The sequence below is a fragment of the Triticum urartu genome, chromosome 4A (genome assembly GCF_056163025.1).
Source record: "Triticum urartu cultivar PI428250 chromosome 4A, HENAU_Tu73, whole genome shotgun sequence".
Taxonomy (NCBI): Eukaryota; Viridiplantae; Streptophyta; class Magnoliopsida; order Poales; family Poaceae; genus Triticum; species Triticum urartu.
In genome coordinates this window covers 607,965,449-608,109,326 of record NC_141876.1, presented here as the reverse complement: position 1 = coordinate 608,109,326, position 143,878 = coordinate 607,965,449, and the positions used below count along the sequence as shown (strand labels likewise).

The following is a 143,878-nucleotide window of genomic DNA, read 5'->3' as shown; positions in this document are numbered from 1 at the left end:
TCTTGATTGTATAACTGAAATAGTTCTGAATACTCAACGGACACAGCTTTCTCATGGTAGTAATGATCCTTCTTGACATTCACCATGAGAGACTCTCGATTGAAAATCTTGGTAATGTCCATGTACCATTGATGCAATTCATACATTCTCATTGGGAGCTTCTTGACCTCGTCTGGCTCGACCAAAGGTTGGCCCCAGACATATTTCCGTTTTATTTCCTCCTCTGTAATCAGAGACATGGGCTCGATATCGAGGAGTTGTCCAACAGTGATCATGAGGCTTTTAGACTTCTCAATATGCTCCTCGATTATTACCACATCGCCCAGCCCGGGAACATTAACGGTTTGCCCACAATAATATTGGGCGCGCATACTCTCATGTGTTGTTGGCACAACAAGCGGGGGGATTGATTGCGCTGCCTGTTCTCCCAGCTGGGGAACGGCTTTACCGCTCCTTTTGCGAGCTGATTTGCTCGAGCTCGAGCTCGCCTCTTTCTGTAGACGTGCTCGATTTAACTTTCTGAGGTGGCGCTCATAGTCTGTGTCAACAGGCTTGGGAGCTGGTGCTCTAGCCATACGAATGAAGTGGTCAATCTTTTCCTCAGGCACTTTCTCCCTTGGCGGCGGTGGCGGTTTCGGTGCAAAATGGGCTTCCACCTCGGCCTTCGATATGGCTGCGTTTTCCTCCTCGGACTTGTCGTAAGGCCTCTGCGGAAGAGGCGCGAGGCTGCTTGGACCATATTGAGATCGCTTGCCTCCGCCTGTACCTCCAGTACTACCTCGACTTGTACCACTACGCATCATAGCTGAGGCGGCTCTCTTCCGTGATTGCTGAGGCGGCGAAGACGGCTGACGTGGCTGAGTTGGAGGAGGAAGAGTGGCCTAAAGCTGTGCCGGACTTGGAGGAGGAGTGGCCTGACGCTTTGCCCGACTTGAAGGAGGAGAGTGGCCTGAAGCTGTGCCGGACTTGGAGGATGAGTGGCCTGACGCGTTGGTGGACTTGGAGGAGCGGGAGTCTGCTGACTCGGTGGCGGACTTCAATGAGGAGTCGGATGACGCGGTGTCGGTGGCCTTCAAACATGATGCAATCCTTTCTCCATAGGATGATACGATGTTGGCCTCTCCCAGTGTGTGCTCCTCGTCACCTCCAGGAATGTCAAGTTGTAGCCCTGAATATTGGTCCACCACCTCAACAACCAAGACACGAGCATAGCCCGCTGGAATCGGGTTGCAATGGAAGGTTGCCTCGGGGGGATTTGTAAAAGCAACGGCGTCCGCCACCTTAATGGATATGTTCTTCATTTTGAAGTGTAGCTCGCAGTTAGTGTTCTCCATGATGTCATCCACTGGGTAGCTATCCAGCAATGCGTCGCCCGGGCGGAACCCACGCTGCTTCTCGGCATGGATGGGACGGTGCTATCCAATGCTGGATCATCCGCTAGCTACTGCAGCTGCTGAGACCCCCTTTGCTGGCTAAGTGAGTCGATCTGCTCCTGCTGCCGCTGGAATTTGACTGCCAAGTCCGTGTGTGCTGATTCTAGGCCTTGAAGGCGTTCATAGTCCAGCTTCCTCTGCTCCTCCTCCATCTCTTCCTCTTCTTCTCCTCCGCAATCTTCTTTCTCGCACGGGTTCTGTAGTCAGCGTTCCAGTCCGAAAACCCCTCATACCACGGAATAGCACCCTTGCCTCGTGTTCTTCCCGGGTGTTCAGGATTTCCCAGGGCACGCATAAGCTCTTCGTTCTCTCTGTTGGGCTCGAACACCCCCGATCGAGCCTCTTCTATTGCAACAAGTAGCTTATCTTCGCCTCCGTCCAGACATGCCTTCTTCGAAACTTTGCCTGTCTTCGGGTCCAACTCCCCCCCCCATGCGCATAGAACCAAGTCCTGCACCTGGGGGGCCAGCTCAATGTTTCTGGAGTGACACCTGCATCCTCCATCTCTTTCTCAGACTTATCCCACTTAGGCATTCCCACCGCGTAGCCACCTGGCCCCAGCTTATGAAAGTTATCCTTTTTTGCGGCATTGGCCTTGTTTATTCTCGACCGTTCCTTAGATAATTTCAATTCCTTGAATTTCACGAAATCGGCCCAATGAGCACTTTGCTTCTCTAGTGTTCCCTTGAATACTGGAGTCTTCTTTCCTCCCTTGACGTACTGGTCCCATACACGATTCTTGTGGTTGTTGAATGCAACCGCCATCTTCCTAAGAGCAGCGTCCTTGACTTTCTCCACATCTGCATCTGTGAAATGATCTGGCAGGGTGAAATGTTCCATGAGCGTTTCCCAAAGCAGAAGTTTTGTCTGTCGTCAAAAAAAGTAAGATCTGGACGTGGCTTTGCTGGCTCTCTCCATTCTTGAAGGGAGATCGGGAGTTGGTCCTTCACAAGAACTCCGCACTGACGAATGAATTTGTCCGCAATCTTCTTAGGCGCTAATGGTTCGCCATTAGGTTTTGATGGCCTCGATATTGTACTTTACGCCCTCCTTCAACTTTTTGTTCGGGCCTCGTACTGTCCTGCTGCCTGAAGATTTGCTCGATTCAGATGGCTGAAAGAAGAAAGATCGATTCGTTAATATATATCTTCAAGTCATTTAAAACATGTGATGATCACCAGATGCCTGCCTATATAAATATACCTCGCCGGTCTTTGTTGTTTCAAGATCAACATTTTCTTCGTCATGTTCATAGTTCATGACTTCATCAATTCGGTCGTCGCGGTCGAATATCATATCACCCTCCCCGGTGTTGTTTAGATATTCGGAGCCGTCATAATCTTCTTCATTCTGATCATCATCTGGCCCGCGAGGATTGCGTATGATATTGAGCAGGGCCTCTTCTCCCTCTCTGCCGGTATTGTCCGCCATAGGTTTTATTTAACTAATCCAAAAGAAATATATTCAAATTACAATGCATGGATGCAATCAATTAATAAGGAAAAACTGAATCAATCATAGTACATAATAAGCATCATCAAATATAATCTCGAATACGTCGTCTCGAATAATAGATATAATCTCGAATACATCGTCTCGAATAATATATATATAATCTCGAATATTATATATCGAATACATCACTAGCTAGCTAGCTAGCTAATAAAGATCGAATACTAGAGAGTAAGCTAGGCCACTCGCGGTTCCTGAGGCGCGGGCGGTGGACAACCAAAGTGAAGGAACCATCACTGGATCATAGCTCGGGTGATCTCCCGAAAGAACCTGCCAGGTATTGGAGAACCTGACGTCCATAGCAGCCATGTAGCGATGGACGTGCTCGTCCTCCTCCCTGACACGGCGACGTACCACCTCCGGCGGGGGCGGCTCCCTCCGCACCGAAAGTGGCCCACGCGAACGCCACCAAAGGAGATCAGGGTCGACGACGGGACCCGGGGCCGGGTTCCTCACCAAGTGTCGCGCCCCTGAAGGTAGCACCTCCCAGTGCCAGCCCGGCGGAGCCCAGTCCCAGACATGGGTCCTCTGAAGCAGGACATCATCGCAAACTGGTCGACAGCGAGGATGCCGGCCGGGCATCGTCGACAACAAATACTATATGCCGCAAAAGTAAAGTAACATTTTTTTAAATGATGGATTGTGATTTCATATATGCAAATTCTAAATTTTATAACTAAAACTAACATTTCTAATATTTCTATAACTAAAAAACATTTCTATATAACTAACATTTCTATATAACTAACATTTCTAATATAACTAACATTTCTATATAACTAACATTTCTAATATTTCTATATAACTAACATTTCTATATAACTAACATTTCTAATATTTCTATAACTAAAAAACATTTATATATAACTAACATTTCTAATATTGCTATAACTAAAAAACAGAAAGATTGCTAACATTTCTATAACAATGTGTGTGTGTGTGTGGTACATGGCGGCCGGGGCAGGAGCTCACCGGCGAGGCGCGACGACGGGGGGCGGCGACGGGGACGGAGACGGAGACGGCGACGGGGACGGGGCGGCGACGATGGGGACAGGGACGGGCCGGGTGGGGACGACGGGAGGACGGGGCGCGGCGCGGCGACGGGGACGACGGGGACGGCGACGGCGACGGCGACGGACGGCGACGGGGACGGCGACGAGGGGCGGCGGAGACGGGGCAGAGGAGAAAGAAGCAGAGGGAGAGATGAGAAACTGACAAATTTTTTGAAGTGTTTTCTTATATAGAAAAACCTTTAATAGCGGTTGGAGCCACCAACCGGTACTAAAGGTCTGTTTTGGCCAGGCCAAGTGGCGGGAACGGCACCCCTTTAGTACCGGGTGGTGGCTCCAACCGGTACTAAAGACCCACTCCCCTTTAGTACCGGTTTGAGCCACCATCCGGTACTAAAGGGGGTGCACTGGCGCAGGTGCGGTGCGTCATGTTTAGTCCCACCTCGCTAGCCGAGGGGCGTCCGCACTGGTTTATAAGTCCCAGTGTGGTAGCTCCCTCGAGCTCCTCTCCAAAGCAGGCCTACTGGGCCTAAATGTTCTGTGCTGTCCTGTGGGCCTACTGGGCATTTGCGGGCCTGCATCCTGGCCCAACAACAGGTTGGGTTTCTAGTCGTATGCAGGCCGCTGTGGCGCAGTAGGTGGGTTTTTTTCTTATTTTTTTGCTTTATTTATTTTTGTTTTATTTATTTTTGAGTTGTTTTTTGCTGTATTTAGAGTTTCTTTGTGAATATTTTTGCTTTAGGTACAAAAAATTACAAACTTTCTGTTAGTGCCGGTAGTTTACAAATTTGAATAGTTTAAATTTTGAATTATTTGAAATTTGTGTGAACCACTAGTTTGTGAATAACTTAACTTTGAAAATAGATTTTTCAGTGATTCTTTTTTCTTATGTTTAATATTAGTGTGTTTTATCATTATATTCAATTTGGTAATGCTTGGGTTATTTAAAAAATGAAATGCCTTTGTAACGGATGAGTTTTCGTCCGAAACCCTGATACTTCGAAAGAGATTGTCCATTTTGTACACGAAGTGCATCCAGTTTTTGTGGTAACCCTCTCTACTTTTTTGCAAATGCTATGTGGGTGAAATTATGATACCATGCCAACTTTCAACCTTTTCTGAGTTCATTTGAAATGATTTTCAATTTCAGGGTCATTTAGCTGAAAAAATCAGTAAATGCATGAAAGAATTTTCTTGCACATAAAATTTCTTCGCGTTTCAAATGCCGAAACACATAACTACCCTAACTATTACAGAGATTCCCTCCTGGGTGTGAAACACAAAAGAAAGTGATGATAGTGAAGCCGGTCACATCCCAGATCTTTGGGTGTGAAACTGTTTCTTCGCGTGTGTCCCTTTGCGCCGTAGCCATGGAAAATCTTCATCATTTAACTGGATGTTCGGGTCAATATTCACTGTGAATGGAGCAATTTCATCAAACTTTTCATAATCTTCTGACATGGCTGTCTTGTCATCCACTCCCACGATGTTTCTCTTCCCAGAAAGAACTGTGTGGCGCTTTGGCTCATCGTATGATGCATTCGCTTCCTTATCTTTTCTTTTTCTCGGCTTGGTAGATATATCCTTCACATAGAAAACATGTGCCACATCATTAGCTAGGACGAATGGTTCATTTGCATACGCAAGATTGTTGAGATCCACTGTTGTCATTCCGTACTGCGGGTCTTCCGTTACCCCGCCTCGTGTCATATTGACCCATTTGCACCGAAACAAAGGGACCTTCAAACCACGTCCATAGTCAAGTTCCCATATCTCCTTTATGTAACCATAATATGTTTCCTTTCCCGTCTTGGTTTCTGCATCAAAGCGGACACCACTGTTTTGGTTGGTGCTCTTCTTATCTTGGGCGATCGTGTAAAATGTATTACCATTTATCTCGTACCCTTTGAAAGTCATTATATTCAAAGATGGTAACTGGGACAGCGAGTACATGTCATCTTCAATAGAAGCGTCACGCATGGTACGTGTCTGCAACCAGCCGGCGAAACTCCTAGTTTGTTCACATGTAATCCCGTCATCAGACCGCTCCGGGTGTTTGGAGCGTAGAAAATTCTTGTGTTCGTCCATATACGGAGCCACCAATGCGGAATTATGTAGAACTGTGTTGTGTGCTTCAGTTAGAGAATGTTCGTTCATACATATTATTTGATCCCCTCCTAGCGTGCGTTTTCCATCCAGTCTGCCCTTATGCCGTGATTCAGGAACACCAATCGGCTTAAGGTCAGGAATAAAGTCAATAGAAAACTCAATGACCTCCTCATTTTCATGGCCCTTGGAGATGCTTCCTTCTGGCCTGGCACGGTTATGAACATATTTCTTTAAGACTCCCATGAACCTCTCAAAGGGGAACATATTGTGTAGAAATACAGGACCCAAAACATTAATCTCTTCGCATAGGTGAACTAGGATGTGTGTCATGATGTTGAAGAAAGATGGTGGGAACACCAACTCGAAACTGACAAGACATTGCACCAAATCATTCTCTAACCTTGGTATGATTTCTGGATCGATTACCTTCTAAGAGATTGCATTGAGGAATGCACATAGCTTCACAATGGCTAATCGAAAGTTTTCCGGTAGAAGACCCCTCAATGCAACCAGAAGCAGTTGCGTCATAATCACGTGGCAACCATGAGACTTTAGGTTCTGGAACTTTTTCTCCGCCATGTTTATTATTCCCTTTATATTCGACGAGAAGCCAGACGGTACCTTAATATTGAGCAGGCATTCAAAAAAGATTTCCTTCTCTTTTTGGTAAGAGCGTAGCTGGCATGATCCTGATGTATGCCGTCTTTTCCGTGCATACGTTGCTGGTCCTCCCGTGCCTCAGGTGTATCTTTTGTCTTCACATACACGCCCAAGAAGCCAAGCAGGGTCACACAAAGATTCTTCGTCACGTGCATCACGTCGATTGCGGAGCGGACCTCTAGGTCTTTCCAATAGGGCAGGTCCCAAAATATAGATTTCTTCTTCCACATGGGTGCGCGTCTGTCAGCGTCATTCGGAACAGGTTGTCCGCCAGGACCCTTTCCAAAGACTACCTTCAAATCCTTGACCATATCATGTACATCAGCACCAGTACGGTGGCGAGGCTTCGTCCAGTGATCCGCCTCACCTTTGAAATGCTTGCCTTTCTTTCTTACGGCATGCCTGCTCGGAAGAAATTGACGATGTCCCAGGTACACATTCTTCTTACAATTAGCCAAATATATAATGTCGGTATCGTCCAAGCAATGCGTGCATGTGCGGTATCCCTTGTTTGTCTGTCCTAAAAGGTTACTGAGAGCAGGCCAATCATTGACGGTCACGAACAACAACGCATTTAGGTCAAATTCTTCCCCCATGTGCTCATCCCACGCACGTACACCTGTTCCATTCCATAGCTGTAAGAGTTCTTCAACTAATGGCCTTAGGTACACACAATATCGTTGCCGGGTTGCTTAGGGCCTTGGATGAGCACTGGCATCATAATGAACTTCCGCTTCATGCACAACCAAGGAGGAAGGTTATACAAACATAGAGTCACAGGCCAGGTGCTATGGTTGCTGCTTTGCTCCCCAAAAGGATTAATGCCATCTGCGCTTAGACCAAACCATACATTCCTTGCGTCATCTGCAAACTCCTTCCCGTCCTTTCTCTCGATTTTTCTCCACTGCGACCCTTCAGCGGGTACTCTCAACTTTCAGTCTTTCTTACGGTCTTCTCCGTGCCATTGCATCGCCTTGGCATGCTCTTTGTTTTGGAACAAACGTTTCAACTGTGGTATTATAGGAGCATACCACATCACCTTGGCAGGAATCTTCTTCCTGGGGCGCTCGCCCTCGACATCACCAGGGTCATCGCGGCTGATCTTATAGTGCAATGCACCGCATACCGGGCAAGCATTCAAATCCTCGTACTCACAGCGGTAGAGGATGCAATCATTAGGGCATGCATGTATCTTCTGCACCTCTAACCCTAGAGGGCAGACATCCTTCTTTGCTTCGTACGTACTCTCGGGCAATTCGTTGTCCTTTGCAAGCATATTCTTTATCATTACCAGCAACTTTCCAAATCCCTTGTCAGATACACCATTCTCTGCCTTCCATTGCAGCAATTCCAGTGTGGTGCCCAGATTTTTCTTGTCACCTACGCAATTCGGGTACAATAATTTTTTGTGATTCTCTAACATGCGCTGAAACTTCTTCTTCTCCAAATCATTTGCGTAGTTTCTCTTTGCATCGGCAATGGCCCGACCTAGATCATCAACGGGCTCATCCGATGCCTCTTCTTCAGCTTCTTCCCGCATTATCGGCTCAGCTTCTTCCCTCATTGTTGTATCATTGTATTCAGGGAACCCATGGCCAGGATAGCTGTCGTCGTCCTCTTCTTCTTCATTGTCTTCCATCATAACCCCTCTTTCTCTGTGCTTGGTCCAAACATTATAGTGGGGCATGAAACCGGACTCAAACAGGTGGACGTGAATGGTTTTTGACGTAGAGTAATTGTGACCATTCTTACAGCCAGCACATGGACAAGGCATAAAACCATCCGCCCGCTTGTTTGCCTCAGCCGTAAGCAGAAAAGTATGCACGCCATTAATGAACTCGGGAGAGCATCGATCATCGTACATCCATTGCCGGCTCATCTTCAATACAGAGCACCGAAAACACCAAATTAATACAATACATAAAGTTCATACATAAAGTTCATATAACACTTAAATGCAACAAACAAATAACTCTCTAGCTAAAGAATTTAAATGCAACAACAAATGCGATCAAGATCGCAACTAAGGTAACAATTGATCCAACAGCATAATGATACCAAGCCTCACTATGAATGGCATATTTTCTAATCTTTCTAATCTTCAAGCGCATTTTCTCCATCTTAATCTTGTGATCAATGACGACATCGGCAACATGCAACTCCAATTCCATCTTCTCCCCCTCAATTCTTTTCAATTTTTCCTTCAAATCCTCGTTTTATCTTTCAACTAAATTTAACCTCTCGACAATAGGGTCGGTTGGAATTTCCGGTTCAACTACCTCCTACATACAAATATCTATGTCAACCTGATGGGCATAATTTGTCATAAACATGAAATGCAACATATATTTTTAAAAGAGAATATACCACATCCGAATCATAACCCGGACGAGGGCCGACGGGGACGGATATCAAAACCATGGCACTATGTATAACAAACAACGTATGGGTAAGATAATTATACAAGTAACTATATATCCAAATCACACAAACATCAATTTTTTATATAAAACATTCATGAACAAGAGGCTCACCACAAGGTGGTGCCGGCGACGGGACGTTGCGGGCGATCGACGGTGGTTACGACGGAGATTTAGAAAGCACTAAGTAAACCACACCTACATATGCAAACTAAGTGTTATTTTTGGCCTCAAATTGCATATAAATCAAATACGAGCACATATATATAATTCCTCCCTAATTACTAAACTCAAAAATCAATCACTATATAAAGCATTGCACGAGCTAATCTAGCAATGAGAGATGAAAGGACAAAGTTGCTAACCTTTGTGATCATTTGAATGGATGAGGGCCTTCAAATCTTGACAAATTTTGGGGAAAATGTGTGATGAGCTTGAGAGGAAGAGGGAAAGAACATAGAGGAGAGGGGAAAGGGGAAGAACAGAGCGAGCTCGGGTGGATGAAGGGTGTATGTAGGACAACCTTTAGTACCGGTTCGTGATACGACCCGAGCCCAGGACTGACAACATCCTGCCACCACTCACTTTAGTACCGGTTCGTGGCACGAACCGGTGCTAAAGGTTCTCCACGAACCGGTACTAATGATGTCCGCCCGCCTAGCTGTTGGAACCGGCACTAATGGACACATTAGTGCCAGCTCAAATTCAAACCGGCACTAATGTGCTTCACATTTGACCCTTTTTCTACTAGTGGAAGGAGCACCCGTTGGCCGAGTGGAGACGGTGGTAAGGTGGGACGCAGACAGGGTCATTGTTGTGGACACCACAGAACGTGGGTGACGCAACCGGCGAGAAGAGTCTGCCAACTTGATGCAGCGGTGGACGACACGGCTCACACATCACCCATGACGTGCCAATAACGCTAGGTTAAAGAGCTCTATATCTCGAAAGCCAAGTCCGCCACACACTTTTGGTCTTGTCATTACGCTCCAGGAAACACAACTAGGTTTCCTTTTACCCTCTTTGCTGCCCCACCAGAACTTGTGGGTTAGTGAATTGATGTGCTCACAGAGGCCGCGTGGAAGTTTGAAGCATGACATAGAATTCACTAGCACTGCCTGAGCAATAGAATTTATAAGAACCTCTTTGCCCCCAATTGACGAGATTTTCTCCATCCAACCTTTCACTTTATTCCAAACTCTCTCCTTTAAGAACTTGAACGCAGCGTTCTTGGAATTGCTAACATCAAATGGCATCCCCAAGTACGTTTCAGTATGAGTCTCGTTTGGAACATTTAGTGCAGTTTTAATTTGAAGCTCGAGATTTTGAGGGCAGCCTTTGCTAAAAAAATTGAGGATTTGGACATATTTACCTTTTGACCCAAGGCATTACAATATGAATCCAAGAGAGAAGACAACTCATTATCTCCATCAATACTTGCCTTGACAAACAACGGGCTATCATTTGCGAAAATTAAGTGGTTAACCGGCGGAGCCGACAAAGCCACCTTGATTCCGCTGAGGTGCGATGATTCATTTTTACTTTTTAAGAGGCACGAAAGGCCCTCCGCTACAAGCAAGAACAGATAAGGAGATATTGGGTCCACCTGCCGATTTCCCTTGTTGGCTTAAATTCTTCCAACTTTCGTCCATTCAACAAGACTGAAAATTTCACAGAATTAACCATCTTCATAATCAAAGACACCCATGAAGATGCAATACCCATCTTGGTCAAATAGCTTCCAGGTAAGCCCACTCCACACGATCATACACTTTCATCATGTCCAGTTTCATAGCACAAAATCTGCTTTTTTTGCCTTATTCCTTTTCATAAAGTGTAGGCATTCATAAGAAGTAATGATATTATCTGTAATAAGGCGTCCAGGAATGAAAGCTGGTTGTTCCTCAGAAATAATGTCAGGCGGTATTTGTTTCAACCGGTTAGAGATCACTTTGGAAGCAATTTTGTAAAGAACATTGCAGAGACTTATATAGGCCTAAATTGGGTAAGTTGGGTAGGATCCTTTACCTTAGGAATAAAAACCAAACTGGTCTCCTTAATTGCCTCCGGGCTCTCCTCGCCACGCAAAATTCTCATGACTGTATTGGTGACCTCGGCACCACAGATATCCCAATGACACTGAAAAAAGTGTGCTCCGGACCCGGAGCTTTGGTTGGAAACATTTGAAATAGGGCTCTTTTATTTCCTCATAAGTATAGGCACTAGTAGAAAACAGGGCTTTGGTCCAAGCTGAATGTACACATTAGTCCCAGTTGCATTATGAACCGGGACTAATGTGAGCATTAGTCCCGGTTCGAGCGGCTAGGGTGTCGGGAAGGCATTAGTCCCGGCTCAAATGGGACCTTTAGTCCCGGTTTGAGACATGAACCGGGACTAAAGGGTGCGATGCCCTTTATGTTGGGGAACGTAGTAATTTCAAAAAAATTCCTACGCACAAGCAAGATCATGGTGATGCACAGCAACGAGAGGGGAGAGTGTTGTCTACGTACCCTCGTAGACCGAAGTGGAAGCATTGACGCAACGTAGAGGAAGTAGTCGTACGTCTTCCCGGTTCAACTGATCCAAGCACCGTTACTCCGGCACCTCCGAGTTCTTGGCACACGTTCAGCTCGATGATGCTCCCCGAGCTCCGATCCAGCAAAGCTTCGGGGAAGAGTTCCGTCAGCACGACGGCGTGGTGACGATCTTGATGTTCAACCGTCGCAGGGCTTCGCCTAAGCACCGCTACAATATGACCGAGGTGTAATATCATGGAGGGGGGCACCGCACACGGCTAAGGAATGATCACAAAGATCAACTTGTGTGTCCTAGGGTGCCCCCTGCCCCCGTATATAAAGGAGCCAAGGGGAGGGGGTGGCCGGCCAAGGAGGGCGCGCCAAGGGGGAGTCCTACTCCCACCGGGAGTAGGACTCCCTTCTTTCCTAGTTGGATAAGGAGAAGGGGAAAGAGGAGGAAGAGGGAAAGGAAAGAGGGGGGGCGCCCCCCTTCCCATGTCCTATTCGGACTAGGAAGGGGAGGGGCGCGCGGCCACCTCTTGCCTCCTTTCCTCTTCTCCCTTAAGGCCCATGTAGGCCCAATAACCCCCCGGGGGGTTCCGGTAACCCCCCCCCCCCCCCCCGGTACTCCGGTAAAATCCCGATTTCACCCGGAACGATTCCGATATCCAAATATAGGCTTCCAATATATCGATCTTTATGTCTCGACCATTTCAAGACTCCTCGTCATGTTCACGATCACATCCGGGACTCCGAACAACCTTTGGTACATCAAAATACATAAACTCTTAATGAAACTGTCATCGTAACGTTAAGCGTGCGGACCCTACGGTTCGAGAACAATGTAGACATGACCGAGACACGTCTCCGGTCAATAACCAATAGCGGAACCTGGATGGTCATATTGGTTCCTACATATTCTACGAAGATCTTTATCGGTCAGACCGCATAACAACATACGTTGTTCCCTTTGTCATCGGTATGTTACTTGCCCGAGATTCGATCGTTGGTATCTCAATACCTAGTTCAATCTCGTTACCGGCAAGTCTCTTTACTCGTTCCGTAACACATCATTTCGCAACTAACTCATTAGTTGCAATGCTTGCAAGGCTTATGTGATGTGCATTACCGAGAGGGCCCAGAGATACCTCTCCGACAATCGGAGTGACAAATCCTAATCTCGAAATACGCCAACCCAACATGTACCTTTGGAGACACCTGTAGAGCACCTTTATAATCACCCATTTACGTTGTGACGTTTGGTAGCACACAAAGTGTTCCTCCGGCAAACGGGAGTTGCATAATCTCATAGTCATAGGAACATGTATAAGTCATAAAGAAAGCAATAGCAACATACTAAACGATCGGGTGCTAAGCTAATGGAATGGGTCATGTCAATCAGATCATTCACCTAATGATGTGATCCCGTTAATCAAATAACAACTCTTTGTTCATGGTTAGGAAACATAACCATCTTTGATTAATGAGCTAGTCAAGTAGAGGCATACTAGTGACACTCTGTTTGTCTATGTATTCACACATGTATTATGTTTCCGGTTAATACAATTCTAGCATGAATAATAAACATTTATCATGATATAAGGAAATAAATAATAACTTTATTATTGCCTCTAGGGCATATTTCCTTCAGTCTCCCACTTGCACTAGAGTCAATAATCTAGATTACACACTAATGATTCTAACACCCATGGAGCCTTGGTGCTGATCATGTTTTGCTCGTGGAAGAGGCTTAGTCAACGGGTCTGCAACATTCAGATCCGTATGTATCTTGCAAATCTCTATGTCTCCCACCTGGACTAGATCCCGGATGGAATTGAAGCGTCTCTTGATGTGCTTGGTTCTCTTGTGAAATCGGGATTCCTTTGCCAAGGCAATTGCACCAGTATTGTCACAAAAGATTTTCATTGGACCCGATGCACTAGGTATGACACCTAGATCGGATATGAACTCCTTCATCCAGACTCCTTCATTTGCTGCTTCCGAAGCAGCTATGTACTCCGCTTCACATGTAGATCCCGCTACAATGCTTTGTTTAGAACTGCACCAACTGACAGCTCCACCGTTTAATGTAAACACGTATCCGGTTTGCGATTTAGAATCGTCCAGATCAGTGTCAAAGCTTGCATCAACGTAACCTTTTACGATGAGCTCTTTGTCACCTCCATATATGAGAAACATATCCTTAGTCCTTTTCAGGTATTTCAGGATGTTCTTGACCGCTGTCCAGTGATCCACTCCTGGATCACTTTGGTACCTCCCTGCTAGACTTATAGCAAGGCACACATCAGGTCTGGTACACAGCATTGCATACATGATAGAGCCTATGGCTGAAGCATAGGGAACATCTTTCATTTTCTCTCTATCTTCTGCAGTGGTCGGGCATTGAGTCTTACTCAACTTCACACCTTGTAACACAGCCAAGAACCCTTTCTTTGCTTGATCCATTTTGAACTTCTTCAAAACTTTGTCAAGGTATGTGCTTTGTGAAAGTCCAATTAAGTGTCTTGATCTATCTCTATAGATCTTAATGCCTAATATGTAAGCAGCTTCACCGAGGTCTTTCATTGAAAAACTCTTATTCAAGTATCTCTTTATGCTATCCAGAAATTCTATATCATTTCCAATTAGTAATATGTCATCCACATATAATATCAGAAATGCTATAGAGCTCCCACTCACTTTCTTGTAAATACATGCTTCTCCAAAAGTCTATATAAAACCAAATGCTTTGATCACACTATCAAAGCGTTTATTCCAACTCCGAGAGGCTTGCACCAGTCCATAAATGGATCGCTGGAGCTTGCACACTTTGTTAGCTCCCTTTGGATCGACAAAACCTTCTGGTTGCATCATATACAACTCTTCTTCCAGAAATCCATTCAGGAATGCAGTTTTGACATCCATCTGCCAAATTTCATAATCATAAAATGCAGCAATTGCTAACATGATTCGGACAGACTTAAGCATCGCTATGGGTGAGAAGGTCTCATCGTAGTCAATCCCTTGAACTTACCGAAAACCTTTTGCGACAAGTCGAGCTTTGTAGACAGTAATATTACCGTCAGCGTCAGTCTTCTTCTTGAAGATCCATTTATTCTCAATTGCTTGCCGATCATCGGGCAAGTCAACCAAAGTCCATACTTTGTTCTCATACATGGATCCCATCTCAGATTTCATGGCTTCAAGCCATTTTGCGGAATCTGGGATCACCATCGCTTCTTCATAGTTCGTAGGTTCATCATGATCTAGTAGCATGACTTGCAGAACAGGATTACCGTACCACTCTGGCGCGGATCTCACTCTGGTTGATCTACGAGGTTCAGTAGTATCTTGTTCTGAAGTTTCATGATCATCATCATTAGCTTCCTCACTAACTGGTGTAGGTGTCACAGAAACAGGTTTTTGTGATGTACTACTTTCCAATAAGGGAGTAGGTACAGTTACCTCGTCAAGTTCTACTTTCCTCCCACTCACTTCTTTCGAGAGAAACTCCTTCTCCAGAAAGCTTCCGAATTTAGCAACAAAAGTCTTGCCTTCGGATCTGTGATAGAAGGTGTATCCAATAGTTTCCTTTGCATATCCTATGAAGACACATTTCTCCGATTTGGGTTCGAGCTTATCAGGTTGAAGCTTTTTCACATAAGCATCGCAGCCCCAAACTTTCAGAAACGACAACTTTGGTTTCTTGCCAAACCACAGTTCATAAGGCATCGTCTCAACGGATTTTGATGGTGCCCAATTTAACGTGAATGCGGCCATCTCTAGAGCGTATCCCCAAAATGACAGCGGTAAATCAGTAAGAGACATCATAGATCGCACCATATCTAGTAAAGTACGATTACGACGTTCGGACACACCATTACGCTGTGGTGTTCCGGGTGGCGCGAGTTGCGAAACTATTCCACAATTTTTCAAATGTACACCAAACTCGTAACTCAAATATTCTCCTCCCCGATCAGATCATAGGAATTTTATTTTCTTGTTACGATGATTTTCAACTTCACTCTGAAATTCTTTGAACTTTTCAAATGTTTCAGACTTGTGTTTCATTAAGTAGATATACCCATATCTGCTTAAGTCATCTGTGAAGGTGAGAAAATAACGATATCCGCCACGAGCCTCAACGTTCATCGGACCACATACATCTGTATGTATGATTTCCAACAAATCTGTTGCTCTCTCCATAGTACCGGAGAACGGTGTTTTTGTCATCTTACCCATAAGGCACGGTTTGCAAGTACCAAGTGATTCATAATCAAGTGGTTCCAAAAGCCCATCAGTATGGAGTTTCTTCATGCGCTTTGTACCGATATGACCCAAATGGCAGTGCCACAAATAAGTTGCACTATCATTATCAACTCTGCATCTTTTGGCTTCAACACTATGAATATGTGTGTCACTACTATCGAGGTTCAATAAAAATAGACCACTCTTTAAGGGTGCATGACCATAAAAGATATTACTCATATAAATAGAACAACCATTATTCTCAGATTTAAATGAATAACCGTCTCGCATCAAACAAGATCCAGATATAATGTTCATGCTTAACGCTGGCACCAAATAACAATTATTTAGGTCTAATATTAATCCCGAAGGTAGATGTAGAGGTAGCGTGCCGACTGCGATCACATCGACTTTGGAACCGTTTCCCACACGCATCGTCACCTCGTCCTTAGCCAATCTTCGCTTAATCTGTAGTCCCTATTTTGAGTTGCAAATATTAGCAACAGAACCAGTATCAAATACCCAGGTGCTACTGCGAGCATTAGTAAGGTACACATCAATAACATGTATATCACATATACCTTTGTTCACCTTGCCATCCTTCTTATCCGCCAAATACTTGGGGCAGTTCCGCTTCCAGTGACCAGTCTGCTTGCAATAGAAGCACTTAGTTTCAGGCTTAGGTCCAGGTTTGGGTTTCTTCTCTTGAGTAGCAACTTGCTTGCCGTTCTTTTGAAGTTCCCCTTCTTCTTCCCTTTGCCCTTTTTCTTGAAACTAGTGGTCTTGTTGACCATCAACACTTGATGCTCCTTCTTGATTTCTACCTCCGCAGCTTTCAGCATCGCGAAGAGCTCGGGAATAGTCTTGTTCATCCCTTGCATATTATAGTTCATCACGAAGCTCGTGTAGCTTGGTGGCAGTGATTGAAGAATTCTGTCAATGACGCAATCATCTGGAAGATTAACTCCCAATTGAATCAAGTGATTATTATACCCATACATTTTGAGTATATGCTCACTGACAGAACTGTTCTCCTCCATCTTGCAGCTATAGAACTTATTGGAGACTTCATATCTCTCAATCCGGGCATTTGCTTGAAATATTAACTTCAACTCCTGGAACATCTCATATGCTCCATGACGTTCAAAACGTCGTTGAAGTCCCGATTCTAAGCCGTAAAGCATGGCACACTGAACTATCGAGTAGTCATCAGCTTTGCTCTGCCAGACGTTCATAACATCTGGTGTTGCTCCAGCAGCAGGCCTGGCACCCAGCGGTGCTTCCAGGACGTAATTCTTCTGTGCAGCAATGAGGATAATCCTCAAGTTACGGACCCAGTCCGTGTAATTGCTACCATCATCTTTCAACTTTGCTTTCTCAAGGAATGCATTAAAATTCAACGGAACAACAGCACGAGCCATCTATCTACAATCAAACATAAACAAGCAAGATGCTAATCAGGTACTAAGTTTCATGATAAATTTAGGTTCAATTAATTTACTTAAAGAACTCCCACTTAGATAGACATCCCTCTAATCCTCTAAGTGATTACGTGATCCAAATCAACTAAACCATGTCCGATCATCACGTGAGATGGAGTAGTTTCATTGGTGAACATCACTATGTTGATCATATCTACTATATGATTCACGCTCGACCTTTCGGTCTCCGTGTTACGAGGCCATATCTGTATATGCTTGGCTCGTCAAGTATAACCTGAGTATTCCGCGTGTGCAACTGTTTTGCACCCGTTGTATTTGAACGTAGAGCCTATCACACCCGATCATCACGTGGTGTCTCAGCACGAAGAACTTTCGCAACGGTGCATACTCAGGGAGAACACTTCTTGATAATTAGTGAGAGATCATCTTATAATGCTACCGTCAGTCAAAGCAAGATAAGATGCATAAAAGATAAACATCACATGCAATCAATATAAGTGATATGATATGGCCATCATCATCTTGTGCTTGTGATCTCCATCTCCGAAGCACCATCGTGATCACCATCGTCACCGGCATGACACCTTGATCTCCATCGTAGCATCGTTGTCGTCTCGCCAAGCTCATGCTTCCACGACTATCCCTACCGCTTAGTGATAAAGTAAAGCATTACAGCGCAATTGCATTGCATACAATAAAGCGACAACCATATGGCTCCTGCCAGTTGCCGATAACTCGGTTATAAAACATGATCATCTCATACAATAAAATTTAGCATCATGTCTTGACCATATCACATCACAACATGCCCCTGCAAAAACAAGTTAGACGTCCTCTACTTTGTTGTTGCAAGTTTTACGTGGCTGCTACGGGCTTAAGCAAGAACCAATCTTACCTACGCATCAAAACCACAACGATAGTTTGTCAAGTTGGTGCTGTTTTAACCTTCGCAAGGACCGGGCGTAGCCACACTCGGTTCAACTAAAGTTGGAGAAACTGTCACCCGCAAGCCACCTATGTGCAAAGCACGTCGGGAGAATCGGTCTCGCGTAAGCGTACGCGTAATGTCGGTCCGGGCCACTTCGTCCAACAATACCGCCGAACCAAAGTATGACATGCTGGTAAGCAGTATGACATATATCGCCCACAACTCACTTGTGTTCTACTCGTGCATATAACATCAACATATAAAACCTAGGCTCGGATGCCACTGTTGGGGAACGTAGTAATTTCAAAAAAATTCCTACGCACAAGCAAGATCATGGTGATGCACAGCAACGAGAGGGGAGAGTGTTGTCTACGTACCCTCGTAGACCGAAGTGGAAGCGTTGACGCAACGTAGAGGAAGTAGTCGTACGTCTTCCCGGTTCAACTGATCCAAGCACTGTTACTCCGGCACCTCCGAGTTCTTGGCACACGTTCAGCTCGATGACGCTCCCCGAGCTCCGATCCAGCAAAGCTTCGGGGAAGAGTTCCGTCAGCACGACGGCGTGGTGACGATCTTGATGTTCAACCATCGCAGGGCTTCGCCTAAGCACCGCTACAATATGACCGAGGTGTAATATCATGGAGGGGGGCACCGCACACGGCTAAGGAACGATCACAAAGATCAACTTGTGTGCCCTAGGGTGCCCCCTGCCCCCGTATATAAAGGAGCCAAGGGGAGGGGGCGGCCGGCCAAGGAGGGCGCGCCAAGGGGGAGTCCTACTCCCACCGGGAGTAGGACTCCCTTCTTTCCTAGTTGGATAAGGAGAAGGGGAAAGAGGAGGAAGAGGGAAAGGAAAGGGGGGGGCGCCCCCCTTCCCATGTCCTATTCGGACTAGGAAGGGGAGGGGCGCGCGGCCACCTCTTGCCTCCTTTCCTCTTCTCCCTTAAGGCCCATGTAGGCCCAATAACCCCCCGGGGGGTTCCGGTAACCCCCCCCCCCCCCCCCGGTACTCCGGTAAAATCCCGATTTCACCCGGAACGATTCCGATATCCAAATATAGGCTTCCAATATATCGATCTCTATGTCTCGACCATTTCGAGACTCCTCGTCATGTCCACGATCACATCCGGGACTCCGAACAACCTTCGGTACATCAAAATACATAAACTCTTAATGAAATTGTCATCGTAACGTTAAGCGTGCGGACCCTACGGTTCGAGAACAATGTAGACATGACCGAGACACGTCTCCGGTCAATAACCAATAGCGGAACCTGGATGGTCATATTGGTTCCTACATATTCTACGAAGATCTTTATCGGTCAGACCGCATAACAACATACGTTGTTCCCTTTGTCATCGGTATGTTACTTGCCCGAGATTCGATCGTCGATATCTCAATACCTAGTTCAATCTCGTTACCGGCAAGTCTCTTTACTCGTTCCGTAATACATCATTTCGCAACTAACTCATTAGTTGCAATGCTTGCAAGGCTTATGTGATGTGCATTACCGAGAGGGCCCAGAGATACCTCTCCGACAATCGGAGTGACAAATCCTAATCTCGAAATACGCCAACCCAACATGTACCTTTGGAGACACCTGTAGAGCACCTTTATAATCACCCATTTACGTTGTGATGTTTGGTACCACACAAAGTGTTCCTCCGGCAAACGGGAGTTGCATAATCTCATAGTCATAGGAACATGTATAAGTCATGAAGAAAGCAATAGCAACATACTAAACGATCTGGTGCTAAGCTAATGGAATGGGTCATGTCAATCAGATCATTCACCTAATGATGTGATCCCGTTAATCAAATAACAACTCTTTGTTCATGGTTAGGAAACATAACCATCTTTGATTAACGAGCTAGTCAAGTAGAGGCATACTAGTGACACTCTGTTTGTCTATGTATTCACACATGTATTATGTTTCCGGTTAATACAATTCTAGCATGAATAATAAACATTTATCATGATATAAGGAAATAAATAATAACTTTATTATTGCCTCTAGGGCATATTTCCTTCACTTTAGTCCCGGTTCATGTCTCAAACCGGGACTAAAGATTAGACCTTTAGTCCCGGTTGGAGGTACCAACCGGGACTGAAAAATTGATTTTTTTTCAATATTTTTTTTCAAATTTCAATTTTTTTTTCTCCTAGCCTGTTAGTCCCGGTTGGTTTCTTTAACCGGGACTAAAGGTCTATCTTTAGTCCCTGTTGGAGACACCAACCGAGACTAAAGCCTTTTACCACATTAAACTTGGAAAAATCATAACTAAATCATCCTAATTCAGAAAAATACAAATAGTATATCAAAATTTGCAGAACAAAAAGATATATCTGATGAAACAACAAGTTTTCCGTTTTGACAATTTCTTAAAATCCCAAACTTCCAAAGGGAAATAGAGTTTTTGGACGTTTTAGGGTTTAGATTTCCAAGTTTAGGGTTAGGTTTTGGGTTTGAACCTTTAGTGTTTACTATTTATAATAGAGTTTCGGACGTTTTAAATCCCGGGTTTAGGGTTTTCAGAGTTCATTTGTAGTGCTTTTCAATTTCAGGCTAATTTAGCTCAAAGAATCATTAAATGAATAAAAAATAGCAAATGGAGTCAAAAAGGGTTGAAATTTAAGGATGTGGCTTTGAATGGTTCATATTGAACACACAAAAATTATGGAGTTAAAATAAGATTAAAATGAAATGTCTTTGTAATAGCTGAGTTTTTGTCTGAAACCCTATTCATATTGAACCCGACCTCCATCTCTTGCATGCTCGGCGGGCCTTCATCGCTGGCTGAGCTCGACGCCCTCACGGTAATTACGCATCATACCCTTTTCATCAGCATGTCTATAGTCTTCCGTTTCAGTTGCCTTTCAGATATTTGAAGTCGCAGACATGTCTTCTTCGTAGGCCAACGATACCCCATGCACCCTACTGTACGACATCAAGGGCCAGAAGGTGGCCGTGGGAAAGGCAATGATCGTGAAGCCGAAGGACCACATGTTCCATAATCGAGAGATGCCCAATGGCATCTTCAAGGTTAACGTCTCCAGTGTCTTAGCAAGCTTCGAGGATTTGCCTCCTCCGGTACCAGTCGATGACAACGAGACCCCCCCCCCCCCTGAGGATTGGCGCATGCAAGGGCTGGTTCTTGCCTTGGCCGAAGTCTCTTCTTTGTCTCGAGGTGCCCAGTATCACACCAACACCACCTTCTCAAGAAGGTAAGAACACCACCCCACCTACCAAATTACCTGCACCTATCGTGGCGGGTGATAGCGGACGACGCGAGGGAGAGCCTCCGTTAGTGCCATATCATGTCGCCCCCACTGTCGAAGAAGCAAATGTTGATGATGACATGGAGGAGGATGATGATGACCCAGAAAAGTATTTCAGTACCGCCTATGATGATGGAAGATTTATAGCTCAGGACGACGAAGACTCAGGCTATGAGCGTGGAGATGATGACTTGATGCTGCCTGATTTGCCAGAGCCGGAACGTCCTAAGGAGGAATGCAAAAAGTCTCTCTTCAAGCGATCCTCGCAGGAGACGCCTCCAGATGCTGCCTCTACCCAGCAACCCCCCGAGGCCCGTCCACTGATTAGCCCGACGACACTGGGGGTGGTGGTTAGGGAAGGTATGGTGGGCTCACTACCGCCACCCGCCAAGAAGCAAAGGAGGAGACCGGACAGTAAAGGCCCTAAAGGCACCAAAGCTACTTCAAGCAGCTAGCCGCCTCTGAAGCCCCGGGTAGTAGACAGAATACCTTTCTAAGGTGCGAAGCGTTTCCATGTCACCGGCGACCCGATCCTACCTGCCAAAGCGCTAGAGCACATACTAAACAATGATCTAAAGAGACTCCATGAGGATGTGTTGGCCAGAGAGAAAAGCCTTTTGATCATGGAAAACCCAGGATACCCTCTTTACGCGGCTCAGGTGCCGGGTGGGAAGTTGTACGTCGAGACCTAGCCCGCGAATTAGTTCATCCTGCGATTTGACTACATCTATGACATGTTCCACATGACCAAGCTGGATTTCCAGTTCATCCGCATGTATGCTCTATATCTCAACTACTTCATCAGGATCGAGAACATAAAATATATCTGCGTCGCAGACCCGTACTATACGCACGAGAGCTTCTTGGCAGTTTGCAAAGTGCACCGTGACTATGCGAGCAAGTACCTCGGCGAATTCATGATCGCTAATAAGGACAAGGAAGTGATTCTCCTGCCTTATCATCCCACGTAAGTCATCCGCGCATATCCTTTCGTAAGTGTTAATCATTCCTTTGCAAGCATGAAGGCTAATTTGAGGTGTACTTAATTTGCGAAGCGGGGGCGGCGTCGTGCTCATGGTTCTGTCCCAGGAATACTCCAATGCTATGTACTTGGACTCATCGAAGAACCTAAAGAAAAAGGATTGCACGCACGTAAAGAGTGTTCTTGATACTGCCATGTTTACCTTCAGCCTATCTGGTGGATATATCAATGTGAAAAGGCACAGGAAGGACGGGCTAGTTTTCCGCCATAAGACCGACTTCTCCTGCATCCAGCAATCGCACACCAGTAAGGCTGATGGATTCTACCTCATGCATCACCTGCTCGAGTACAGAAGGGATAATCAACGCCTTCGCATGTCACCTACTACCGAAGATGCCTAGATTGTCAGCTGGGCCACAAGCATAGGAAAGACACAGGATCATCGAATTCGAGCTGAGTTTTGTCATGTACAGTGTGAACTTACCCAAGTGACCATGAAGCAGGTCCTCAAACCAATAGGTATGTTCTACCATGGGCCAATCACGTGGGCTGATGTCCGAGCACTGCTACTCGCTCAGCGTCTGGACCTAAAGCCTTTCAAGAAGCTCGGGTGCTTCCTCCCTGACTATGAAGATTGGACCGCCGACATGGAGGACTGGTTGTCGATGACAATGTGTCACTACTGTCTTTATATCGCAAAACTTTGAATTTATGCATGGCGAAATTATGTGATGTAACTAAACCGTGGTCATGAACTAGCATAGATCGCTCTAGTTAATTAGTTTGAGTATAAGGAACTTCGTCATTTATGTTTACTATTGGTTGCTTTTATTTTGCTAATTATGCCTCTTTGTTTTCTTAAGTACATTATGTTGCATATTATCGTTCAATTCATCAAATGATGATGCATGTACATAGATTAAAGATGGCGAAGGAATGCTACACCGTGTTCATTGGGAGGGTTCCAGGAGTCTACGACCACTGGCCAGACGCTCAGGCCTAGGTGGACAAGTACCCGGGTGCTAGCCATAGAGGGTTCGACAGTAGAGCTGAAGCGGAAAGTAGTTACTTGAGGTGGACGCTCCTGCATCATCGGGGGCGCTGGTGCCTGAAGTACTACATAGTCGCGCTCTTGCTCATGTTGATCGCTCTTCTCTTCTACATCATGGCTTAGATAGAGATGATGAAACTTGTGTGTGTGCCATGACCATGCAGTTGCACTTATTCGAGACATGAAATGACTTGTGTATCGCTATTTTCGAGATGTGATGATATTTGTGTTGAATGATGATGATGATGATGGTATGACGAGACTACTGTATGTCTATGATATGATGAGAATAGTGCATGTTTAGTATGACCTGATGAAACTACTGTATATAGCATGTATAAATACATCACAAATACATAGAGGGGTGTAAATCTGTGAAAGAAGGAATACTAGCAGTAGCGCTGGAAAGCATCTACTAGCAGCGTTGGATTAGCAGCAGTGCTTTGTTTGTTCAAGCGCTATAGAGAGTTAGCAGTAGCGCTGGACAGGACAGCGCTACTGCTAACCATACTTACCAGTAGCGCTGCCCTTACCAGCTCTACTTCTACAACTTAGCTGTAGCGCGGTGGCAGTAGCGCTGGACCCAGCTCTACTGCTATTTATATTTCAAACGCTACTACTAGGGTTTTCCCTAGTAGTGCCTATCAGCCGGCTTGGTTGCAGGAGGTGGCTAACTCATACGAGACGGACACCGATGCCCAGGAGCACCTCCAGCACCTGGCCGTGTCCAGCCCGGACGCAGATGGGTACGAGCTCCACCGGGGCATCCTCCGTCTTCAAGGGCGGCTCTGGATTGGGACGAACACAGCCCTGCGTACCAAGCTGGTCGCCGCGCTCCACAACAGCGCCGTGGGCGGCCACTCCGGCGTCACTGCGACCTATCACCGCGTCAAGAAGCACTTCGAGTGGCGTGGCCTAAAGAAGGACGTGGAGGAGTTTGTGCATTAGTGCGCCATTTGTCAACAGACCAAGCACGAACACACCAAGCCGGCCGACCTCCTCGCGCCTCTGCCCAATCCTTCTGCGCCATGGGACGATTTGACAATGGATTTTGTCAAGGGACTTGCCGACGTCTGAAGGCTATGACTCCATCATGGTGGTCGTCGACCGCTTCACCAAGTTCGTGCGCTTCGCCACCCCTTCACCGCCACGCATGTCGCCGGCACATTCTAGGACAACATTATGAAGCTGCACGGCATTCCTTCCTCCATCATCTCCGACCGCGACAAAGTCTTCACCGGCAATCTTTGGAAGGAGTTGCTCGAAGGTGCGGGTACCAAGTTGCTATACTCAACTGCGTATCACCCGCAGACCGATGGCCAGAGCGAGTGCGTGAACCAGTGCATGGAGATGTACCTGCGCTGCGCCGTCCATGACTCCCCCAAGAAATGGCGTCGCTGGTTACCGGTGGCCAAGTTCTGGTACAACGCAACCTTCCATTCCTCACTCAATTGCACCCCCTTCAAGGCCCTGTATGGCAAAGAGGCCAACCTGGGCGCCATGGCAACCTGGGCGGATGAAGCACCAGCCGGCGACGACCTGGACTGGGCCGAGCATACGGAGGCCATCCGTGCCCAACTGGCGCACGCCCAGCACCGCTTCAACAAGCAGGCAGACAAGCATCGTGCCAAGCGCTCCTTTCAAGTGGGCGAAACAAGTGCTGCTGAAACTGTAGCGGTACGTGCAACGCTCCGTGGTCTCTTGCCCGTACGCCAAGCTCGCCTTCAAGTTCTTTGGGCCTTATACTGTGCTAGAGAAGATTGGACCACTAATGTACAAGCTGGATTTGCCGCCGGACAGCCGCGTGCATCCTGTCTTCCATGTCTCCCAGCTCAAGCCGTTCACGCCGGACTACTCGCCGGTGTTCGCCGATCTTCCCCGTGTCCAAGACCTTTCTGCCATGGCGACCAAGCCCTTCAAGATTCTGGAGAGGCGCATTATGAAGCATGGAGACGCGCCCGTGGTGCAACTCAAGGTCCAGTGGTCGCCCACCACAGTGAACTCTGCTACCTAGGAGGATCACGACGTTCTTCGCCGGCGATTTCCGACGGCAACCATTTGGGAGGAGGAGGCCTCGTCTTAAGGAGGGGAGAATGTCACGCCTGTCCATCCCCTTGATGGTGTGACCTGGCAGGCCTGGCAAGTGGGGCCCCTAGCTTGTGTGTCAGTGCGTGGGTGTTTAAAATGACCAGCCTGTTGGTCGAGTGAGGCATGCGTAATGAACCACTTTCTGTATCCCTAAACTTTCCTCTGAAGTCCAAACCCCTTCTTCAAGCTCATCCCCTTCCTCACCTGCTCCCTCTCACCTACTCCAGATCGCCGGTCCCCTCTAGATCAGGGGCGTTACAATGCCTTCGTCAATGTTTTACCGGGCTGTGTATAATGTGGACACCTTATTGGGTTGTTGCAGCTCACGCCACGCACACGCACAGGCCGCATAGCCCGCAGGTCACGCGCGCACACGCAACCTCGGTCAATGTCTCTTCACTCGTTCGTCCAAGTCGCTTTCCACTCGTTCGTTCAAGACGGCCGAGCAGAGACAGGACACAGGAGCAGGAGGATGAGTCTCTGGTACAGCCATGCATAGTGATGACACCCAAGAGACTATGAACTTGAGGATGCGGGTGAGGATCCCTTTTCGTGGAAATACTCCCGTTGAGAAGCTCTCTCCTCCCTTTTTCTGATTCTGAGCGAGAGGCAAAAGAGAAGTCCAAATTTGCACGAGTTCCTATATATAGAGAGTCAGTCGCATGTGTTCTTTCAGTCAGTTTAAGCTTTGAACACGTGCGTCGGGGTTTATGTGAACTTCACGCAGAAAGACAGGTGTTGGCGATTAGGAGGTCGCACTTGGCTTGCATAATCTGTTTGGCTGCAGGTGAAGGTGATTTACTCTAATATTACTATTTTTTCCTATGACGTGGATTCATGAGAGAATAGATGATACATCACTATGAACAAATCTACTCATAACTTGTCAGCTTAGAGAGGGATCTTAGGACAGCCATCAAAGAACTATCACAAAATTGGAAAATGGATTTTCTTCTTGTAAAGCTATCATCACTGAATGCTATGGCAGAATTACACTCAGCAAAGCCTTTATTGAGTATAAGATCAATGAACACGTAAAGTGATGTTTGCTGAGTCACTTTACATCGGACACTCGGCAAAATAAAATAGACCAAATTGAAAGGTGATGGAGACGTCCATGTGGCTTCGCGAAGCAACCACGGGCCACCACGCCTCCCAGCTGTAGTCAGGTGCAGATGCTAAGGCAATCGGCAAAGATAATTTGACAAAAGGGCTTATTGTGGGCCGTCGAGGGTCTACCAGAGCGCGCCACATGTCCTAGATATCTGCCAACACTTGCAAATGAGGCAGCACAGTTTTCCCCCCTCCCGCCCTTTGACTATAGCGAGCAGCAATACATTACAGGCCATTACCAGGAGTTGATGTTTTCTGAGTATTTTCTGCTTAGCACTCAGCAAAGGGCGAGCATTGCCGAGTGATTTTTCTACTCGGTTTATGGGGGCCTTTGAGAGTAAATTGCTCAAAGCCACAATATTTGTGGCTAGGGTACTCCAAAACTATCGTTTTTGCCAAGAACTACAAAAAAAACCACCAATTTCTGCGCCAGGTGAGTAACAAATGCCACTAATTGCATATTAGCCGCATCTAACAGCAAAGCTGACAGGTTTGGCCCACACGTCAGGGTAACATGGAAGACCTATGTGGATAGGATGCCGAGGTGGCCATGGGTCCCACATGTCATAACCTTGTCTTCTTCCCTTCTCCTCCTGCCTCATCTCACTCCTCCGCCTCCCCTGGTCGCATCGCGCTGCCGCTGCTGCACCCTCCTCTCTTCGCCAACTGCCTCTTGGTCACGTCGCGCCGCCGTCCCTCTTGGTCCGCTGCTAGAGCGCCATGGCCGGCGAGTCAGAGGATCCGGCCATCCTTTGCCCGATCTAGTCGATGAACCTACCGCTGCAGCAGCTCCTAGCACGCCCGTCCCTCCTGGTCTGACCGTCCCGGCCTCGCCGCCACCTGCCGCGACTGGCGAGCACTGGCGGCCTCGCCGTGCCCGTGGGCGACGCTGGACCTCCGTCGCGGCCTCCCTGGCGCCCTGACGTGCGGCCCACCTACACAGCCTCCACCTCGTCGGTTGCACCGCCATCGAGACCGCCCCTTCCTCTGCGCGCTCCGCCTCTCCGGCTGCCGCGACCTCACCGCCGCCGCGCTCGTCGGCCTCACAGCGCGCCACGAGGGCCTCGGCGAGATCCACATCGGCCCCGTCAAGCTCGACCGCATCTCCAACGACCGGACCTCCGCCTCCCCCCTCCCGCCCTTCGACTATGGCAAGCAGCAACACATTACAGGCCATTACCAAGAGTTGACGTTTTCTGAGTATTTTCTGCCTGGCACTCAGCAAAGGGCGAGCATTGTCGAGTGCTTTTTTTCACTTAGTTTATGGGGGCCTTTGAGAGTAAATTGCTCAAAGCCACCACATTTGTGGCTAGGGTACTCCAAAACTACCGCTTTTGCCGAAAACTACAAAAAAAACACCAATTCTGCGCCAAGTGAGTAACAAATGCCACTAATTTCATATTAGCCGCGTCTAACAGCAAAGCTGGTAGTTTCGGCCCATACGTCAGGCTGACATGGAAGACCTATGTGGATCAGATGCCGAGGTGGCCATGGGTCCCACATGTCATCACCATTGTCTTCTTCCCTTCTCTTCCTGCCTCATCTCTCTCATCTGCCCCCTGGTCGCATCGCGTCGCCGCTGCTGCACCCTCCTCTGTTCGCCGCCTGCCTCTTGGTTGCGTCGCGCCGCCATCCCTCTTGTTCCGCCGCTTGAGCGCCATGGCTGCGAGCCAGAGGATCCGGCCATCCTCTGCTCGATCTGGTCGCTGAACCGACCGCTGCTGCAGCTCCTAGCACGCCCGTCCCTCCTGGTCCGACCATGCTGACCTCGCCACCACCTGCCGCGCCTGGCGAGCACTGGTGGCCTCGCCGTGCCCGTGGGCTGTGCTGGACCTCCACCGCGGCATCCCTGGCACCCTGATGTGCGGCCCACCTGCACAGCATCCACCTCGCCGGTCGTGCCGTCATCGAGGCCGCCCCTTCCTCTGCGCGCTCCGCCTCTCGGCTGCTGCGACCTTGTCGACGCCGCGCTCGTTGTCCTCGCAGCGCACCACGGGGGCCTCAGCGAGATCCACATCGGCCCCGACTCGCTTGACCGCATCTCCAACGACCGCACCTCCGCCTCTCCAGCCTCCTTGAGCGTGCCACTGCCGGCTCCTCCGGTGCCTCACCCTAATGCCATGAGAGAGACAGAGAGGGGAAGAGAGATAAGACGAGGAAGAAGAAGGAGAAGAGAGATGTGAGGCTGGTAGGTGGGACCCCATCCACCTCGACAGGTCAACACACTGACTAGGACTAGTTGTCGCCACATCAGCCCGACCAACAGGTCCCACCCGCCAGTTCCACTGTTAAAAGATGTTCATTTCTGAATTAGTATGATTTGTTACTCACTTGCCGTAGAGTTGGTGGTTTTTTATGATTTTTGGCAAAAGCGGTGGTTCTGGAGTACTCTAACCACAAATATGGTGGCTTTGAGCAATTTACTCGGCCTTTGACGACTAACGTGATGCACTCCACAATCACCGTGATTCCAGCAGTGTTATGTGTTATATTATTCCTAGGTCTCCGTGCACATACATACTATTGCAGCGCAACTTTTATGCACATTATTCAGAAATGTGAAAATCATAAATTTAAGTGCCATGGGACATAGTCCCGCAAAAAGAAAGTGCCTTGGCACATAGCGTTTTCTGTAGGAACTGAAAACATGGGAATACAAGAAAAAATGGATTTAAGTGTAGGAAAATGGATTTCTGAGCGACTTAGGTGCATGCATTAGGGCATGTACAACGCATAGCCCCAGGGTGATGCCTCGCATGCCATGTAGGATCAGATATCAGGTAAAGTAGGTTCGGATAGGAAAGCGGGATCCTCTGCAGGAGGCGGGTGCTTGGAGAGAAAAAGTGTGGTCCGGTGTCAAAAGTTGAAAAGGTTGGATTGAAAAGTAAATATGCATGTGTATTAGAGTCTTTATTTTCTGTTTGTTAATGAGGCCCACTAGTTGTAGCTTGCATTGGGAAGAAAAAGTAAATATAGGTGCCTCAAACTACTTTTTATCATGGGGCATATGTATCGATATGCCACCATTGTACATGCCCTTAGGGGTCATGAAAATGATGAAAAAAATAATAGATTGAAGTAAATAAATAATTTGTTCAGAATTGACTGGAAAGTGAACCATATAGGAATTTCTATGACTGGAGACTCATAAAAATGACTGCAAGGATACTCATCTGCCAAAATCATAATAGATTATGTTTAACCTAAGAGAGCTTTAAAGTAGCAAACAAATGGATAACAAAGGCAAACTATGCAATGGTAGATTTTCAAAAGTATATTCCAAAATTTCTCAAGAAAATATCCCAAGCTTTCCTCTTCCTTCGGCCCAATCTCCGATGGCCTTTGGGTCATGGAGGTATAGAGGACCTCGGCTCCCTCCAACGGGAGTGTTGGGGATATACCCCGCGGTATGACCCGGCTGGATGTATGACCCGGGCCGACTTGGCGACTCACTAAGCGACCCGCCCGGATCTCTCCACTCACTAATGACCCGGCCGAGCCAGGTGACTCATTGATGACCCGGCCAGCGGGTTAGAGGAGCGACAAGACCCGGAGGCCAAGTAGGCAGTTCAAGGAAGGCCGGCTTTATGTTATGGTAGGCGGCTTAAGAGGAAAGCATAAGGAATATTCCCTTACAAAGGAAGCAAGACTAGGACTCCATTTGTAATAGAGTAATCCTAATCCTAATAGGACTAGTCATGTAAGCCGCCCCTTCAACATATATAAGGAGGGGCAGGACTCCCCAAGGAGGACAAATTCCACAAGTTTTTACAAGTTAGGTTTAGACAGACAACTCGATAGCTCTCGAGATAGAGCTCCCTTGTAATCGTGATCATCATCATCATCAATATCAATGAAGCAGGACATAGACTTTTACCTCCACCATGAGGGGCCGAACCTGGATAAAACCTCGCGTCTCTCGTTCCACTCAACCCCTCTCAAGCTACCACATAGATGCGTTGGTCTCGCGACTAAGTCCTGACACTAAGGACATCTGCCGTCACAATTCCACGACAGTTGGCGCCCACCGTGGGGCCTGCGCACTGTGGTGTTGAGTTCTTGGAGGGATCTCTCTAAGGGATCGAGAAGCTAGCTATTAACCGGATGAATAAAGTTCCGGTGCGGAAGGATCATTGTTATCTCTATGGCGAGAGGTGGAGGCAGTATATATGATTTTGGGATTAAAAAGAAAGAGTTAGGGTTCCATCTATGCGCGTCGCCATCGCGTCGTCTCAATCCGTCGAGTTCGAGACGAGATCTTCCGCACAAAGTGATTAGTCTACCACATTACTACTCCGAGGCTGACTGGAGTTCAAGTGTGAGCCGGTCCGGATTGAAGTCCGCAGATGATCAGATTGAATAGTACGGAAGTACAAGTTGTGGCACTTTTTTCACGAGAAGCATCGCCATGGTTTGAGTTCGCTTGCCCCGAAAAATTATAGCAAAAAAAGGTGGGAAGAAGGATCGACGAAGCTAACCAGACGGAAAACAATTGGGGGCGAAAAAGTCTGTTGCCTGGCATCAGGCTGGTTGTAATATAGAGAGTATCATATACTAGTACGCATATGATATTAGTGTATGATACTACATCCGTAATGCATGGTATAATATGTTAGTATCATATACTACATTTATTGCCATGCATGACATAAAGTAGCACATCATTTAATATAATACGGTATCATGATATGATACTCAAGCCTCTCTTTCTTTATTTAATTCTACAAAACACTAACGCCCACACGTGTGGGCGTTACCCAACTCGACCACACGCCTGGATCGTCGTTCATTGTCTTTTGCACGAATCTTGACACGAAAAGGTGGATTTGGTGTGCCACGTAGGATGGGGCTGGTGTGTGGGCGTTAGAGAGTTTGCCCAAACGCCCGCATCACGCCTGTTTGCCAGCTGCATTCTGTGGGCGAACTGTTTTTCGCCCACACAGCCACCAACTAGGTCATGCGCGTGTGGACGAACTGCTTTTCGCCCACACGACACTACTACCTTGTGGATGGCAACTGCAGTTACGCGAACGTGGCAACTCGGTACACACACATGGCAACTGTGATTCTTTGCTGCATGGCAACTGCAGTTACGCGAACGTGGCAACTCGGTACACACACATGGCAACTGTGATTCTTTTGCTACACGGCAATTGTAGTTGCGCGTGCGTGACAACCAGATAAACACACATGGCAACTGTGATTAACAATACATGGCAACTATGGTTGGGCCACACGTGGCAACTAGGTAAACACACATGGCAACTACTGTTTTAACCATATGTGGCAAGTAGTTAATCACATACGGCAACTACGGTTTGATTACACACGGCAACTACCATAAATTAGACATGGCAACTATAGTTAACCAAAACAGATAGAGTTGCCATGTTTTTACAACTACACTTGCCATCCCGAATAACTACATCTGCCAACTAGGATGGCAATTAAGTCGTCATCCCGCGGGGTACCTAACGTAGCTGCGTCAGGACGTGTGGGCATTTTTGCTTCGTGCCACACGCACGGGGTGAAGATGAGTAGTACTTGTTGGGCGTGTGGCACGAAGTAGCCGCGCCCACACGTGTGGGCAATTCTAATGTCCGCCCACACACAGCCCGTGTGGGCTGCCTCCTGCTCACACCACACACGGTGTGTGGGCGCATGTCGTATATGCCACACGTGTGGCAGTTATCGGCGTCCTAAGTCTATGCCACATAATCAAAATTGCTTAGTTGGCGTACATAATACTACCTATGATACTCTCATTACGACTAGCCTCGCGGAAAAAGTTAAATTTACACACGTACCGAGGCTATCCGAACACATCAATCAACGAAAGATGCTACTCCTAGTACTACAAGGAATCAGAGGCAGTTTAAGAGGTACACAAATATAGCTACTTACTAATTGCATAGACCAGCGTCCAGATCAGCCCAACAAATGTGTCTACGCCGGTGTACTAATTTCATTGTACTACCTTTTTCATAATAAAGGACAGACGACCAAGATTGTCCGGCTCCGACTGCACGATTTCCTGTTGTGGCCACCGGCATCATCTGCAATTGATAACACGGATCAGATCACTTTCCCGCCAGATCAGCGATGCCTGCGAGCCGCCCTCGACTGCGGCCTCAAAACCGCGCGACCCGGCCGCGACCGCCGTCAGCAAGCCGCAGCTCCGGCATGTTTCGGCGACCATGTTTTTCGTGAGCCGTTATGTTTAATGTTCGTCTCGCCGTGTCACTTCCAAAACGCTGCATGTGGACCCGCTGCACCTACTGCGGCCAAGTCGCCGCCCCGCCGTCACCTCCAGCTCTGAGCTATTGTTGCGCCGCCGCGCCCCGCGGAGTCGCCGCCTCCTGCGCACTCGCTGTCTCTGGTGCACCGGCTGGCTCATGCGTTCTCCGTCGCTGCGCCCTGAACCGCTGTGCCAAACCGCCCCTGATGGCCTCACTCTCCCTTCAAGCCGCCTTCATCGACACAGTCGCGCGGGGCCGGCCTCCGCTTCGAGCCGCCCGGCCTCTTGTGCTGCGCTTTGCCTCCGCTGCCTTGAGCCGCCGCTGCAGGCTCGCCGGTGTACTGGGCTACTGCCGCGGCCATGCCTGCTTCAACCTCTGCTCCGAGCCATCTTGAGCCGCTGCTCGAGCACATGTTCCAGGGCTGCAGCAAAGTTACACCAGATCAAATACGAGCGCAAGCTCCTTCCATCCATGCGGTCACGCCGGATTCTCGAAGCTACAAGTCCAAAATAAAGCCACTATAAAGTATAATTTCTTAGCACAAGGTTCAAGGTTGGATGGACTCTGGAGCCAACAACGTGTAAAGAGCAGCAAAGATTCTGACACCTCCACGGTCTCTGCCTTTGCGGTAGCTGCGGCGGCACCCGACCGATTCGTCTTGGTTTCGACCTGCCGGTGTGCGCTGGCTGCTGTACTGCAACGCCGGCTCGCCCGCGGCTCATCTCTGCCTCCGAGCTGTTACTACGACCCGCGACCGCTTCTGCTGTACCTCGGCTGAGTCGCCGCGGCCTCGCGCCTAGTCGGCCCTGAGCAGCTATCACGGCCTTGTGCCTGTTCCAGGCCGCCCTCGCCGGTGTGCCAAGCCGCCACTGTGGTCTGTCTGCTTCAAAGTCGCAGCTACGGCCTTGAGCCGCCCGCCTCAGCCGCAAAACGCCACTGGGTTAATCAGATTTTCCACGTACAAGCTTCAGGAATTGGTTAGTTCTATGCATTGGTGGCATGTCCAGTCACGACAAGACCATGGGGCAAGGATACTAGTCCAGCGTTTCGTCATGATGCGCTCATTGTACTACCTCATCAGGCTGCCCTGACACATCCAGAATTTTAGAAGGGCCATGGCGCACGAACTTGGAGACTTATGGATGTGACTCTGGCAGAAATTATCGCAGATATTGTACTTGACCCGCGAGGGCCCCCTGCGCCTTGCCGGCTGATGCTGCTCAGCTGTTGTGGCTATTTGCTTATCTGGATAAAAAAAGAAAAGTCAAAGTGGTCAGACGTTTGAAAAAAAAAACCATGACCCGGACGGTCCGTTTTGAGCTGCCGCCATGGTGATGCCTCCGTTTCGCTGCTATGTGAGCCGTTGGGGTTGCCGGAGCCGCCTATGCCGTGTTAAGTTACCAGGAGTATATTGAGTCGTCGGTCTGCCTGAGCCGCCTCTGTCGTGTTGAACGGTCATCCATCATTCAAACAAATCAGGTGATATCTATCCGTTTAAGATTATTTTATTTAACATATATTACTTTTTGTCAAAGAACAATTACTCCGGCTTGCGATGTTTTTAATGCAGGATAATTGTTCATTACATCAACACGACGTGGTTGACTCACCCGTCTGCGCGGCTTACCGCGCCTGCGATTGACTCGCCCGTCCGCACCGGTTTACAACGTCACAGACGACTTACCCGTCCGCCCTCGCGGCCGGTTCATGCGTCCGCGCCGGCTTACAACGCGGAGGACAACTTGCTCGTCCGCACTGGCTTATAACGCCGGACCGACTCATTTGTCTACTCCCGTGGTCGACTCGGCCGTGATTGTTTTCAGCTTCACCGTGGTGATCATCAACTCCGCGGTGGATAATTACTGGCCTGACATATCAGGTGAAATCCATCCAGTATATTTTTATATTATATATTGCTTTCTTTAAAAGAGCAGTTACTCTGGCTTGCAAGATCTCCAATGCAGAACAAGTTATATCACTGAGCTGTTGAAGGACTCATACCGGTTTATATCATGGTCAAATATGAAGAATCTCAATACAACTCCTCGGGTCGTCTCAATACTCAGGGGCTACAATGACATGACTCGGCAGAATTGGCCGGTTTCAGTGAATTCAAGAACTTGGGGTCATTGGAGGGAAAAATAACCTAGCCCCGGAGGCTATTACCTTATTAGCAAATGTTTAAAGGCCGTCAGAAAATTTCCGACTTAAAAAGAAGGATTCCGGTTCAAAATCAGGCTCAAGGGAAATCTGTCTCACACAAAGCGCTGAAGTTCTCAATATCCGGTTTAAAATCCGGCTCAAGGTAAATTTGGTCTCTCACAAAGCTTTGAGACTTTCAATATCCGGTTTGAAATTATGGTTCAGAAAGAATTTATTTCTCACAAGTTCGAGTTCTCACAAAAATTAAAGGTTGGCAAAGAGAACTTGCTGCCATGATGCACGGTTCAAACATGGTATCCTGCCGTATGGGCTTATCTTATTATGGTCACTTGGGGGCTTCTTGCTCATCGAGCATAGCTGTCGGTACCCTCTTGATCGATGCAATGCCAAAACTTATAAGGTCATTTGGGGGCTTCCTATTCAAACATAGGTCGTATTCGAACCAAATAGAAACATAGTTGTCGGTACCCTCTTGATCCGCACAATGCCAAACTCACTAGGAGGATTCTTGATCGTATTCGAATCATAGCTTAACCACTTTTGGGTCCGACTTGGATCGTATTTGAATCAGGGTCGTTAAAAACCTCTCAAGGTCATTTGGGGGCTTCCTGTTCAAACATAGGTCGTATTCGAACCAAAGAGAACATAGTTGTCGGTACCCTCTTGATCGGCGCAACGCCAAAGCCACTGGGGGCTACATGATCGTATTCGAATCCTAGATTAACCCATTTGGTCAGGTTTACTGATCGTATTCGAATCAGAAGCCTCAAATTTCTTCTTTCTATTTTGCTTAAGTTTTTTGAAAACAATTTTTTGGGTTTTGAGACTTTTTGTTCATATCTGAAGCATATATGTGGTTTCGATTAACCCGGCTTTACTTTGGATGATAAGTCGCCATATATGACAATCATAAACATTTGGAAGTTTTTGGCTTCTAAAAGATTGGGTTATCACCCTTACTGCACAGGTATCCTAAACTGGCAGTACGATTCAATATCACAGGAACCGGTTTTTCAAACCGGGTTATATTATTCAAATCTTTAATAGCCAACATGGCTGCATTTTTATTATGGTTATCAATAACCAATATTGCGATTGATGTTTTCAAAAGTCGCTTCAGCGCAATGGATATTATTTTATCAATGGATATAATTTATTCTACAATGGAAGGAATAGTCCCGAGTCGCTACAGGCTTACGACCCAGCACTTGGGGGCTACATTATTCAAGTTGAGATCACATCAAATATGCAAGTCCCATGTCACTGCCAGCATGCACCATGGCACTTGGGGGCTAATGCAAAGACATTTTTACTGGCCTTATTGAAGACCCGACTCATCACATCATAATGAGCCAGCCCTTGGGGGCTACGAATTGCTCCTGTCAACAATTCAAGGTTCACAAGTTTTATTCCATTATATTGAAGGGTTCACTGCTCAGTTGGTAAAGTACAAAGCTCCTAACCTTGTGGACGTGGGTTCAAGCCCCATGATGGAGGTTACATCATATGATGTTCTTTTCAAAAGAAGTATATATAAAGTTCCAGCTCAATATTATCTTATTGAGCCGGCCCTTGGGGGCTACACGTTGTTGTTTAAGTCTATATGATCATATTTATAAAGTCCCTACTCATTATTGCATAATGACCCGGCTCTTGGGGACTACACTGGTTCAAGTTTTTGTGAGTATAAAGCAATTACAAGTCCCAGGTTGCTGCAAGCATGACAACCCGACACTTGGGGGCTACATATATGGAGTATTCAGTCTTTACTAGTGACTAAGATTAACAACATGGATTTCTTCAAAGTGGCAGTATTTATATTGAAGTAAGTCTTAAGTCATCACTTTGTTTCTGCTCAAGACTTGGGGGCTACAGGTAATATGGATATAAGGGAGAAAAATCTTCAAATTCTCAGTTTTGAGTAAACCAGATTGACCCAGCGTCACCAATAACTATGACCCGGTGTCGGCAACAATTATGACCTGGTGCTATCAATATTTACAAACCGGATATTTTGGCAATGATAAACTGGCAAGTTCTACAAGCCGGCTGAAAGTCAGATGAGTATTTCAAGACCAATATTTTTAAATCGACGCTTTGGAAGCTAATTCAAGTAAATTGACTCTACAAGAGACCAATGTCACCAAATTGACTCTGAAGCTGGCCTATTGACCCGGATTTCTCAAAAGAAGTATCTGCATTTTTTACATTGACAAAGTCGAAACATATCTGTTAAGGGAAATTTGCTATGAGATCATGGACATGTAGATATCAATAAGGAAATGACAAGGACTTAACAATGATTAGGTGCCGGCTAACAAGAATTTTTTAACCCGGAGCACAACCTGTCAAATTTGTTCTTGTGTTTATTTTGCAGGATCAGTTTAACATGGATAAATCCAAATTAAACTGGGGGCTAATGTCGGGGATATACCCCGCGGTATGACCCGGCTGGATGTATGAGCCGGCCGGACTTGGCGACTCACTGGTGTCCTGCCCTGACTTGGCGACTCATTAAGCGACCCGCCCGGATCTCTCCACTCACTAATGACCCAGCCGAGCCAGGTGACTCATCGATGACCCAGCCAGCGGGTTAGAGGAGCGACAAGACCCGGAGGCCCAGTAGGAAGTTCAAGGAAGGCCGGCTTACGTTATGGTAGGCCGGCTTAAGAGGAAAGCATAAGGAATATTCCCTTACAAAGGAAGCAAGACTAGGACTCCACTTGTAATAGAGTAATCATAATCCTAATATGACTAGTCATGTAAGCCGCCCTTCAACATATATAAGGAGGGGCAGGGCTCCCCAAGGAGGACAAGTTCCACAAATTTTTACAAGTTAGGTTTAGATAGACAACTCAATAGCTCTCGAGATAGAGCTCCCTTGTAATCGTGATCATCATCATCATCAATATCAATGAAGCAGGACGTAGGCTTTTACCTCCACCGTGAGGGGCCGAACCTGGGTAAAACCTCGCGTCTCTCGTTTCACTTAACCCCTCTCAAGCTACCATATAGATGTGTTGGCCTCGCGACTAAGTCCTGACACTAAGGACATCTACCGTAACAATTCCATGACAGGGAGGGACCATGTTATCGTTCTTATTAGATTCAGTGTCTTGGTTGGGTCTGTGTGGCGGCGGTGATGTCCCTCGGTAAGAATAATGTCTCCCACATTCTATCACCGTCCCAATGGTCCATCTAGCGACGTCCAATGGCGTGTGAAGGCGTCCCTCCGTTGGATCTCGTGGGATTCGGTCGGTGCTGGCCTACGATGGATCTGTGTGGAAGTCTTCATTTGGTTGTTTACATGTTTGATGGTTTCGATCTACGACTTTCTTCATCGGGTATGGTTGTTGTTCTGATGTGTTGGTCCTATGGGGTCTTATCACGACGATTTTCGACTGTTTACTACAACAAGGATTGGTCGGCTCCGGCCAGGAAGAAGCGATGATAGCGCACGCTCCAGTGCTTGGAGTCATCATTAGGTGGTCCACGGATCTGGTTGTAATTTTTATGATCTCTGATGTTCTTTGATGAATAAATTGAAAGTTTCTTATGCAAATAAAAATATTTCGTGCATGATGATGATTGGTGCCAGTTTCACAATAATTTGTTTTAAATAGCTAGCCCGTTCAGCTGCACGAGTTCATGGCTATTGATAATATTCATAGGGTGGCACATCAATATAAAATATGAAGTGGCTATAGCTCAGTCTAGTCGGCACGAGAGCTGTCTAAGTCAGACGGTTCTCACCGTTACTTGATACGAATTGTTTTCCAGAACAAAACCCAGAAAATTTTCAGGTGGCGGCTATGTAGGCACGTCCACGTACGATCAGAACTATTACTGATCCTGAGGGCGCAGCAATCCCGTACCTGAGACGTGAATGTTACCATAGATATTAGTACTGATCAGCGCTTGACTAGTACGCTCCCATCGGGCATCTCCTGGACGTGCGGTGCATGTTCGAGCAGTGTCGCTCGGGGCCAACACAGTTGCAAAGCTGGTGTAGAGATTTTCGTCCGCTACGATGGTAAATTCCTGGGCGTGGTGCATGTTCCAGTCGTTTCGCCCGGGCCAAGGTTGGATAGCTCCGCGCTGTGTGCTGATGCTCGCCGCGCCGTGCGCCCGCCGGCAAAAGCGATGCATGACCGAGACTGAGAGCATCTCCAGCCGCGTCCCCAACAGACCCTCTCAAGACCGTTTTTTAGCATCGGCGTCGAAAAATCGGTCCAGTCGCGTCTCCACAAACCTGTTTTTTGTCAGATTGAGCTGAAATTGGCGCCGGCGCACCCAACCCGAACCCGGCACGCTGGGGAGCGTCCGGGGGCGCCGGCGCGAACGTTTTGGCGCGAAAGAGTGGCGGGGCCGGCGCGTCAGCGAGACGAAGTGTGGTCGTTCTCATCGTCTCGGTTTTCCCGCAGGGAATCAATGCCAAAGCTGCCGCCGGTTAGCCTGCTATTGATTCACGGGCGGCGAAGTGCGGCGACGCCGCCCCGCCTTCCGCCACGCGTTCGCATGCGACCGTCCCCGAGCCGCTATAAAAGCCGCCCCTGGCCGCGCCGGTGAGGCACCCATCCATCGGCATCGGCAGTCCTCCTCGCCGCCGCACTTCCTCCCCTCTCTCCGCCGTTCAAGCCCCTCCCCCCCCCCCCCGGCAACCATGAGCGCGAGGTACCCCGGCGACGCGGCGGCGGGCAACGGTTTCGGCCGCCGCTCGCTGCATGAGTGGGAGGCCTACCTCCTCCACGAGGCCAACTACTCCGCGCCGACCAACGTACGCGCTCCGTCGCGGTGGAGGCTCAACGTGGGCGGGGTCTCTGTCCACACTCTGCCTGTCCCCGAGATGCCCGCCTATTTCCACGCCGAGATCGAGCGTGCGCGGGCGTCCCTGACGGTCGCGGAGCGGGCGCTCCCGGAGTACGCCATCGGCAACCACGCGGCGTGGGCGGTGTACTTCAGACGCCGGCAGGAGGAGCGGCTTGCCTCCACCAACAACGCGCCGACGCCGCGCAGCCGCAACAACAGCGAGGGCCGCCGCCTATGGTGGGGCGTCCCGGGCCGCACGCTCAGCGGCGTCCTCACGCACCTCGAGGGCGGCAACGATCCGCCGTTCGAGTACCCGACCGCTCGGAGCGGCGGCGCGTGGCTGCCGAGGAGGATGATGGGATGGTCATCCTCCTCTTCTTTCTCCTCCTCCCGATCCCCCTCTCACTCCTCCGGCACGCCGGCGTTGGTCAGCGTCAAGCCAGAGCCGTCCGAGACGCCGCTCGGTAGGCGCACCCGCGGCGCCGGCCTCGTCATCAACGACGGCGGCCGTGACTCCTCCTCCTCGGCCCTTCCTCGCCTGGTCAAGCCGAAGAGGGAGCCAGGGCTGGCGACGGTGAAGCCGGAGCCGGGGCTCGCCGCCGTGAAGCCGGAGCCTGCTCTCGCCGAGGAGGCCGACGAAGAAGAGGCCGCCTTGAAGTGAGCGCGCGAGGACTACGCGCGCATGGAGCTGGACCGCCAGCGCCGCGCCCTGGAGGAGATCGCCGAACGCCGCCATCGTGAAGCAGCGCGTCGGGGCGAGGGGTTGAGCAGTGGCGCCGGCCGTTTCAAGGAGGAGAAGCAGGAGGACGACGCCGGCGAGGACTACGCCCTGCTCAGCGCCTACTTCGGCCCGTAGTTTAGGGTTTTTTTCCGTTCATTTTATTCATATAAAAATATGAAATTTAGCCGTGTTTGCTGAAATTGAACCGAACTATGATGACGTCTGGGGCCCGATCTGGGGCGACGGCTGAGGACGTGCTCGCCCCCATGTTGAAAAAAACACCGGCTCGCTCCCAAGCAGCAATTTTCGGCACGTCTTGGGGGCGCAACGGCTGAAGATGCTCTGAATGATCGATGCGCTTGTGACCCAAGAAAGGATGAGCTTCTGCGGACATCGCATGTAAATTCACGGCTACTCCTGAGATGTTCACTGCACGCGCGCGCACACACGAACGGGTAAACAATGACCGAAACGGCTCGCACTAGATGCTACACTTACGTAAGGATTTCTACGTACCTTACGGTGCGATCCGACGTGGTGGAATTATATTGGGCCTTACCTCGTCACACGAACCCATCCTGAAAATTTACGTAACCTTTGAATCATCATGTAGGTGTAGCATTATTGAGGGTTTTCTAAGCCTCTCGCCGGCCGCCGCTGGTCCGCCTCATCTCCTATGGTCCTTGTCCTCCGCACAAGACGCGATGGATCCCGGCCCTTGCCGGCAAGAAGGCTCCGTCTTTAGATGTTTTTTTCAGTCTCGTTAGAGTTTTTGCCATGTTCAGGATGACGAGACGACGATGGCTTTCTGAAGATGGAATATGGTTCTTTTCGTCTATCCTCGTCCTGATGGTGCTTCTAGCGTCGTTGGAGGGCATGTGAAGGTGTGTCCACCGGATCTCGTGGTATCTGGTTGGTGTTTGTTGAAGGTAGATCCGCTTGCATCCGGTCTTCATTCGTCTGCATCCGTGTGTTTGCAAGTTGGATCCTTCCGATTTACGCTTCTCTTTGTTGGCGGCGGTTTCTGTTTTGAAGCCCTGACCCTATATGGTGCTTTAGCACGAAGACTTTTCGACTGTCTACTATAACAAGATTTTTCGGTTTTAATAAGGGAGGGGCGATGATGGCGACATGCTTTTGACTTTCTCCAGTGCTTGTACTTGTCGCTACGTGATCTACGAACTTGAATGTAATTTTTACTTATGATGTTCTTTGTACAAATTACCATGACCGTTAATGAAAAGATCGGAAGTTTTCTTGCAAAAACAAAAAAACAAGCTCAGCCACCAAGCTCAATGGCCGCTCTAGTCCATTCGTTCCCTTGGTCCATGTTCACACTCATACTACTCTCAACCGTCTCGCATGATGATAAATTTTAAGGAGTTAAGCTTTAAGAATTCACACTACAGGAAAAACACACGCTGTCAAGTTTCAACATGTACACCGAGTGTTAAAACATGGGTATTCGGCTTACAAAGGTATACGACGAGTAAGCTTGTTAAACTTACGGCAAAAAAAGTTTACTCGGCGTACATCCACATAAGTTGACAGGCCAACTTCAAAGTTCCGGGTGTACATTGAATACACGGCTCACGCTGGATTATTCCTGGATTCTTTCAAATATGAAGTGGATGAATTTCTCGAAAAAGAAGAAGTGTAACTCATCTCCGAGAGCTGTGTGGTAATCAGCACTCCAACGCAGACTAGTTCCATTCAATAGCAGAGCACCACTAGTTGTTCACTTCACCCGGCCGGCTCGACCAATGGCCGGTCGTCCACCCCTGGCCTACTGAGCATCACTCGTCCCACGCAGGAGACAAAGCTTGTATGTGTGGAGGTTACTGCTTATCTAGTTGTCTGAGTCTTGATTTGCTTACCGTGCCATGCGGACTATGCAAGGTGACGGCACTATAAATCCGCCACCATCCTCACTGCGTATCACTCACACACAAGTAAACAGCCTAGCTAGCTCGATCGAAATGGCCCCTCTTTCTTCCTTTGCCCGTATTCCCATCTTCCTACTAGTAGTACTACTCTTGGCCTTCTCGGCTTCTTCTTCCCATCCGACCAATGACACCGATATCGCTGCGCTCCTCAGTTTCAAATCCCAGCTCGCCGACCCTCACCGCATCCTCGCCACCAACTGGACCACAGGCACGTCTTTTTGCCACTGGGTCGGCGTCTCGTGCAGCCGCCGCAGGCAACGCATCACTGCTCTCTCGTTGTCAAACATGCCTCTCGTTGGGGCTGTGGCACCTCACATCGGTAACCTTTCTTTTCTCTCCTTCCTCAACCTCACCAACACCAATCTCACAGGCTCCATTCCAGCCGAAATTGGCAGGCTACATCGTCTAAGGTATCTCTGTCTTAAAGGAAATAGTCTATCAAATGCCATACCTGCTTCCCTGGGGAACATCACAAGGCTCGAGTACCTTAATCTAGCTTTGAACCAACTCTCGGGCCAGATCCCTCAAGAGATGCTCCTGCATACTCACAACCTTAAGTCAATTATTCTATTTGAAAATGGCTTGAATGGACAAATACCGCTGTATTTGTTCAACAGCACACCTTCATTGATGGTCATTGAATTTGGAAATAACAGCCTATCAGGTCCTATACCACGCATAGTTGCATCCCTATCCATGCTTGACTCCCTGAGCCTACGACATAATCAGCTCTCCGGTCTAGTGCCACAAGGCCTGTACAATATGTCCAGGTTGACAAGCTTAGCATTAACAGGTAACAGTAAACTAACCGGGTTGTTTCCAAGCAATGAAAGTTTCAGTCTCCCAATGTTGCAGTATCTTGGGATAGCTGAATGCAATTTTTCCGGTAGGTTCCCATCAGGGCTTGCTTCGTCCCTGAACCTACAGGTAATATATTTGACTAGTAATTATTTTGTGGATGTTGTGCCAACATGGTTAGCCAAATTATCCCAGCTCGAAGTAATCTTACTGGAACGTAATTTCCTTATTGGCTCGATCCCAGTTTCTCTGAGCAATCTAACCAATCTTGATACACTAGGCCTCTCACATGGCAACCTCAGTGGAGATATTCCACCAGAATTAGGTCTTATGCAGGAACTCACATATTTGTCTCTGGGAGTCAATCAGTTGATAGGTAATATTCCATCTTCCCTTGGAAACTTATCCAAATTGTCTTTCTTAACACTGCCAGCTAATCATTTGTCTGGACAGGTTCCAACAACACTAGGGAAAATTTCAGCTTTGAACGTGCTTGAATTGTCGAGTAACAATTTAGAGGCGGGTCTAGACTTTTTTTTCAGCTCTTTCCCAGTGCAGACAACTCCAATTCCTTGGTCTAGAATTTAATTCTTTCACAGGAGTCCTGCCTGGCTCTGTGGGAAACCTCACTTCACAATTGATCGTTTTTCGAGCTGGTGTAAACAAGTTAACAGGTAGACTTCCAGTAGCAATTTCAAACATAAGCGGCCTTGAGCGGTTAGATCTTGGTGACAACCTATTCACTGGGCCAATCCCAGATTCCATTGCTATGTTGCAGCATCTTGCATTCCTTGATCTCTCGTACAGTGACATGTTAGGCCCTATCCCAACACAAATGAGTATGCTGGGGAGTCTACAGCAATTATTTCTCGAAACAAATAAATTATCAGGCTCTATACCGAGTAGCTTTGGTAATCTTACTTTGTTAGAAATCGTTGACTTGTCCAATAACCTGTTAGATTCAGCAATACCTGCGAGTTTTTTCCACCTAAGTAAACTTATCAATATAGATATATCTCATAATTCCTTTGCTGGTGCATTACCAGCTGATGTTTCTGGTCTGAGACAAATATATCAAATGAATCTATCTTCCAACTTCTTGATAGAAAGCATCCCAGAGTCATTTGGACAACTTAATATGCTATCCTACCTAAATCTTTCGCATAACTCCTTTAAAGGCTCGATTCCGGGCTCACTCAAGAATCTAAGAAGCTTAGCATCATTAGATCTCTCATCCAATAATCTCTCTGGTACCATTCCCGTGTTCCTAGCCAACTTTACCTATTTGACTATGTTGAACCTCTCATTCAACAAGCTAGAAGGCCAAATACCCGAGGGGGGTGTTTTTTCAAACGTCACCTTGCAATCCTTGACTGGGAATGCTGGACTATGTGGTGCTCCGCGCTTACTATTTCCGCCATGCCTTCACATATCTCGGTCAAGTAATGGGCATTTGCTACAGTTTCTACTACCAACACTCGCATTAGCCTTTGGCGCCATTGTCATTTGCTTATACCTGTTGTTCAGAAAGGAACTTAAGAAGGGAGAGAACAACACTTTTGTTGATCCAAACAATGTTGTGGGTCATCAAATAGTATCCTATCATGAACTCATTCGTGCCACAAATAATTTCAGTGAAGATAACATCTTAGGATCTGGAAGCTTTGGGAAGGTATTCAAGGGACAACTGAGTAATGGTCTAGAGGTCGCCATAAAAGTTCTTGACATGCAGTTGGAGCAGGCCATCCGAAGTTTTGATGCTGAGTGTCGAGTTCTTCGCATGGCTCGACACCGCAATTTGATAAAGATACTCAATACCTGCTCTAACCTTGACTTTAGAGCACTGGTGCTCCAGTACATGCCAAATGGTAGTTTAGAGAGGCTGCTACACAAATCTCAAAGTACACTTGGGTTTCTTGAGAGACTAGGCATCATGCTTGATGTGTCGATGGCAATTGAGTATCTACACCATGACCACTATGAGCTAATCTTGCATTGTGACCTGAAGCCCAACAACGTGTTGTTTGACGAGGATATGACAGCACATGTGGCAGATTTTGGCATTGCAAGATTGCTTCTAGGTGATGAGAATTCCATGATGTGTGAGAGACATGCCTGGAACAGTTGGGTACATGGCACCAGGTAATTAATTAGCTAGCTCCTGTTGCCAACTAGTTATTAATACATTGATAAATTATGGCTCCACAAAATCAAATATGATTGAGCAAACTAAGCTTTAATTTTCATTTATGGTTTTCTCTGCAGAGTACGGGTCACATGGTAAAGCATCGCGGAAGAGTGATGTGTTCAGCTTCGGGGTTATGCTTCTAGAAGTCTTCACTGGAAGGAGACCAACAGATTCTATGTTTGGCGCACAACTCGACCTTAGGCAATGGGTTCATCAAGCATTTCCCTCGGAGCTTGTCCAAATCATCGATGACCAGCTTCTACAAGGCACCTCACTTTCTAGCAGCTACTTGGACGACGACCTTCTTGTGTCTGTATTCGAATTGGGTTTGATTTGTTCCAGCGACTCACCTGACCAAAGGATGACGATGCGTGATGTGGTCGTGTCGCTGAAGAAGATCAAATCCAAGTACACCAAACGAACAACAACACCATAGCATAATGCAACACAGTGATCAAGTTCCCATGTTACCAGCTCATGTCTCATTGGTAACTAGGCATGTGTTCGATTCTTCTTATTGTGCACTTGGAACAACAATATGCCTCCTCGAATGTGCATGGGTGAATTGCATTCGTTTGTGTGTATCTATTTGCTCATCCAGTAACTATGGTATAGCCATTAGATGAAGATTTTCTATTTTTCTTTCATCCCAACAATAGCATATGTCGTTTGATGTCGCGGCAGCAACTTGATTTCATATTTTATGGGCTTATTGTTAAGCTGGTGGACCGACAATTAACGTGTATTTTGTTTTGTTGCTTTACTTCTGAACGTTTGTACAATATGAATGTTAGTTTGGTTGATTTATCTATAAAGAGGGGTGTGATGCCGTCAAAGGAACTGCTATATGTTAGATCTTACTTGCAAATAAAGCACATGACACAACATTTGTAATCATTTTTTTGAAAGGTGGGAGATTTATATATCAGAAGTTCAGAACATAGTGCATTACAATGGTTCATAACTAGATCTTACTCCGGCCTCAAATATTCGGACAGATGGTCGAGGTTCTTTTAGGCCTTCATAATGGGCCCCTACTTTAGGTCGTACATGTCCGGACGTCCAGAATTCAGAAGACTGGATCCAAATTGAAGGGTGAAGTAGGGAGTCTGCGCGTCCACATTTTTAGACACCGACAGGCTAGACTCGCCCAAAGAACCCCAGACGACCCCTTTTTCACATGCAACTCTCCTCCTTGGCACTATCTGTCCCTCTCTGCACACCTAGAGCACGGAATTATAGACCCCGCCCCCACCCCGCAAGAAACCACCTGGGCCTTATCGGACCTCCACCACTCCACCTACACTCGTACACAAGGGTGCTACCAAGCCCCCCCCCCCACCCCCCACCCCCCCAATCACACACGATAGGCAAAAAATGTGTCTGAGGTATACATCACACACCACTCAAAAAAAGATTGTGCGATTGACGAATGATCGCACACAATTCAAAAAGCTAACCGTATGCGATGTCTTACAGACAATTTCAAAAAAAACGTGTGATGTAGCTTTCCGTCACACACAGTTAGAAAAGTGTAATTGTGTATGATGTCTTCCACACGATTTTTTAAGTCAATAGTGTCCGATGTAGCCTTTCATCTCATACAGCTAGAAAATCAGAACGGTATGTGATATCTTACACACAACTTTTACAAAAATAGTGTTAACGATGTAATATATCATCACACGAACATACAACCGTGTACAATGGTTTCCCATACTTTTTTTATGATAACGCGCTTATTTTCATGATCGCATTTTCTAATTCATTCCACGCGTGTTTGAGTGCGAAAGGGATTTGAGAAAGGGCACAGTTATTATTCTCTTTCATTTTTTAAGATTTGGATAAGCCCCTCTCGCGTCGCCCCCCTCATGGGCGACACGAGAGGCGACAGCCCTAACCTCCAGTGCCCCGACGTCTTCACTCCTCCCCTTCATCATCGTCTAGGGTTGGCGCTAGGCTAAGCCCATGTGTTGGCCGGTGGGTGGCGGAGGGGTGTTTCTCCTTCTCCCCTATCCACCATGCCCAAGCCCAAGGACGTCGACATCATACCACAGCCAGAGAAAACCGCCGTGCACCCGCTTGCTGCTGCTGAGACAAGACGCACCACCTCTGCTTCGCCGTGAACGCTCGACCGCTCTTCCACGCCATCCATCTCCATTGTCGTCACGTTGCCAGCCTGGGGCTAGAAGAGCGGCAGCAAGGCCGGAGCTGCACCGGCGGAGGGCGAGGCAAAGTCGCTGCTGCTGCGGCGCCGGAACGCCGAGCTGGAGTGGGATGTAGCGCTGCTGCAGCGCGCAGGTCGCGCGGTCACGCGCCGAGGCGGTGGAGGAGGCCAAGGAGAGGTTGTGCGTGCAGCTTGGCGAGGCCGAGTGCGATGTCCTTGAGCTCGCGTGCGCGTACCAGGGCCACGTCCAGGAACTAGTGCGGGAGCTCACCGCCGCATGCAGCAGATAGCAGAGCACCTAGACCCGCCGGAGACGGAGAGGCCAATCTCGTAGGTGATTCTGTGACGATTGACCAAGAGGCGTGTCGCACTCTCGATACGCGCAGTGCAGCGTGATGAGTGACATTTTTACACTCAGTTACCCATTATTTAAACCAAGATATATCAGTTAACCGAGATATTTGCTCTGATATCACCACTAATGACTAATGAATGCATAATCCACTAAAGAATGCATATTCCGCAAAACCTCTTGAAACGCTAACAAAACTTCACCTGATTTCCCTACTCGTGCGATTTCAGTTCAAATTCTTCCATGTGATCTATCTACAGTATGTTTCTCCTCCGGTCCCCAATTTATTTTTCGCAAATCCATGTTCTACATGCCTAGCATTGCCATGTCTAGGAAACGCATATTTTGTATCTAAATTTGATTTTGGCTTGGATTCGTTGATATTTTTAGAGGAGTATCATGTTTTGACTACCATAGGATCAATATTGTTTCATTGTACTAGACTGAAGCATTGTTTTGTAGATGCTTACGAGGAGGTCCACTCGCATTCATGGTGCTTCGAGTTCATCGACGAACACCGCACAACAACAACAACAACAACAACAACAAGTTTTAACTTAGGGGATCGTCTTCACCGATCATGAAGCAAGAAGGAAATACCAGAAGCTTAATGCAAGGAAGATCAAAGCAACCAAATGAGCTTGTGAGCCGACACTCTCCAAGCTAGGTATTACTAATGATTTCAATTTGCTTTGTGATAATGATGGGTTGCATCATTTTGTTTATCAGGGATGTGAGACATATGAACACATGACGCTTGAGTTTCTTAGTACTCTCTCGCATAATGTTGGTTTGGTGCTAAATGGATGTGAGGAGGAGGGGATCACTTTTCGTCTTTTGGACCAAGATTTCAACGTCACTCTTGATGAGTAGTGTAGTCACTTTGGCTTCACCAACAACAATGATGATCTTCGATATGATTATGATTTCACTCACCCACACCCGAGGCAATCCTTCTATCAGATGAGTTGACATTGCTCTAAGCAAAGAGCCAGTTGCATTGGAAGTCCTGCCATACGCTATTTCTATTATGTTATCACTAGCTCGTTGCAGGCACAAGGAGAAGTTTCTAAGGTGAATGATCAGAACATACTAATTCTAGGAAAAGCAACAAACCTTGATGTTGGATATTTGCCCAAACTAGGGGCAATATTTTTGCTACACCTCACACATCAAGAAAATCATGCACAAGGAGATATTGTGTGTGGAGGAGTGATCCCCATGTTGGCCAACTCCCTTGGCCTCAACTATAATCACCTTCGCCCCATTGTCAGTAACAACCTTATTAATTTTTGTGTTCTTACTAGCGTTGGAATGGTAGTAGTCAACCATGGTCGTCATTGCATCAAAATTCCTGGAGTTGCATACTTCTTGCCCACGCTTATGCCTAACTGTTTCTCGTAGAACATGAACAAATGCATTATGTTCCACGGGTAGGAGATGCAGCTTTTGACCAAGAAGGCCCTGAACAAGTAGATGAAGTAAAACTCACCACCGACGAAGAGGAGAAGCAGCCTCAATAAGAGCCACAACAAGAAGCCTACACCACCTACTCTAACCTCTACAATCTCATGGGCTCTATCAATCATACGAGCAGCCTTGCCGAGTCCCTTCAAGACAAGTCTGCCTACATGAGTTAAAGCTTCTCCAACTAGAGCCAAGGATGGGCTCCTGACCAACCGCCACAATGATCTCGCCGGTTTGGGCTTGCAAAAGCTTAAGCTTGGGGGAGGCTACTACCTCTTCTACATCAAGACGTGACGGTATTATTTGATAAATTGTAATGAGGTTGTAGAAGTGAATCCTAGCGCAATGCGCCGGTTTAGGCATTTCATTATGCGCTGATTTTTTTTAGCCAGTGTACTTTACTCCTTGAATATTTTTTGAATTTAGAGAACAATATTTGAACATGGGGACAAACAATTTAAAAGGCCTAAAAATTTTAAATTTAGAAATTTTCTTTACAATGAGACCAAAATTTTAACATGGGAACAAAAAATTGAAAATCCCAAATCTTTTTTGAATTTAGAGAACAAAATTTGAAGTAAAAGAACAATTTGAAAATCCCAAACAATTTTTGGAAACGTGAACAAATATTTTAATACATAAAAATGGAAATCTTTTAGAAATGTGAAAATTCCTTATGTTTTATGAATGTTCGATGATTTTTTGGAAAGAAGCAAACAAAAATTCCAAATTTCTGTTTTATGAGTGTTCGATGATTTGAACATTTTTCGAACTTCTGAACATTTTTCCAAATTTCTGAACAAATTTTGAAAAACAGGAACATTTTTTAAAATTTCAAATAATATTTCTAAAAATGCGAACTTTTTGTAACTTTCTAAACATTTTCTAGAAAACAACAATAAATTTTAAAAAGCAGATTGAATAATAAAGTAAATAAAACAGGAAAGAAAAGAAAAAACAGTTAATAAACTAAACAGAAAATCGAAAAAAGGAGAGAAAAGTAAAAAAAGGCAAAACAAAGGCAAAACAAAAAATAAATACAAAAGAAAAAAAGCTGGTTCGGGAACCTTCTAGGAGTTTCCCAAAACCGTAGAAAACCGGCGGATACCTCTAGAAGGATCCCAGGACCGAGAACGCTGAAACGCCTAAACGGGCCGGCCCAATCCTAACGACCGATCGATCTCCTATGCGAAACAGCGACATTTTGACGCAAAGCGCGTCAAATAGGGATTTCCGCGCAAACGTGCACCCTAGCGAGATGTGCTGCTAAATGGGCCGTTAATTCCGTTTTCCCTTTTCATCGGTTTTTCTTTTTCATATTTATCTTTATTTTTATTTTATTTTACCTTTTTAAAAGTTTGGAAAATAATTCAAATTCATGTTTTTTAAATCTTGGAATAATTTTCAAGTTTGTGCAATTTATTAAATCCAAAATATTTTTTGAAATATATGAATATTTTCAAATTTATGTACATCTTTTAAAATCTAAGAACATTTTTCAAATTGATGAACATATTTTAAAATCACAGACATTATTCTAGTTTTGAAAAAAATCACAGTTAAAAAAGCAAAAAAAGTTGAAACCAAGAATACGAAAGATAAATAATGGAAAAATAATAGGATACCCCACCCCCTCACATCGGCCAGCCCAAAAGTGCCGCCGTACACACGACTTAGGAGGACTCATGTTAACCTTTTTTTAGGGTTTTATTGATCAAAAGCCACATTATGTGGGATACAATTTGGACCATGAGGATGAACAAGCTCCACCTTAAAAAGCTAAATTATGTGCTTCACCATACGCAGCACGCCTAACCCTTCTAGTGTGATATGCCATTGCGCTGGAATGTTTGCCTCTGTGTGTGTGGTGAACAGCTAGCTAGAGTGGAGATGAATTTATTTAGAATTTATGCAGAACCTCATCCTTTCCAGAGCCTCAAAGCATCGATCACGGCGTCCACAAATGCATGGATCAATGACCTTGACGGCAGCCACATGGCGGGCCAAGCATAGCATTACAGTAGGGAGTATCGAGCCTCGTCCCGAGCGAAACGGTCTACTCCCTCCATCCTTTAAAGAATGTACTTTCAACTTTGTTGGAAAGTCAATATTTTTTATGTTTGACCGTATTTATATAATAATGCACCAACATTTACGCCATCAAATTATTATCACTAGATTCATGATAAAACATATTTTCATCATATACCTATTTGATTTCATAAACATTGATATATTTTTCCACAAACTCAGTCAAACTTTGAGATAGTCTGACCCTCCGACAAAGTTGGAAGTACACTCTTTAAAGGACGGAGGGAGTATATATAGACTACAATCTTAACTTAGACGCTCAAATTTAGCATGTACCGCACGTCAGGGAGATACCCGGACGAAAACCTCTACATCCATTGATAGGAACTACTAGGTCTCTCGATTAACAGCAGTATTGGGTAGCGATTAACGAGGTGGATTACAAGAATGGCGATCTAGGGTTCGTGAGGCGAGGAAGGGGAAAAGGAGAGAGCCGTGCCGCCGTTGCCTTGATCCACTGGATGGCGATACCTGATGCCACCGTCTCCTTTAGTACTTGGTGTGCTGGGCTTCACTTGCTCCATTCCGGGCCGCTGGTCCTGCAGCTGGGCTTCCTAGCGCGGGCCGCGCGTGGCTGGTCGGAGTCGCTGCCTGGTGGGGCACCCTCGTCAGGGGCGTTGACATCCCCCCGATCTTGAGTCGAGGCTTGCCCCCAAGCCTCAGCAAAGGGAAATCTTGCCCGGAGACTCTCCTTGTCTTCCCATGTCGTTCCCAGCGTGTCCGAATTGGATCAGCGCACTTGAACTTGCTCACACATCTTGCTGTTCCTCTGTTTCCATCTGGACTGCAACACTGCTGTAGGAACCGCAAGTTCGTCAGGACAGTGAGGTAGTTGAGATTCTGCTGTCATACCAGGGTGCAGAGCGTGGCGGAGTAGCGAGACATGGAAGACCGGATGGATGGTAGCATTGGCTGGGAGCTGCAGCTTGTAGGCCACATCATTGATCTTGCTGATGATCGTAAATGGCCCATAGAACTTGTAAGCGAGCTTGTGGTTAGCTCGAGGTGCCACTGATGTTTGTATGTATGGCTGGAGCTTCAAGTACACCTCGTCTCCGATGTCGAAGACCCTGAACGACCGCTTCTTGTCTGCCTGTGCTTTCATAACTTGGCGAGCCTTGTTCAGATGTTGTTGCAGCAGTTCCTGAACCGTGTCTCTTTCTTCTATCCACGAGTTTAGAGCGGGTACCGAGGTCACATTTTCTGTCATGATACCCCAATGTTTGGGTTCATACCCAAACATGGCCTTGAAGGGGGTCATGCCAATCGCTGAGTGGTGAGCATTGTTGTACCAGAACTGGGCCAGTGGAATCCAAAAACTCCATCGTCGTGGGCATGCCTATGTAAAGCAGCGGAGGAAGGTTTCCACGCACTGGTTGACCCGCTCCGTTTGGCCGTCAGTCTGCGGGTGATTGGCCGTGCTGAGCCGTAGTTGAGTACCTGCTGACTTGAACAGCTCCTGCCAGAAATGGCTGGTAAAGACTGGGTCGCGGTCCGAAACGATTGCCCCTGAAAGGCCGTGTATCTTGTACACCTGCTGCATGTACAGTTGTGCTACGGAAGCTGCGGTGTACGGATGAGCCAGAGGTAGGAACTAGCTGAATTTGGTGCGCTTGTCCACAATGACCAGAAGGCAATTGAATCGGCTGGATTGCGGCAGTCCGTCCACAAAATCCATTGTTATCATGTCCCATGGTTGAGAGGGAATTGGTAGAGGAGTCAGCAGTCCTGGGGCTGCTGCGCGATCTGGCTTCGCTTGCTGACAAACCGTGCAGCACTCACGTACTGTCTGACCTATGCTTTCATCTTGGGCCATGCGAATAGGCGCCGGATGCGTTTGTACGTCACTGGAAAGCCAGAGTGGCCGCCGACTGGACTGTCGTGGAAGGCTTGCATGATTCTTTGTTGTATCTGCGTCCCTCCCCCTAGCTAGATTCTTCCACGGAAGCGCAAAATGCCTGGCTGAAGCTAGAATCTGCCTTTTGGATCTTCTCGCACTGCCAGTTGTTCTAGCAACTTCTGGGCATGGGGGTTATTGTTGTAGCTGTTGGCCACGTCCTCGAGCCATGCTGGTTGGCATGACGATATGGCTGACAGCATCATTGATGGGTTTGCGCGGGACAGGGCGTCTGCTCCATTATTTTCTGCTCCTTTCTTGTACCTGATACGATACCTCAGACTGAGCAGCTTCGCAAATGCCTTTTGCTGCCAAGGTGTGGTGAGTCACTGCTCCTCCAGGTGTGTTAAACTCTTCTGATCAGTGTAAATATCGAATTCTGCGTGTTGCAGATAAGGGCACCACTGGTCCACCGCTACTATGATGGCGAGATATTCCTTTTCATACGTTGACAAGCCTTGGTAACGAGGGCTGAGGGCTTTGCTCATGAATGCTATGGGGTTCCCTTTCTGTTGCAAGATGGCTCCAATTCCTCGATCGCTGGCATCAGTTTCCACCATGAATGGGAGTTCAAAGTTGGGCAGTGCCAGGACCAGTGCCGTTGTCAGATGTTGTTTCAGAACTTGAAAGGCTGTCTCAGTCGTGGACGTCCACAGGAAAGGAACTCCCTTTTTAAGAAGATGAAACAGTGGTTTGGCGATCACGCCAAAATTTCGGACAAAGCGGCGATAACACCCTGCCAGACCCAGGAAACTACGCACATCTTTCACATCCTGCGGCGTCGACCATCTGGCGACCGCAGCGATCTTGGTTGGGTCCGTTGCCACGCCTTGCGCACTGATGACATGACCGAGATATGATATCTTGTTTTGACCAAACGCGCACTTGTTGAGCTTAACTTTCCACTTGTCCTTGCGGAGGAGTTCCAGCACTTGCCTGACGTGTTGTTTGTGTTCTTCTAGAGTGGCACTGAAGATCAATATGTCGTCAAAGAAGCAGATCACACAGACGCGTACCACTGGTTTGAGGGTGCCGTGGATCGCGCCCAGGAATGTGGGTGGCGCGCCCGTTAACCTGAACGAGACCACCAAGAACTCGAAATGCCCCTGATGCGTGGAGAATGCTGTTTTGTGCTCTTCGCCTGGTGCGAGCCGTATTTGGTGATACCCCACACGCAGATCTAGTTTTGAGAACCAGGTTGCTCCATGTAACTCGTCCAGCAGCTCCTCAATGACCGGGACAGGGTATTTGCTGGGCACCGTGATCGCGTTCAAGTGTCTGTAGTCGATGCATAGTCTCCATGTGCCGTCTTTCTTCTTGACCAAAATGACCGGCGAGGAGAATGGACTGGTGCTGCGTTGAATGACTCCTGACTTGAGCAGCGCTTCGACCTGAGCTTCAATCTCTGTCTTTTGTGCGGGCTTGTATCTGTACTGTCGAACATTGACTGGCTGAGCTCCTGGGATCAGAGGAATGCGATGATTGCATGCTCTCCTGGGAGGTAGACCCACTGGTTCCTCAAACACGTCAGGGAATTGGTCGACCACACTCTGAATGCATTCTGGAGTTGGTTCCAGCTCTTCTGTTTGTGGTGCAACTACACAGAGATGTATAACATGAGTAATCGCCCCTTTGTTGCATAGACTCTGAAGTTGAATGCTGTTGACTGTCTGACAGCTCGTCGAGGCCGCATCATGTCCCAAAAGGAGGAGTGGCCCCGCTGGAGTTGGTATCTCGATGAAACGCTCGCGCCAGTCAACTGTCATTGGACTGTGCTCTTCGAGCCAGTCCATTCCCAAGATAACATCATACGTACCCAGTGCAAGAACCTTCAGATCTGTATAGAACTCGTGGCCCTGTGCATACCACGCACAACCTGAAGCAACTTGAGTGCAGAGCAGTTCGCCACCATCTGCTACACGCACACGGCCTGGCTTGGAAGGCGGTTGAATGCCTGTCAGTCTAGCTGCGAGCTGCTCGTTAACAAAGGAGTTCGAGCTGCCAGAGTCCACTAGCATAAGCACCTCTTGTCCTTGGATCCAAGCTCTAAGCTGAAATGCCTTGGCCAATGTTCCTCCTGTCACCGCTGATAGAGAAATTGCCATGACCGTCTCGTCTGTGCTTGCTTCTGCAAGTTGGGTGTGTATGTTGTTGTCGAGGCCGAAGAGGTCGAGGAGTTCCTCGACCACGTGCAGCTGCACCGTGGTGGGGCACACGTGGTCATGCCCCCACCGCTCGCCGCACTTGAAACAAAGCCCGCGGGCGCGTCTGTAGTCGCGGAGCGTCTTGAGCTTGGACTGGTCGGCTCTGGCTGCCTCCGTGCCGCGCCGATCCGCTGCGGGCGCCGCTGGTACTGATCTCGCCGGGGGCAGAGGCAGAGGCAGAGGAGTGCCCTGCCGTGGCCCTTGCTCTGGTGGCCTGGCCAGTGAGCCGAACGATCCCTCCATCACTTCTTCTTGGACCAACGCCAAAGCGCAGGCCGTATCCAAGTCCGGTGGTCTCTGAACGAGCACCACCGCTCGTATATCCTTCCGCAGGCCCTCGACAAAACGAGTCAGAAAGTAAAACGGATGGATAGTGTCAGAATAAGATGCAAGATGATTAATAATCAGTTCAAACTGCTCAATGTATTGTGCTACTGATGCCGTTTGGCGGACAGAATAAAACTGCCTGATCAGGGTTTGGTGCCAATCGCGACCAAAACGAGTACAGAATAATGTAGTGAATTGCTCCCAATCAAAATCTGCTAGGCATTTCTGAATGGACTGTAGCCACACAGTCGCGGATCCCGAAAAATTTAGGGCCGCCATGGGAACCCAGAATGATGGTAAGATACCAAACATCTGAAAGTATTGTTCGCACATAGTCTTCCACAAGTTTGGATTATCGCCCGTGAATTGTGGAAATGCAATGGATGGGTGTGACTGGCCTAACCCTGCGAGCATCTGACTTGCGTGTGCAAACGGTGACAATGCAGATGGGGATGCTGCCATGGAGGAGGACGGACCTGTTGCCGGGGGTGGCGACGGCGTCAGGAAGGACGCCGCCACGTTCCCCCGTGGTAAGTTAAAGACGTCGTGGCCATTTGGCCCTTGCAGATCGCTGCCCGTGCCGCCACCGGGCCCCTCGAGGACGTCGGTCGTCGCGGAAGGGCTTGGTTTCGGATTCTTCCCTTGACGGACGGCGGTTGCGCGCCATCTGGAGCGCCGCCACCGCATCCCCCAGATCGGAGACGCGCTTCTCCAGATCGGGACGCCAGTTGACCAGCTCGTCGATCTTGGCCGTGGATGCCTGGATCTCCGCGATTACCTTGTTTTGGGCCTTGAGGGTGTTGTCGAGCCGGTCGAGGAATGCCTCGATCGCCGGATCCATGGCGACCAGGTGAGTACGCGCTTGCCGCAAGCCTCTGGTCTCGATTATCTGCGCCAGAGTGGAGCGAGGTGGAGGAATCGCTGGTCTCTGATACCAGATGATAGGAACTACTAGGTCTCTCGATTAACAGCAGTATTGGGTAGCGATTACAGAGGTGGATTACAAGAATGGCGATCTAGGGTTCGTGAGGCAAGGAAGGGGAAAAGGAGAGAGCCGTGCCGCCGCTGCCTTGATCCACTGGATGGCGATACCTAATGCCACCGTCTCCTTTAGTACTTGGTGTGCTGGGCTTCACTTGCTCCATTCCGGGCCGCTGGTCCTGCAGCTGGGCTTCCTGACGCGGCCGGCGCGGGCCGCGTGTGGCTGGTCGGAGTCGCTGCCTGGTGGGGCACCCTCGTCAGGGGCGTTGACATCCATGGATGCACCATGCACCTTGCCGGCGGGCACACGGCGTGGCAAGCATAGCAACACAGTATGGAGCTATCGAATTAGCCTGGCACCATCGACGACTCGACTCGAAAATGCACCACACGTCCCATGGAAGCCAACACAAACGTCTCTACGCTGAAGAATTGGCTGCTTCCCGGACTAAGAATTCCAATTTGAAGTAGACATGCAGTCCAATAGTACTACTTCAGACATGGAGTACAATCCACCAACGTCAATATCTGCAGCTGTCTGCCTGCTCAGTGCTCACTAGTCAAGTGCACAAATTTCTTCAGTCCCGTAAAAAATAGAATGCCTAGCTAGGATAAACACCGACTGCTGCATGTCATTCCTTGTACATGCTCAATTTCTCATACGTATTCCACACCGTGTGAGAGCATATTACTGATGTGCCACTGTATTCTCTGCAGAGAGCGTGCATGAAGATTGAGGAGACAATGGTCACCGCAAGAGTTGCGAGCAAAGGCGGCGAAGAACAAGATCTACTAGGAATTACTAGAACTGAAGATTATCGGGAGTGCTAGTTCTGGCACATGGTATGAGAGTCCTACATGCTGCGTTCAAATTTTTGGTTTAGTTTCGGGACATGTGTGCAATGTAGTTTGTTTACCGCTTTCGATATGAGAAAGTAGTGGATGCACCCACCTTTGATGCACCCACGGAGTGAACAGTAAATTCATAGAAAAAAATTATAAAATTCTAAAACTTCGTGGATGTGATTATGAGCAAATGTTTTAGAAGCTTGCAAAGTTTGGTCACCAAAAAACGTAAAATGATCTCAATACAAAAGGAAATAAAAGTGATGCTCTGCACCCACGTTACTGTTCACATGTTCTCAACACAAACTTTGTTCTTTTTGTACAGACCTCATCAGATGTCATTTAGCCACCAAATTTTGCAAGCACCTAAAACATTTGGTGAAAATCACATCCACAAAATTTCAGATTTTTTTGATAAGTTTTGCTAAGTTTGTGGAAAAGTCTGTGGATTTGAAAAATATGTTCAGGAAATTTGAAAGAATTTTGAAAAATCATGAATTTGACACAATGTTCATGGATCTGACAATAGTTCATGTATTTAAGAAAAGATCAAAAAATAAAAACATCCATTAATTTGACAAAAATGTATTCTAAAGATTTTCATTTAAAAAACCACCCAAAAAAGGGGGGCGAGTAGGAAACAAAGAAAATGGAAAAAAGATGGTTGGAAGCTCCTAGAAGCTTGCCAAGACTGATTGACGAATGCTTTTTTGGGAAAGTGGATGGAGATGCATGCACGCGTTGATCAAGGGTTTTTCTCTACCGGAGGGGGGCTTGATCATGCAGGGGCTCTACATCAACCTTGCTGCTCTTCGGATGATGTGTGAGTAGTTTACGACAGACCTACGGGTCCATAGCTAGTAGCTAGATGGTTTTTTATCTCTCTTTGATCTTCAATATAATGTTCTTCTTCGTGTTCTTGGAGATCTATTCGATGTAATCACTTTTTGTAGTGTGTTTGTTAGGATCCGATGAATTGTGAGTTTATGATCAGATTATCTATGAATATTATTTGAGTCTTCTCTGAACTTTTTTAAGCATGTTATATAGCTATGTATTTCTCTCTGATCTATTGATTTGGTTTGACCAACTAGATTGATTTTTCTTGCAATGAGAGAGGTGCTTTGTGATGGGTTCGATCTTGCGATGCTCAATCCCAGTGACAGAAAGGGACATGACACTTAAGGATAAAAAGCTGAGGTTTATTCATATTAATTGAGTTTACTTTGTCTACATCATGTCATCTTGCTTAAGGCGTTACTCCGTTCTTTACGAACTTAATACTCTAGATGCATGCTGGATAGCGATTGATGCATGGAGTAATAGTAGTAGATGCATGTAGGAGTCGATCTACTTGTCTCGAACATCAACCCTATAGACGTGATCATTGCCTTAGATATTGTCATGATTATTTGTTTTTCTATCAATTGGCCAATAGTAATTTATTTACGCACTGCATGTTATCTTCAAGAGAGAAGCCTCTAGTGAAAACTATGGCCCCCGGGTCTTCTAAATAATAAATTAAAATCCAAAAACACCTTGCTACAATTTTATTTATTTATTATATTTTGTGTTTTTATTTATCTATTTATCACTACGAGATTTAATCCTTGCAATTAACTGCCAAAGAATTGACAACCCCTTGTTTGCGTTGGGTGCAAGTATTTGTTATTTTATGTGTAGGTACTACTAACGAGTTGTTGCATGATTCTCCTATTGGATGGATAATCTTGATTTCTAACCGATGGAAATAGTTATCTCTACTGTATTACATCATCCTCTCCTGTTCGGGAAAATCTCAACGCATCTCACAAGTAGCATTGAGCTACTCTGCATTTTAGATACAATTTTTTTAGGACAATTCATGGACAAATTTAATATAGTCACATGTCTCAAGGATGTCTTTTGATAGATTCCTTCATAGTTATAGTATATTCTGACACTAAACATAGCTTTGCATTTTCAAGGATGTTTTACGATAAATTCCTTCATAGGCGATCCGATAAATACTTGCAAAATCGCTGCGATGTGGATTCCAAGCGTTTATTGTAACATTTCGAATATAATTGATTATTATGGCTATGACATTTGTACCTAAGGCCCTGAGTTTTAGTTTTGCCCCGGGCCCCCAAAAACTCGGGACCGGCCCTAGATGCATGTAACACGTCATCATGATCAAAGGAATGGTGGTTAGCACGATGGAAAGGAAGGTTGTCGGCAGGGTAGCGTGTCGAGGGAGCTGAAGCGTGGTGGCCGAGCAAGGTCGAGACCTCGCGTCTTGCTACATTATCCTGGATAAACTGATAACATATGAAGTGTCATGGCTTTAGTTCAGCTTTAGTTCAAATTTGAACTAAAGCCACGATATTTTTTGAATCAGAGGGAGTAACAATTAGCAAATGTTTGAATGTTTAAAAAAAATGTTCATGTCATTTATGGAAAAAAAATCAATGTGTATAAAAACATGTTCACCATGTATTTAAAAAGTGTATGTGTGTATTTGAAAAAAAGCATATAAAAAGGTGAGAAAAAAATGTAAAAATATATGAAACTGATACAGAAAAAAGAGAGGAAAAAGCCACATGGAAGCTTATAAAACCGGTCCGAACCAGTTCCCGAAACTGCTCCCATAAGCTATGGGAACACATGTTATGGGCCAGCCCGTGCTCGCGCTAGAGGCGAGACAAGCTACCGTCTACCTCCCGTGAACAGAGGAAAACAGGGTCGACAAATTGGGCCAAGGAGATAGCCGATGATCTTACACAAACATTTCCTTCACATGCTCTACAGATAGTTCACAAAAAAGTAAACATGCTCTAGAGATAAACACCCAACAAGCTATTTAATAGATGTTTTTGTGGGGAATTATTTAATAGATGGTAACACAGGCTTGAGATAAGTAGGTCTAGTACCTATATTACTGGGATTATCCATGTGCATTTCGTTAGAAATAAAATTCATGATGGGCTGGCAAGTTCAGGTTATTAGACCACATAATTTTTAACCACTTAATTTTGGTTTGCAAAATATGTAAGTTGTAATTCTCCTGAAATATGGCCTTGTGCTACGGTTATCAATGCACTTCATCTCATCACTGAGCATGGTTGTATATTTACCTTTAGCCATTTAGGGCAGAGCTATTCAGGCCTGGAAGACATAATGATCCTTGCGGTGACGATCGCGATGTTTATAGCAGTTACCAAGTTTCTCATGCGGTCAAAAAAAGTTTCTCATACAGTTTGTAATCACTTTAGTTAACTGCACTAACACTTTATTGATTCTTCAAAAATATTTACACATGATCTTTCTAACCACATTACTTAACTGCAATAACATTTCCCATGTCCTGAGTGGTTGTGGGTTTCCCGGACGGCCTGTAATCTCCTTCACTTGTTCTGTAGATAAACATATGTTGCTTAATAGATTAATGACACTTGATCTTATGACCTGCATAAAACATCTCCTTCACACTTGCTTAATATTGATGCATGATCTTTCTAACCGCATTACTGAACTGCCATAACATTCCCCCTGTCCGGTGAATTGTCTTATAAATTATTTATCTGTACAAGTAGTAGACGCCTGCGCGTGCGGGGAGTGGGGGGTTGGGGGGGGGGGGGGGGGGGGGGGCCTCAAAGGCACTCACAAAAAAATGCATTTGAAAGGGCAATATCAACAATAGGCAAAATGGCCCTATAAAGAGAGATTGTCCGGCAGTAGAGTATATAGTGGTCTATGTGTAGTTTTATGTGCACATCTCAGCCTCACAAGAAACAGAGCATCCACTATAACTAAGAAGTGAAGCAAATAATTGCCATGTACTCCCTCCGTAAAGAAATATAAGAGCATTTAGATCACTAAAATAGTGATCTAAACACTCGTATATTTGTTTACAGAGGGAGTACTGTTGCTTACCAGACGAACCCTATCAATTATGACAGGAAGGGCTATGAAAGCGTGAGATGGTGAAGCAATTAACCAACAAGGAACATGAGCAATTCAGCAACAAAAAGCAACATCAATCAGTCAACCGCCTGTGCTGGTTGTGATTGTCAACTCAGATATGTGCCAGTGAAACCAGCAATGACCAAGTTATTCCCCTGTGGAATAACACTACATAAAAAAAAATGACAACTTGGTTTCTACCTACCTGTCATCTAACCAGCAGTGGTATCAGGTTAACGGTGTGCTGTTTCAATATCTTCACTGAATCGTGGACTGGTGGTGGATGGCGTTCCAAAGTTCACATCTAGCAGATCATGTCGTCAAAAGGGATCATACATATGCAAGCAACAGGATCATATTTCATATGTATGCAAGCGACAGGAGCGAATTCAGCATATTGCAGATCATATACAAGTAGGCGTGCATCTGAGAAATATTATGTGCTCTCTTGAGAAAAGATGTTTGGCCTTGACATGAAACTGCATAGTTACTTGAGCAAAACTTATATGCAGCATACATCTTACATCACTTGCAAATTGCATATACAGATTATCGGTATGGATAGCCTCTAGACACATCAGGAACCTCTCCGACATTAAACCCTCGGCACCTAAGACCTAACACAAAAGGGAAAAAAGAACAGAAAAATAATCTGAACATGGCAAGGGGGAAAAACCAATACCAAGCAAATATGAACAGCAGCAAGATGACCAAACAAGTATGTCTTCTGCCAAACTCGAGCATGCCTGAACAAATAGGACACCATAGCAGATATGCCCGGTGGGGGACACCGGTAGCAGATGGCCGTGCACCAGACAAGATCATAGTGCATATAGATATAATAAGAGAAGTAATGCAAGGAGATGTTACGGTGTCCCAATTGAGGTTCAGTATTGACAGCAATGTTCTCATGGATTTCACTCCAGGTTTCAGCAGACCAATAATTCCAGTAAGAGTTGCTAAGTACAGTTCATCTAGCGGAAGAGATGTGTGGAGGAAAGTAACTTTGCAATTTGAGGAGTGCAGGAGCAAACAATATGCAGGTTCAGATCTATTGTGCTAACAAGTGGCACTCTTGATGCAGATCGTTATATTAGATGCAAGTGCAACCAAGATGCTCAGGTGAGAGCACAAATTCTACAGGCAGCATACAATACATGCATAATAGCTTGCTAGTCACACATCAAGCATTTCAGTTGTAAAACTGTGATCTCCTGCACATGCTCTGGAGATAAACATGTTGCTTAATAGATTTATGGTACTTGAATTTATGATTATGCATGATTTTTCTAACCATATTACTGAACTGTAATAACAATCCCCCAGTCATGTAAAACTGTAATTACACGTATTCCGAGCCGGTACCTACAGGTTGTAATTTCATACTGAATGGCAATATGATAGCTATCATGTCGGTCTTATAAAGTCTTCATCTCTGCTAGTAGACAACAGAGCATTTCAAAGGCATGTAAAGAACATTTCAAATGCCCTCGCAAAAGAAAAAACAGCATTTGGAAGGAGAATATCAACAACAGCCGAAATGGCCGTATAAAGAGTGATTGTCCAGCAATAGAGTATAGGGTGGTCTATGTGCAGTTTCATGTGCACATCTCAGCCTCACAGGAAACAGAGCATTCACTATAACTAAGAGGTGAAGCACCTAATTGCCATGTATTGCGTAGCACACAAGCCCTATCAATTATGACAGGAAGGGCTATCCTAGTGTGAGACGGTGAAAGAAAGGATTCTAACACACATAAGCAGACCAGGAAACATGAGCAATTCAATAACAAAAGGCATCATCAATCAATCAATCGGCTGTGCTGGTTGCGACAGCGGTAGGTCAGCTCAGATATGTGCCAGTGAAACCAGCAATAATCAATTCATTTGCATGTAAAATAACACATAAAAAACTGACAACTTGGGGCTTTATTTTCTATACTTTGCATATCTCACATACTAGTTGTCATCTACTCCCTCTTGCTCACTTTTATAAGATGCTGTAGCCATTTCAGACAGCAGTCAAAACAGTACAATGTCTGCTGTCTGAAACGTCTTATAAAAATGAACAGAGGGAGTAACCAGCAATGGTATCAAGCCAATGGTGTACTGTTTCAAAATCTGCAATGTGTGGTGGTCAAAGTTGCAGATCATGTTGTCAAAAGAGATCATATATATCCAGGCAACAGGATCATATTTCATTTGTATGCAAGCAACAGGATCATATTTCGTTTCTATGCAAGTAACAGGATCATATTTCGTTTGTATGCAAGCAACAGGAGAAAATTCGGCATATAGCACATCATATACAAGCGTGCATGCATCATAGAAATATATGCTCTTCTGAGAAAACAAATCTTGGCATTGCCCTGAAATTGCAGTTACTTGTGAAAATTTTATATGCAGCATACATTATACATCACTTGCAAATTACATATACAGATTATCAATATGGATAGCCTCTAGACATATCAGGAATCTCTACAACACTAAACCCTCGGCACCCTCAGATCTAACATGAAAATTAATCTGAGCACGATAAACAGCAAAGTAAAGCAGGTAAAAACCGATGCCAAAAGAACTACAAAGACCAGTAAGATCACCAAACAAGAAGACACTTCATGCAATTTCTCACACACCATCTCAACAGACAAATAAGGAAAGACCAGATCAACTAAGACGAACCAAAAGTAAGAAAAACATAAGCATGCCTAAATAGGACAGCACGCCGGTATCAGACGGCCACACACCAGACGAAATCAATACTACATATTTGATACTAGGAAAACTAATGCAAGAAGTGGTTAGACGAACCAAAAGTAAGAAAAACATAAGCATGCCTAAATAGGACAGCACGCCGGTATCAGACGGCCACACACCAGACGAAATCAATACTACATATTTGATACTAGGAAAACTAATGCAAGAAGTGGTTACTGTGTCCCAATCGAGGTTCAATGACAGCAAATATTATCATGGATCTCATTTCAGGTTTCAGCAGAGAATCGTTCCAGTAAAAGCTACTGTACTACATACACATCTCCAGTGGAAGAGATGAAAAAAGATTTCCATGGAGGTTAATGCCGTCGTAGTGTGAGGAGTGCAAGAGCAAACAATATGCAAGTTAAGATCTATAAGCTGAAAGGCAACAGGTAGCATTCGTCATTGAACGCAACTTAGCCAGGTCTCAAGTCAAGTGCGACATTTTTGTTTGTATGGCAGGATGCAAGAAGCTGGCCCTGTCACCTCAACTACCTTGGAAATTACTGCAGACAGGGTGTGGGGAGCATTTTGGAAGATGCATCCCTTCTCATCCAATTTTGGAAGTTCTGAATTTTTTTTGATAGATGTCGTTTTCATTGACTCTATGAATGTGAATTGGCAATTATTTTCCAGAATACAACATGAACAGACCTACGCTGCATCCCTACTGCACAGCTCCTCCGCGAAGGTCAGCCTCCCCGCAGCAACGTTGAAGATGAACCGTGCATTCACCTGCTGCGCAGCGCCGATCACCGTCCGATGGGACCCATGGCCCTCGACCAAGAACCGTGATGTCGTGCCAATCACCTGAAACAGCTTCCCCGCCGTGAACCACATGTCACCGCCATCCGCGAAGTGGAACACCATGCTGGGGAGCCGCGTCCGCACCGTCCTGGAAATCTTGTTGAAGACGAGCGGGCCGCCGGGTGGCCCCTTCACCTGCTTTGATCCTAGCTCATTCATCTGTGCCACCAGCTCTCTCGCCACGACAAGGTACGCTGGCTCCACTATCTTGGTGATGGTCTCAGCGGGGTTGATGCTGCAGCCGTGCCTGGTGAAGACATGTCTGTCGATGTCAAGGCGCTTGTTCCCTAGGCTGATGCCGATGAGGCTGAGGTGGTAGCCCGAGGCACTCGCGGTGAGGGTGGTCGTGTGGGCGTCCCGCGGCAGGCTTGGGACTTCTATGCCAAACTGGATGAAGCCACCGGGGTTGCGCGAGGTGGTGGGATCGGGTAGGCAATAGGAGAACCTCCCGCCGGCGTGCGAACCAAACTGCGTCAGGAACGAGAGTGGCGAGGGGCTGAGGGAGAGCACCCCGCCGAGGATGTCCTCGTTGTAGAACCCAGTGGTGGCGTGCGCGCAACCAAACGCCACACCAGAAATTGACTTCACAGCACTTCGCCCGCTATGACGCAGGTGGAAGGTGTCGCGTGCGAGGTACCCGGTGGCGGAAGGGAAGGCGAAGGAGCACCCGTTGGCCGAGTGGAGGCGGTGGTAAGGTGGGACGCAGACAGGGTCATTGCTGTGGACACCACGGAACGTGGGTGACGCAGCCGGCGAGAAGAGTCTGCCGACTTGATGCAACGGTGGACGACACGGCTCACACATCACCCATGACGTGCTGGTGGAGGTGTCAAGCGCAAGGACCTTCCGCCTGCCGCCTTGTCCGGTGCCGATCGACACGAACACGCCATGCACATAGTCGGACGGCGCCAAGGCCAACGGGCGCAGGTCCTTGACGGTGTAGGAAGAGCCATTGCCAGCGTCCCCATCAGGTACCCGACTAAGGGCAACAAGCTGGAAGCTCGTGCCAGTCACATTGGCTGGCTGCGCCCATGCCATTGCAAAACTCAAGAAGAGTACCGGGAGAACTGCAAGTAACTTGAACATGGTGGCTCAGGAATTCAAGCATATACTAGCGGCTCTATGCTTCTTATTCTTGTATATATATACCAGGTATTCTTGAAGATGGCTGCCATTGATTGACATGAAACTGATCTAATCTAAAGGATTTGGGTATCCTTCCAATGGGTTCCTTTCATTTATAAGCTAGACTAGAATCCTTTCTGTTGGCCCAAACATTTAATAGTTCTTTGGAATAGCAGGAAGGCAGGAATTAGTGACTTCAATTTAAACAACACATTTATCATCCAAACAATAAATGCCGGTACACTTGAGTATCACTGCCTCTTCAACACTTGAATACTGTTCTAAAGGAATTGGGTATCCTGACAATGGATTCCATTCATTTATAAAGCTAGAATGCCTTCTGCTGGTCCAAACATTTAATATGTTTTTGGCATAGCAACATATCTATCATTGAAACAATAAATTTAGACATTTATCTAAGATTTTTCAAGTTCTCTGTATGTGGTTGTAACAGACTTACATTGTACAACATCATTCTTATTTTTGACAGAAATACAGATTGGTGATACTTCATGAGATTCGTATACAAGGCGACAGCAAAATCCTCAGGATTGCATATGAATTTCGATATTGTCGATCAATCTAACCTTTCCAAACCATGCGGCGACACAAATGACAACAGGGCGGTCGATCATCTCCACAGGTACCAAACTTTCCTGCTCCACAATCTGCGTTGGCATCACAGATTTATTCAATATAAATCAAAAGTTTATTATGATCAGTATAAACATGTTGCTTGAGAAGCTGAGATGCCCCGCGTGGTTTTATTCTTTTTATCAAAATCAGCAGTATGCTGTTCTAATAAGAAATAAAATAGCTAATTATGCTGAATTGGGCTGTCTGGTCCTACAAATTATACAAGTATACCATATTGATTTCAAAGGTTCTCCAGGAAACAACCAGCACCAGTGTTACAACAAAAAGGGACCATACAAAGTTAGGAGTACTTGAGATGCTCAGTATGGCATTATTTGTTTTCAAAATAACCAAAACTGTACATTGTTCCAGAAGAAATGTATAAATTATTATGCTGATATTAGGATCTCTGATGCTGCAAAATGCAAACTAAAGCTAACATCATGGAGATTTCAAAGGTTCTCTAGGACACAACCAGCATCAGTATTACAACAGGAAAGTAAGTGAATCACAGTAGGCTACTCCCTCTGTCTCAAAATGTAAGGCGTTTTTTGACACTATGATAATGTCTATTTCAGAACTCAATCACTAGATAAATTGCTTTACAGAAAACACTAAGGACACTTGAATATAAAAAAGGTTTCAATATTACCTCAACATAATCAACCCGACCGCCAGCTTCAGTCAGCGTCTGCACTATCTGATCCTTTATATGTTCGCTAGCACTGTTGCTATTATTCAACGCAGCAGTTCTAGCATTTACCAGTGATCTACTAATGGATAATGCCTACAAAAAAAACAATTATCAAAGACAGATTATATTTCATCATATGTAGGAGTATCATAATTGTTTGTTCCATGACATGTATCAGCTTCTTAATCTTGTCTTTGTGGACTACCCAAAACAATAATAATACAAAGACAATCATAAATGATAAGGCATTGTGAGAAATTTAAAATGAGCACTGCTATACACACGACGTATGGACGCACGATCCACAAACGACAAGTCAGGTACATCGTAGGATCAGCTGGGGGTTTTAATCTGTGTGGCTCCTGCTCCCGTCAGGCACAAATCGTCCAGCAGTCAATCGTGTGCAGAGCACTTTCGATTTAAAATTTTGCTGTCTTTTGTAAACGCACCCTTCAAAAGTCAGAATACAAGTGTGCAAAAACAGTGTCAGTTTGTGCAGAAGACGAACCTTCTCCCTTTCCTCAGGCGATAGGCGGACGTTGCGAGAGCTCATGGCAAGACCATCTGCTTCTCGCACTATTTCTGATCCTAATATCTCTACGGCAAAATCAAGGTCGCGAACCTGAAAACAGCATGAGCATATCTCTGTAACTGAAGCAACTGAAAATACTCTGAGCTAACAGAATTAATGTAACCGAGGGCCCGAAGCATCAAAACAGAAGCAGACATGGTATCCGTCAGAGCATCAATTCTAAGGGTTCCTTTGATTCAAAGGATTTGCATAGGAATTTTGGAGGATTAGAATCCTTAGGAATTTTTCCTATATTGATTGTTTGATTCATAGGATTGAATCCTATAGGATTTTTTCCTAAGGAATTTTTTGTACTACTTTCCATAGGACTTCTAGCATCCAGTCAAACCTCTTTGAAAGAATCCTTCGTTTTTCCTATGATGCAATCAAACAACCTAAACTTCTATAGGATTGAGATGAGCATGACATTTCAATCCTATGTTTTTCCTATTCCCATGTTTTTACAATCCAGCGAATCAAAGAGGCCCTAAGTGGTTACTGAAATGGAGGCAAAACTGCTCCCGAAAAAAACATTTGTATGCACTGCCCAGAAGAATGTACTTATCAGGTTATCAAAACTGTCCATCTAGGGGATCTGTAACTCCCCAAGTAATTGTCAAATTCTGTTACTCACCATTCGGCAGATGAGACGCCATTGCTGATAATCCTTCTTCCCGAACATGGCGACGTCAGGCTCGACGACGTTGAACAGCTTGGCGACGACGGTGGCCACCCCACGGAAGAACACTGGCCGGCTGGCCCCACACAGCCCCTTCTCCAGCCGCTCCACCCGGATCCACGTCTCGTGCCCGTCCCCGCCCGCCTCCAGGCAGGAAGAGGCCGCAGCGCCGCCCGGAGCCTCGGCGGGGCGGCCAGATACAGCGGCGCCGCGGTAGTACAGGTCTGGGGGGTTGAAGACGGCGTGGACGGCGCCGGTGGAGGCGAGCTTGCGGAGGTCGCCGGCGAGGTCGGAGGGGTAGGTGGCGAGGTCCTCGCTGGGGGCGAACTGGCTGGGGTTGACGTAGATGGAGACGACGACGGCGACGGGGCCGGGCACGGCCGCCGCGGCGGAGACGAGCGAGAGGTGGCCCTCGTGCAGGAAGCCCATGGTGGGCACGAGCACCACCGTCTTGCCCTCGGCGCGTTGGCGCCGCGACCACGCCCGCATCGCCGCCTTGTCCCGGATCACCTCCGGCTCGCCCGCCACCGCCGCCATGGGATTAGGAGCAGGGCAGTCGTCAGATGAGTCCAAGCGGGGAGCGGAGAAAGAAGTCAAAGTTTCGGAGGCGACGGGGAAGATGACAAGATTGCGGCGGCCTTTGTGGGGGAATCGAATCGGGAGGCGAGAGCGAAAGAAGCGTTTTTTATTCAAAAACAAGACAGCGACGGGTCTGGTTTTGGCGAACCGTCACGTTGCTTCCGTTCCGCCGGTCGATGCCAATGCTGCACCTGATCGCCGGGTCTTCCTCGCCTCCGGTTAGGGCTCGAGCGACCGCGGGCGATGGTGGGCCGTCGCCGCCGCAACAGCAGGAGGGAGCAGGCGAGCGCGCCGGAGGCCGGTCTGCTCGAGAGGGAGGCGTCGGAGGGGGGAGAGATCCTGAGGAGGAAAAAGGAGATGATGGAGGCGATGGCGGCCACGGATCTTTCACCGGGCACGAAGCCCGCGACGGAGCCGGCCAGAGCCGGGAAGAAGAAAAGGAAGAAGGTGGTCAAGACGAGGCTACCGCAGGCGCTCATCAAGCAAATGATGGCGAGCCCCTACAGGCCCATGCCCATCCCCGACGACGAGCTGGCCAAGCGTCCCAGGTACTACCGCGAGTTCTACGCCACAGCCATGGATCGAGCCGACAAGGTCGCGGCCTACCAGCGGGCCCTCGTCAACCAGTACGTGGCCAGGGGCTACGCCGAGGACGAAGAGGAGGTCACCGACGACGAGTCGGAGGAGAACTAGCCAGGGCAGCAGCAAGCAAAGGGGGGCATTCAAGATGTTCATCGGCTCGTGCTGAATAATTCCTAGTACTACAGTACATGTTATTTACCAATTACCACCCTGATGTTATTATCACACCTTAATTGCTAGTACTAGTTATCCCATTGCTATTTTGGCTGCAAGAAATTGGCATAACCTTGCCTCATTTCGGGGCACCAAATAGCACGAATTCGACAGGAAATTGCAGCAAAAGCATCACTAGAACACACATGATGACTACTACTGTAGTTGTCTATGACAGCAAACAGCACATAATCATCATCATATAGTTCAACAATCCAGATCCACATTTAACTAAAGCATAAAGTGAGTGACTAGTTACATAATAAACTCACCTGGTTCTGTGCTTCGCAGATTATGTAACAACACTTCAGCCCAACGGCAACATCTTCTTTGGGGCCATCTTTTTCACCACTTTCTTTACATTTCTTTGTAGAGAAACAGCTGCCTGGCTCTGAGATGCTGCAGCTAGTTGCCTGCATATATAAACACTTGTATTTCTTAGGAAGATTAAAAGTAAGATTTAGTAGAGCAGAAAGGTAAAAATTACCTTCTAGTCACAGGCCCTGGGCTGGCTTTCAATGTTGCCGCACGTGCGGTAATGAACAGCAGCAGCAGCTTCTACACATGCAGGTTCGTCTAGCCAATCGACCATCTTTCAGAGATGTCTTCTTGCTCTTCCTTTCTTCCTGTGAACAACAGATCACAAATGTTAGTAAATTTACATACAGGTATAGAACAGTATCTGAAAAAACAGGTTTGAATGCCATTTTTTGAGACCTTCTCATGCCTTATCTCTGAATCAACTGATTGCCAACAAATCCCAGTGAGATCTTCAGCACCTCCACCAAGAGCATTGACAGCACCAAACATGCCTCCCAAATGGACAAGAAGAGGACACTGATGGGTGTATATATCAGCACCAATACATTCTGAAACACAGCTCCAGATTTCCTGGGGTTCAGGAGTTCAGGAGTTTGGTGCACACAGGGCTCTAGGTTGGCATTCCTCTTTTCTGTCAGGAAATTAGAATGTGGTATTTTATCACATTAACCTTCACCGGAGGGACAAGCGTGTCGTCCAGCATCTCATATATCTGTATTGTGTGTCAAAGCATTGTTCGTGGAATAAAATAAGCTTGTTCATCAAAGAGATCGATCACCCTGGAAAAAATTCAAAGAGATTGATCAGCTGGTGCAAGCTTGCAACTGCATCGACAGCTCACACTGTTTCAGTCGGTCGATCCTTCTTCATCATCTGGGGGACAAGCGCGTCGTCCAGCATCTCATATATCTCTGCACACTGTGGATGCCCCTGATCCCTGGAGAAGAACATGTGGGTCCTCGCATCCACCACGATCTGGCTAACCCCGGACGTCCTCCTCACGTTGCTCCCCTTCATAGACTTCCACACACCTGCCATCTCCTCCCACCTCCCACCTGACCCAAACACATTGGCCAGAACCTTGTAGTAGCCATCTGAATCTGAACCAGGGGGGCCGTCAGACTTGGCAAGAGCCTCCCCCACTTCCCTTGCTGCATCCACCTCATTATGCATCATGCAGGCCCCCAGCAGCGTCCTCAGGACAGCGTCGTCGCGCATATCCAATGGCATGGCGGCGACGATCTTCATTGCTTCCCTCACATGCCCTGCACGGCCGAGGATGTCAACAAGGCAGGTGTGGTGCTCGATTGTTGGCTCGAGCCCGTAGCGGCGAACTGATGCGAAGATTGCCCGGCCTTTGTCGACAAGACCAGCATGGCTGCAGGCTGACAGCACTGCGGTGAAGGTGGTTGAGCTGGTTTTGTATCCATGTCGCAGCATCTGAGCGAAGGCCTGCAGCGCGTAGGAGGCACGGCCATGGTTGGCGAAGGCTTGCATCATCGATGTCCATGTGATGGCATCCTTCTCTTGTAACATCTTGAAAGCTTGCCAGGCAGAGCGCAGGTCCCCACTCCTTGAGTACATGGTGATCAGAGCGTTTCCTAAGGAGGTATCTGACAGGAGACCTCGTGTGGTAGCGAAACCATGGATTTGCTCAACTTCAACTGTGCTGTTGGATGTAACCAAGACACTGATCAATGTGGTGATGTCAGGAGATACTGCTGACCGGAGCATGAGAAGAAATAAACCAATCACTTCGTCCTTACGCTCGTCCTTGGCATAGCCATGGATCAGGGCATTCCAGCTCACCAGGTTCTTTGCGGGCATCGAATCAAACAATCTCCGAGCCTCGTTCATCTGGCCGTCGTTGGCATAAGCAGTGACCATCGCATTCCATGCCGCAATGTCCTTGTTTCTCGGCATTCTGTCGAAGAACTCTCTCGCCATCGAAACGCGACCGTTCTGCGCTAAGCCAGTGACCATCGTGGTCCAAGAAACCACATTCCTACCCGGCATCCTCTCGAACAGCCGGACCGCCTCGTCCACTTTCCCAGCACGGAGGAAACCGGAGATCATGGCGCTCCAAGAATACGGGTTCCTCTGGGGCATCCTGTCGAACAGCTCCATGGCCTCCTGGAAGTGGCCGTGGTCGGCGTAGGCCTTCACCATGACCGTCCAGGTGACCACGTTCCTCTCCGGCATCTGGTCGAACAGCTCCCTCGCCTCCCTCAGCATCCCGCTGCGCGCGTACCCCTGCGCCATCGCCGTCCAGGAGACGACGTTGCGGGCCGGCATCGCGTCGAACAGCTTGCGCGCCTCGTCGACACGCCCGGCGCGGCGGTACCCGGATACCATGGAGGTCCACGCCGCCACGCTCTTGACCGCCATTCCGTCGAACAGCCTGCGGGCGCGGTCGACGCGGCCGGCCTTGAGGTGCCCGTCGAGCGTGACGGTGTCCGGATGGGGGCCGCGGGCGGACGCGGGCGCCTGCGCGCGCGGGAGGTCGCGGGACCTCAGGTGGAGGCCGATCGTGGCGGCGTAGGCCACGGCGTCCCGGCGCGGCCTTTCGTCGAGCACCGCGCGGACCTGGTCATCGGCGGTGTGGAGGTCGCGGCGGGCGGGGGCTCGTGGATACTGATCGGCGCGGTTTGCGAAGGCGCCATGGAGGCGGGAAAAGACGGCGTGGAGCGAGGGACGGAGGAGCAGCCGCCGGCGCCTCCGGCGAGGAAAGGCGCGGGACATGCTCGGCTCCGCCGTCTGACGGGAGAAAAGTTTTTTTTGTTTGTTTTTTGAATGTTGCGACGGGAGAAAAGTAGGTAGAGTGGCAACGGCTCGATTTCTGCAGTATCTGGCGTCTGAAGTTGTTTCTGAATCTCTGCACGTTTGCCCTCTACACAGAAAAATTCACATGTGTTTTTTTCTTTCTAGGGAAATGCCATCGTGGCGGTTTGTTATATTCATGTGTAAACAGGGTTACATCGTTTGATAAAACATCGGACTGGCAGAGAACCCTTGTGAGTCCTCCGGCTTACTAGCCAACAAATCTGCCGCCATATTGGCTTCCTAGGACATCCAAGATTCACATGTTTGTGCAACAGAGGGAAAGAAGCTCCGTGCTACACAATATTTGCCTCCTACAGGATACCTGGTATTTCTTCCGTTCGAAAAAGTTTGTCTCAAACTTGTCTTTCAAGTAGATATATCTTGGTACTAGATACATCCATTTGAGTGACGAGCTTTTCCAGACGGAGGAAGTACTCAATTAAGCAGGCGCTTATGTGGACATAAGGAAGCATTGATTTAGTTTCTGGTGGTGTGATACAACACATTCCAAGCCGAGCTTTACGTAGCTGCTCCTTCACAAGTTTTCCCTGAATGAAACCAAATATTAGGAGAGAAAAAATCCAACAAATAAATTAAAAAAAAATAATGCATATAATGCGGCTCTAGAACCTAGCGAGGGTGGCCGTGTGAACTCACGAAGAGCAATGTCTCGCTGTAACATTTTTCAGAATTGCATGTTCAGTACTACTCCCTCCGTTCCTAAATATTTGTCTTTCTAGTTCCTAAATATTTGTCTTTCTAGAGATTTCAACAACTGACTACATACGGAGCAAAATGAGTGAATCTATACTCTAAAATATGTCTATATACCATTTGAAATCCCTAAAAAACAAATATTTAGGAACGGAGGGAGTAGAACAAAGCTTTGCCTAGATTCTGTACAACAGAGGCAGCTTTCAAGGATACAAGATGATTCACATTGAGTGCCTGTGACTTCTTCAGAGGAAAAGAAAAGAGCTCACTAGTCCAGCTCCGCAAACATAATGTTGGGCAGAGCTTCCAAATACCTACTGTACTATTCTGTCCAATCAAGGATGTAAAAAAAAAAATCAGCCCAGCAAAAGTATGCAAGCAAACATGCCCCGTAACACATCACTTTCAGTAGAGGAAAATAGCTCGGCTCGTCGGATTTATGCAAGTGAATCACATCGCCGAGTCAAGATGAAGAGAATACAAAAATCCATGCACTGATTTGCTTGATAACATTTCAAATGTTTCTCAGGATCATAGATCCAAAGATTACAGGCTGCCTGCATGAGAAACGAAATGAGACTACAAAATCAAGCTTCGGTTGCCTGCCTCAAGCTTCAACAGCAGAAAAAAGTTGGACATTCAGACGGAGCTTCAAAATTCAGACTACAGGTGCGATGAGCAGCACCCCGACCGCGAATCACCGTCGCATGACAGCAGCACGACGGCCGCTGAACCTCCGTCGCGGCCACCAAGTCACCGTCACGTCGGGAGCAGCTGCTGCGGGCGCCGAGTCGCCCATGCTAAGATAAGGGGGTATGTGAACAGAATTTTAAGTGGCTTGCTGGTAATTCCACTTTTGATCTCTGCCGTCCAGTATATCCATCTAATGGGCCACGGTGGAAGCTTTCTGATTTGCCCTGAATTTCAGTTTTCACCGGATACTTTGCCCTTCTTGAATTGCCAAAGCCATTTGCCTGCAAATATAAACACTTGGATTACTTAGGAAGATTAAAAATAAGATTCAATGGAGTAAAATGGTGGCGATTTATATTTTTTTACCTTCTAGTCACAGGCACTGGGATGGCTTGCAGTGTTGCCACAGTGAGCAGCAGCAACTTCTTCTTACTCTTCCTTTTGCTGTGAACACCACATCACAAATACTAGTGAAATTACATACAACAGTAACTGATAGAGAGGTTTGAGTGCCTTCTTTTTAACTCCATTGATTGGACAGGGCCAATTACACATTTTGAATCTTATTCTCGTTGCCCATGCGAGTCTTCTTCACTGGTGGTTTCCACTCTTGGACCTACATGTCAGTGGCTCTATCTCTCCTTGATAAGCAGCCCTAAACCTCTCCGATGAGAAAAGGTAAATAGTTAGGGTGTGTGTGGATAATGAGATAGACTTTCTCATGCTTTGTCTGTGAATTCATTGATTGCCAACAAAGCACAGTGAGGTCTCCAGCACCTCCATTCACCAAAAGTGTTTCCAGCACCAAGCATGCCTCCCCAAATGGATAATTGGAGGATACGGATGGTGTATATATTTTTAAGAGTGTCGAGAAACTTCTTACCATCAGCAAGTTTCATGGCATTGCACCCCCACCATTCAATATGCAAGACAGTAAAGATCCAGAGCCACTAGAGATAGCCATCAACAAATTCTGGAAGACAGTTCCAAATTTCTTGAGGTTCAGGAGTTCAGTAGCTAAAGAAACTCATGAACACAGGTTGGCGTTCCTTTTTTCTACTCCCTCCGTTCCTAAATATAAGTCTTTTTAGAGATTCCAACATGGACTACATACGGAGCAAAATGAGTGAATCTACACTCTAAAATACGTCTATATACATCCGTATGTAATCCATATAGAAATATCTAAAAGGATTTGTATTTAGGAACGGGGGGAGTATAAGGAAAGTAGAATATGGTATTTTGTTAAATTCACCTTCACCGGAGGGACAAGCGTGTCGTCCAGCATCTCATATATCTGTACTGCGTGTCAAAGCATTGTGTGTAGGACGAAATAAGCTTGACATCAAAGAGATCCGATTACCCTAAAAAATCAAATAGATCAATCAGCTGATGCAAGTTTGCAACTGCATCAACCAGCTCACACTGTTACAATCCTACTTCATCATCTGGGGGACAAGCGTGTCGTCCAGCATCTCGTACATCGCTTCCCACCGCGGATGCATCTGATCCTTGAGAAGAACATGCGGGTCCTTTGCATCCACCATTATCTGGCTAACCCCGGGTGTCCTCCATACCTGGCTCCCCTTCATGGCCTTATACGCCCCTGCCATCTCCTCCCACATCCCACCTGACGCAAACACACTCACCAGAACCGTGTAGTAGCCTCCCAAACCCGAACCAGAGGGACCGTCAGACTTTGGAAGAGCTTCCCCCACCATTGTTCATAAAGCGTCCCACCTTGGACGCTTACGCGGCAATGCGCCCTGGAGGCACGGCCTTTGTCGACGACACTGGCGTGGCTGCAGGCTGATAACGCGGCGATGAAGGTGGTCGAGCTGGGCTTGTATCCATGTTGCAACATCTGAGCACAGGCCTGCAGCGCGTAGGAGGCACGGCCATGGTTGGCGAAGGCCCGCATCATCGATGTCCATGTGACGGGATCCTTCTCTTGTAACATGTTGAAAACTTGCCAGGCAGAGTGCAGGTCACCGCTCCTTGAATACATGGTGAGCAGAGCGTTTCCTAAGGAGGTGTCTGACAGGAGACCTCGTGTGGTAGCCAAGCCATGGATTTGCCCAACTTCAACTGTGCTCTCGGATGTAAGCAAGACACTGATCAATGTAAATCTGTCAGGGGATACTGCTGACCCGAGCATGAGAAGAAATAAACGCATGACCTCGCTCTTGTGCTTGTTATTGGCATAGCCATGGATTATGGCATTCCAGCTCACCAGGTCCTTTGCGGGCATAGAATGGAACAATCTCTGAGCCTTGTACATCTGGCCAGCGTTGGCATAAGCAGTGATCATCGCATTCCATGCCGTGGCGTCCCTGTTTTCCGGCATTCTGTCAAAGAACTCTCGTGCCATCGAAACACGGCCGTTCTGCGCTAAGCCTGTGACCATCGTTGTCCAAGAAACAGCATTCCTATCTGGCATCCTCTCGAACAGCCGAACCGCCTCGTCCACGTTCCCAGCACGGAAGAAACCAGAGATCATTATGTTCCAGGAATACACGTTCCTCTGAGGCATCCTGTCGAACAGCTCCATGGCTTCCTGAAAGTGGCCATGGTCGGCATAGGCCCTAACCATGACCGTCCATGTGACCACGTTCCTCTCCGGCATCTGGTCGAACAGCTCCCTCGCCTCCCTCAGCATCCCGCTGCGCACGTACCCCTGTAACATCGCCGTCCATGAGACGAAGTCGCGGGCCGGCATCGCGTCGAACAGCCTGCGCGCCTCCCTCATCATCCCGCTGCGCACGTACCCCTGCAACATCGCCGTCCACGAGACGACGTCGCGGGCCGGCATCACCTCAAACAGACGGCGCGCCTCGTCGACGCGCCCGGCGCGGCAGTACCCTGAGACCATGCGGGTCCACGCGCCGACGCTCTTGACCGCCATTCCGTCGAACAGCCTGCGGGCGTGGTCGACGCGGCCGGCCTTGTAGTACCCGTCAAGCATCACGGTGTCGAGACGGAGGCCGCGGGCGGCCGTGGGCGCCGCGTGGAAGAGCGCCTCCGCGCGCGGGAGGTCTCCGCAGCTCAGGTGGAGTTCGATCAGGTTGGCGTAGGCGACGGCGTCCTCGTGCGGCGTTTCGTCGAACACCGCGCGGGCAGAGCGGCGGCCGCGGTGGGCGGGAAGGGCTGTGTACGGGCTGGGGTGGTTTGCCAGGGCGCCGTGGAGGCGGAGGAATGTGGTCTGGAGGAGCGACGGCCGGCGCCGCCGGCGAAGCGGCTGGAAGACGCGACCGAGGATCATGCTGTAAGGCGAACCTCTAATGGCGACGGTTTGTTTTGCAGATGACACCGGAATTTTATGCACGTTTAGAAAAATGGCCAACGCTCAGCGCCGGTCGACCGGCAGGACCGTCGGATCGGTTCCCTCTTGGGCCGTTAGATGGTCTCGCACCCAGCTGTTGGATCAGCATCACTCCCTCATCCACTCTTCTCCTCCTCTCGCGTGCCTCGCACCGCGAAGCCCTTCCCATGCTGTGCTTGTGCGCCCTCGTCCGGCTGTGTTGGTGCAGCATGTTCCTTGGCTCGCCACACTCGCAGTAGCCATAGCCAGCTTGAAGCACGTCGCTTGGCTGTTGCATCTTGTCGTCTCACCGGTTGTAGCATCACGTGTCGGAATGGTCCGATTGCAGCATTGATGGATCTTGGTTTTAGCACCTCGCGTCGCTGATTGAAGCATCGTACGTTGTCAGTTGTAGCATCGGTGTCCGCATGGCCAACACACATATTGAACTAGCCGACGCCTTTTGAACCAGGAAATTCTTCTTTTTGGAGCAGTCAAAAATCTTGAGGGTGATGTCTTTGGGTCGCAAACCATGGAGCCAAGAGAACTCTTATAAAAAGGCGGCCGCGCCATTACCAATGGATACGGGCGTGGCACCAACAAAAAGATCCTTGTCCCGCTCGTTGCAGGGTGATCCAAGCCCAATCCATGGTTTTGTTGGCTCAGTCGAAGCAAACCAAAGCCATTGCAGCATAAGGGCGAAAGCAAACTTCTCAAGATTGAGGATGCCGAGGCCACCGAGAAGTTTAGGATTACACACTCGTTCCCAATTCATGTTACATTTGCCTCTTGACACCTTGTCACAACCAACCCAAAGGTAGGCACAACGGAGCTTGTCAATATATTCCCAGATCTCGGCAGGAAACTCAAGCAGTGTCATGTGATTGATGGGGATTGTAGTGAGGACCGATTCGACCAAAATAGCACGACCAGCGGAAGCGGCACGCTTCCCGGGCCATAAAGTGAGCTTACTGGCAGCTTTGTCTTTCAGGTGTTGGAAATGGACAACTTTAAGATGAGTCACCGAAAGAGTTAGCCCAAGATATTTCACAGGGAAGACTGCTCTATTGGTTGGGAAGGACTGAAGGATGTCATCAAGGTCTACACCCCCACAATTGATTGGCAAGACACTACTTTTTTGATAGTACGTAATCAAACCAGTGTCCTCGCCGAAAGAGAGCAGGGTGAAAGCGAGAATCTGAATTTCATCCTTGACCGGGGCAATCGCCACTTCATCAACAGGGTTAGTAGGGGGGTTCTTCCTCCAATAAGGTGCAGCTTCCCTTGTGTCGTTGCCTTGCCGAGGATGTGGTGGAGCGGGTCGATGGCAAGGACAAAAAGCTGGGGGAGAGGGGTTCTTCCTCCAATCGGCTCCCCAGTAAACCCATTTAGCAACACCCTAAGAGGACGAGGAGAGGAGTGTCGAAACCCAATCTCGAAAGCGACTAGGGAAGGGAAGCCATTGTGACGCAACATGTCAATGAGGAAATCCCATCTCACCGAGTCAACCTTTTTCTTGATGTCAAGCTTGAAGGGCAAGGTTGGTGATTTGTTGCAATGCAGCCGCCTGTCGAGGTTCCCAACGTACACAAATTTATCATGTATACTTCTCTTTCTTGATGAATGCACTAAGCACTAAGAGCTGAGTAGATGAAGTTATTCATGTGTGTGTGTGGGGGGGGGGGGGGGGGGGGAGAGGTGAGAGACCAACATCTTGGCAATGATTTTAGTAATGTCATGAATGATGCTTTTTGGTCTGTACCGAGATTGTTAGAGTTGTGTCGAATAGTGTGTACAAGTTAGGTTACAGTTGGACTCTGAGTTGTATTGTGTTTAGATAGGATATGGAGTCGTGTCCTAATAGGACACTTGTATCCTAGGCCTCTCATATATAGCGGGGGTAGACACACGATGTGACCTATGCCAAAATAATAGCACCGGAACGCAGGGAAAGCCGGCGGTATGTGCCGGTGTCCAGGGCGACCGGATACGGTATTGTAGCGGTGTCATGCATGGAAGGAGCGCCCATAGTCAGGCCCCGGGGATGTAGCCATATCAGTGAACCTCGTTAACAAATCTCGGTGTCGTGCTCGTGTGATTGCTTGATCCTTGGATGATCAACGATATGCCTCGGATTTATTCTAACAGAGATATCTTCAACACCGTCTTTTTTGGGGATGTGAGCAGATTGACAGAATTGAGCCAATGAAAACTGATCACATGCAAGTTTGAGAAGCGGTTGACAACCATGAGGATTTTCGGTTTGACAATAAGACCTTAAACAACGCACCAATGAACCCATCGGAGCCCGATGCCTTGTCTCCTGAAAGGTAAAAAAACAACAGACTTAACTACCTCCTCCGAGGCTCGGGAATACAACCCCAATTAAATCGTTTTGCCTAGGCACCCCTTTTTTCATGACGGTTGAGACATGCCTCTAGACAATAACCTTCTTGTGCTCATGGATAGTAACCCACCTAGGGCCATGCTTGAACGGTGTATACTTTTTCTTCTACTTCTATGATTGATTCAGAGGTCGAAATGTTTAGTGTTTGCGTCGCCCTTCTTCAGATTAATAATTCTGAAGCATTGCCCATTGCAAGCACTCTTAAAAATGGCTAAACCAAGCACTCTTCTTTCGAGTCTTTTCTTGAGATCCCGCTCATCCATATAAAAGCACTCTTTTTTTTTCTGTTGGGCCATATCGAGGTGAAGGATGACCTCAAGAGCCATGCGCAGCTGCACTAGTGTTGGAGAAGATGGTTTTGCTCCAAGCGCGAAGCCGCTGGCTAGTCTTCTTGAGCTTGTGAAAAAGAAGCTGGCAAGGACCAGGTTGGGTGGAAGCTTCATTCCAAGCTTTTTGCACCACAAGCTTGAATCCAGGCATCTTGGTCCCAAAATTCTCAAATTAAGCAGACAGCTACAAGTGCAAGCTACATCTCATAACCGGGTTGTGCATCCTATATAAGGACATGCACTCGACTATTACCATAGTTCAGATGTGGTTATTGAACTTTAAAAGACGTCGTGTACAATCGTACAGATTTTTTATGAAATAGATTTTTGTCTCGCTTTATATTATTAAGCAACGCAGTCAAAAGATACAAAGATCGCGGTAATCGTATCGCCACATAAACCATCTGGATGATATATTAGATGACACGTCAGATAGTGGTTTCACAGGCACCAAGATTGCTAAATAAATTAAAAATGTAACGAAAACAAAAGGTAAAAATGCAAGCACAGAAACTATGTAGCCCAAGATAAACTATGAAACATGAATTTTATTTCTTTATTCACGAAGCAAAACTTTGAAACGACCAGCAAAATGCAAAATCGATAATAAATAATCCAGAAACCAGATAAATTCTACCCACACTCAATAGATACAGATGGATGAAATATGAATTACAGCCGAAGAGAGACCCTTTTTTTCTTCCATGGAAAATATTGTAATAAGCATAATCTGAAATAATAATAAAATTAAGCAAACTGAAGGCAAGATCGACTGATGATGGCATGGCGTATGCAGAGAGGCGACGGCGTCTAGACGTAGGCGTGCTTCTCCAGCAGCTTGAGCACCTCCTCCTGGCTGTTGAGCCTCGCCACGTCGATGGCCGTCTTCCCGTCCAGGTTCTGCAGCGTCCTGCATTTCCACCATGATCGAGCTCCATCGTCAGTACTTAGATTACTATGTCAGCGAGCAAGCAGAAGCAGGTGATGTGATCATGCATGGCGGCGGCGCGGGAGATGAGATCGACGGCTACTCACACGGAGGCGCCGTGGTCGACGAGCAGCGCCACGCACTCCTTGCGGCCGTAGCCGGCGGCGTAGTGGAGCGCGGTGTTCTTGTTCTTGTCCACGGCGTCCGCGGCGGCGCCGGCCTCCAGCAGCGCCTGCGCGCACCCGAGCTCGCCGTAGCCGCACGCGAAGTGCAGCCCCCGCCGCCCCTCCGAGTCCTCCTCGTCCTTGTCCACGCCGTCGGCCAGCGCCTTCTTCAGCCCCTCCACGTCGCCCACGCTCGCCGTCTGGTGGATGATAGATTCCTCCTCGTACTCCCCTTCCTCGCCGGCAGCAACCTCTTCCTCCTCTGCCTCGGCTTCAGCTCCGGTGGCGGCGCCAGACGGGCCCACCCCCATTGCCCGGCCGAACTTCTGCAGCGCCTCCGGGTCGTTCCAGTACCTGACAGAATACCAGACGATATCAAGATTGGTCGACCGCCATTGACGATGCCGCGGAAGGAATGTTGAGGCGGCCGGGGAGCGGCGAGAAGGAGACGGTTACTTCATCATGGCGGCGGGGCCGCCGGACTCGATCTCGTCGAGGATGGGCTTGAGGGAGGGGTCGTCCTTCATGCGGGCGACGCGGGCCTCGAGCTGCTCCTTCTGGGCGGGGTTGGTGAGGCCGCCCAGGACGGAGGACATGGCCGGGTCCTGCATCAGCGCGCTGCCCAGCCGCTCCGCCATGGCCACGAACTGCGGGTTCTGCATCAGCTGCTGCATCGTCGACACGTACTTCTGCGGGTCCAGCGCCGCCGCCACCTCCTGCGGCGACCGCGCGGACGCCGACGCCGCCGGCGCCGGCGCCACCGTCTTCTGCAGCTGCTCCGCCATCTCGCTGAATGACGGGTCCTTGGCGATCTGCTCCGCCATCTCCTTGATGCTCGGGTCCTGCAGTGCACGCCATGCCACAAAATTCAGGATTCAAATTTGCTCCGTGAAATCGAAGCAAATTAGCAACCGATTCAAATTTGTATCTCATGCTTGAAATGAGCAGAGCAAAACAGAGTATTGCAAATTCTGCAGAAACTGTAAAATGCTTCAGTGTAGCTTTGATTACGTTGAGCAAGTTCATCATGGTGGAGAAGTCGAAGGGGCTGGCCGGAGCACCCGCCCGGCGCGCCGCCGTAGCCGCAGGCGGCCGCCGCTGCCCCTCCGCCGCCGCAGCCGCCGGGGAAGGCTCCTCCTCGGCCTTAACGCTTGTTTTCTCCTCTGCCGGCGCCGCAGCCGCCGGGGAAGGCTCCTCCACGGCCTTAACGCTTGTCTTCTCCTCCGCCGGCGCCGCCGCCGCCACGGGGGAAGGCTGCTCCACGGCCTCGACGACGCTCGTCTTCTGCTCCTCTGCCCAAACAATCCACAAGCAAAGCTTAATTTCTCCATCATCTCCCCAATTCTTCCCGCCACAAGAAACCGACCGAGTAATCACGCAAGAAGGAAGCTGGAAAACATGTGGCTCCTGACCTTGAGTGGTGGCCATGTCGAGCGACGGCGGCAGTGGAGACGACGCCGGCGTTGGCACTGTGCTCACGCAGACGGTGGTGGAGAGGATGACGATGATGGGGAAGATGATAAGGTGGTGGTGATGGATGGAGAGGAGAGAGTGCGACCAACCAACCAAAGCCAACCAGCCGGTCTCCTTTTCCCGGTGTATTTTTCGCCCGGCGGTTTATATAGGAACGCTTGGCCGACTAATGTTTGGACACATCACTTTGATTTACAACAACAGTAGATCTTTCTAGAAGTGCCAGGTGTGAGACCTCAAAGGCAAGAATGTTTACTTACCACAAGAAAAGAACTTATTTCTATGCATTCCATGAGATTATAAAGAAAATCATGCTTTCATATTGCCGCATAAACCAAACCGGGCTTTCATATTGCCGAGTCGAAAACGAATTGCTTTCTTATTTCTCAAGCGACTCGGAAAAACCTCATGACCTAAAAATGTCTTATAGAAGTTTATAAAGAAGGTATTTAAAAATTATGGCAAACAAGACAACACGAAATGGGATTTTCCTTTCCCTCGAGCTAAGGGGGCTACGGCAAAGTTCTCCCCTCATAGCTCCATTGGCCACCTCCTGGATTCTCCTCCCCTCTGCCTGCCAATCCGGCGGCTGGGTTAGGGTGTCTCGCCATATGTGCGCGGCAGCGAGAGCTGGTTTAGGCACTATAGAATGATTCAATGGCGGCGACTACCTCTCTAGAGCGTTGGCCCTTAGGGCCACGTGCATGAAGACTTCTCCGCAGTGGCGAATCTTGAAGGAAAATCAAGGACAAGCTCAAAGTTAACGGTGTGAAAACAAAACCGCCAACCCTCCATTCTTTTGTTGAAAGAAGGTTAGAATTGCCATAATACTACTGGGAACGTATACTATTAACTACTAATTTCTTTTTTGCATTGCTGGAGGGCAGGCTCAAGCCTATTAAAGCCCACCCAGTTGATTCGCCACTGCTTCCCGGTTGTCATCAACAAGTTCAGCTGGCTCCGGTATAGTCTGCGGCTCGTTTTATTGACGGTAGTGGTCACTCGGTAGTCCAGAGACCTCGGTGCAATTTTTATTATATTTGAGGTACTTTGTACTTTCCTTGAACTTTGATAATAGATCTGGGTATTCATGAAAAATAAAGACCATATAAAATGGATAAAAAGGATAAGGAGTTTCCGGTATGATGAATATGAAATTTTCAAGTCGATTAAGCCCTAGTCACTCCTGGAAAATATACATGGGCTCGATCTTATAAGCCGATCGAGGAGGTTGATTTAAGTTAAGCTACACCAATAAGATTGAGCTGCTTTCGGAAGAAACACATCCCATTTTACACGGAATATAGTCATCTTTTGTACTAATCTTAGTTTAAATTAAGTGTTGAATTTAGATGCCATGTTGTAGAAACCTCTAGAATTTTGGTTGCTTGCTGTGTGGTGCATCCGTGCATGGTACCTTTAGCAACAACTTTGTTTATGGTGGTGGGGGCGACCAGGAGGAGCCATGCTTGCACCCCATGCGAATCCAACCAACCAGCTACAGAGAAGGATCGACAGACAGGGGATGGATGCCGATAACAAATGTGCGGATGCAATAGCCTCTCTTAGAAACCATTGCTATCGCTACAAGATACTCCCTCTGTCCCAAAAATTAGTACAAAATTGAGTCATCTATTTTGAAACGGAACGAGTACATTCATACACGGTTTTCACACCGCGTCGACAATGATATTATTCATCTTCAGAGGAACATTCTAGTCTTCGAGACATTCCCGCAATTTCTGCGGAATCACAAATTAACGGATCCGAGTAGTTTGTCTGGAAATTAAATCATTTAGCAATTTGCTTAAGAGATTGTTATTTAGCAATCTCAACACTGCGAGGCCAACAATAAAATAAACTCACAAAATCAAAATGGAAAGCAGAAGAGACCGCCGACGTGACACATCAGACAGAATCACAGCGTGTGACGTGTCCTTTTATCGGCGGACAGGTTGGCACATCTGGGGAGCTGGAGTAACCAACTGAATTATGCAATATGCCACCTGTCAAGTTCCAGTGGACAACTAATAAGTACTCCCTCCGTTCCAAAATATAATGCTTCCTCTATTCCCGTGCATCAACTTTGATCATAAATTTAACCAACGAGACCAACTGCAGCGGGAGCAAAAGTTATACCAGTAAATTCGTATTCAAAAGAAATTTCCAGTTATATAATTTTTTCTCCCGCCACAGTTGGTCTCGTTGGTTAAATTTATTGTCAAAGTTGGACCTCAGGAAGCGCGGGCACACTATATTTTGGAATGGAGGGAGTAACTGAGAGTTTGAGATTCAGACCACACAACACAAGCTTTTTGGGCTTGAGAGCAGGTGGAGGTTTCTTTCATCTGAGACTCTCACTTGGACATTATATCTCCAGATGCTTTGTACTTTCAAATGTACCAACAGAACCAAGACACTTGCATTGCCAACAAACAAAAAATGCTAAGGAGAGGAAAGGAAACCATTCGGTAACAGTTTTCGACGTACGTGAGATTTCTCGTGTACTTCTCCACAGAGCAAGGGCAAAACATTCAAACTAGGGAGACCTGTAGATGCATCAAAAAGTGCAGATGTTGCTGAGGCCTCCTCTGGAACTCTCCGTTGATGCATCCCATGTGTGTGAACAAAGAAACTTCATAGAACCTGATGCGCCCGTGTTTCGCGAGCTCGCAACAAAAATGGCGATTGATCCGCTGCGCCAAGAATCCACGTGTTGGCTGTTTCCATCAGTATTTGTGTATCGCGACGTTGAGGTCCGATGAGATGGAGGTCAAAACTGGGAAGGTCTGGTGCCAAACGGCCTTGAAGACCCGCTTCTGATGAGCCTGCACCGACTGGCAGGGCTTCTGGCCTTGGTACCTTATGTCGAAGATATGGATCACAGGGTCTGCTGACCCAGATGATAAGTACCAGCCGTCCGGAGACCACGACTGGTTTATCAGGGCTGACTGGGACTCGCTGCTCGTTTGCTTCCAACCGATCGCGTGAACCTCGGTCTGCCTCAGCCTGATGTCAAACAAGCGGAGCTGCCTGCCTGGCGACCTGTTAGAAACAAGAGAGATTTAGTTTGCAGCACCAACATCCAAAAGGCACAGAGGGAACAGATTGCACCCAGGACTGCAAATGAGAAACATACAATTGCACCCAGGACTGCAAATGAGAAACATACAAAGGATCTTATGCAGTGAGGTTTTAGGTGCGAAATGGAACCCAATAATCAGAAGCAACATTAGAAGCCCACTTACCCTGTTTGTACCATGTATAGGTTGAAATCAGTTGGATTTAGTAACACGCTCAAGCATTTGCTATCAATCAGGTTCTTGTACTCTGCCCTTTCAGCTGAGACATCATATGATATTATCCTCTTGTCCATTCCGACTGATATTATTGTTTTTCTCTGTTGCAATCCGGCAACACCCATGACAGCAGAAGAATGCAGATCCCTGTGCACTTTCTTGTGGTTCCATGAATCGTCTTTCTCTTGCCAGAGCATGACAGCATGGTCACTTCCACCAGTCATAAAGCATGTATCAGACCAGGGCATGAAATTTATGTTGTTTATGATTCCCTTGGTATGAGGCTTCGCTTGCAGGAAAGTAACTTTCTTCTGTTTCATGGGAAAGATCATGAAAGAACATTTTAGTAATGTTGAAAGTAACTCATCTGTTATCCAAAAGAAACAACATGAAAGCATAATTGCGTGGTACAAATGACTGCATGGGTTCTTGAAAGCTTTTACTCCCTCCGTTCCTAAATACAAGTCTTTTTAGAGATTCCAATATGAACTACATACGGAGCAAAATGAGTGAATCTATACTCTAAAATACATCTATATACATCCGTATGTAGTCCGCATTGAAATCTCTAAAAAGACTTATATTTAGGAACGGAGGGTGTACATGACATAACAACAGATCACATTGGGTCACTGAAGCATCCACATATAAATGGCAGAGTAAAATAAACATAGCCGCATAATCACACTAACGGAACTATTTATTATTGCAATGGTTATAAATTCGATGTATCCAATGTATTGCCGTACCTAATTTGAGAGCAATGGTTATAAATTCGATGTACTGCTGTGTCAGCAGCAATTATTATTGCACAAAGGAGAGGTAGAAATTCAGGGTATTTGGTGGATATGAAAACAGGAGTAACTTAAAAGGGCACCTACCAATTCCTATCTAACCTGATTTAATTTAAAATAACAAAATATTCTGATTCAAAATGCACAGATATAAATTCTGGTATTAAAACACTCCTTCACATGTGAGTGTTTCTAGCTAAAATGATATTTGATGGATCTGAACTGCCCATGAAACCAATCCAGTTCACTGTAACAGTGTTATTTTATAACCACAAAACCTTGTAATGGATGATAATAGATGGAATGCGTTGTGCTACTTCAAGGTTTAAACAGAGTTCTTACTTGTCCTGATGTGTTAAGATTCATCATTGAAACCTGGGTGTCACCACCATCAGCAGTATATACGGCAAAAATTGTGTCACCATCTGGATGCCAAGCTACATCCTCAGGCCACCTTTGCTTTGAAGAAAAGCAATTTGTAGTGCTAAGCAAAGAGATGGATGGCCTGCAAGTACAAATATTCTAATTCAAAGCATGCTTAAATAAAACAAAAAAACATGCAGCTCCAGAGCCATATGAATTAATTCTCCAGACTATAAGAGGTTGCATGCACCAGCTTCCCATGCAATGTTTCAAGTGATGAACATCATAGTGTGTCATCTTCCGCGAAAATACTGCTACTGCAGAAGGCAATGCATAAGTAGGCAATGCATACAATAAAAATCAGAAGCTTGCTAATTTCATATTGCTACAACAAAACATTATCAATTGATAGTTATCTTTTCCCCATTGACACATAAAATTAATACGATATGAGGTACATGGACTCAAAATATTATTATTTCATGATACCAATAGTATATGAATCTGTCATGTGAATAAATTACATACCATGTTGGAGTTAAATCTAATATATAGGAGACCGCATCAGGGCACGTTGAAGGAGTGATGGGGAAATTTGGCTGTAATGCCATGTAGGTGTTTCTTATGTCACTTGGTAAAAATGTTAACACAGCCCACTGGCTGCATCTTAGGATACAAACCTAAGATACTGGGTTTAATATCCCGGTGTTGTGAAAGTGTATGAAGTGAGGCAGGGCACGAACAATGCAGGAGAGCACCAGCCAATTTACCTGGCTTTTGTACCGAGGAATAAAACACGCAAACAGATGCTAAATGGCTAAATTTTGCAATAAAAGCATGTTTACTTCATAAAAACTTAGCATGTGAGCTTCGTAAATAAAATACAGAATCTGCATAAACAATACAATCACTAGCATGTATTGGCTTAGCATTAATATGACAATTGGCTTAGCATTAATATGACAATGTGGGGAGTGCAAACCATTGCCTACAGCTCAAGTTGGCAGCAAATGTAGTATTATATGGCGAATCTTTCACTAACTACTGCCTAGTCTGCATGAAGGCATTTAGAAATTATGGCTTTTAATTTTAGCAAATGCATCTTCTATCTCCAGGCAAACATAGTACTTTTATTGACTTCATTATGACTATAATAATGCCGTCATGCCTCATGTCTACGGAACCCTTGTAGTTAGCCATGTATGCAGTTCATAGCCTTATCCATGTGTCAGTTTTCTATGTACGCGCTCTGTTGCTGGAACAAGTGACATGGTACCAGGGGTCTCATTAGTTCAGGACCACCCTTTTGTTACAGTTTCAGCAGTTGACAAAGTTTTCCACTTATCGTTGTGGGCTGGCAAGTGGGACAACCTATGACATTAGCTACGGTTGTGTGTCACGTGAACATCCATGCCACGTTGGAGTTAAATCCAATATATATGACGCCATTTCATTGGCCTGTTAAAGGAGTGACGGGGAAATTTGGCCATAATGTCATGTAGGTATTTCTTATGTCACTTGGTAAAAATGTTGACACATTCTTGGCAGCCAGCCAACCAGCAACAAACCTAAGATGTTGGGTTTAATATTTCGGTGTAGTGGAAGTGTATGAGGTGAGGCAGGACACAGACAATGCAACAGAGCATCAGCCAGCGTACCTGGCTTTTGTACCGATGAACAAAACACGCAAACAGATGCTAAATTGCTAAATTTTGCAATAAAAGCATCTGAGCTTCATGAAAACTTAGCATGCGAACTCCATAACTAAGATACAGAATCCGCATACACAATACAGTCACTGGCATGTATTTATGCTAGCTTAGCATCAATATGACCATGTGGGGAGTACAAACCATTGCCTATGGCTCTTGTTGGCAGCAAATGCAATATTATGTGGCAAAATTTCACTAACTACTGCCTAGTCTGCATGAAGACATATAGAAATTATGGATTTTAATTTTAGCAAATGCATCTTCTACCTCCAAGCAGACATAGTACTTTTCTTGACTTCATTATGACTATAATGGTGTCACATACTTATTCTAACTTTATTTTCCACTAGAAGTTGAAACAAGTAACCCTATCTCCAATATGTTTTGGGAGTCAAGTAACAATTCGCAGAAATAAAGGTGACATATATCATTAAGAGAAACGAGGTAATATGAGGCTTACCCACTTGACTGTACTTGCCACAGAGTCACCATTCCATCCAATGCACTGCATCACAAGGAAAAATGAGACCAAAGTTTCTACTTCGAGCAGAAGTTAAGGAAATTTAACAGATGTTACAGTTCTTATATGTCGTTACATAGTTTACTCTGCAACATATAAGTGGAGATGAATTATTGACCAAAAATCAACCATTTCCCTAAGAAAATAAGTGTAGCCATGCCAACAGCGGTTTCACCCTTGTACACTTTTCCCCAGTTTATGACTATATGTTGCCTAACATTAGACACCAAGACATTTAAAAAGATCAGGACTTATTGGTGTTATGTGGTTACTAGCCTGCACCACTCCCATTCATCAGTTTTCAAGTCAGGCAACTTTTTGACAAAGATTGTTCAGCAAATGAGGCAGAACTCGACAAATTTAGTTTTGTCCGCCAGTGCATTAATGTTAGGTAATCGGTATTGTATTTATTATAGCCAGTCAGGCATACTAGTACCTTGTAACGACAAGCTGGTCATCAGCAGGGCACAGCTCAAGACACCTAAGCTTCCTCTTGTGCTGGCTGGAAACCAGAGTTCCACCGTAGAACTTAAGCGTCGTCGGCGCAGATGACTTCTTGACGCTCTGAACCAAGTTCTGATGTTCTCTCTGCACTGCAAACCAGGAAAACAGAACCAGGCTTGCATCATCATGCATATCGACGGAGATCGAATTCTATTAGGTAAACTGCTGCCCTAGAACGGACGAGCGGCGGGAAGTACCGATCTCTCGCTTGGGCTTCTTCTCGGCCTTCCTCTGCGGCGCCTGCACCAAAGACGGCGACGATGACGATGGGGACTTCTTCGGTACGGGCAAAGTGGGCCGCGGGGCTGGACGGCTGTGGCCTGCCCCCGGGATGACGAGCTGCGGCCTCGCCTGCGGTGCGGGGGGCTTCTGGCTCTGCACCGACGGCTTGGGGGGCTCCCTCTGGCTCGGAGGCGGCGTCCTGCGATCCGGCACGGCGGCCTTCTGGACGGGCGGCGGCGGCGGAGGCGGGTGGTTCCGATCGGGGGCGCGGCCTCGGTGCCGGGCGAGCCTCGACCGCGTCTCGGCCAGCTTCTTCTCAGCGGCTTCCAGCTGCGGACGCGAGGATCGATCTTTCATCACCAAGAACCAAAGGGGGGAGGGGACTGGACGAAGGAGCGGGGAGGGGACGGGCGTACCTTGAGCTTGTAGCGCTCGACCTCGCGCTCGTGGTGGGCGATGAGCGCGAGCACGGCCTCCTCCGGGAGCTCGCCGTCGTCGTCCTCCCCGTCCGGCGGCGGCGCCCGGCTGGCGCTGGCGGGGGGTCTGGGCGCGGAGCCGTTGGCGGGGGAGGGGTGGCGGGACCAGCCGTCGTCCTTCTCCAGTTTGGGCCTCTTCATCGGCGGCGCGTCGCCTCCCATCGCGCCGGCGCCGGCGGAGGGGACGAGGGGATGGGGGAGGGTGCACGCGCGCCGCCTACCTCCGTCTCTCCCTCTCTCTGTCTCCTCCGTGTGTTCGTGGGCCGCAGCCGCTACCGCGAGAGTGGTGGAGTAGTACTATCCTGACCTCCTGGCGGGCTGGGCACCAACCGCAAACAACACTTTATTTCGGTACATGGGCCGAGCAATGCACGGCTCGCACAGTCACCATTTCTTCTTCTTTTTATATAACTGTATATAAAACTGATCTTCACTAAAAATATATATTAGTATGAGAATTCATATTTACTGCATGCTAAATTAGTACTGCATAGATTTTTTTAACATAGAAAAAAGGCATGCCCTGAAAATGTAAGTATTCATGTGTACCAAAACAAGCGCCCATGCATCGGGAAGGAAATGTTTGTGTATTGGAACAAAGATGTTCAGATATTTCTAACACAAAAAAAAGGGATGTTCATGTATGTGAGAAGAGATGTCCATATAGTATTTAGAAAATAAACTTGTTTATGGCATGGAAATAAAAATATATAGATTTGTTTCCAAGTAAATTGTTTGTGTATCGTGGAAACATATTCATGTATTTTTCAAAAAGGAAACCAAACTAATAACTGGAAACTAAAATATAAGTAGGTTTTGTAAAAATAATGTTCATGTGTCAAAATGTGATCTGAGTGGATGCGAAAAAGGACTTCCATATGTAGCAAACTAGACGTTCATGTATTTAACAAAACATGCATTGGTATAAAGAATAAAAGAAGGAAATAAAACAGACTGTAAATAAATAGAAATAATAAATGTTTAGATACTAACAAAAAAATATTTACATTATTAAATGATTTTTTAATGTTTTCTTTTTTACTTCTTTCTGGTTGCTTTATTGATGTGAATACATGGACTTTTTTTAGATACACATATGTTTATTTTGGAGCCCATAAAAATATTTTTGAGTGCATGACCATTTTCTCTAAAAGTACACAAATGTTCTGTTGGAAATATAAGGATTTTTAATGATAGCGAGGAATGATTGTTTTGAAATTTTCAATATACATTAGTATGGAACAAAAATTACATACAACACAAACTGTTTTTTTACATGAAGAGTGGCGTAAACATTTTTTTAATAAACATGAACAAATCTCTCAAGTCATATGAAATACAATTTAATTTTGAGATGAATTTGTTGACATTTGAAAGTCATTTGAATATATTTTTATGTAATTTAATATCATTTAAATGTTGTGTCGTGTTTCACTTGCAAATGTCCACCACACCCGACTCCTCCTGCATGACGGTGACCGTCTCCAGCTCCAACGCAATGGTGGACTGTGAAATGGGCAGGAATTAGGGGGTGGGATCGCGGCGAGCAGGGCAGGGAGAGAGTGCGAACGGGCGGGCTTTCGCCTGAAGAAGTGGTGTGAATGCCCAAATGTGTGGGCTTTGCCTTGGGTTTGGCTGGGTCTAGAGTATCAGACACCTCCATGGCAGAGATCTAGACGCCCGCATTAGTGGAAAAAGTGCTAGTCATAACTTTCGTTAGTGGCGCGCCATTTTCAACCAACGCCAAGACTATTTTTTTTTTCAAATAGTGGTGGTGTTGGCTTATTTGGTACGATATTACTAGGGCATAGTGGTGGCGTTGGAATATAGTTGAACGTCACAGGTATATAGGTCCCATAGATAGTAGAAGGCGTAATATAGTGTTGCTGTGCTATAACATGGAACGCCGGCACAGTTATGTTTAGTTGTGGTGTGCCATGGGTTGCCATGTCTGCACTATCTGAGGTGGGGTGTAATGTTTGGAATTATTTTTATTTATAATTATTTATTGCTAATTGATTAGCATGGAACAACAACATTATTATTTTGTCAATGTAAACATTCTTATATCATATTTTGAGACTTCAATTTTTTTTCCTTTCTATTTTTTAGGTGGTGATCATTTTTATATTATATTGTAGTTTACTTTTATTTTTGAAATTACTTTTATTTGCAACTATTTATTCTTAATTGATTGAAATGTGTTTAATAATATTATTTTGCCAATGTGAACATTATTATACTATATTTTGAGACATCATTTTTTCCTTTTTATTTGTTGGTAGGTGGTGATCATTTTATTAAATTTATATTATTTTAATTGGAAATTATAACATTTAATAAAATATTTGGTATTTTAATTGTTTTATTAAATTAAGAATATTGTTCTGAATTTTATTAAAGTACTATTATTATTTTTAGTCTTTTATTTTTTAAGTAAAATAGAAACTATATTGTTTTTATTAAAGTAAGTAATATTTATGCTTGGCTAAATTTGCCTTTTTTGCATATTGAGCCCAGCCGACAATTATTAGGAGACAGTGGGGGTCAAAATCAAGGGGGCAACGGCCACCTCACTCCCCCCTCTCTCTCTCTGCCCCGCGCATGTTCTCTTTCTCGTTCCCCTTTCTTCTGTCGACGTCAACACTCCGATTCCGGTGGTGAGGTAACAACTAATCTTTCTCTCCCTCTCCCTCTCTCTCTCTCTCTCTCTCTCTCTCTCTCTCTCTTCCTCCCTCCCTCCCTCCCTCCCTCTCTCTCTCGTCGGTCGTTGCCATTTGATTTGATTTGATTTTGATTTGCATCGCTAGGGTTTCAGCGACGGCGTCAGCAGAAACGACCGATTGCTAGGGTTCACCCCCCTCCACCTTCATCCACTCCACAACATTGACTACAAATCATCGGTGAGTTCATCCCCTCCACCTTCTTTTGCTTTCTACAAAATTATCGGTGAGTTCATCCCCTCCCGGTTTGATTTGCATCGCTAGGGTTTTAGTTTCGTAGTGATTTGACTAGGCCAAATTGAATTAGATGTTGGGGATCGTAGCAGAAATTTAAAATTTTCTACGCATCACCAAGATCAATCTATGGAACAATCTAGCAACGAAGGGAAGGGGAGTGCATCTACATACCCTTGTAGATCGCTAAGCGGAAGCGTTGCAAGAACGCGGATGAGGTAGTCGTACTCGTGGCAATTCAGATCGCGGTCGATTCCGATCTAAGCGCCGAACAACAGCGCCTCCGCGTTCAACACACGTGCAGCCCAGTGACGTCTCCCATGCCTTAATCCAGCAAGGAGAGAGGGAGAGGTTGGGGAAGACTCCGTCCAGCAGCAGCACGACGGCGTGGTGGTGGTGGAGGAGCGCGGTACTCCAGCAGGGCTTCGCCAAGCACTACGAGAGACGAGGAGGGAGAGAGGTAGGGCTGCGCCTTGGGAGAGAGAGACTCGTGTGTTAGGCAGCCCCAAAACCTCCATTATATATAGGGGGAGGGGAGGGGCTGCGCCCCCACCTAGGTTTCCCTCCCTAGGGGTGGCGGCAGCCCCCAGATCCCATCTGGGTGGCGGCCAAGGGGGAGAGAGGGAGGCGCACCTAGGGTGGGCCTTAGGGCCCATCTGCCCCTAGGGTTTGCCCCCTCTCCTCTTGAGGGCGCCTTGGGCCTTGGTGGGAGGCGCCCTAGCCCACCTAGGGGCTGGTCCCTTCCCACTCTTGGCCCACGAAAGCCTCCGGGGCTGGTGGCACCTCCCGATGGACCCCCGTAACCCTTCCGGTGGTCCCGATACATTACCGGTGATGCCCGGGACACTTCCGGTGGCCAAATCCACACTTCCTATATGTCAATCTTTACCTCCGGACCATTCCGAAACTCCTCGTGACGCCCGGGATCTCATCCAGGAGTCTGAACAACATTCAGTAACCGCATACATACTTTCCCTATAACCCTAGCGTCATCGAACCTTAAGTGTGTAGACCCTACGGGTTCGGGAATCATGCAGACATGACCGAGACATCTCTCTGGTCAATAACCAACAGCGGGATCTGGATACCCATGTTGGCTCCCACATGTTCCACGATGATCTCATCGGATGAACCACGATGTCAATGATTCAATCAATCCCGTATACAATTCCCTTTGTCTACTGGTATGATACTTGCCCAAGATTCAATCGTCGGTATCCCCATACCTTGTTCAATCTCGTTACCGGCAAGTCTCTTTACTCGTTCCGTAACACATCATCCCGTGATCAACTCCTTGGTCACATTGTGCACATTATGATGATGTCCTACCGAGTGGGCCTAGAGATACCTCTCTGTTACACGGAGTGACAAATCCCAGCCTCGATTCGTGCCAACCCAACAGACACTTTCGGAGATACCCGTAGTGCACCTTTATAGCCACCCAGTTACGTTGTGACATTTGGTACACCCAAAGCATTCCTACGGTATCCGAGAGTTGCACAATCTCATGGTCCAAGGAAATGATACTTGACATTAGAAAAAGCTTTAGCATACGAACTACACGATCTTGTGCTAGGCTTAGGATTGGGTCTTGTCCATCACATCATTCTCCTAATGATGTGATCCCGTTATCAACGACATCCAGTGTCCATGGTCAGGAAACCGTAACCATCTATTGATCAACGAGCTAGTCAACTAGAGGCTTACTAGGGACATGGTGTTGTCTATGTATCCACACATGTATCTGAGTTTCCTATCAATACAATTCTAGCATGGATAATAAACGATTATCGTGAACAAGGAAATATAATAATAACTAATTTATTATTGCCTCTAGGGCATATTTCCAACAGTCTGCCACTTGCACTAGAGTCAATACTCCAGTTCACATCGCTACGTGATTAACACTCAAGGTCACATCGCCATGTGACTAACACCCAAAGAGTTTACTAGAGTCAACTATCTAGTTCACATTACCATGTGATCAACACTCAATGAGTTCTGGGTTTGATCATGTTATGCTTGTGAGAGATGTTATAGTCAACGGGTCTGCAACAATCAGATCCGCATGTATTTCGCAAAACTTTATGTCATATCGTAGATGCTGCTACCACGTTCCACTTGGAGCTATTCCAAATGGTTGCTCCATTATACATATCCGGTTTTTCTACTCATAGTCATTCGGATAGGTGTTAAAGCTTGCATCGACGTAACTCTTAACGTCGAACTCTTTATCACCTCCATAACCGAGAAATATTTCCTTATTCCTCTAAGGATAATTTTGACGACTGTCCAGTGATCCACTCCTGGATCACCTATGTACCCTCTTGCCAGACATGTGGCAAGGCACAAATCAGGTGCGCTACTCAACATGGCATACCGTATAGAGCCTATGACAAAAGCATAGGGGGCGACCTTCGTCCTTCCTCTTTCTTCTGCCGTGGTCAAGCTTTGAGTCTTATTCAACTTCACACCTTACAACTTAGGTAAGAATCCCTTCTTTGACTAATCTATTTTGAACTCCTTCAAAATCATGTCAAGGTGTGCGTTCTTTGAAAGTATCATCAGGCGTTTTGATCTATCTCTATAGATCTTGATGCCCAATATGTAAGCAGCTTTATCCAGGTCTTTCTTTGAAAATCACTCTTCAAACAACCGTTTATGCTTTCCAGAAATTCTACATTATTTCAAATCAACAATATGTCATCCACATATACTTATCAGAAATGTTGTAGTGCTCCCACTCACTTTCTTGTAAATACAAGTTTCTAGCAAACATTGTATAAACCTAAAAGCTTTGATCACTCCATCAAAGCATACATTCCGACTCCGAGATGCTTGCTCTAGTCCATAGAAGGATCGCTGGAGCCAGCATACCTTTTAGCATCCTTAGGATCGACAAAACCTTTTATTGTATCACATACAACTTTTTCTTACGAAAACTGGTAAGAAAACTTGTTTTGACATCCATCTATTAGATTTCATAATCGAAAAATACAGCTAATGCTAACATGATTCCGACGGACTTAAACGTCGCTACGGGTGAGAAAATCTCATCGTAGTCAACTCCTTGAACTTGTGAAAAACTTTTTGCCACAAGTCGAGCTTCATAGACGGTAACATTACCGTCCATGTCCGTCTTCTTCTTAAAGACCCATTTATCTCAATGGCTTGCCGATCAACGGGCAAGTCCACCAAAGCCCATGCTTTGTTCTGATACATGGATCCTATCTCGGATTTCATGGCTTCTAACCATTTGTCGGAATATGGGCCCACCATCGCTTCTCCATAGCTCGTAGGTTCATTGTTGTCCGACATGATATCTAAGACAGGATCACCGTACCACTCAGGAGTAGTACATATCCTTGTCGACCTACGAGGTTCGATAGCAACTTGATCCGAAGCTTCATGATCACTATCATTAACTTCCTCTTCAACCGACGTAGGTGCCACAGAAACATCTTTCTGTGTTGCACCACTTTCCGGTTGAAGTAGAGGTTTAACAACCTCATCAAGTTCTATCTTCCTCCCACTCAATTCTTTCGAGAGAAACTCCTTCTCGAGAAAGGACCCGTTCTTAGCGACAAACACTTTGCCCTCGGATCTGAGATAGAAGGTATACCCAACTATTACCTTTGGGTATCCTATGAAGATGTATTTGTCCGCTTTGGGTTCGAGCTTTTTCGGCTGAAGCCTTAAGCATCGCAGCACCAAATATTAAGAAACGACAACTTTGGTTTCTTGACAAACCAATGTTCATACGACGTCGTCTCAACGGACTTAGATGGTGCCCTATCTAAAGTGAATGCAGTTGTCTCTAACGCATAACCTCAAAATGATAGCGGTAGATCGGTAAGAGACATCATAGATCGCATCATATCTCATAAGGTTCGATTACGACGTCCGGACACACCATTACGCTGTGGTATTCCAGGTGGTGTCAACTGTGAAACAATTTCACAATGTGTTAAGTGATTGCCAAACTCATAACTCAGAAATTCTCCATCGATCAGATCGTAGGAATTTGATCTTCTTGTTATGATGGTTCTTAACTTCACTCTGAAATTGCTTGAAATTTTCAAACGTTTCAGACTTGTGCTTCATTAAGTAAATACACCCATACCTACTCAAATCGTCAGCGAAGATGAGAAAATAGCGATGTCCACCACACACCTCAATTCTTATTGGATCGCACACATCAGCATGTACGATTTCCAACAAGTCACTTGCCCGTTTCATTGTTCCTGAAAATGGGGTCTTAGTCATCCTGCCCATGAGGCATGGCTCGCATGTGTCAAGCGATTCAAAATCAAGTGACTCCAAACATCCATCGACATGGAGTTTCTTCATGCATCTTACGCCAATATGACCTAAGCGGCAGTGCCACAAGAAAGTGGTACTATCATTATTAACTCTACATCTTTTGGCGTGAACATGTGTATTACCACGACCGAGATTCAATGAACCATTCACATAGGGTGCATGACCTTGAAAGGTATTATTCATGTAAACAGAATAACCATTATTCTCTAACTTAAATGAATAACCATATTGCAATGAACATGATCTAATCATGTTCATGCTCAACGTAGACACCTGATAACATTTATCTAGGTTCAATACTAATCCCGAAGGCAGATGGAGCGTGCGATGGTGATCTCATCAACTTTGGAAACACTTCCAACATACATCGTCACCTCGCCCTTAGCCAGTCTCCGTTTAGTCCGTAGCTTTTGCTTCAAGTCACCAATAATAGCAACTGAACCGGTATCCAATACCCAGGTGCTACCAGGAGTACTAGTAAGGTACACATTAATAACACATATATACTTTGTTGAAGTTGCCAGCCTTCTTATCTACCATGCATTTGGGGTAATACCGCTACCAGTGACCGTTCCCCTTACAATAGAAGCACTTAGTCTCGGGTTTGGGTTCAACCTTGGGTTCCTTTACTGGAGCGGCAACTGGTTTGCCATTCATGAAGTTTCCCTTCTAGCCCTTGCCCTTCTTGAAACCAGTGGTCTTGTTAAACCATCAACACTTGATGCTCCTTCTTGATTTCTACCTTTTGCGGTCTTAAGCACCGCGAACAGCTCCGGGATCATCTCCATCCCTTGCATGTCATAGTTCATCACGAAGATCTAGTAGCTCAGTGATAGTGACTAGAGAACTCTATCAATCACTATCTTATTGTTGGGGAACATAGTAATTTCAAAAAATTTCCTACGCACACGCAAGATCATGGTGATGCATAGCAACGAGAGGGGAGAGTATGATCTACGTACCCTTGTAGATCGCAACGGAAGCGTTGACACAACGTAGAGGAAGTAGTCCTACGTCTTCCTGATCCGACCGATCCAAGCACCGTTACTTCGGCACCTCCGAGTTCTTAGCACACGGACAGCTCGATGACACTCCCCGGGCTCCGATCCAGCAAAGCTTCGGGGATGAGTTCCGTCAGCACAACGGCGTGGTGACGATGATGATGTTCTACCGACGCAGGGCTTCGCCTAAGCACTACAACGATATGACCGAGGTGGAATATGGTGGAGGGGGGCACCGCACACGACTAAGGAACGATCACGAAGATCAACTTGTGTGTCCTAGGGTGGCCCCCTGCCCCCGTATATAAAGGAGCAAGGGGGGAGGCCGGCCAAGGCACTTGGTGCGGCCAGGATGTGGAGTCCTACTAGGACTCCAAGTCCTAGTAGGAGTCCACCAAGAGGGGAGGAAGGGAGAAGGAAGTGGAGGAGAAGGAGAGGTGGCCGGCCCCCTTTTCCCTAGTCCAATTCGGACCAAAGGGGAGGGGGGGGCGCAGCAGCCCCTTGGCCCTTTCTCCTCTTCCCACTAAAGCCCATCAAGGCCCATTGCTTCTCCCGTAACTACCCGGTACTCCGAAAGATACTCGAATCACTCGGAACCTTTCCGATATCCGAATATAGTCGTCCAATATATCGATTTTTACATCTCGACCATTTCGAGACTCCTCGTCATGTCCCCGATCTCATACGGGACTCCGAACTCCTTCGGTACATCAAAACTCATAAACTCATAATATAACTGTCATCGAAACCTTAAGCGTGCGGACCCTACGGTTCGAGAACAATGTAGACATGACCGAGACACGTCTCCGGTCAATAACCAATAGCGGGACCTGGATGCCCATATTGGCTCCTACATATTCTACGAAGATCTTTATCGGTCAGACCGCATAACAGTATATGTTGTTCCCTTTGTCATCGGTATGCTACTTGCCCGAGATTCGATCGTCGGTATCCAATACCTAGTTCAATCTCGTTACCGGCAAGTCTCTTTACTCGTTCCGTAATACATCATCTCACAACTAACATATTAGTTGTAATGCTTGCAAGGCTTATGTGATGTGCATTACCGAGAGGGCCCAGAGATACCTCTCCGACAATCGGAGTGACAAATCCTAATCTCGAAATACGCCAACCCAACATGTACCTTTGGAGACACCTGTAGTGCTCCTTTATAATCACCCAGTTACGTTGTGACGTTTGGTAGCACCCAAAGTGTTCCTCCGGCAAACGGGAGTTGCATAATCTCATAGTCATAGGAACATGTATAAGTCATGAAGAAAGCAATAGCAACATACTAAACGATCGGGTGCTAAGCTAATGGAATGGGTCATGTCAATCAGATCATTCAACTAATGATGTGATCTCGTTAATCAAATAACAACTCTTTTGTCCATGGTTAGGAAACATAACCATCTTTGATTAACGAGCTAGTCAAGTAGAGGCATACTAGTGACACTCTGTTTGTCTATGTATTCACACATGTATTATGTTTCCGGTTAATACAATTCTAGCATGAATAATAAACATTTATCATGATATAAGGAAATAAATAATAATTTTATTATTGCCTCTAGGGCATATTTCCTTCAGTCTCCCACTTGCACTAGAGTCAATAATCTAGATCACATCACCATGTGATTAACATCGATAGTTCACATCATCATGTGATTAACACCCATAGTTCACATCGTCATGTGACCAACACCCAAAGGGTTTACTAGATTCGGTAATCTAGTTCACATCGCTATGTGATTAACACCCAAAGAGTACTAAGGTGTGATCATGTTTTGCTTGTGAGAGAATCTTAGTCAACGGTCTTTCACATTCAGATCCGTTATGTATTTTGCATTTTTTTTATATCTACAATGCTCTGCATGGAGCTACTCTAGCTAATTGCTCCCACTTTCAATATGTATCTAGATCGAGACTTAGAGTCATCCAGATCCGTTTCAAAACTTGCATCGACGTAACTTTTTACGACGAACCTTTTGTCACCTCCATAATCGAGAAATATTTCCTTATTCTACTAAGGATAATTTTGACCGCTGTCCAGTGATCTACTCCTAGATCACTATTGTACTCCCTTGCAAAATTAGTGCAGGGTATACAATAGATCTGGTACACAGCATGGCATACTTTATAGAACCTATGACTGAGGCATAGGGAATGACTTTCATTCTCTTTCTATCTTCTGCCGTGGTCGGGCTTTGAGTCTTACTCAACTTCACACCTTGTAATACAGGCAAGAACTCTTTCTTTGACTGCTCCATTTTTGAACTACTTCAAAATCTTGTCAAGGTATGTACTCATTGAAAAAACTTATCAAGCGTCTTGATCTATCTCTATAGATCTTGAAGCTCAATATGTAAGCAGCTTCACCAAAGTCTTTCTTTGAAAAATCTCCTTTCAAACACTCCTTTATGCTTTACAGAATAATTCTACATTATTTCCGATCAACAATATGTCATTCACATATACTTATCAGAAATGCTGTAGTGCTCCCACTCACTTTCTCGTAAATATAGGCTTCACCGCAAGTCTGTATAAAACTATATGCTTTGATCAACTCATCAAAGCGTATATTCCAACTTCGAGATGCTTGCAACAGTCCACAGATGGATCGCTGGAGTTTGCACATTTTGTTAGCACCTTTCGGATTGACAAAACCTTCTGGTTGCATCATATACAACTCTTCTTTAATAAATCCATTAAGGAATGCAGTTTTGTTTATCCATTTGCCAGATTTCATAAAATGCGGCAATTACTAACATGATTCGGACAGACTCAAGCATAGATACGAGTGAGAAACTCTCATCGTAGTCAACACCTTGAACTTGTCAAAAACCTTTTTGCGACAATTCTAGCTTTCTAGATAGTAACACTACTATCAACGTCCGTCTTCCTCTTGAAGATCCATTTATTTTCTATGGCTTGCTGATCATCGGGCAAATCCATCAAACTCCATACCTTGTTCTCATACATGGATCATATCTCAGATTTTATGGCCTCAAACCATTTCGCGGAATCTGGGCTCATCATCGCTTCCTCATAGTTCGCAAGTTCATCATGGTCTAGTAACATGACTTCCAGAACAGGATTACCGTACCACTCTGGTGCGGATCTTACTCTGGTTTACCTACGAGATTCAGTAGTAACTTGATCTGAAGTTACATGATCATCATCATTAGCTTTCTCACTAATTGGTGTAGTAGTCACAAGAACAGATTTCTGTGATGAATTACTTTCCAATAAGGGAGAAGGTACAATTACCTTATCAAGTTTTCTACTTTCCTCCCGCTCACTTCTTTCGAGAGAAACTCCTTCTCTAGAAAGGATCCATTCTTAGCAACGAATGTCTTGCCTTCGGATCTGTGATAGAAGGTGTACCCAACAGTCTCCTTTGGGTATCCTATGAAGACATATTTCTCCGATTTGGGTTTGAGCTTATCAAGATGAAGCTTTTTATTACATAAGCATCACAACCCAAAACTTTAAGAAACGACAACTTTGGTTTCTTGCCAAACCACAGTTCACAAGGCGTCGTCTCAACGGATTTAGATGGTGCCCTTTTAACGTGAATGCAGCTGTCTCTAATGCATAACCCCAAAACGATAGTGGTAGATCGGTAAGATACATCATAGATTGCACTATATCCAATAAAGTACGGTTATGACGTTCGGACACACCATTATGCTGTGGTGTTCCATGTGGCATGAGTTTGTGAAACTATTCCACATTGTTTTAACTGAAGACCAAACTCGCAACTCAAATATTTTACTTCTGCGATCATATCGTAGAAACTTTCATTTTTGTTACGATGATTCTCCACTTCACTCTGAAATTCTTTGAACTTTTCAAATGTTTCAGACTTATGTTTTCACCAAGTAGATATACTCATATCTGCTCAAATCATCAGTGAAGATCAGAAAATAATGATACCTGTCGCGAGCCTCAATATTCATCGGACCACATACATCAGTATGTATGATTTCCAACAAATCTGTTGCTCGCTCCATTGTTCCGAAGAACAGAGTTTTAGTCATCTTGCCCATGAGGCATGGTTCGCAAGCATCAACTGATTCATAATCAAGTGATTGCAAAAGCCCATCAGCATGGAGTTTCTTCATGCGCTTTACACCAATATGACCTAAACGGCAGTGCTACAAATAAATTGCACTATCATTATTAACTTTGCATCCTTTGGTTTCAATATTATGATTATGTGTATCACTATGATCGAGATCCTAACGAACTATTTTCATTGGGTGTGTAACCATATAAGGTTTTATTCATGTAAACAGAACAACAATTTATTCTCTTACTTAAATGAATAACCGTATTACAATAAACATGATCAAATCATATTCATGCTCAACGCAAACACTAAATAACACTTATTTAGGTTCAACACTAATCCCGAAATTATAGGGAGTGTGCGATGATGATCATATCAATCTTGGAACCATTTCCAACATACATCGTCACTTCACCCTTAACTAGTTTCTATTTATTCTGCAACTCCCGTTTCGAGTTACTAATCTTAGCAACTGAACTAGTATCAAATACTGAGGGTTTGCTATAAACACTAGTAAAGTACACACCAATAACATGTATATCAAATATACTTATGTTCACTTTGCCATCCTTCTTATCCGCCAATCACTTGGGGTAGTTCCGCTTCCAGTGACCAGTCCCTTTGCAGTAGAAGCACTTAGTCTCAGGCTTAGGACCAGACTTGGGCTTCTTCACTTGAGCAGCAACTTGCTTGCTGTTCTTCTTGAAGTTCCCCTTCTTCCCTCTGCCCTTTTCTTGAAACTAGTGGTCTTGTCAACCATCAACACTTGATGTTTTTCTTGATTTCTACCTTCGTTGATTTCAGCATCACGAAGAGCTTGGGAGTTGTTTCTGTTATCCCTTACATATTATAATTCATCACGAAGTTCTACTAACTTGGTGATGGTGTCTAGAGAATTCTGTCAATCACTATCTTATCTGGAAGATTAACTCCCACTTGATTCAAGCGATTGTAGTACCCAGACAATCTGAACACATGCTCACTAGTTGAGCGATTCTCCTCCATCTTTTAGCTATAGAACTTGTTGGAGACTTCATATCTCTCAACTCGGGTATTTGCTTGAAATATTAACTTCAACTCCTGGAACATCTCATATGGTCCATGACGTTCAAAAATGTCTTTGAAGTCCCGATTCTAAGCCATTAAGCATGGTGCACTAAATTATCAAGTAGTCATCATATTGAGCTAGCCAAACGTTCATAACGTCTGCATCTGCTCCTGCAATAGGTCTGTCACCTAGCGGTGCATCAAGGACATAATTTTTCTGTGCAGCAATGAGGATAAACCTCAGATCACGGATCCAATCTGCATCATTGCTACTAACATCTTTCAACACAATTTTCTCTAGGAACATATCAAAATAAACACAGGGAAGCAACAACGCGAGCTATTGATCTACAACATAATTTGCAAAATACTACCAGGACTAAGTTCATGATAAATTTAAGTTCAGTTTAATCATATTACTTAGGAACTCCCACTTAGATAGACATCCCTCTAATCCTCTAAGTGATCACGTGATCCAAATCAACTAAACCATGTCCGATCATCACGTGAGATGGAGTAGTTTCATTGGTGAACATCACTATGTTGATCATATCGACTATATGATTCACGCTCGACCTTTCGGTCTCCGTGTTCCGAGGCCATATCTGTATATGCTTGGCTCGTCAAGTATAACCTGAGTATTCCGCGTGTGCAACTGTTTTGCACCCGTTGTATTTGAACGTAGAACCTATCACACCCGATCATCACGTGGTGTCTCAGCACGAAGAACTTTCGCAACGGTGCATACTCAGGGAGAACACTTCTTGATAATTAGTGAGAGATCATCTTATAATGCTACCGTCAATCAAAGCAAGATAAGATGCATAAAAGATAAACATCACATGCAATCAATATAAGTGATATGATATGGCCATCATCATCTTGTGCTTTGTGATATCCATCTGTGAAGCACCGTCGTGATCACCATCGTCACCGGCGCGACACCTTGATCTCCATCGTAGCATCGTTGTCGTCTCGCCAATCTTATGCTTCCACGACTATCGCTACCGCTTAGTGATAAAGTAAAGCATTACATCGCGATTGCATTGCATACAATAAAGCGACAACCATATGGAAACAGACCTAGTCCGCATCATTGCTTACAATATCTTTCAACTTAATCTTTCTCTAGGAACGTATTGAAACAGGGAGCTACAACGCGAGCTATTGATCTACAACCCTTTTTGCAAAGACAACTTAGACTATTGTTCATGATAAATAAGTTCATCTAATCAAATTATATAATGAACTCCCACTCAGATAGACATCCCTCTAGTCATCTAAGTGATACATGATCCGAGTCAACTAGGCCGTGTCCGATAATCACGTGAGACGGACTAGTCATCATCGATGAACATCTTCATGTTGATCGTATCTTCTATACGACTCATGTTCGACCTTTCGGTCTTCCGTGTTCCGAGGCCATGTCTATACATGCTAGGCTCGTCAAGTCAACCTAAGTGTATTGCGCGTGTAAATCTGGCTTACACCCGTTGTATTCGAACGTTAGAATCTATCACACCCGATCTTCATGTGATGCTTCAAAACAACGAACCTTCACAACGGTGCATAGTTAGGGGGAACACTTTCTTGAAATTATTGCGATGGATCATCTTATTTAAGCTACCGTCGTTCTAAGCAAATAAGATGTAAAACATGATAAACATCACATGTAATCAAATAGTGACATGATATGGCCAATATCATTTTGCTCCTTTTGATCTCCATCTTTGGGGCGCCATGATCATCATCGTCACCGGCATGACACCATGATCTCCATCATCATGATCTCCATCATCGTGTCTTCGTGAAGTTGTCTTGCCAACTATTACTTCTACTACTACAGCTAACGGTTAGCAATAAAGTAAAGTAATTACATGACGTTTATGTTGACACGCAGGTCATAAATAAATTAAGACAACTCCTATGGCTCCTGCCGGTTGTCATACTCATCGACATGCAAGTCGTGATTCCTATTACAAGAACATGATCAATCTCATACATCACATATATCATTCATCACATCCTTTTGGCCATATCACATCACACGACATATGCTGCAAAAACAAGTTAGACATCCTCTAATTGTTGTTGCAAATTTTACGTGGCTGTTATAGGTTTCTTAGCAAGAACGTTTCTTACCTATGCCAAAACCACAACGTGATATGCCAATTTCTATTTACCCTTCATAAGGACCCTTTTCATCGAATCTGATCCGACTAAAGTGGGAGAGACAGACACCTGCTAGCCACCTTATGCAACTGGTGCATGTCAGTCGGTGGAACCTATCTCACGTAAGAGTACGAGTAAGGTCGGTCCGGGCCACTTCATCCCACGATACCGTCGAATCAAGATAAGACTAGTAACGGCAAGTAAATTGACAAAATCGATGCCCACAACAACTTGTGTTCTACTCGTGCATAGAAACTACGCATGGACCTAGCTTTGATACCACTGTTGGGGATTGTAGCAGAAATTTAAAATTTTCTACGCATCATCAAGATCAATCTATGGAGTAATCTAGCAACGAAGGGAAGGGGAGTGCATCTACATACCCTTGTAGATCGCTAAGCGGAAGCGTTGCAAGAACGCGGATGAGGTAGTCGTACTCGTGGCGATTCAGAACGCGGTCGATTCCGATCTAAGCGCCGAACAACGGCGCCTCCACGTTCAACACACGTGCAGCCCGGTGACGTCTCCCATGCCTTGATCCAGCAAGGAGAGAGGGAGAGGTTGGGGAAGACTCCGTCCAGCAGCAACACGACGACGTGGTGGTGGTGGAGGAGCGCGGTACTCCAGCAGGGCTTCACCAAGCACTACGAGAGACGAGGAGGGAGAGAGGTAGGGCTGCGCCTTGGGAGAGAGAGACTCGTGTGTTGGGCAGCCCCAAAACCTCCATTATATATAGGGGAGGGGAGGGGCTGCGCCCCCACCTAGGGTTCCCTCCCTAGGGGTGGCGGCAGCCCCCAGATCCCATCTGGGTGGCGGCCAAGGGGGAGAGAGAGGGGGGCGCACCTAGGGTGGGCCTTAGGGCCCATCTGCCCCTAGGGTTTGCCCCCTCTCCTCTTGAGGGCGCCTTGGGCCTTGGTGGGAGGCGCCCCAGCCCACCTAGGGGCTGGTCCCTTCCCACTCTTGGCCCACGAAAGCCTCCGGGGCTGGTGGCACCTCCCGGTGGACCCTCGGAACCCTTTCGGTGGTCCCGGTACATTACCGGTGATGCCCGGAACACTTCCGGTGGCCAAATCCACACTTCCTATATGTCAATCTTTACCTCCAGACCATTCCGGAACTCCTCGTGACGTCCGGGATCTCATCCGGGACTCTGAACAACATTCAGTAACCGCATACATACTTTCCCTATAACCCTAGCGTCATCGAACCTTAAGTGTGTAGACCCTACGGGTTCGGGAATCATGAAGACATGACCGAGACATCTCTCTGGTCAATAACCAATAGCGGGATCTGGATACCCATGTTGGCTCCCACATGTTCCACGATAATCTCATCGGATGAACCACGATGTCAAGGATTCAATCAATCCCGTATACAATTCCCTTTGTCTACTGGTATGATACTTGCCCGAGATTCGATCGTCGGTATCCCGATACCTTGTTCAATCTCGTTACCGGCATGTCTCTTTACTCGTTCCGTAACACATCATCCCGTGATCAACTCCTTGGTCACATTGTGCACATTATGATGATGTCCTACCGAGTGGGCCTAGAGATACCTCTCCGTTACACGGAGTGACAAATCCCAGTCTCGATTCGTGCCAACCCAACAAACACTCACTAGTAGAAAAAGGGTCAAATGTGAAGCACATTAGTGCCGGTTTGAATTTGAGCCGGCACTAATGTGACCATTAGTGCCGGTTCCAACGACTAGGCGGGTGGGCATCATTCGTACCGGTTCATGGGCAACCTTTAGTACCGGTTCATGCCACGAACCGGTACTAATGAGGCTGTGTCAGGCTATGGTCAGGCTGGGTGCCCACGAAGACCTTTAGTACCGGTTCATGCCATGAACTGGTACTAGAGTTTCTTTGTAAGCTGATTTTTAGTCCCACCTCGCCAAGAGAGAGGCAATATGAGCGGTTTATAAGCCGTGAGTGCACAGACAATGACGAAGAGTTGCAATGCTCACCTGCATGTTGATTAGCTTCAAGCCTTGCGGAATAGCATAGATTGCACTGAGCTATGTGCAGTGCAGTCTACACTATTCCGAATGGCTTGAAGCAAATTAACCAGCATTGCACCTCTTTTTTATTTTTAATAACTTATTTGAACTCCGGACTTCTTTTGTGTTCAGTATGCAGCATTCAAAGCGACGCCATCAATTTCCAACATGTTCTGACATCATTTGTTGTTTTTCGGTCATTTACCTAATTGTTTAGAGAGCTAAATGACCGTGAAATTGACAATCACTACAAAATGAATCCTGAAAATGTTGAAAACTTGGCATGGTATCATCATATCACCCGCATAGCATGCGCGAAAGAGTAGAGAGGGTCACGGCAAAAACTAGACGCACTTCGTGTACAAACTGGACAAACTCTTTCGGAGTATCAGGGTTTTGGACGAGAACTCATCTGTTACACGGCCACTTCAATGTTTTTTAAAACTTATTTGAACTCCGGACTTCTTTTGTGTTCAGTATGCAGCATTCAAAGCGACGTCATCAATTTCCAACATGTTTTGACATCATTTGTTGTTTTTCGGTCATTTACCTAATTGTTTAGAGAGCTAAATGACTGTGAAATTGAAAATCACTACAAAATGAATCCTGAAAATGTTGAAACTTAGCATGGTATCATCATATCACCCGCATAGCATGCGAGAAAGAGTAGAGAGGGTCACGGCAAAAACTGGACACACTTCGTGTACAAACTGGACAAACTCTTTCGGAGTATCAGGGTTTCAGACGAGAACTCATCTGTTACACGACCACTTCAATATTTTTTAAACTTATTTGAACTCCGGACTTCTTTTGTGTTCAGTATGCAGCATTCAAAGCGATGCCATCAATTTCCAACATGTTCTGACATCATTTGTTGTTTTTCGGTCATTTACCTAATTGTTTAGAGAGCTAAATGACCGTGAAATCGAAAACCACTACAAAATGAATCCTGAAAATGTTGAAAACTTGGCATGGTATCATCATATCACCCGCATAGCATGCGCGAAAGAGTAGAGAGGGTCACGGCAAAAACTGGACGCACTTCGTGTACAAACTGGACAAACTCTTTCGGAGTATCAGGATTTCGGACGAGAACTCATCTGTTACATGGCCACTTCAATGTTTTTTAAAATTATTTGGACTCCGGACTTCTTTTGTGTTCAGTATGCAGCATTCAAAGCCACGTCATCAATTTCCAACATGTTTTGACATCATTTGTTGTTTTTCGGTCATTTACCTAATTGTTTAGAGAGCTAAATGACCGTAAAATTGAAAATCACTACAAAATGAATCCTGAAAATGTTGAAACTTGGCATGGTATCATCATATCACCCGCATAGCATGCGTGAAAGAGTAGAGAGGGTCACGACAAAAACTGGACGCACTTCGTGTACAAACTGGACAAACTCTTTCGGAGTATCAGGGTTTCGGACGAGAACTCATCTGTTACATGGCCACTTCAATGTTTTTTAAACTTATTTAAACTCCGGACTTTTTTTGTGTTCAGTATGCAGCATTCAATTTCCAGAAGACAATAAATAGAAAAAAAGAAATCATGCAGAAAATAAAAAAACTATACAAAAAAATTACTCAAAAATAAATAGAAGAAAATAAATAATGCAGAAAATAAAAAAACTATACAAAAAAATTACTCAAAAATAAATAAAAGAAAATAAATAATGCACAAAAGAAAAAACTATACAAAAAATTACTCAAAAATAAATAAAAGAAAATAAATAATGCAGAAAAGAAAAAAACTATATAAAAAACTACTCAAAAATAAATAGAAGAAAATAAATAATGCAGAAAAGAAAAAAACTATATAAAATTTTTTTTGACGCGCTGCTCAGTGGGCCTGCCAGACCTAGGGTGTGCAAATGCAGGCCTAGAAGGGCCAGCAGGCTCACAGGGCAGCGCGCCCTAGTTAATTAGGCCCAGAAGCCTGCTATATAGAGAAGCTCGAAGAAGCAGCCGCAGCTGGGTTTATAAACCAGTGCGGCTGCCCTTCGCTTGGCGAGGTGGGACTAAACATTGTGCACCGCCGGTGGCAACGCACAACCTTTAGTACCAGTTGGTGGCTCCAACCGGTACTAAAGGGGGGGGGGTCTTTAATACCGGCTCGTGGCACGAACCGGTACTAAAGGGGTCGTTTCCCGCCCCTTGGCCTGGCGAAAATTGGCCTTTAGTACCGGTTGGTGGCTCCAACCGGCACTAAAGACCCCTCCTATATATATGGAACCTACGAAAAAATCAGTTTCGCCCACCAGTAGTTCTTCTCGATCCAAACTTCTTCGCCACGCCCGTCGCCCCATCGCGCGCCGCCCTCGCCGCCCCCGCCGCCCGTCGTCGCCGTCACCGCCGTCGCCCCCGCCACCCGTCGTCGCCGTCACCGCCCGGCCCGTCACCCCCGCCGCGCCTGTACGTCGCCGCCGCCTCTCGCCCGCCGCGCCCGTCCCCCCGTCGTCGCCCGCCGCCGCCCGTACGCCGCCGCCCCCGGTCGTACACACACACACACATAGAGACACACACACACACACACACACACACACCACACACACACCACACACACACCACACACACACACACCACACACACACACATTGTTTTTACTTATTCTATTTTCTGTTGTTTAGATTAATGTTAGATAAATTACGTAGATAATAATGTTAGAATGTTAATGTTAGATGAATTATATGGAAAAGATGTTAAATATTAATGTCAAATATATTTTACATGAATTAGAACAAGTTGAACTAGTTGAATTAGTATAGCTAGATATTAATTAGGTATATATATGAGATTTGAACTAGTTGAATTAATATAGCTAGTTTATTTTTAGTATGAAAATTAATAGAACAAGTTTATTTTTAGTAAGAAAATTTAGGTATATGAGATTTGATGATCTAATCAAAATATTACTATATAGAACTACCTACTTTATTTTAGTAAGAAATTAATAGAACTAGTTTATTTTTAGTAAATGCTTAGTTGAATTAATAGAACTAGTTTATTTAGTTGAATTAATGGAACTAGTAAGTGTTTAATGTTTCACCTATATATGAACATATATGTTAGATATTAGATATAAATTATATGTTAGATATATATTTAATTTAGTTATATGAGATTTCATTATCTAATTAACAGAACTAGTTTAGTTGAATTAATTAGTTGAACTAGTTAGTTGAATTAGTTCAATTAATTAGGTATATTCTTCGTAAGTGCTTAGTTGAACTAGTTGAATTAACAGAATTAGTTGAATTAATAGAACTAATAAGTGTTTAATGTTTCACCTATGAACATAGGAATGTCGTCTGACGACGAACACGATTTCATTATATGCGAATACTGCGAAGACCAGCGCGGCCTGTGCGGCAGAAATTTTCTAGTTGATGATAGACGCTTCAGCATCAAGCTGGATGAGAACTTCGAAGTGGATACAGTAAGTCACAACGACAAGTCTTTTTTCGTAATTAAGCATGACTTATGCTTCATTTGCTTCACCTTTTAATTTTAATTTTTCACTATTCTACTAGCGTATCCCCTGCCATGCAAGAATTTTTGTCTTGGATAAGATAGGTTTCAGTCCTAACGAAACTATGGAGGTAAAAATAGTTTACTTGAAGACCGAGCATGGTTATACCTTCAACGTCAAATTATACAATGCAGACACATACACCTATTTTGAATGCAAAACTTGGCAAGCACTATGCAAGGCTTATGCATTTGAGCCTGATATGGTTATCACCTTTGATATTCGTCCGGAAGATGATATTGAAGGTAATAGAGACATCTGGGTCGATGTGCAGACGCCTCCAGTTCTACCATTATGTGAGTTTCTCAACCATATTTATGTCTTCGATATGAGATTATTTGAACCAGTTGAATAATTAATAGATCTCAATTTATATTGACAGCTTACTTCCAATTAAGCAAACATGTCTGGCGCTTGGTAGACAGGACCGTCCACTGTCCCGGGGCTGAACTAAACTGCGAGGAGACAAGTCATTATGTTTCATGGCTTGAGGATCTTGACGCTGTCAAGACAAATTTCTTTCCTGCACTTAGAAATGTTAGTACTCAAAACGTGCGACCAATAGTGTTCGTACTGAACTACGGTCATATATATTTAGGAAAGATGGTAAGATTCCTACTATTTCTCCTCAGTGCATCTTTTGCATACATTATTTTTTTAAGCTAAACTTCATTGCTAAGTATGTTACTATATACAATGTTCTTCAACAGGGACTCCCGATGAATGTTGTGCCTGATTGGATCGAGACTAAATGTACCATGAATATTGTTAGCTTACGGCCAAGATATCCTACAATGCACTTTAGTGCATTCAGGATTTCTAATAGCGAGGAATTCTTAATAGTAAAAGACTGGAGCAAAATTGTGAACGATCACAGAGAAGTACTAGGGGGCAGCAATCAGAAGCGCAACCCACGATTAGAAGACATGTTCATCTGCATGCTCCAATATGATGAATCAGCAAAGCTATACATGTTCTATGCTATTTTACCCAAGAGAGAGAGTAGCAGGAGTGATTAATTAGCTAGTTCATGCTCTTAGTACTTGTCCTCTCATGTCCGTGTTCTTCGTCCTGAACTTAATCTCAACGAGTGATTTGCTTTTGTGGTGTTATGAACGCTTATAATATCATTACCATGTTGAACTCGATGATATCTTTGCTATGAAAACCGTTGGTGATGATATATATGATGCAAGAGTTTTTATATTAATTAATATGATGATGATGATGATGAATTATATCATTTATGAAAGAAATTGCATATTAGTTTCAACTGGATGGATTCTAGCTAAGTGATCAAGTATATGCCATATCCATATTACCTCGATCACTTAAGTAGGTGATCAAGTATATATAATATGGATATGACATATACTTGACGACTTAGCTAGGATCCACACGCATCCAGTCAAACTAATCACCTAATGATTTAACAACTCATTATAATGTAAAACAATCACTAAATTAAATTGAAAACACAAAATTAAAGTAAAAATAAAAAATAAAACCAAAACACACCAAAACATTTAGTACCGGTTGGTGTATAATGTCCTACGCGCCTACGGAGCTGGCTCGTGCCACGTGTCTGCCCTTTAGCACCGATTCGTGCTGAACCGATACTAAAGGGGGGGGGGGCTTTAGTGCCTACAATTTAGTGCCGGTTACCGAACCGGCACTAAAGCCCCTTATGAACCGGTGCTATTGCCCGGTTCTGCACTAGTGACTTTCGAAGATACCCGTAGTGCACCTTTATAGCCACCCAGTTACGTTGTGAAGTTTGGTACACCCAAAGCATTCCTACGGTATCCGGGAGTTGCACAATCTCATGGTCCAAGGAAATGATACTTGACATTAGAAAAGCTTTAGCATACGAACTACACGATCTTGTGCTAGGCTTAGGATTGGGTCTTGTCCATCACATCATCTTCTATATCTAAATAGCTAGCCCCCACTAACTATTTCTCTCAACATGCAAGCATGCCACATCATTGCACAACATGCATGAGAAAAGGCCCACCCCCATTATCATATGTCTCTCAACATGCAAGCATGCCACTTCATCATGACATGCATGAAAAAAGACTCATCTCAACATGTAACATACATGAGGGTTTTCATTCTATTATGCTATATACATTTAATAAACATTTTACAACTATATAGTAATCAAGCACAATAAATTATATGTATTTTTATTGTTAGCTTTTTATATTATTACTTCAAATATTCATGTTTCATACAACGAGTCACATTGAAATATGTTGCAAAATATTCCCGCAACAACGTGCGGGGTATCATCTAGTTCTCCTAATGATGTGATCCCGTTATCAACGACATCCAATGTCCATGGTCAGGAAACCATAACCATCTATTGATCAACGAGCTAGTCAACTAGAGGCTTACTAGGGACATGGTGTTGTCTATGTATCCCCACATGTATCTGAGTTTCCTATCAATACAATTCTAGCATGGATAATAAACGATTATCATGAACAAGGAAATATAATAATAACTAATTTATTATTGCCTCTAGGGCATATTTCCAACATTAGAATGGGTAGGCAAAATTGAATTAGAGTGAGTAGGACAAATTGAATTAGAGTGACTATGCCAAATTGAATTAGAAACTACAATGTGTTTGTTTGGCAATGCAATATTGTTATTGTGATCATCTATGTTGTCGATGAAATGTGTTTGCTCTGGGCATTTTTAGAAATGTGTTTGTTGTAGTGCATTGCCAAATCAGTGCCAAGTCAGTGCTAAACCAGTGCCACATTGTTAGCATTTTTAGTTGACACACATGTGGATAATTGCAGCCAATGAACTTAGGTGCAGCCAATTAACTTAGTGTAGTTGACAAAAACAATTATGCTATGCCAAGTTAGTGTACTTGACATTTTTAGTGTAGTTGACAAAACAATTATGCTATGCCGATAAAGGTTATTCAATGATTTCTTATAGAAATTTGTTATATAAGAGAAATAATGCTATGCCAATATAGGTCATTGACAAAACAATTATGTTATGCATGTGTAGATACTACACTTCATCCAATGTCCAATGTGACTTGTGTAGGTACTACACTTCATCCATATGATTGTGTGAAGATATCCATAGTACTATTTTGTTGTTGTTCAAAACTAGTTATGCATATGTTATCATTCTTAAACAAATTTGCTTATGTACAAACTGCCATGTGTTAGATAATCTGATTCCGACTTATTATTATTTTGTAGCTGCAGCTATGAGTACCTAGAACAACTTCGCGGCGTATAGCGAAGCCGACTAAGGCAAAGCGAGCACCAACAAGGTAAGATTACAAAAACATTCATGAGCATTCACGGCGATACCACTGACGAGTACAATGATCGTGATCTCTCCTCTATTCACCACCCTGCGCGTGCTGAAGTGCAGTATTTATAATGATACGGTACCAATGACAAATATGTTTTCAGTACTTTAATAAATATGGGACTCATGAGGTCACTCCAAAAATAAGTTGGGGCCAATGCGGACCCAAAAAATAGTTATTTATGCTAACTTTTGTATTCCCTTTGTTTATCGCTCACTTTTGTCAATCACAATAGTAAACAAACAAACAAACAAATATATATATATATATATATATATATATATATTAGATTTGAAATGTATTTAGTAATAAAATTTATATCTTTATTTTAATTTAAGTACATTGCACGTTAACATGGACACATAAACCAAATTCTCTCAAAAAAATGTGAAAAGTAAGACAAGTGTCATGTTCTCTCAGATTAATTCGTAACACTTGCATGACTACAATGCATATGTGTGTGTGTGTCCTTAAAAATTCTGGTAGATATATCTAAAGTTTGTGGTATAAGAAATATCTTTGCAGCTTTCTCTAATTTACTATTAGATATCACACATAAGAAATATCTAAAGTGTAGTATATGATACTCCCCACTATGACCAGCCTTATGTTGTTATGAATGGTTGTCAGAAATGTATAATACTGAATGTAGGTGCGACTGCACCATGGTGCTGACCAACATTTTCGTATTACACATGCATAACTTATCAGGCTCACGGTGGATGCTTGGGAATCTAGGGTTGTTGCTCCCATTTGAGCTAGCGGCCCGGCCACGTTGACTACCATGCAAGCTGGATGTTCAGGTCAAGCGGGTTCAGGTCATGACATGAGCATCGTGACACCTCTGGTCCTGGAATCGGACGTGGGTTTTGGTCTGGCCGCGGGCTAGAATATGGGCGGGTACAACCTCCTTTTGCCCAAATCCATATCCATAGAAATTTTCTATATCCACCCATTTCAATATGAGTAATGCTACAGTCACAGGGGGATTAATTACGGGATCAACGGACTAACATACGTGGATGATTGGGATTGGAGAAGGGAGTAGGATGGGCCCCACCCCAGCTGAAAATCACAGGGGGGAGGGGGGAGATTAGTTTAGAGGAAAAATCCGTAAAAGCCTGTAGTAGGTCCGTGTGTCTAGGATTATCGTATCCCATACCCATCGGGTATCCTATACCCAATGGGTATCTACTAGATACCAATATAGCATTTAAATTTTAAAAAAAGAGAAATGTGTCTAAAATTCAAATGATATGGGCAGGCATGATAGCATCAACATAGCCTCCTCTAATGGGTGGCTTCTTGAAGGCATCAAGGGAGTATGAGTATCGGTTGGTGGAAGCCCGGCATAGTGGGAATGACTAGTTGGAATTGAGGGTCACTGGATCTAGAGTTTAGAGGACTTCGATGGCGACGAGTCAAGATTTCATAGTTTCAAGAAGTTACATAGGACGTGAGAGGAGTGTCGAGCAGGCGATTGTGAGCTTATGACCTATGGCTGGTTTAGCGAATACAAGATTTAGGGTTGGGGCATAGGAGTTAGATGCTTACCTCACATGTCATAGGAATAATTTTGATTTATTAAAAAAATTGGGTATCCATTGGGTTATCCATGGGCTCTATTCAATACCCATGCCCTATTCATAAATTTTGTGGGTATGGATACCCTTATCCATGGGTACAAAAAAATTCAAGTCGTGCCCATGCCCATTGTTTTCGGGCAGGGTACCCGCGGGTACCCATATCCATGGGCAAAATTACCATCCCTAGTTTAGCTGGGTTCGTGTGCGGGTATGCCCATCAGTGTTCACGTCCTAAACTTTACGCTCTCATTTTTCTGGATTGTTTTAGCCTTTTCGGCGATGTTCGTTCAGTGGGAGGAGACATTCTCATCGATTGCGGGACGTATATGATGACTTTATCAATCTCAAGATATTGTGATAGCTCAATATTTGAGAGGTGCTCAGTGTATGTGCATATATGTGAGAATTTGCGATTGGATTGTGTTGAAAAAGGAGTCTAAAAGCCAACCTTCCTGCATTGGAATAAAATACAACAGTTGAGCGAGTTAAGTCGATCAAATCACTTGGAAGCATCATTATCCTTTTTGAGGGGCCAACAGATCTATTGGGAGGCCCACTAGTCACAGACTGGGTATACACAACGTTAGGTACAGATAAGTGCTAGATCCAGAATCTTTTGTCACGTGCGTAGGAGAATCAAACGGTGCACGCTGCCATGGAAATGATACAACGCACCGCTTTTCACTCAGTATACGAAACGCATATCCCTATGGAGGATGGATGGACGGACGGGATTCGAGTCGATCGCTTATAACACAAGACTAGATTAGTCGTCGAGTACCGAGAGCGAGCTGAGCAGAGCAGATCCGATCTGACAACGCCATTCCCTTCCTGTTCACCTGTCGGACAACGCCATTCTGCTGCTCAGCGAGCCATAGCACAGCCAACGGAGGCAATGGCGGCGGCTGCTCCGTTGCTGGCGAAGGGGAGGAGGGTGTGCAAGGAGGGGTGCCCCGGGTGCAGCTGGACCAGATCAACAAGGCCAACACCGGCGTCCCCTACCTCAACTTCTTCTACGTCTGGGTCGTCTGCCTCTGCGCCGGTGAGTGATGTAGTCTCTGCCCAGGAGAAACACGCACAGACAGGAGGTAGAAGAGACACTTACGAATTTGGCACCACGCACACTTGTGCCTTTTTCTGTATTTCTTCTCACTCTGAATGAACTGAATTACAAGGGATAAAATAGAGCAGCCAACACGCGCACTAGCTAGCATGCAAACACACCGGTCAAGCCACTAACGGCTTGACCCACTAATCTCTCCACTAATTGCTCACACGTACAGACTTTGAGTCACTTCCAAGTTTCTGTAGATGGATAAGCCTTCACTTGGTGCATGCCGCAACTGCCTGCGCCCGCTTCTTTCTCCATCTCTGGTCTGCTACACAACTCGGCCGGCCGGACTCTTCACAGACTGACACATGCAGCTAACTAATCACAACCCATTTAGCTTTGCATTGTGCACGTGAACACAACTCTACGTGCACACACTGCCGCAGCTTCAATTACATGGATGGACTGGAAATAAACATGACACACACACACACACACACCAATGGTTAACACCAACAAGTGAGTCGTCACCTCTGTCTCTTGGTTTCGTTTTCCTTTTTCTTTTCTTTGAAAGGATCATATGCTACTCCATTAAGATGACCTGCTGGTGAAGTCACCTGCTGTAGAGTTCATTGCCTCTTCTTCTTCCTTGATGGGGCACAAACCAAAAACTACTACGCCTCGCACTTTAAACCTGCATGTCGAGTAGTTCTTACCGTTAGTTCACTGCCTCTTCTTCCACGGTAGAAACCTCTTCAGTTCTTGTGTGTGTATAAGCGTCTGCGTTTTTACCATGTTTTCAAAATAAATAAATTAATCTATAGGCTGGGTCATGAAAATCCTTTTTGACAGGTTCTAAAAGTTTCTTTCTTGAGGTAATATCACCAGTGGGTGCTTAAACTTGCCACCAATGTTCACTTTAGCGCATGCATGAACCTGAAAAATACACCGAACTGGTTCTAGAACTTGGCACAAGCATGCAAATAAGGTGCTAATACAACCCGCAGACATATAATGTGCTGATGTGGCGCCGTATTTTGACTAGCATGCACATGTGGCATGAGACTCACTTTCAACAGATGCCTTGCTAGCAAATGTCTGCCTGAGCCACTCTGCTATACGCTTTTGCATGACCAGTAACGATAAACTTCATTAATGTCTTGTGTAGGAACATGTTCGTTGCTTTTAAATGGGATGCAGTCAGTGCACCCCGGCCCATTTCACACATGTTATGTATTTTTTTAGAAATTTGTAAAAGGTTTGTAAACTAATATCACATTAAATAATTTTTTAGTATTTATGTGTTATAAATATTATACGTACAAATAAAATGACTTATTTAAAAATATTTCATGTAATTTAAAAAATATTTACTTATTAACATGCGGATTATACTGAAACATTTAGTAAATAAAAAACTATTACCTACTTAGTAAATGTACAAAAATTATACCTCGTAGCTTATATTTAAATTGTACAAAATGATGGATACAAACATTTTTATTAATATTCACTTGTGAAAACTTTCATGCGTGGCATATATTCTTAATTCCTATATAACTTAAGTATAGCCACAAGTCTATATTTATAGAAAGTTTAAATACTAAATAATAATGGATATTTTTAAATCACACAAAATACTTAAACAACAAATTCATGAATTCTAACAATGTGCATATAATTATACAAATATTCAATAATAATAATAATAATAATAATTAGTTATAATTTGGAAATATTCGTAGTACTATAAATTATACAAACATTTTTTATAATCAGAAATACTATTATATATATATATTCAAAAATAAGACGTCAATACTTTTAAAATTACTCGAACATTTTGCTAAATAAGTTATCTTTTGTATGTATAATATTTATAACACACGAATGTTTGAATGTTATTTTTATTACTATCATTATAATTTACGCACTTAGTACAGATACTAAAAAAAGCTATCAAGTGCAACATGGGCCGCATAGACAGCAACCCATGTAAACCACACGAGTGTGTTGGTTTATAATATAGACTATCATTACTTTTACTTTTCCTCCTAAAAAAATATACACTATCATTATCTTTAGTTGACAAGAAAACATGAATGGTGTATTGGTACGGGTCGGCATTAGCTACCTTGACTTCGTAAGTTTGAATCCAGGCAGGGACTGTTTTTTATCGTTTAATTTCCTTTATTCTGACATATGGGGCCCACTGGTCATGGAGATGTACATTAATGCTAATCAAAATACGGTCCTACGTGAGCACATTATACATTTGCGAATTGGATTAGCACCCTATTTGCACGTTCGTGCCGAGTTCTAGAACCAATTCAGTGTATTTTTTCAAGTTTATACACTAAAGTGAACATTGGTGTGGCAGCTTCGGGCGACTCGGGCGGTGACTAGGGTTTCCCCGTCGCGCCGCCGCTCCCTCACCCTCCCTCCCTCGCCGCCACCTGAGAAAGCCGCCGGATCCGCTCGCGCGGCCGCCCGTGATGGTGGCGGCGAGGCCTCGGCCGCTCCTTTCCTCAAGGAGGACCTCGGATCTGGGGCGGCGGCCCTTCTTGGCGAGGCGGCGGCGCCTTTCGGCCGGCGTCATTCGCGGGGTGCTCTGGCCGGTGGCCTCGACCACGCGGGTGGTGAGACGAGGCGGGTGGCGGCGGTGGCGCGGAGGTCTTCCCCTCCTCGACAGATCTGAGGGTGGCTCCTTTCCCCTGTCTCCCTCGTCCTCGCCGCTTCTCGCCAGCCTCCTCCCGAGCGCCGGTATGATGTGGGTGGGTGTTCGGTGGTCTGGTTTTGGGCCGCGGGAAACCGTTGGCCGGCCTGGCAGCATCGACGTCCCCGACGCCGTCTCCTCCTTGGAGGTGCTACAGAGGTCCTCCCCCTTTCCACCTCTGTTCCTCCTCCCGGGTGAAAGCCCAAAATCCGGCTTGGATTGGGCGGCGACGGCGCGCTGTGCGTCGTGTCTTCCTTGGGGGCGTCGCCTAGGGAGGGTTGCGCTCAGGTGAGGGGTTCAAGGTCGGAGCTTGGGTGGTCCGGTGACGGCGGTGTCACGAGGTTCTCCTCGTTGGCCTGCCGGTTTACTTGATGCCTACGCTGCCTTTCTTCAGTAGCTGCACCTGATGGTTTTCCTGCAGCTCTACGGCGTTCTAGGTTATGGCGATGCGGCAGTCGCGGAGTGCTCGAATGTTCAAGTGGTGGTGTGCTGCGGCTGCTCCAGGTCCCGAAGCTGGCACGTCCCCTGCTCTAGGGTGGGCGTCTCTCAAGTCCCCCTGGTACGGTGCCTTGCGAGCCATGGCGAGAGGGAAGGGTCCCTCTGCGGCGAGAGAGACGGCGGATGTGCGATGTCTTTCTACTTGGGCGTTGGTCGGGCTCACTTGCCACACTCTGTTGCAAGCAGGTCCTCGTCGTGCTCGTGTGTGCCTCACCCCTAGATGGCTGTTTGGCTGTAGTCTTCGGCTAGGACAAGCTTCGAGCTTTGTTTTCTTGTATTCTTTTTGAGCTTGTGCGACCCGTTGAGTTATAAGCCTCCTAGAGTGTCCCTTTGTATCGTTTGGTCGTGGGGTTTGTGTATGTTTGTATTTCCTGGCCGGTTGATGGCTTTGTTAATTCAAAACCGGGCTCTTCGCGAGCCTTCGTTCTAAAATAAAAAAAAAGTTTAAGCATCACCTGTGATATTATCTCTTCTTTCTTATATAGCAACTACTCCACGAGCGGAAATAGCATGACAGACGTGCCTGTGGTTGGCCTAGTTGTACATGTTTCCCATGTAGCAGGCGATGTACTATGTTGGCTCTGGTCGGTCTCGATCGGTAGGCATGCCTTTGCCGTGCTGCTTGGGCTGTATCGGTTATTCGGCAATAGTGAATTTTATAGTTTTTTTTGCATGTTCAGCAAATATACATTGGTATAAGAAGCAGTCATGTCCACACACATAGACATGTAAGCCGAGAAAGCATGAGCAACGGTTGAAGACCATCTAACAAGGACGACTCTACGACAAAGACGTCACACGCATGTCTCCAAGACCATCCATATCGAACTATAGGTAGAACACACAATATAATGTTCTAAAACACATCATGATGACCTTGGACAGCCAGGCGGAAGTGACATACACGCGGAGCGACACATGATGAAAATTAGTGGCTCATCAGTGTGCTGCTCCAAATGGTTCACGAGTATAGTGTTGATGACGATAGAGATGGAGCGGGAAGAATTAGCATAGCGAGGAGTGGCACAAGCTGGCACCGTTAGAGAGCGGTAGCATGGCGAGGAGATACATACATATAGCATCTTAGAGCAGCCCGTCGTGTGTATGTGCATAGCAAATCAATCATGCATCAACGCAAGACGCAAATGCAGGCTAATATTGTGGGAAAAAGGGTCCGGTTGTAGCCATGTCAGCCACCTGCAATCCGGCCAGCATGAGCATGGTGTCCCAACTCCGGCCACCTAGAGGAGCCCCCCCCACGCCAACGCCTCAGTCTTCGCCATTGGTGAGTTCTAGCTCGATTTCTCTTAGATTCATGTTCCTCTTTGTCTCCTCTGTTAATTTATGGTTCAGTCACTACCGGAACAGGGCTCTAAGCCGACAGCCAAATGTATGCCGACGGTCACCGTCGGCCTAATCCGAGCTATGCCGACAGCTAGATCCTGGCCGTCGGCGTACAATGGCCGTCGGGCTACCCCCTCTACGCCGACAGCAGCCGTCGGCACATCACAGCCGTCGGCTTATCCCGGACTACGCCTACAGCTGCCGTCGGCATATATAGGCCGTCGGCATAGATGCGGGCCCGCCGACAACACTCATCACGGCCGGCTAACGACGTCAAATCTATGCCGACGGCCGTGACGGGTGGCCGTCGGCATAGATACGGGTGACACGTCACCGATCCAGAGCGCACCGACCAGGACCTATGCCGACGGCAGCCGTCGGCATAGCTGACACGTCATCGATCCGCGGCGCTGTCCATCTGCCCTGGCCGCAGCTATGCCGACGGCTTTGCCGTCGGCATAGTTTTTTTTTTCTTTTTTTCCATATAGTATTATTATTATTAAGCATACAGTATGTGTTAATAAGCATACATATAGATTGTGTTAATAAGCATACATATAGTATGTGTTAATAAGCATATAGTAAGCATACATATAGTTTTTTTTTCTTTTTCTTCACCGTTTTCTTTATTATTATTATTTAACTAACTTACATACAGTATGTGTTAATAAGCATACATACATTATTTTTCGGTTCTGTACAGAGCGGTGTGACCCCCCTCATGAACGGTGCCGCCGCCAGCCGGCAACTGGAATGGGGAACAGCCGCATCGGGTCTATACGAAGGGGACTTTGCTCCAAGTGTTCATATATATCGGATGACCTACCACAACCGGATGGTGTTATGCCATGTCCGAAGAGGCGGCACGCATCTCCGGGGTGTGGCCCCGTCACGGACGGCGCCGCCGCCGGCACCTGGAGGAGGGGAACGGACGCGTCGGGTCTACATGGAGTGGATGTATCTGTGGGTTTGGCCCGGATGTTGCTCCCGGGTGTCTCTATGGGCGGACCTGACACAACCGGGTGGAGAGGTCCACTGGTCAAAGCCCGTCCATGCAAAGTCAAAGGGCTAGATCCCGTGGTCAAACGCTACAGGGTTAGCCGGGACGGGGGCCCTGGGGGGTAGCAATGCCACCGGAGGTCGTACCGGGCCCTCATACATGCGGGGTGGTGTTGTGGCATGTCGGAAGAGGCGGCACACGTCTCCGGGGTGTGGCCCCCGTCACGGACGGCGCCGACGCCGGCACCTGGAGGGGGAAACGGACGCGTCGGGTCTACACGGAGAGGATCTTGCTGTGGATCTGGCCCGGATGTTGCTCCCCGGTGTCCCTTTGGGCCGACCCGACACAACCGGGTGGAGAGGTCCACTGATCAAAGCCCGTCTGTGGGAAGTCAAAGGGCTAGATCTCGTGGTCAACCGCTCCAGGGTTAGGCGGGACGGGGGCCCTGGGGGGTAGCAATGCCACCGGAGCATCGTACCGCGCCTCATACATGTGGGGTGGTGTTGTGGCATGTCCGAAGAGGCCACACGCGTCTCCGGTGCGTGGCCCCCTCACGGACGGCGCCGCCGCCAGCACCTGGAGGGGGGAAACTACCGCATCGGGTCTACACGGAGTGGATTTAGCTGTGGGTTTGGCCCAGATGTTGCTCCCCGGTGTCCCTCTGGGCTGACCCGACACAACCGGGTGGAGAGGTCCACTGGTCAAAGCCCATCCGTGCAAAGTCAAAGGGCTAGATCCCGTGGTAAAACGCTACAGGGTTACGCGGGACGGGGGCCCTGGGGGGTAGCAATGCCACCGGAGCGTGTCCGCGGTGTGCCCCCCCTCACGGACGGCGCTGCCGCCGGCACCTAGAGGGGGGAAACGGGCGCGTCGGGTCTACATGGAGGGGATCTTGCTATGGGTCTGGCCCGGTTGTTGCTCCAAAGTGTTCCTATGGGCTGACCTAACACAACCGGGTGGGAAGGTCCGCTGGTCAAAGCCCGTCCGTGCAAAGTCAAAGGGCTAGATCCCGTGGTCCAACGCTACAGGGTTAGGCGGGAGGGGGGCCTGGGGGGTAGCACTGCCACCGAAGCATCGCACCGGGCCCTCATACATGCGGGGTGGTGTGGTGAAATGTCCGAAGAGGCGGCACGCGTCTCCGGGGTGTGCCCCCCCTCACGGACGGCGCCGCCGCCGGCACCTGGAGGGGGGAAACGGACGCGTCGGGTCTACACGGAGGGGATCTTGTTGTGGGTCTGGCCCGGATGTTGCTCCCGGGTGTCTCTATGGGTGGACCTGACACAACCGGGTGGAGAGGTCCACTGGTCAAAGCCCGTCCGTGCAAAGTCAAAGGGCTAGATCCCGTGGTCAAACGCTACAGGGTTAGCCGGGACGGGGGCCCTGGGGGTAGCAATGCCACCGGAGCGTCGTATCGGGCCCTCATACATGCGGGGTGGTGTTGTGGCATGTCGGAAGAGGCGGCACACGTCTCCGGGGTGTGGCCCCCGTCACGGACGGCGCCGACGCCGGCACCTGGAGGGGGAATTGGACGCGTCGGGTCTACACGGAGAGGATCTTGCTGTGGATCTGGCCCGGATGTTGCTCCCCGGTGTCCCTTTGGGCCGACCTGACACAACCGGGTGGAGAGGTCCACTGATCAAAACCCGTCCGTGGGAAGTCAAAGGGCTAGATCTCGTGGTCAACCGCTTCAGGGTTAGGCGGGACGGGGGCCCTGGGGGGTAGCAATGCCACCGGAGCATCGTACCGCGCCTCATACATGTGGGGTGGTGTTGTGGCATGTCCGAAGAGGCCGCACGCGTCTCCGGTGCGTGGCCCCCTCACGGACGGCGCCGCCGCCGGCACCTGGAGGGGGAAACTACCGCATCGGGTCTACACGGAGTGGATTTAGCTGTGGGTTTGGCCCAGATGTTGCTCCCCGGTGTCCCTCTGGGCTGACCCGACACAACCGGGTGGAGAGGTCCACTGGTCAAAGCCCATCCGTGCAAAGTCAAAGGGCTAGATCCCGTGGTAAAACGCTACAGGGTTAGGCGGGACGGGAGCCCTGGGGGGTAGCAATGCCACCGGAGCGTGTCCGGGGTGTGCCCCCCTCACGGACGGCACCGCCGCCGGCACCTGGAGGGGGAAACGGGCGCGTCGGGTCTACATGGAGGGAATCTTGCTGTGGGTCTGGCCCGGTTGTTGCTCCAAAGTGTTCCTATGGGCTGACCTAACACAACCGGGTGGGAAGGTCCGCTGGTCAAAGCCCGTCCGTGCAAAGTCAAAGGGCTAGATCCCGTGGTCAAACGCTACCGGGTTAGGCGGGAGGGGGGCCTGGGGGGGTAGCAATGCCACCGGAGCATCGCACCGGGCCCTCATACATGCGGGGTGGTGTGGTGAAATGTCCGAAGAGGCGGCACGCGTCTCCGGGGTGTGCCCCCCCTCACGGACGGCGCCGCCGCCGGCACCTGGAGGGGGGAAACGGAAGCGCCGGGTCTACACGGAGGGGATCTTGCTGTGGGCCTGGCCCGGTTGTTGCTCCAAAGTGTTCCTATGGGCTGACCTAACACAACCGGGCGGGGAGGTCCGCTGGTCAAAGCCCGTCCGTGCAAAGTCAAAGGGCTAGATCCCGTGGTCAAACGCTACAGGGTTAGGCGGGACGGGGGACCTGGGGGGTAGCAATGCCACCGGAGCGTCGCACCGGGCCCTCATACATGCGGGGTGGTGTGGTGGCATGTCCGAAGAGGCGGCACGCGTCTCCGGGGCGTGCCCCCCCTCACGGACGGCGATGACACGGTAGTAGACGGATCAGGCACTCGCATAGTTACCGGATCAGGTACTCGGTAACGGTACCCCTCAGTCAGTTGCTCTCCTATGTATCACCTTTCACGAGACCATAGAAAAAATTTATATCATAAAGAAATGTTGCCCCCCTCAATTTATTTCGAAATATTTTAACACAATGTACATTTTTTGTTAGTACAATTTAGCAAATAATTATATCATAAAGAAATGTTGCTGACCATAGAAAAAATCTGGTTCAGAAAAAATATACGTGATATTTTAGAAAATTGTTGTACAATATAAAAAAAGGATCATGTAATTAAAAATAATGTTTCAAACCATTAAAGAAAATGTATGGTACATTTTAAATAATGTTCATGCATGTAAAAAATATGTATACCATGTATCATTTTTAATATAATTATATACCATGTATCATTCAAAAAAATTCAAGAACGTATATTTGAAAAAAAAGAAATATACCTATGCCTACGGCTTAGCCGTCGGCATACATGCCACGTGGCATGATTAATATATGCCGACGGCTAAGCCGTCGGCATAGGTCGCCTTATCCATACCCGGGCGCGTCCCGTCCAGTCGTATCCCGACCCCAGCTCGCCCCCGACCCCGATCCGCCGCCGCCGCATTCGGCCCCGCCGCCTGCCGCCGCCCACTCCACCCCTGCCTCCCCCATCGCCGTCTCCACCCGCCGTCGCCCCTGCCATCCCCGCCGCCGTCTCCACCTGCCGTCTCCCCGCCGTCCCCGCCGTCTCCACCCCTGCCTCCCCCGTCGTCATCTCCACGCGCCGTCGCCCCGGCCTCCCCCGACCGCGCTGCGCCGCCCCGGCCTCCCCCGACCCCAACACCGCCCCGGCCTCCCCCTGACCGCGCGCCGGCCGCGGCTCCTGCCGGCCCGAACGCCTGGCCCTCCCGTCCCCGGCCGCCCCTGCCCTCCCGGCCCGTCCCCGGCCGCCCCGCCTCGGCCCTCCACCGCCGCCCCCTGCTCGCCGCTGCCCCGGCCGCCCCTGCCTCACCGTCCCCTGCCGCCCCTGCCTCACCGTCCGCGGCCGCCCCGGTGAGCTTTTTTTTTTCATTTTTTTGCATTTTTTACTGCTTGTTATGTGATAGATGCATGTTGTATGGATGAATGGATGGATTAATGTATATTGGTTAGTTATAGCTTTGGTCAACTTAGTGATGTTGTCAAATGTTTTCAAATTTGAAGAACGAAATTGGTATATTTGAGATGTTGTCAAATAGCTATAGTTTCATTTTGTGATGTTGACAAAATTGGTATCTGATGAGTAGTTATTTTATCATGATGATCTTGCTAAAAAATTGAAGAACAAAATTTGACACTTGATGAAAATTAGGATTTGAAGTATCATGATGATCTAAAACCTTGACTAGATGTCATTAGCAATATGATTTTTTTTCATAGTTTGAAGTGTCAATGCTTTATGTGATGTGGTGCCGTCAAATTTTTTGACTCGGTAAAATTTACAGGCTTTGTGGTATTCATCTCCCTGGAGCCTTCGTCGTCTGGGTTTGGTCCGTGATCCTGCCGCTGCTCGACTACTTCCTCTACAGCGGAGGGTGAGCTACGAATCCACCTTCACCTCCTAGCCTCTTTTAACTAGATTAAATTTTCACATCAAGTCGCGTAACCTAGGTCTCCCGTCCGAAAGGGTTGCATCGATAAATATGCATTCAATTGCATATTTATCACCGCAACTCTTTCGGATTGTCCAGCGCTTTCCACGGACAGCCCGAGGATGTGTAGATTGGGTACGTTGTTCATGCTCTACCCCGTTCCGAGACAGGATTTCGGCGGCGCCTCCCTGTTGTTCTCCGGATGCACATTCTCTCGGCATTTTGCCGAGACGTGTATTTGGAGAACAGCGGGGAGGTGCTGCCGAAATTTTGTCTCGGAATGGGGTAGAGCATGGACAACGTACTCAATGTACACATTCTCGGGTGGGATTAGGACCCATCTTTACCTATTAGAGATGTAGGTGGATTAAATGTCGTTTCTCGTCAACCTTGTAAAAAATAAAATATTGATGTGAGTAATTTAAATGAATCCTTAATTTTGTTGTGTGGCTTCCAATAAAGCAGAGATGGCAGATAATCAGTGGATGTATAGTGGGTTTTTCCGTCGGAATCAAGTAACAACAGAGTGGGTCGAGAAAACTGATGTGTTTTTGAAAGAGATATTCTGTAGTCTAATGAGGATGGTGCCAGAATGCCCGTGTGCCAGATGTAAGAGGCGTATCCGCAGAGATAAGAGTGAGATGACTAAGCACCTTCGCATGCATGGATTTATGCCCAACTTTAATATGCCGATAAACTTTGCCCAGCGGGACCGTGGTAGAGAGGATGTGATACGACAACGCGTCGCTGGTTATGAGGACGATGGGGTTAGAGACATGCTAGATGATGTCTTTGCTGCACAGCCGACACCTCCGTCACATTCAGTGAATGAACCGGAGGAGCCGGAGGAAACCGCAAAGGCCTTCCTGGAAATCTTGGCCTCGTCAAAGAAACCTCTCTATGAGGGTGCCAAGCTGTCTGTGCTGGATGCCATCTCGCAACTGATGGCAGTCAAGGCTGAGTACGGCTGTAGCCGAGGTTGCTTCGAAGCATTTCTGGGAGTATGGGCTAACAGCCTGCCTGAGGGCCATGAACTGCCGAAAACCATGTACGGTACAAAGAAAATCATGAAGGCGCTCTCGATGGACTATGAGAAAATACATGTTTGTCCAAAGAATTGCCTTTTGTTTAGGCATGAGTATGCGGATGACAAGTACTGTAGGAAGTGCGGTTCCTCTCGGTATATTGAGGTGGTCGATAAGCATGGTCAGAAGCAGCAGCTAAAAATCCCTGTGAAGGTTCTTTGGTATCTTGATTTTATAAAAAGACTGCAGCGCCTTTTCATCACTGAGGAGTCTGCCAAAATGATGAAGTGGCACAAGGAAGGAAAAGGTACAATCCAAAAAAAATTGTACATCCATCAGGAGGTGAAGCATGGAAGTCATTCGATATAGAGTACCCGGAGGAAGCAGCCGAGGCTGGGAATGTCAGAATTGCTATAACAGGTGATGGGTTCAATCCATATGGTATGTCGTCTAATCCATACAGCTGTTGGCCCGTATTTGTTATTCCGCTGAATCTCCCTCCCGGCGCCATAATGCAACGCAAGACCATGTTCCTGTCGCTTATAATTCCGGGGCCTGAATATCCGGAGAAGAATTTGAGTGTGTTTATGCAGCCGTTGGTGGATGATTTGCACCATTCTTGGTACTTCCCGAGGTTGACATACGACCGACATCTGCAGAAAAATTTCTTGATGAAAGTTTGGCTACAATATTGCATGCATGACTTTCCCGGTTATGCCTTGTTCTGCAGATGGTGTACAAGTGGAAAGATGCCTTGCCCAGTGTGCATGCAGGCCTTGATTTTCATTTGGCTGAAGAAGGGTGGCAAGTATGTTGCATTTGACCTGCATCGACAGTTCCTCCCTCCAGACCATCCTGATAGGGAAGACAAGAAGAACTTCACAAAAGGCAAAGTTGTCCATGAAGTAAACGAGATTCCAACGTTTTCTGGTGCGGATGTGCTTGCTCAGCTGAAAGCTCTTAAGCCTGCCGGTGAGGGGAAAGGCAAAGGCAAAGGCAAAGGCAAAGGCAAAGCCACAGGCGAAGACGAGGGCGAGGGCAAAGGAAAAAGTAAAGGGAAATTTTTTGAAGGATATGGTGAGACGCACAACTGGACTCACATTACCCCCTTCACGCAGCTTCCCTATTTTAAGGACCTCAAACTTCCATACAACATAGACGTGATGCACACCGAAAAGAATGTCGCAGAGTCCCTTTTTCACACGATCCTCAACATTCCTGATAAGACAAAGGATAATGTTAATGCTAGAGTTGATCAACAGAATATTTGCGATAGACCACGTCTACACATGCAGCCTCCCACAGGCAGTCGAAAATCTTGGTTCAAGCCAGATGCTGACTTCGTACTTAAAAAGGATCATAAGATGGAGACATTCAAGTGGCTGAAACACGTCGTGAAGTTCACTGATGGTTATGCGTCGAATATAAGTAAGGGGGTCAATCTTTCAACGGGCAGAGTGACCGGGCTCAAGAGTCATGACTATCATGTATGGATTGAGCGGATTATGCCGATGATGGTTCGGGGCTATGTTCCCGAGCGTGTCTGGCGTGTGCTTGCGGAGTTAAGCCATTTCTTCCGCACGCTTTGTGCTAAAGAAGTATGTCCTGAGAAGATAAAAGAAATGCATAAGAAGGCGCCGGAGTTGATATGCAAGCTAGAGAAGATCTTCCCACCAAGCTTCTTTACTCCGATGACACATCTCCTTTTGCACCTCCCGAACGAGGTATTGTTGGGGGGACCTGTGCAGAATCATTGGCAGTACGGCCCTGAGAGACAGAACAAGCATCTGAGACAGAAATGTGGAAACAAAGCTAAGATTGAAGCTTCCATAGCTGAGGCAGTTATCCTAGAGGAGGTGGCAGACCTCAGGACAGCCTACTATCCGGACCATGTTCCCACGTTGCACAATAAGGTGTCTCGATACAATACAGAAGAACCCAAGTATAAACCCAAGTTGCCTCTATTCATCGGGCAAGGTAGTAGGGCTGGATGCTCGAAATCTTATCTCATGCCACGAGATGAGTGGGAGGATGTCATGTTCTATATCTTGCACAACATCAAGGAAGTTGAGGATGAGTGGATGAGGTAATACCTTTGCACCATTCTTTTAGTCAATTTGTTATGTTCACTTTGCCTAGTTCTTATACCGCTTTTCTTATTGTAGTCGATTCGTTGAAGAAGAATGGACGGGAATGCTGCCTCCTTCTGAAGCGGAGGCACTTGCTCTTCTCCGAAAGGGTGCTGATGGAAGGAAAAATTTCGTTGCGTGGTTCATCGAGAAAGTATTTTTTCACACTTTCAATTAAACTCATGCACCCTATAATTTCAATTAAACTCATGCACCCTATAATTTCAATTAAACTCATGCACCCTATAATTTCAATTAAACTCATGCACCCTATAATTTCAATTAAACTTGTAGGGAAATGATCCGACCGAATCAATGGATGAAGAATTGAGATGGGTTTCCATGGGTTTTGATCCTGTCGTCATGACATGCGAAAAGTATGGTGTGAATGGGTATCGCTTCCATACAGAGGAGCACCAGAACAGTCGGCCTGATCCCAAAACCATAAATACCGGAGTCTTCACTGAAGGAGATAATGAAGTAGATTACTACGGAAGGGTAGGAAAAATATACGAGCTTACATTCAAACATGGCCGCGAACACCTAAGTCTCACTGTGTTCAAATGCCGATGGTTCGACCCCAAAAAGGGTCTGAGACATACGCCTTCTGTTGGTTTAGTTGAAGTTAAACCATCAACCGTCTATGCCGGAGCTGATCTCTTTATCGCCGCTACCCAGGCCACACAAGTATATTATCCGCCTTACCCATGCCAGAAAGAGTACCTAAAGGGTTGGGAAGTTGTGTTCAAGGTGTCGCCGCATGGTAAGCTACCGGACCCGAACGATGATGATTACTACAACATAAACCCCATGACATACGAGGGAGTGTTCTATCAAGAGGAACATGATGACGTGGTCCGAAACAACGAGGATGATGACTTGGGTTATGTTGACCTGGACCCAAACGACGACGACGCACGGATTGATGGTGAGGCAGTTGTGAATCAAAGAGACATAATTATGCTTGAAAAGTTAAATGAAGACGCTGACGATGAGGAAGAGCCTCCACCTCCGTCAGACAACGAAGAAGATATGCGTGATAGTGATGATGAGACCGGTCCACAAATAGATTACAATAGTGATGATTCATATGGGTTCTAGAAAATGTAAGTTCTTTTAATGATCATTACAATAGTATGCTTAATGTGCTCTTCTGGTATTAATATTTTTCCTGTATGCTTGTTTAATTGATATCCTTACTAATTGTTTATTCTCTTCTCAATGCAGGTTTAATAATCATGGGCAAGTCCAGCGGCGCTAGTTTCCTCAGTAAATTTAAAGGACTTACTCGGAGTGGACGAGCCCACAAGGTTCCCTCCCGACTACGTGAGGATGACACCTCACAGGGAGGTGGAGGGGTCTGGGGAGGAGACCCTAGAGGAGGAGGCGGTAGGGGGAGAGCCCCTAGAGGAGGAGGAGGTGGGGGGAGAGGCAACCGGGGCAAAAAACTCCGGGCCGTGTCTGAAATAGGAGGGTCTTCTTCGATGCCCTCCTATACAGAGGCACCTTCTGAGTCTGAGGAGGAGGAGTATGTTCCCGATGGCGAGGAGGAGGAGGCCGAGGAGGAGGGTGAGGAGGAGGAGGCCGAGGAGGAGGGTGAGGAGGAGGCCGAGGAGGGTGGAGGGGAGGTTGATCCCGCGTTGTGGGGTGACTTGCCACCAGGTTCTTCGCAGGGGTGGCTGCGTGGTAATGCCGGACTACCTACACCACCTTCTATCGAGGAGCACAAGTGGCTCATTGAACCTGTGGGGACAGAGTAAGTGCCTCTCAATCATATTCTCAACACATGACAACATTTTCTTATTGTACACATGGCAATCATTTGATTCTTTTGCAGAAACTGGATCCTTCACGGAAAGGGCCGTAAACCGAACGGCCTTATCACTGTCCTGTTGAAGGAGTTTTGGCCTGGCCTATTCTGCCCGCGGCCAGACAGGGACCCGCAGCAGCGGGTTTTGGCCACGAGCTGGGCCCACTACGAGGCTTGCAGCAACCCGGAGTACGGGACGACCGCTAAGGCCGTGATCACCAAATTTTGGGTAAGTTCTCTTCTGAATCACTTGTCTTCAGTTTCGTTCATAGTTTATCATTGAATCACTCAACTCATGCCTTGTTTGCTTCTGGTTTTTGCATGATTGCAGCAACTCTATAGAGTTCTTGACGAGCACAAGGCCAGAGCCGACGTGGTCTTGCTTGCGGCTGCGAAGAAGAAAGCTCGTCAGTTGCAGTACGAGGTGCGCTGGGTTGCCGTCTCGCAGTACTACCACTACTACCTGCACCAAAAGATGCCCAAAACTCAAGCGCAGAAGCTACGACTTACCTTGAGCAAGGAGCAGTTCATGATGGTAACTATTACTAACTTTTCATTGTTTCAAGAAGTCAACTATATGTTTCGTGCTCACATGTCATGCTTCCAAAATTTGCATAGGTTGTTCCTCGTTGGTGCTATGGAAGGCATGACGGATGGGCGAGTTTGGTGGATAGGTGGCTCGGCGCCGATGCAGAGTTTGCTGCCAAGAGCATCAAGGCCCGGGCTAACCGTGGAGACGACGGGACACACGGCCAAGGAAACAGGAACCACTGGGGCTTCAAGTCCATGAAGGTATATCTATGTGCATGATGCATTTTTGTTCTTCTTTACGTCATGTTCTTATGTATGGCTGACTTCTATTTGACGTTGTAGGAGGACAAGTTGAAGAGGCCGCTCTCAGACATGGAGTCGTGGAAGCTGGCCCGCGAGCGGAGTCATCGCAAGGAGGGCGAGAGCCAGTACTACGGCAAGACCGAGGAGCACTTGGGGTCTTACATTCATCACTATCAGGAGTTGCATCCGGATGTTCCTATTGCTGAGGTCGCCCAGTCTTAGATCGACGACACGGCGGTGGTGGCCATCCAGGGGAAGAAGAATGGCCGGTATCCGTGTTTCGATGGCTTGATCACTCCTTCGATCTCGTACACACGGCTTCGGGCTAGCAACCCGAGCCAGTTAGAGAGTACGGGGCGTTCACAGACTCCCTTAGCCCACCAACATGCTGTAAGTACTTCCTCTTTATCTTTTTCTATCTTGCATTCTCAGTTTATTTTCAGCATTGCTCACTTAGAAACAACCTAAATTATGTAGGCATATAAGGAGTTTGTCGAGCATAGGAATCTCGAGGTGCGGGAGTACTTGAAACGAGTGAAGGCAAACGATGATTACAACCGTCAGATGATGACGGTTAGTTTTGCCCTCTTAAAACCAACCTAAATTTTTGCACTTTCATTCCTTCTGATCTTCTAGTTTGCTTGTTTAACTAACATTCAGGCTATGTTGGCGTCTTGGACTAACCGCACGGATCCACCACAAATGGGACCCCCACCACCACCTGCGGGAGAACCCCCACACGTGCCCACGTTCGATGAATGGGTGGCACTAGGCAGTGATGGTTCGGTTAGTACATTTGCCTAACTACTAGCAAACTAGTTCTCGTTCATGAAACACTATCATATCATATTACCGTTAGAATCTTTTCTAAAACATGTAGGGGACCAGTGGCTCGACTCCTGCTCCGTCGACCCCAGTCACTCCGATCTGGCAGAGTGGTGGTGGTCGCGATGACGGTTTTGGCGGAGGTGGTGGTGGTGGTTTTGGCGGAGGTGGTGCTTTTGGCGGAGGTAGTGGTGGTTATGGCGGAGGTGGTGGTTTTGGCGGGGGTGCTCTTGCTTGATGATTCCGTGCATGTGGCCATCGTGCCATGCCTTTCATATTCCTACTTTTATCATGTTTCATGTCTTGCACTACTTTTATGTTTATGAACTTCCATCGGTGATGATCTTTAGATGATGTGATGAACTTGAGTATGTTTAGATGATGATGGTGAACTTGAGTATGTTCACATGATGAATTGTCATATTTCTGCATAATTTCATATTGTTCTGTTTTGAATTGCTGTCAAATGAATTGGAAAAGAGAAAACAGGGAAAATATATAAAAAACTATGCCTACGGCAAAGCCGTCGGCATATATACGCCCAGGAGTTACCAGGGCTTGCCACGTGGCAAACTATGTCGACGACTTTGCCGTAGGCATAGCTCTGCTGCCAGGAGAAACCAGGAGCTGCCACATGGCAGACATATGCCTACGGCAAAGCCGTCGACATAGCTTAGCCGTAGGCATAGTCCTGCCGTCAGGAGAAGCCGGGGGACGACACGTGGCGCAGGTATGCCGACGGCGATTCCATCTATGCCGACGGCCAAGCCGTCGGCATACCTGCGCCACGTGTCGTCCCCTGAATCGCCAGCGCTGTTGACGGCGCCGTCCGTTGTCGTCAGACGGAAAACAACGCCGACGGCTAAACTGTGCCGACGGCTATCCCACGGCCGTCGGCATATGCACCTATGCCGATGGCTATACTACGCCGACGGTCTGACACATCTACGCTGACGTGATCCACGCCGACGGGGCTATGCCGACGGCAGCCGTAGGCATAGATCTATGCCGACGGCAAAGGACCTATGCCGACGGCCCTGGGCCGTAGGCATAGCCCGCGAGTCCGGTAGTGAGTCACCACATCTTCACTTCCATATCCACCTGCGTTGCTACCCCTGGATGACGGCGGTGGATCGAAAGGAAGCCAGGCGCGAGGCTTGACAACATGTTCGTTGAACTGGAGAGCACTGGTACCCGCTCGAGAGGTGTGTAGTCATTGTGGGTGGTGGCCCAGAGGATCGAGGCATGGTGGCCGGAGGCGGGTGTGCCCATGGAGCTGGACATTTGCCAACACGATGAATTGTCTCCTGTTTGTTAGCACACCAGCATAGACGCAAGTATGAAACACAACACCGGCGAAACCCCAACCAAGCATGTCAATGCAACACTTCTCATCAGCTGAACTAAAAAAATGTGGTTCTCACCAGCTGAAGAACAGGGTCCACTAGGAATAAAAGAAAAGAAAAAAAATTCACTAGATGATGAATGGGCCCATAAAACCTCTCAAAATGCTCACATCTCTCCGTTCTTCGGGAGCTTAGTATTTGTAATAAGGATGGCATGGACCACATGGTGGCGACGAGTCGATCGGGTGGGCACCTAGTCAACTCGTATGTACGTGGGTACCGGCCAGGCAATGCATGATGCATCCTCCCTGCAGATAAAAGAGCACTTCCTGATGAACATAATTTTACTGATCTTGTGTCATGGATGTGAATATATTTTTCTTTAATTTTGGTCAAATGTAGACACATTTGGCTTTTAGAAAACAACTATGCACTGCATTATGGAATGAAGAGAGTATGTCATGACATCCAGATTGTCCGGTGTACGTCTGTATATGTGATTCACGATGATAACTAGGAGTAGACGATCCAGTTGATTTCAATCAATATATACTCCAATGATGATTTCGTACTCCGCAACATCTAGACATGCATGGTTCCAAACATGTATGTGTCTTTCTGCATTTATTTATTAGCCATGTGATTTGTTAGGAAACTCCAATTTTCTTTTGTCACCTGATTTTTTTTAAAACCTTTACATGTATGTAGGTTGTTTTAGATCAGCACATCTTATAAATTTTAGGGCTTGCTAACTAACACCCTGGCCTGTTATCTTTCCAGCGCTACCGATCCAGTCTCTGTTTCCCTACTTATACTTCATGGTATGTAGCGATATCGATGTTGCATAACTTGGACATCTATATATTCTGATTGTGTGCATGCAAGTTCATGTTTGCTTTATTACATACTAAATGGTGATTAATTATGTGTTTGCCTTTGTTATGATGCAACAGATTCAAGATTTGAAAGTCGCAAAGCAAGAACAAGACATTGGATTCTATGCTGGTTTTGTCGGTGAGCATTCATTGTCCCCTCTGACCATTTGACAAATTTGTAGGAAACACGGGAAGAAAAGCCTACAATAAAGTACATTGAGTAGATTATAATGTGAAGATGATGTTTTTATATCAATACTTAGTTACTGACTGTAAACTATGTGTCTTAAGGGGCTTCATATTTCCTTGGAAGAACCATTAGTGTTGTGCCATGGGGCATGTTTGCTGACAAATACGGGAGGAAGCCTTGCATTATGATTAGTATCCTCTCAGTGTATGGCAGATTCAGTTACATATGAAAACTTAATTTTTCTCCGTTCAATTAAATCAATGTAAACCCTATTATACACCTTCCTTTTCAGGATTGTATTTAACACCCTCTTCGGCCTTAGTACGACTTACTGGATGGCAATTATTACTAGGGGGCTACTTGGGTTACTCTGTGGTATATTAGGACCAATCAAGGTAAACTTGCTAGTCTTAGTGACTAGATGAATTAAGAAGTACTTAGGTGTTTAACCCATGGTTATGTTTGCATTCCTTAGGCCTATGCTTCAGAAGTCTGCAGAAAAGAGCACCAAACTCTAGGAATTTCTCTTGTAAGAACAATTCATCTTTATGTTTAGTGTTTCAGACTCGGTTACTAGATGATAATTATGTTTACCATTATGTCGCAGGTTACATCTTCGCGATCAATAGCTCTTATTATTGGCCAGCCATTGGAGGATTTCTTGCACGAGTGAGGATCAGTCAACTTTGATATAGAGCTAAAGAAATACAGAACCGACCTTGAAGAACTAAAGTTGTATTTTTAACCAGTTTATCAAACAAAGGGCAAGTAGCTTCCAGGTGCATGGAAAAGATGTCACATATGGCAGTCCATCAAATACATTATTGCAATAACTCATTAAGTCGCCATAATTATATGTAACCATGGTGTAGAGCTTGGGGATAATGTATCATCTATGATAATTGATGCAAAAACGGAAGGCTGGACCAATAGCTAGAACTTTTCTATCATGGCATCTCAACGAAAGTTTAGAAATGGTTTATTCGGAGGGAATTTCCATATATTTATATTTTAATCGTTAAAAGTGATAAGCAGAACTTTTGTTCACAGGATGAACATATAATGTCCCTTTGGAGAGTGATTAGTGATCCTATATGAATGGCTTTCGCTAACATTGTGTATTATATGTCCTCTACCAGCCTGCAAAGAAGTACCCAAATCTTTTCTCTGAGGAATCCATATTTGGAAGGTAAGTCGTCACTCATACTGTTTCAGTGATATAAATATTGCACCATTGGGAATATAAGATAAACCTATCAAATTACATATCCTTTTAGGTTTCCATATTTCCTCCCTTGCTTCGTCATACCAGTTCTAGCAGCGGCAGCAGGTGTTGCATGCATTTGGCTTCCGGTATTGTCCACCAAAATCTCCCTATCATTCTTTAATCATCCTTGAATTCCTATACTTGAATAAATGTTTTTTAGGAAGCTCTGCACATGTACCATGATGACAAAATGGAAGCTATTGACAAAATAGGCGCACGAGTTACCGATTTGGACATAGAAGATGGGAAAGCCAAAAAATGTGGATCCGGTAGAATGGCATCTACGAAGAGCCTGCTAAAGAACCGTCAGTTGATGTCAGCAATAACTCTCTACTGTGTCTTCTCTCTTCATGATACAACTTATCTCGAGGTAAATCTATATTTAGGTATCTGAAATAGATTGAGTAACATAGTATGAAAATATGCTTATCGTCATATCTACCATATAGGGAACAATCAGATTAGGAACCAAACCAATTTTTTTAATAAGGAACTAAAGAAACTTTGCATGTGTTTTGTAAATTTCATCTTCAGATATTTTCACTCTGGGCTGTGAGCAGTAGAAAATATCAGGGACTTAGTTTGACATCTCAGGATGTTGGCACCGTTCTAGCTATCTCAGGTATGTGGTGTTCCTTCTAATTTCATAATATGATCATTGCGCAAGAGAAACATAGTCAATCCAAAAAGAATGAAATCAACACATATGTAGTATCGCTTCGTTACCTATTACATGTAACACTAGTTTTGACTCCCTTTAACGTATTCTGTTTTTGTTCGATCTTGTAGGTTTTGGTGTTTTGGTGTATCAACTTGTGATTTATCCACTCCTTGCCAAGTATGCTGGGTTAATCAAGCCATTTCGTTCTGCAGTGGTATGTGCAAATACCATTTAATGTCAAAGTAATTATTCAATACGATGAATCTATTGCACAATACTGAATGCAAGTTTATTTTTTCAGGTATTATCTATACTTCTGCTTACAACATATCCATTCATGGGCAGACTATATGGTGTGGAGCTCAAAGTACTCATCAACATAGCTTCACTTCTGAAGAATATGTTTGCGGAAAGTCTCGCATATTCTTTTGTTGCTTTGGTTAAAGTGAAAAAAAAATACAAATTGGGGGTGTTGATCAACAGTTCAGCAAAAAGCTAGAACTCATCCAATACAAAAGAAAGTTGCACCTCATTGCTTACATTAGTAATCATCCTTAACGAACATTTTTATCTTCTTGGTGTATAGGCCGGAAGAGCAATACAATCTTCCGTTTTAAATATAAATATAATGATTAAGGTTTTTGGGCGGTCTACAGAAATCATGTTTGAGCACCACATGTGCAAATGAAGTAAAATTAAACGTTTAGTATCCCTGGAGAAGACAAGCTCCATGGATAGTGATTTTAATAGACAATTTAACTATTCTAATGCATCATCTACAATGGAACAGGCTACAATTACTGTTGTGTGTAACATTCTACAAAACACAACAGTGGTATGTATCATCTGTCTCGTTGCATTTTCTTTGAGTCACCTTTGCTATGTTCAAACGTTTTTGATGAAAACATGTACAGATACAAGAACAAAGGGGTGTTGCTAATGGTATCTCTGTGACTCTGATGTCAATCTTTAAAGCAGTAATGGCCCTAAGTTTTTGCTTGGCCGCTAGTGTGCTTCATAGTTAGCTAATCTCTTGCCTTTTTGCAGGTTTTCATGGGCTCAAAAGAACATAACTGGATTGTTCTTACCAGGTAAACACATTGGTCGTCCAACCGATGCTAATTGCATTTATATTAATACTTTGCTTTAAGTTGAATGGATTCGGGCACATATAATTAGAGCATATACTTATTTTATTTATCATCCAATATGCAGGTGATCATATCTTGTTCTTCATGCTGAACATGGTGTCAGTAATCGGGCTCTCGCTGACGTTCAAGCCATTTTTCTCTATGACAAGTGTGATGAAATGATGCGCCTGTAGTGCTGTACATGTAGCTAGTTAATTAAAATTAGGGACACTACCACATAATGCACCCCTGAGTCAAAAACTGCGTAACTTCATGTATTGTGTCACGGATATTTTCATATTTTCTTGGTTGTTATCAGATGTGACGTGATATCTTTTTTTAGTGAGCACTCCTAAGCACAAAATGCTTTGGTTTACGATAACTTGTTTCTGGTAAGAAGATCGAGAATATTTTTGTGATTGTTGATTAGAAGAGTTGCATATGGTACCTTGCACTACAGAAAAATCACTAGTTGTCAAGTGTTTTGACGTAGGCCAAGTGTAGGCTGCTTGTGGTTGTCCCTGGCATGGAAATAAACTCAGCTGATACCTACGCCACGTGCCTTGTGTCGTACTGTCGACGCTTCACACAGGGATGTGCGAGCGAGCGATCAACCGGGCATATTGCGTCGTACTGTCGACGCTTTGCACAGCGATCCATTTATAGCCCTAAGCACGTTTTCGGTTTTGGGAACCTTCTATGGTTTCAAGCCGGTTTTAGCCGGTTTTGGAACCTTCTAAAGATTTTTTGGACCGGCTTTTCCTGGGTTATCTATTTCTTTTCCTTTTTTTGGTTTTCTTTTACTTTTTACCTTTTTCTTCTCTTTTTTGCTTCTTTTCAAAAAAGTATAAACCAAAAAGCACTTTTTTCAAAAAAGTTCGGGTTTTGGAAATTTTATTCGGATTTTAAAAATATGTTCGTGATTACAAAATTTGTTCCCAAATTCAAAAACTGTTCACGGTTATAAAATGTGTTCTCATATTCAAAAAATGTTCACGTTATTGATAATGAGTTTTTCATTTTAAAAATTGTTCATTTTTTCAAAACAATTCAAAAACTTGAGAAAAATTGACCTGCTCAAAAAATGTTTGACATTCATAAATTGTTCACGTTTTCAATTATTTTTTCCTTTTTGTTCATTTATTTCATAAAAAAGTTCGCATATAAAAAAATCCACGTTTTTTGAAAAATGTCCGGAATTTTCAAAAATTGTTCGCATTTTTAGAAAAAGTTCAGGATTTCAAAAATAGGTTACCATTTCTTCCTGTTTTCGAAATATGTTTGGAATTACGAAATTTGTTCCGTTTCTTTAAATTGTTTGCGTTTTCGGAAAGAACGAGAATCTCAAAATTGTTCGTTATTTCAAAGAAATATAAGAAAAATCATAAATGTTTCAAATCTGCCGCTACTTTCTGTTATTAATAGCTTTGTGAGGTATAAGAAGTTGGCTGATCGAATACTCGTTCGATTCCTTTATTTTTCGGGCTTTTTTTGCGTCGCGCAGTTTTGCGTTCAAGGCGAATCAGCTCCAGTGGGCCGGCCCAGTCGTGCATCCCCCTGTGCGCAAACTCAAAAAAAAAGGAGGTCCTATTCAGCGCCTTGAGCGCCCGTTACAGGAATTCCTGCTAACGAGCACACACCCTCTCCCCTTCCATCGATACTAACGGGCCTGCCCATCTCCCCTTTAGTTATACTAGTAAGCTTGCACGTGCAATGCACATCAACACTGACACACATTATATTATTAAACATCTATAGTTCTAAAATAATGTATATGTGCTATTTGTGCAAATGAATGAATGAAAAGGTGATCTGTATAATGTGCAAGGATTGCATCTAAAATGGTAAGTACAATATTTTGCAAAATATTCCTGGAATAAAAAGTTAATTATTTCAAGTGCATGATTTCATCATTTACACAAAACGAAGTGATGATTTGGATAGTTTACACAAAATGTACCAAAAAACATTCCCACAACATGTGGGGATTCATTTAGTTTAACTAAAATCAACAGCCATTTCTTTAAATTCGAAAGGTGCTTCGTCTCTGCACTTGAAAACCTTCATAGCATATGAGATTTAGATAGATACACAAAATGTGTGTGTTCATGTCCTTGCATGTTGGAAACAAGCATCAACAACATTTACACTCTTGTAGAGGAAATAGTGTTTGGGCAATCAACAACTAGTCACATGGTCTCCTCTACATTGGATCCAAAAAGAAAAGGAAGATTGAATGGAACTGAAACTCACAAATAGGTAGACATGCTTTCAATCTGTTGGCTAGAATTTGACAAATGCACTTGTCAGGAGTACTCTATCAATTATCTTTCATCTTCTCAAGATTAAGCACTTTAGCTGAGGCGAAGAAACGAAGCAAGACGATGCCATTTTTGAGCATGCTCTTGGTTGTCACCAATGAACCTACAACATCCATCACACGCATTATAAAGACGATGACACACAAACACATGCACACGTATTATTGTGAAACCTGACCAACTTTGAAAGCATGATCCGCTGTCCCCACTTTATACTGATTCTCATCTTTTAACCATTCTTTACACAGTGAGACAAAACTTACATGTGTCTGAGAAAGAAAAAACACTTTGAAATGTGACCATCCACATTGTCATCTTTGGTTAGAACTTAAGGTCCTTTGAGTATCAGGTCCAGCTTGCCCACAGAAAAAGCTATCTTAAAATCTCCAAAAGCTGTCCAAAAGAAAAAGGAACAATCTCACAAAACAAGTGAAACATTGGTGTTAATTTTTTAGAAGGATACATGCATCTATATGCATCTTATCGATGCCAATTTGAAAAACTGATTTACAGAAGTACCTTTCATGTGTACAAAACGCTGAAGAATTTGAACATGAACAGCCTGATACAGTACAGTAAGGACAGCGAGCACTAACAATTCACGAAAGTATATTTTCCTATACACACTCTGTTGCGGGTTAATAAAAAACGGAATATACTCAGCTGTGGGATCGATCTTCAAATTACCTTCAATTGGTTACAACCTAAAGAAGCTAGAACAACTAATCTAGTACTGCTATTTCATAAAAAAATTAACCATCACAAGCTAG

General features: G+C 46.1%; 8 protein-coding genes, 2 long non-coding RNA genes and 3 pseudogenes across 14 annotated transcripts; 6 read left to right on the top strand and 7 right to left on the bottom strand.

The window, feature by feature from the left end:
• The first annotated feature begins 42,680 nt into the window (after positions 1-42,680).
• LOC147977268 (uncharacterized) lies at positions 42,681-46,282 on the top strand (annotated as a pseudogene). The gene is made up of 2 exons (XR_015601822.1): positions 42,681-45,609; positions 45,733-46,282. The product of XR_015601822.1 is annotated as an uncharacterized LOC147977268 (transcript).
• A 1,499-nt stretch (positions 46,283-47,781) lies between these two features.
• Positions 47,782-48,112, top strand: LOC147977267 (uncharacterized; annotated as a pseudogene).
• Positions 48,113-52,462: 4,350 nt separating this feature from the next.
• On the bottom strand, positions 52,463-52,993 carry LOC147977266 (uncharacterized). Its single transcript, XM_087521114.1, has one exon. It carries the CDS (start codon positions 52,991-52,993, stop codon positions 52,463-52,465), a length of 531 nt encoding a protein of 176 aa, XP_087377240.1.
• A 12,069-nt stretch (positions 52,994-65,062) lies between these two features.
• On the bottom strand, positions 65,063-66,868 carry LOC125553199 (aspartyl protease family protein 2-like). Its single transcript, XM_087519230.1, has one exon. The coding sequence runs from the start codon at positions 66,583-66,585 to the stop codon at positions 65,347-65,349; it is 1,239 nt and encodes a 412-aa protein (XP_087375356.1). The 5' UTR covers positions 66,586-66,868; the 3' UTR covers positions 65,063-65,346.
• Positions 66,869-67,009: 141 nt separating this feature from the next.
• PANC (pantoate-beta-alanine ligase) lies at positions 67,010-69,860 on the bottom strand. The gene is made up of 4 exons (XM_048716997.2): positions 69,160-69,860; positions 68,463-68,576; positions 67,913-68,047; positions 67,010-67,292 (listed from the first exon to the last, which is right to left on the bottom strand). Exons 1-4 carry the CDS (start codon positions 69,739-69,741, stop codon positions 67,170-67,172), a joined length of 954 nt encoding a protein of 317 aa, XP_048572954.1. The 5' UTR covers positions 69,742-69,860; the 3' UTR covers positions 67,010-67,169.
• Positions 69,861-70,604: 744 nt separating this feature from the next.
• Positions 70,605-73,717, bottom strand: LOC125553198 (uncharacterized). 3 transcript variants are annotated; one of them, XM_048716993.2, is made up of 3 exons: positions 71,296-73,717; positions 71,066-71,204; positions 70,605-70,991 (listed from the first exon to the last, which is right to left on the bottom strand). In XM_048716993.2, the coding sequence occupies exon 1, from the start codon at positions 73,639-73,641 to the stop codon at positions 71,737-71,739; it is 1,905 nt and encodes a 634-aa protein (XP_048572950.2). In that variant the 5' UTR covers positions 73,642-73,717; the 3' UTR covers positions 70,605-70,991; positions 71,066-71,204; positions 71,296-71,736. The 3 variants fall into 3 exon arrangements, with proteins under 3 accessions (XP_048572950.2, XP_048572951.2, XP_048572952.2); XM_048716994.2 differs by having other exon boundaries at positions 71,066-71,200; XM_048716995.2 differs by having other exon boundaries at positions 71,066-71,196.
• Positions 73,718-74,911: 1,194 nt separating this feature from the next.
• Positions 74,912-78,564, bottom strand: LOC125553201 (uncharacterized). The gene is made up of 2 exons (XM_048716998.2): positions 75,496-78,564; positions 74,912-75,410 (listed from the first exon to the last, which is right to left on the bottom strand). Exon 1 carries the CDS (start codon positions 78,389-78,391, stop codon positions 76,775-76,777), a length of 1,617 nt encoding a protein of 538 aa, XP_048572955.2. The 5' UTR covers positions 78,392-78,564; the 3' UTR covers positions 74,912-75,410; positions 75,496-76,774.
• Positions 78,565-81,694: 3,130 nt separating this feature from the next.
• Positions 81,695-83,891, bottom strand: LOC125553202 (ankyrin repeat domain-containing protein 2A-like). The gene is made up of 5 exons (XM_048716999.1): positions 83,671-83,891; positions 83,270-83,550; positions 82,715-83,100; positions 82,202-82,612; positions 81,695-82,076 (listed from the first exon to the last, which is right to left on the bottom strand). The coding sequence occupies exons 1-5, from the start codon at positions 83,684-83,686 to the stop codon at positions 81,977-81,979; spliced, it is 1,194 nt and encodes a 397-aa protein (XP_048572956.1). The 5' UTR covers positions 83,687-83,891; the 3' UTR covers positions 81,695-81,976.
• Positions 83,892-86,063: 2,172 nt separating this feature from the next.
• Positions 86,064-91,907, bottom strand: LOC125553203 (transducin family protein / WD-40 repeat family protein). Its single transcript, XM_048717000.2, has 7 exons — positions 91,562-91,907; positions 91,121-91,475; positions 90,856-91,012; positions 90,360-90,404; positions 88,167-88,329; positions 86,980-87,341; positions 86,064-86,776 (listed from the first exon to the last, which is right to left on the bottom strand). Exons 1-7 carry the CDS (start codon positions 91,781-91,783, stop codon positions 86,461-86,463), a joined length of 1,620 nt encoding a protein of 539 aa, XP_048572957.2. The 5' UTR covers positions 91,784-91,907; the 3' UTR covers positions 86,064-86,460.
• Positions 91,908-118,474: 26,567 nt separating this feature from the next.
• On the top strand, positions 118,475-138,569 carry LOC125554996 (putative peptide/nitrate transporter At3g43790; annotated as a pseudogene). The gene is made up of 7 exons (XR_015602207.1): positions 118,475-118,715; positions 137,445-137,485; positions 137,618-137,678; positions 137,831-137,933; positions 138,022-138,124; positions 138,205-138,258; positions 138,337-138,569. The product of XR_015602207.1 is annotated as a putative peptide/nitrate transporter At3g43790 (transcript).
• LOC147977265 (uncharacterized) lies at positions 133,837-134,436 on the top strand. The gene is made up of 3 exons (XR_015602206.1): positions 133,837-133,888; positions 133,991-134,194; positions 134,278-134,436. It is a non-coding gene; the product is annotated as an uncharacterized LOC147977265 (long non-coding RNA).
• Positions 134,722-135,313, top strand: LOC147977264 (uncharacterized). Its single transcript, XR_015602205.1, has 3 exons — positions 134,722-134,883; positions 134,971-135,066; positions 135,154-135,313. It is a non-coding gene; the product is annotated as an uncharacterized LOC147977264 (long non-coding RNA).
• A 701-nt stretch (positions 138,570-139,270) lies between the features above and the next one.
• LOC125527750 (putative peptide/nitrate transporter At3g43790) lies at positions 139,271-140,876 on the top strand. The gene is made up of 6 exons (XM_087521112.1): positions 139,271-139,366; positions 139,531-139,618; positions 139,786-139,871; positions 139,959-140,024; positions 140,705-140,748; positions 140,873-140,876. The coding sequence occupies exons 1-6, from the start codon at positions 139,271-139,273 to the stop codon at positions 140,874-140,876; spliced, it is 384 nt and encodes a 127-aa protein (XP_087377238.1).
• The last annotated feature ends 3,002 nt before the right edge of the window (positions 140,877-143,878 follow it).

Excerpts from the sequence above, each read along its gene's own strand:
- LOC125553201 (XM_048716998.2), bottom strand. The coding sequence starts at position 78,391 with ATGATCCTCGGTCGCGTCTTCCAGCCGCTTCGCCGGCGGCGCCGGCCG.
- PANC (XM_048716997.2), bottom strand. The coding sequence starts at position 69,741 with ATGGCGGCGGTGGCGGGCGAGCCGGAGGTGATCCGGGACAAGGCGGCG. Across the intron at positions 68,577-69,159 it reads GGCGTCTCATCTGCCGAATG|GTTCGCGACCTTGATTTTGC; the intron begins GTGAGTAACAGA and ends TGCTGTTTTCAG. Across the intron at positions 68,048-68,462 it reads CGCCTGAGGAAAGGGAGAAG|GCATTATCCATTAGTAGATC; the intron begins GTTCGTCTTCTG and ends TTTTTTTTGTAG.
- LOC125553202 (XM_048716999.1), bottom strand. Across the intron at positions 83,101-83,269 it reads CCATGATGAACTTGCTCAAC|GACCCGAGCATCAAGGAGAT; the intron begins GTAATCAAAGCT and ends CGTGCACTGCAG. Across the intron at positions 82,077-82,201 it reads GTCGACCACGGCGCCTCCGT|GACGCTGCAGAACCTGGACG; the intron begins GTGAGTAGCCGT and ends GTGGAAATGCAG.
- LOC125553198 (XM_048716993.2), bottom strand. The coding sequence starts at position 73,641 with ATGTCCCGCGCCTTTCCTCGCCGGAGGCGCCGGCGGCTGCTCCTCCGT.
- LOC147977266 (XM_087521114.1), bottom strand. The coding sequence starts at position 52,993 with ATGACCCCCTTCAAGGCCATGTTTGGGTATGAACCCAAACATTGGGGT.
- LOC125553199 (XM_087519230.1), bottom strand. The coding sequence starts at position 66,585 with ATGTTCAAGTTACTTGCAGTTCTCCCGGTACTCTTCTTGAGTTTTGCA.
- LOC125553203 (XM_048717000.2), bottom strand. The coding sequence starts at position 91,783 with ATGGGAGGCGACGCGCCGCCGATGAAGAGGCCCAAACTGGAGAAGGAC. Across the intron at positions 88,330-90,359 it reads TGGCAAGTACAGTCAAGTGG|GCCATCCATCTCTTTGCTTA; the intron begins GTAAGCCTCATA and ends TTGTACTTGCAG. Across the intron at positions 87,342-88,166 it reads ATCTTAACACATCAGGACAA|AAGAAAGTTACTTTCCTGCA; the intron begins GTAAGAACTCTG and ends CCCATGAAACAG.
- LOC125527750 (XM_087521112.1), top strand. The coding sequence starts at position 139,271 with ATGGCATCTACGAAGAGCCTGCTAAAGAACCGTCAGTTGATGTCAGCA. Across the intron at positions 139,872-139,958 it reads AGCCATTTCGTTCTGCAGTG|GTATTATCTATACTTCTGCT; the intron begins GTATGTGCAAAT and ends TTATTTTTTCAG. Across the intron at positions 140,025-140,704 it reads TATATGGTGTGGAGCTCAAA|GTTTTCATGGGCTCAAAAGA; the intron begins GTACTCATCAAC and ends GCCTTTTTGCAG.